The sequence below is a fragment of the Cygnus olor genome, chromosome 3 (genome assembly GCF_009769625.2).
Source record: "Cygnus olor isolate bCygOlo1 chromosome 3, bCygOlo1.pri.v2, whole genome shotgun sequence".
Lineage (NCBI taxonomy): Eukaryota > Metazoa > Chordata > Aves > Anseriformes > Anatidae > Cygnus > Cygnus olor.
The window spans coordinates 63,838,865-63,977,434 of NC_049171.1; the positions used below are offsets into that span (position 1 = coordinate 63,838,865).

A 138,570-nucleotide genomic window follows, 5' to 3' on the forward strand; every position below is an offset into this window, starting at 1 on the left:
TGCTTTCAATGATCTCAGAATAGGAACTTTGTAAATGGGAGTATTGAAAAACAACTTGAAAGAGAGCAGAGGTATCTCCCACAGTGGAGAGAATTTCACATGCCACAAAATTGGAGAGGTCACAAAAATGATTGGAGAAGAGAACGGAAGAACTACTTAGAATCCTACAGTGTCTGCAATAAAATTTCTTTAGAGCCTTGGAAGAGATGGGATAGAAGCTGGACATAAAGGCAAAAGATTACAGGTATATAGGTAGGTATCTAAGTGCTAAGAAGCACTAGAATGGCAGTGGGGGGAAAAAAAAACTATGAGCAACATGGTGGAAAAGGTAAGTTACAGCATAGGAGAAAGTTAATCTAGCTGAGGAAATCATTGCAGAGACAAAAGAAAAGGAAAGAAAAAGGGGGGGGGGGGGGGGTGAAGTCATTAGTATGCTGAAAATGGAGAGGAGCAGAACTTTTCATCCTTGGGACTGATGTGCTCATTAAAGTACATCATATTTATTAAATTATTAAAATTGGTTTGCGGTGTCCCATTTGGAAAACATAAGACATCTCATAAATAACAGCATAGTATCTGCAGAGACCTGCAAAGATGCATGTTTGTCCTTAAAATGTCTCCTGATTTTGTGCTTTCATTTGTATTTTGATTTTCCTCTCCTTTTTTCCGCTGTTTTTATTCTGTAGTTTTCCTATAGCTACAGGGGAGTTTGTTTTGATTTATTACAGTGCTAAGTGTCAGTGATAGCCTACATATTTAGATATTCTCAGGTAATTTGGGAAGGTTAACAGGTCTGGGTTTTTACCTAATGTGAGCTATAAAGAAAATGCAGGGATTGTACTTCCCCCAACCCTGAGCTTCAGAGAATCTTTGGCAGCATTATGATGACTATAATATTTGCAGAAGGCTGTGTGGAAATTAACTCTTCAATCACAGCTCAACAAATGGATTTCTTGAAGTTTGGAGACCTCCACCTAAGTGGTTGGTGAAATTGTCAATTTTCCTTGCCTCACTTAACCCATCTCTGAAATGGGCTTCTTTAGATTTAACAGTTGTTACATAATCATGATTTTTCTTTGCATTTTGATTTTGAGTAGATGTGTAGGATGATTTTTTTTTTTCAGTGCAGAGAGTAAACTTATTTAAAATACTTGGTTTGATTCTGATCGTTGTTGGTGGAAGTTACTAACTGCCAAGAAATGCAAAGGAGGAATACTGAGATGATAAAGAAAAATGGAAATTCTTATATATAGATTGAGTCTAGTTGTGGAATGGTTTTCTTAAGGCATTATGGACAAAGGATTAATTTCTTTTAAGACATCTCAATAAATTTATAGATGGGATTACATTACAAGTTTGAAATTATTCTGGAGTTAAAATTTCAATTTGTCACCGAGTTTTGGGGAAGGTCTTTCTGGCTTCTGGACCAGGGTCCATCACCAAAAGTACCTGGAAATGTTAACCATAAAAAAATGTTTTGTAGAATCCGAGATACTGTGATGACCTGATCTCAGTACCTTCCAGTCATGCATCATTTTGTCTTGATTAGATCTAATGTTTGTTATGATGCATTGGAAGCATTTTGTGATTTATAGTGAATGTGGGACAGAATGAAGACATCTTTATGCATTGTATGAATTCAGTGCCTAGTGTACGTTTGCTTGTGATGGTGAATGAGTATCCCTGTGATGCAAAGTATTTTATTTGAGCACATGTCTGAGTGCAGAAATATGAGAAGTCATATGAGGAGCTTATCAAAGATTCAGATGTATAGCATATTGCCATGATACGGCGCTGCTTAAAATAGAGGCCATACCTGTTACGTGAATACAGCTTTGCAGGACCTACCCCTTATAAAATCCCTGTGAGCTGTTTTTTTCTGTTTTGTTTTGTTTAAAAAAAAAAATCTTTTTTGCTGAAGGTAGTCAAATATATCAGCACAGTTTTGGGAAATACACCTTACTCGTTGCAGGTATTAAATCTCTGTGAAACAAGTGTGCAAGTGCTCATGATCATTGCACTTCAGCTCAGCAACCCTTTGATAATAGAAGCTTTACACACATCTGGCCTTTATCCTACACTTATTTGTGTGAGTGACTTCACCCATTTGAATGGTCCTATTGAGGCAATAAGAGTACTTATGTATATAAGTGTTTGCTGTATTACGATAGAAAGCTTTGGCAAGAGGCATATTGCTTATTGTTCAGTAAAGTATAGCTAATGTATAGCTAGAACAATTGCAGCAGCTTTAATGGAGCCAAATCTGGCATACCTCTAGTTCTACCAGTGTGGGGGTTCCAACCTCATAATCTCAATGCTGACATATTTTGAGACAGAAGTCAGCTTTTTTTCTATTTGTTTTCTGTTGGGAAATGGTGAGATTTTATGTGGACTTAAATAAAACAATAGTGACAAATCTTTTTGAACCTAATTGCTCTAGACTTGCTGGAAAGTCCTCTGTTGAGGGCTCTGTCTGTTTTATGTCCAAATATATCTAAACACAGCTTCTATTAGCAAGAATGCAATTCTTGCAATAACAGCCTTGCCATGCAATAACATGCAATATAATAATAACATGCAATAACAGCCTTGCCGTGTGTATGGGAGGTGGTCATGAAAGACAGCAACTTCTGTTCTTGTTCACTCTCAATCATCCACCTAAATTTGAACATTAATCTCTTTTGAAGATAGCATTGTTGAAACTTTCTTCCCTATACCACATAGCTTTACATGATAAATTTCTCCTGCAGGCTCTGGGATACTAAGCAGTCAGTCATCCCTTGCTGCAGCTTAAGTGAGATACAGTGTAAAATGTGAAGTTTCATTCTTTAGCCGCTTTTCATAGTAACTGATGTTTGATACTGCTTAGTCAACTTTCTGGGAAGCAATCTGTTTGTAAGCGATTCCCCCAGTATATGCCAAATTTACTGATCTGTGCATATTTATTTAAATGTCTAAGCTCTTAGAACTTAAGCACATTGAAATATGCTAAGCATCCTGCTACTGCACGGCTAGCACCTGCACATTTCTTTAGTATGTGACAATGGAAATACCTATCAAGGCTACTGAAATCCAAGTCACGATTCTACAGCTTCTTCTTCTGTCACAGTTCATTTTTCAGAGGTCATCTTGCTTATTTGGGTGGCTTTGAGTGTTTCTAGTCAATGTAGACACAGATGCTGCACTATGCAAATCTTCAGGACCAGCCTTAAAACAGCCACTTTTTTTTTCCTTTGTTCACACAGCTCCAGTCTTAGATTGCATAATAAGATAAGTGACTTTATGCAACCATTCACTCTCAATGACTACTGCTGTTAGTCTTCTGTCTAGAAATTTCTTGATCTTCAGTCAACATTGTGTTTTAAGTCCTCAGCTATGCAAAGTGTGGGGTCTCTAAAGCAATGAAGAAAAAAAATGTTTATGCCTTCCAACTTAAAAGCTCTTTCATGTTCAAGCCTTTATAAAGGAGAAATGCAAAACAGGGTGGGAACCTTGAGTTTTCCAAACATGAAATTTTTGGAGACTGAAAATGCTTTCTCCTTGAAAGATATTTGTAGGGAACTCTACAGAACTCTAGAGAAGGAACTCTGGAGAAGACCTGAGAGTGTCGGCCATTTTTCCTGAAATTCTTCATCTTTGCCTGTTAAAGTCTGTTAAACTATAGCAGTTTTCTGAGGTTTTGGCAAGCAACTGGCATAAGTACTACTCCAGGAATATATGTTGAATCAGTCTGCATCTTGCTAAGTTCTTTCATCATCACTTGAAAACAAATGTATCACTGACTGCCACTCACTCACTGTTCAAAATATTTGGCATAATGCTTGAATCTAGAAACACTGACAAAGAGTACTATGTTCTGCAGAAGCTTGTTTTGTTATTGTGACCAAACCCAGTAGCCACCATGTCTACTACAGCCTTAAAAGAGAGTGATCAAATAAAAACTTGAGTGGCTTTGTCTTATAGACAGACAACCGCTTGACAAATTGACAATATTTGCAAGACTTGGTAAATAATTTCTTCCAGCTTTCTGGTATGTTATTAGCACAAAACTATTGTCACATGACTCTGGGTCTCCCAGAAGAATACCAGAGCTCATGCGTGTCCACTGTGTCTCTTTATTCCTGAAGAAAATTTAGCTTGCAAAGATGAGTAATCCATTGAAGGAAACCATGTTTAGCACCTGTACAGTGAGGTTCTCATTTTGATAAGGATAGCTATCTGATACTTTTTGTCTCTAGGGGACCTCTCTTCACTTTCAAAAATAATCTGTTGTGTATGCTGTGCTCCCTTACCCTCAGTTTCCTAAAATCCCACTTGTGCAAGTTCTTGTAGACGCCATAGAGGAGCCTCCACAGACATACCAATATGATTTCTGAAGTTACATGTTCTAGCTGCAGAGGAAGTGTTTTGAAATCTTTTTGTAGAATGGAATCCAAATTTTTCATCCTTTGTACTATGACTGGCCTCATTGATTCAATCTCATTTTAGTTGCCAGTCATCTCCAGTGTTTGACAGCTGGTAACCTCAGACATGCTTAAAATTATGAAACATTTTTTTCTTCACCACATTTGAACTCCTGTTCTCTTTGTTCTTTTGTTTCTCTTCTAGAACTCCTCCCATTAGACTCCCATTATCTCATTAGATTTGCTAATAGAATCATGTTCAGAATGTGCCTCAGAGAAAGGGAATTTACAATTATTTCTTGACATCAAAAATGAGTATATCATAGGCCAGTCTTAACCCTTAAAAACATGAATATATTTTTCAGTAATCACTGTCATCTTCAGTAATTCCAGTTTCTCAGTCTGTAAGTACTGATAAGGACAATTCCAGATTAGTGTCCTATTCATAGTCCCAGAGGTCCTCTTCGTTTTGCTTGGAGCCAGCCGATGTATCCTGTGCCTCAAGTATTGAACACAGAAGCTGAGATGCAGCCGGTGCTTGTAGCTGCAGGTTTCAGCATATTTTCTCCTACTATGTTTGAAGCATTGGGTGATGGTTCTTCGATTTATTGAGAAGTAGAAACCTCACTGCGACTTAATATTGGTTTTGTATTTTTGATTTACCAGTGTTTTGACAAAGGGCTATTCCACCTTCTGTCAAAAAAAATGCTTTTTCTACTAGCTATCCATCCAATCAGGAGAATAGGAGTCAGGCCTTAGGGTCCACAAACCTGATGTTCTACCCTCTTTAAGGAGTAGGTTATGGGTCAGAGAAGAGAAATGACTCCGAGGATTTACTTTTTATTTTTCTGTGAACATGGGTATCAGAGTTTCACTTGAAATCATTGGCCATGCAGACATCTTTATAAGATAAACATGATTAATTCATGTGAGCATAAACAAAGTTATCATTTTTTAATTTTTCAAACTAATCTTTAACGTAGTTTTAATGTAATTAATATTTCTATCTGGTTAGATATAATTGAAACCAGAGGTTTTACGTATTTGAAGTTTCAAAACAGCAAAATGCAAAAGAGGATAGAAGTGGGAGAGGAAATTTCCACAGCAAAATTCTCCTCCTTCATGTATCTTTCTTAGTGCATTACACCATAGGTTCATTTGATTGCCTGGAGAGAGATTTGCATAGACTTGTATCTGCTAAGTTAAAGAGCTCAGCTAACTAATGTACATAAAGCTGCATTTTAGACCACATAGAAACAAAAATTTTAGGAATGTTAGATGCAAATATTTTTTCACACCGTAGACATTTAAATGTATTCCACACTTGAGAAATGGGGCTTTAAAAGTTAGCACATCCATTTTTATCTGATACTTATTTAAATTACAGATCATAACTTGCATTTTGGCATTTGCAAACAAGTCATCATGCTTCATGATCACACTAAATCCTGATATTTGTTGCAGGTTTTCAGCTGTTGAATGCAAATAGTGATTTCTTTGGTGTTTCCCTTCCCTGGCACCACAAATTTTGATTTGTGTTGTCAAAATAGGCAGGAAGAGAGGAAAGTGACCTAGACAGATTATTCGTAAAAAGAAAGCTAATAAAATTCAGCATATGAATTCAGCCTCTAGTTTACTAATGTCTGGTTTGATCATATCTAATTTAGTGTGTAGATGAATCTAGGGCTGTAGATATCTTTTACTAAAATGGTGAAATTAGCACTTTCCAGGGGACAAAATTAGAACTTTAAAAAAGTATGTGGAATCCTGTGTAGAGGAAGTTATGCAATAAGAATATTTATGGGCAGGAAAAGTTATTCTTTTTATTCTGTTTACCTCTCTGACTGCTCTCAATGTTTTATGCACGTAGCTAGCTTGTTGGTTGCTGAAGTTGCCATGAATCTTGAACAAATCACATAAACAGCATAAAAGAAACCCAATCACTGCCCTGCAATGTGGCAACAGTAATGGTAGGTACTTTAGGCTCTTCAATAGCTTTTTTTTATTATTGACATTGCATTGTAAAAACTAGGAGTAGCTGGTGAATGACTTGCTTTGTTCTTCCTAAGATGAAGCATGCTTATACATACGTATGCTATTTTACACATAGCTGCAAGCACAATTTCTGTGAGTTCTTGTAATTGCTACAGGAATCAATAGGTTCTTGGAGACATCGTATTCTTTGGTGACATATGATTGCAGTGAAAGTAAAGGAGAAGTGGGGAAAGCCTCCAGGGGTAGAGGAAGAAAATATGGTTTGAGGATGCAGGAGAACTCACATTGAGATTCCTCTTCAGAAGAAAAAAAGATAATGAAAACAGCAAAGTACTCTTTAGAATCAGCTCTGAGTTTGAGCTTATTTGGTTCTGAAGAATTTTAGCTGCTAAACTGCCCCTTAAGTTTCTTAACACAGGTTCAAAGATTATACAGAATTAATTTCATCAATGTGTGTCATGATTTTGTCCATTTTCTTTGTAATGCTAGGGTCTGGTGTCTGTGGAACATGTGGTACAAAGTGAACTATGTATATATAATGAAGACTTTTTTATATCACATTTATCAGGTATTTTCCTTCCTACCTTTAAGGTATTTGCAGCTTTCAAGATCTGCTTAGGAACAGAAGTCCTAACTATCAGCTGGCATACCCCAATCTGGCTACTTCCTGAAAACTACAGTTTTCGGCCTGTGGCATGAACTTGTTGACATGCTGTAGAACTTCTTTTTGTTTTCTTCTGGGGTACAGTTTTCCACCACAGATTTCCACAACTTCTCACTTTTTGTTCTAGATACACATTCTTGTTCAAAGCAGCCTAGCCTTGGATGGAAGGATTCACTTACTTTTGTACCTTGCTAACTCTCCTGAAAGTCAGCAGACTAGCCAAGGATGTTTTTATTTTCTCCTTACAGATATTCCTGAATATATTTTTCTTGAGCATCTTATACAAGACAAGCAAATTGTGAACTGGAAAGAGAAAATTGCCTCACGGGTATTATTGCTGTGAGTTTCTGGATATAGAAACTCATATAGCATTTGCCTTATTCCACATTGGCAAAATCCACAATTAATTCACATTGGCAAATGCTGCCTGTTTGTTGTTGTTGTTTGTTTTTGTTTTTCAGTGTTTTCTGTAATAGTTTTGAGTGTATTATTTCTTAACAGGATACATCTCTGTGTATTTTCTCTAATTATAGTTTTGGATGTGAAACTTGGCTAGACTTGCCAAAATGACAATCCACTACACCCAGACCCCCAATTTAGGTGAAAAAAAGGCATAAGTCACTATTTTGCAGTGCAAACTCCTGAGAGGTAGCTAAGAGCAGTACTTCTGACCACAGTGCAATGCATAACAAACAGAATAAGATGTAAGTACATCCGCTTTACAAAGCTCCCTTCTTTTAAAATCAGCAGTGTATTAATATCTAGCACCAACTCGACTGCAAAGGAATAACATCTCTTTGCAGACTAATTAGACTTCCTACTCCTGTCTGTTTGGAGGCAACAGATGTTGTGTACTGCTTCCTTGGCAAAACTAGGAGCCATGCAGAGAAGAGGATCAGACAGAGCTTTGACTTTCCTACCTTTCTAATAGATCAGAACTTCTGAAGGGAGAGCTGTATGTTTTTATATTTGAGTTTGATTACTTACTAACATGGGACCGGCACCAAAACAAATCTAGCTTTTACTTTGATTCAGTGATGAATTTTTGTTATAAAGCTGATTTTTGATTTTTATTTTACTGGTAAATTCATGAGTCTCATTCAACTAGTGGACATTCTATTGGGAATTTCTATTTTCTATAGTACAAGCTCAATAAAAACAAAAAAATTTTAAGAAAAATTACTATTATGGGGAGCCAAAGTCATAAAAGGCTCAAGAATCAAGTGCTTCTTATTTCACCTGTTAAGATTTATTAATCACAACATCTGTTGATTATAAAGTTCTAATATATCTTACTTTCTTCCCAAAGGACCTTGCCATTGGTGTACAAATTATTAAATTTTACTGTCTCTAGAAAGGAGACAGATGTCTATGGAGATGTTCCTTGTTCACCAATAAGAAATGTAAAGTGTGAAAGGTTCTGTCTTCACTGATCTCTGCTTTCCTGCAAAGGAGACTGGCAGTAAAAATAGGCTATTAATAACTTTTAAACAACAATCCTGAAATGCATAATGCAAATGTGCTCTTACAAATGGTATTTTCAGCACAAATTCTGTTCCTCAGAGCTAAGCAATTTCCACAGAGCAGTAACAGTGCCCATACTCCCTGCCTGCTTGGAGTTGAAATCCAGTGCTCTGACCAGCGAATGATCTAATCTGCATTCTCTGTTTTAATCTCCTCTTCCAGTATTTTTCTGCTTTTTTTTTTCCTCCTGTAGTTCTGCCAAACTTGAAGAAATATTTAGGTTCTAATCTAATAAGTATTTTATATAAACACAGGACCTTTGATCATGAAGCATGCTAATACAATAATTTAGATATAAATTACACCAGTGTTGAAGAAGGGAAACAAAGGGGGAAACAATGCATTCTATCCAAGTAATTTGGGGGACACATTAGGCAAAGATATTTGGGTAAATTCTGCTTTCCATAAACTATCACAGATTCTAAATCTTACAGAAAAAGATCTAACAACTCAGCATCATTATGAGACTACACAGAAGACACACAGATGGTTCTTTGTGGCAGTCAAATTATCCAAATGCTAGAAAGAAAAAAATAAATCATGCCTTGAATTCAATGAGTACCTGGTTTTAGAAAGGCTAAACCAGTCCTTTCTTTTCATCAGTTTTCATACTTCCACTTTTGAACACCAGTTCTGCTCCTATTTGAATTTACGCTGTGCTTTTGGCTTGGCGATCACAACTCCTAGACAGAACAACTGAACAAGGTTAATGTTACACATTAAGGCTGTGTACTAACATACACTCTGGAAATTATCACAATGAAGAACAGAGATGGTTTGTAAACAAATCAGTGTAATAGGAATGATCGTATTGTCCTAGTGAAATAAGGAAATTCCAAACATAACTTTTAACTCTTCAGCATGTCACTATTAAAATTGTATTTTTTAACACAAAAATTCTATACAGAAGCACAGAAATAATCTGACAATGACCACAGGTAGTTTAGCAGTCATTTTCAAACACAACAAAAAAGCAGGAGCTTCACTTGACGTTCAGCTTCTCTTTCATGACTAAAGACTTCACTCAGGAGAAGTGAAATATGTAGATAAAGTAATTAGAATATATTATGGGTATAAATGACATCTGATAACATAGAATTATATTAAATTACTGCATGAAATTTACTGATCGTTTTCACCAATCAATTAAAAGCTTAATTTTTGTCACTTCATATTTCCAGCTCTTATATCCAGGCAGGTGCAGTTAATAATTCCATGTATGATGGTATAACGTAGTATAGAGCAACCATATCTCATTCTATCATGCCCAAAGATGTGAAGAACATCTGCATTTCATTGATATGTACTATTTAAAACTGCTGTTTCAACATACCAGACAGATGCCAGTTCCATTTAAATTACCTATTTGCCGGGGTGGGGAGTTGTTCCAGGTAAGAACCTCCACATCATAGGACCAGAGAATAGTTGAGGTTGGAAGGGACTCTAGATGTCATCTGGTCCAACTGCTCCAGCCCCTCTGCTCGAGCAGAGCCACCCAGAGCTACACACCCAGGATATACCCCTGTGTTTCTCAGGACAAGCTGAGGAAGCTTCAGGTACGGGTGTTCTATGAGATCTATAGTTGTAAGTGTAGGAAATTTGAGGAAAGAAGACATACTCTTCATTGTTGCTAATGTTCAGCCTCCTGGTTTGATGTTAATATTCCTCAACTCATTGATAGTTTTGATGACACTGATAGCTTTCTGTAGATAAATTCTTTGCATAGCTGAAAATCAAATGATGTCCTGTAACGTTTCTCTTCAGTTATCTCACCAGAACTGTTGATGTAGGCTTATATCATAATCTTGCATAAACTGGGGGGGGGGGGGGGGGGGATTAATGGAGTAAATCAGAAACTTACTTCTCTGTAGATGACTTGAAGTAGGTGAATGGCTGCTTGTACACATGAACACATTTTCCCTATTAAATATTTATAGTAGCACCATCATTTATTAAAAATGATTAGCTGAGTACCTGTCATGAATTTAATTGTGGTTTCCTTGAGGCTTATCAGAAGCCTAGGGGTGATAGGCTGTTTCTGGTGTTTTGTTCTGAGAGGAGACAGAAGTGCTATAGCCACAGCAAATGTAAACTTGGCAGACGCTGGAGACAAGGGGGAAGGAAGTACATTAAGTGCTTAAACTTGGGTAGTGTAAATATCCTTTTCCCTCTCCCCATGCAGTCGAAATCCCAAATACTCAGACTAACGGATAAAGCCAAGAGGGAGCTCTTTGTTTCTTTACACAAAGCAAGGACATACTTTGGAAGGCTGTTAAACTCCAAGTGAGGAGCATTACTATAGCAAAAGCAGCCATATCTAAGTTTTATTATATACTGCTAACAGCAAAATTTTAGTAACTTGGATTTTGGTGTTGTTGGTTAACCTCACCACCCTGTGGTTCTGAGTGCTGGTGCTGCAACTGAAACCTGTGTCAGGGTGCTTCACTGCCAGCTGTGCTACAATAGGCAACAACGGGGTTACGGTGCTTTCCTGACATGAGTTCATTTAAATATTCGCTTCTGTACATTACTGTTTAAGTAGCCAGGTTATGCTTAAAGTGTTAAACTGTTAAACGGGTTCCTCGGAACAGTGTTCTGTTACTCCTTTGTCAAATTAACATGTTGATCATGCCCTTTACAAGGGAAGAGCTGACTTTAACTATACTATTCCTAACGCATTTAACCTGCATTTTCTACTGGTGTGGAAACTTTAGCCACTGATCTATTTTTTTTTTCATCAGACCAAAATGCCATCAAAGACTTTTATTTTGCTGCTATACAATAGTTATTCTATTTTGAAACTGATGCAGACTGAAACATCTTTGGAGCCGTACCAAATCCCATTTAATTTGCACAAATGTTTTCTGTTTTCCAAAGAGCGCATGTGAAAATCCTACTAATAAATGAAATGTAGAGAAGTATTTGGCATCAGCTATACTTCAGTAATATATCCCCTTAGCAGAAATGGAAAAATGTTTCCTTTTTATATTTAAATTCTTTTAAAGTAGAGCTTTCACATGAATTGCCTATACTTCAGACAAAGTACTTCCAAACAAAAAATCATCATGTGGGAAGAAGAGAGTCTTTATAAGCTTTCATACTTCAATGTTAATGCAGAACAGTGCTAAATAACTGATTATAATAAATGTAATTTCCTTATCATATAGATACACTACAGTTACATGCAATGTTCAAATATTAACGCAGCCAAAATTCCACTCATTCACTGAAGCCAAGTGAACCACTGTAGTGAAGTTTGTGCAGCATATTCCCATGACAAGCTACACTGTTTTCCTCATTGACATCCACTTCACATGACTATATTCGGGTGGAAAAGGTTATCCACCAAAATTAACCTTATCCAAGGGAGCTGAAGTTTCCTAAAGTATGTTTCTAATCTTCAGTTCCAGGTAATGATATCATGTTCTCCATCACCAGGTAAGCTTGATTCTGGAAACTTTGCTAAAGCTGTATCCTATTTGCAGGAGGTACCTGAATACCTGTTAAATATGGAATACAGCTGATTCTAGTGCACAAGATTGTCTCTTAAGTGAGAAAAGATGAATTAGAAGTTGAGTGTTATACGAAAAGTGAGGAAGATAGAGGGCTTCACCACCAAAAATCTAAGGAATTGCCTGTTTCTCTGTCAGGTGTTGTAGCTCTTAGTTCTCTCAGTTGCACTTAGCTCACCTTCTGTTAAGTCTGTGTAAACACTTTCCAGTGGAGCCTGCATTTCTCATTAGTGCAGTGTTAGCTTTTATTTGCTGTCCCTTAAACTAAATTTGAGTTTAACTGACTTTGTCTGGACTGCAGCCTGCTCTTTATGATTACTATGTTAGTATTATAAAAATTAGTTCTAGAGAAGGTTAAAAAAATAAGTAATTTTTTGAGGGACATGTAAAAATGGTCTAATTACCAGCAGCAGTCTGAAATGAAAGAACTGTAAACAATAACTGGAAATAGTAGATTACACACACACACACATATATACATATACAAACAAGCAAAAAAGTCTTAAAATTTACTCTATGCTGCTCTTTAGGTCTATTACCCTTGTGGGACTGCTTATATGAATTGGTTTAATTAAATATCAATGTTGAGGGTCATAAAAATTGCATGTTAATGACAGACAATAGCAAAGCTTTCTCTTTCAGCATCCACACTTAATATAGAGTTTCTCAAACTTTAATATTGGGAGGAATGGTGTATCTCTGTTGACCAGCCTCTAGTTTTTATTGAATAATTGATAAATCAAACCTGTTAATTCTGTAGTTGATTTGGATAATTAATGTAATATTTAGTTCAGCACCACCTTAGGGCTGAGTTTGTATGATTTCTGTTTTGGTAGAACTCTACAGGGAGTCAGATCAATACAATTCCTTTTGGGAACATAAATTTGCTCTTTTACTGCATAGTTTAGTCTTCCCTCCAGGTAGATGTAAATTATTTCAGAATTACCAAGTCCGTGCTTAGCGTATGATTGCATCAGTTGTCTCGGTCATTCAAGTGCAACAGTCTCTGTGCATAGAAAACCTATCTACAATTTTAAAAATAACTAAATAAATGGAAAACTTCAACTTTTGGGGAGTAGTCTTTACCTTTGGAATTATCCTTATGTTTTGTCTTTGTATCTTTTTTAATCAAATCCTAATAAATCCTGGGTAGCATTTTGAATTTGAAATTGCCAAAATAATGAACAGGTATAGATTGATTGTTGCATCTAGCCAAAATATGTTGTATCTAGCCAAAATAAATATATTTCACAACAGAGCACAGAAGTAAATGCAAAACAAGATGTGTACAGGGATCTCATGTGTACAGTGAAGTGTCATGTAATCATAAAATCATTATGAAAACAAAATAATTAAAGCATTGTGCTGTCCTTTATAAAAAATTTTTCTAATAGAAGCCAGGTAATATATTTCCATATGAAATAAAATGCACCAGGCATTCTCAGTAGTGGAAAAAACTGCAAATCACTTGCAAATTGGCAAGCAGTTTCAGTAAACCGAAAAGGTCTGAAATAGTGTAGTCAACTAGTGTGCACTGCAGCCACCTTCAAGCTCTTCCAAAGGAAATTCCAATTCTTAAAACGAGTTCCAGCAAAAGGCAGGAGGGCATGAGTCAAGTGAAATTAGTGAAAAGGAGCGCTGTGTGTACTCTCCCAGCCATTTCCACCTACAGTCAAAAACATGGTTATTTCTACATATTAATGCTTAAGTTCCATTCTTGTATCTTAAATTGTGCTCCACAAACTACTGAACCAGATACAAAAATATTTCAGATCAGAAAGCCTCAGCTGTGAAATTCTCTTATATGATAGGGAAAGGAACAGAGATATCAGAAGCATTGTCTTGGAGCAATTGGGAGGAAAAAAAAAGTCAAGGAAACCCTCAAATATGGACATGTGAATGATAGCTACTTACAGAGCAGAAGCTATATTTGGCACAGTGTCTACTGAAAAATTAAATTCAGCTTTAAGAACTTGTTACTTGAGTGATGAACTCTATTTTATATACCATTTCATATGGCTCTGTTATGATTTTAAATGAAAAATGGCCTCTCACTTAGGGCAGTTTTAGGGGAGTATTAAAATCTTAAATTCTTTTTCTGAACACTGATGTGTTGGCAAAGAATGTGTTTGTTTTTTTTTATTCTATGAACAGAAGCTAAATAGGAATGCAGCCAACCAACCAACATTTTGCTACCGCATTCACAAACTGAAAGCTTAATTGTTGAGTTTTCTGCTAGATATAATCAGTGATTCCCACCTTGACTTGCTCTGACAAGTTCAGCATTCAGTACTTATCAAGAAAACAATCACCTTTATTCTGCCATATTCTCCCAACATCTTTCCACTTTAGGTCGGTGGTAGTTACATTTCCTGCAAAGAGAGCTATTTGTGTTAGAAGGTCTTAGACCTAAAAAAGGCCACAAAGACAAGTCACCATATCTTCTTATTTGTCCTTGCAATAATCTAGTCATTTTATAAGGTGTTTGTCCACTCAGCAAAGTAAGGATCTATCTTTAACACACACTACTATAGCTATCTGTGAAAGCTTATTCAAACTGGCATGGATGACAGCAGTAATGATCTAAGCAACAAGGATTTTTGCTGTATGTTAATAACAAATTTGCACATATAGTCTTCATGCATAGTTTGCATGTTGTTTCCACCACCTTTCTATTGGAATCATGTTTATTTGTGACTTGTCTTATGTCTGACTTGTATCAGGAATAGTGTAGCCAGCAGGATCAGGGAGGCGATCGCCCCCTGTACTCAGCCCTGGTGAGGCTGCACCTCAAGTGCTGCATTTAGCTTTGGGCCCCTCACTACAAGAAGGACATCAAGGCCAGCGTGTCCAGAGAAGGACTACAAAGCTGGTGAAGGGCCTAGAGCACAAGTCCTGTGAGGAGCGGCTGAGGGAACTGGGGTTGTTTAGTCTAGAGAAGAGGAGGCTCAGGGGAGACCTTATTGCTCTCTACAACTACCTGAAAGGAAGTTGTGGAGAGCTGGGGGTTGGCCTCTTTTCACAGATAACAAGCAATAGGGCAAAGAGGGAATGGCCTCAAGTTGTTCCAGGGGAGGTTCAAGTTGGAAATCGGGAGAAATTTCTTCTCAGAAAGAGTAGCTGGGCATTGGAATGAGTTGTCTAGGGAGGTGGTGGAGTCACCATCCCTGGGGTCGTTTAAGGAGAGGTTGGATGTGGTACTTAGGGACATGGTTTAGTGAGTGATGTTGGTAGTAGGTGGATGGTTGGGCCAGATGATCTTGGAGGTCTTTTCCAACTGTTACGATTCTATATATCATTAATGTTTTTCTAATTAAAGAAAAGTAGGAGGGAGATTTCTTATTGTTGTTGCTGGTGAAAGTCAAGAAAGAAATGCACATTGATATAGCATTTAGATGTATGCTGTAGCTCCTACAAAGGCCATCACTGTGCTGTAAACTTCGTGTTCTGCTGACAAATGCATGCAGACAGCACCCAGTTAAAAGGCTGTAGCTTATCTCACAACAGAGAAAATAGGAGCATAATGCTTTACAGTGACAGGACAAAGTCAAGTAAAATCTTCTGTTACCATGTGCTAATGTATTTGTCATTCTGACAAAATGCAAAAGGCCTTTGGAAGGAGGCTGCAACCTGTAAAAGTTTTAAAGATCTCCTGTGAGTAAAGAACCACGAGCCTGAAGCAACAGCCAAGAAAGTAAATATCAGGAGAAAGACAATATCAAAGGTTTAGCCTAGAAGGAAGGGTAATACAGACTTTCCTTCAAAAGTCATCTCTCTAATGTCTTAAACCATATGGTGGAGGATTATATGCACATGGCTATCATCCCATGTCACCCTATTACCTCTGAGAAGACCCTCAGAGTAAGGAAAATGTCCCATTAATGTTCTCAGATCTTAAAAAGAAAAATCTTCCTAAACTGTTGGATCATACAGATGTTCATAAGAAAGGCTTACCTTGTTGTATTGTCAAGGCTATCTCATCCTGGGAAACCCTGCAAAAGAAGTTGAAGATTGCACCACTGCTGTAAAGCAAGCAAGTTTAGCATGGGAGAAGGTCACAAAGCAAATGTGAAAGAGAGAACAAACGGAATACTAGGAGCATTATGAGGAAAGCAGGGACAAAGTTAATAGTAAAAAGAAAGTAGTTTTCGTAGACCCCCAGGGGAAACAGTGCAGTGCTCATTGCTGTGCAGAAAGCTACTGGAAATAGACTAGAAATCAGAACTTAAATAAAGGTCTTGCTATTCAAAAACATGAGTAGGCAACAGAGAAAATGTTTTCTCAAGTCCTTTGATTTTTGTTTGATTTGTCTGAAGATCTAAAGATCTTTGACCTAAAGATCTCTTTTGAGTTACCTGGTTTTAGCCTGTGTTCTGACTATGTCAGTACATGTGAAAGTTCTTGCTGTGGTTTTCAGTACAGTCCCTTCTAAAAAGAAGTATAAGCAAACCCACCTCAAAATTTTCACTGTTTTGAGATCCCACCATAGCATCCAACAGCCAAAATCTTGAAGGCTTTATGCAGCTTTCAGTAAGTGTGACAGAATTACCACATGGGCAGAAAGTTAAAAACCTATAATCGACATTCATGGTAGAGGTAATGATTAAGCCATATTCTTTCCGGCTGAAGGAGAAATCTGGATTCAATATCAGGAGAGAAAAGTTGAACATTTAAGACCAGGCATGGCCCTTGTTAGATGGCATTGCAGCAGCAGAGGTCAGCCAGGGAGGTGGATGAAATCCCATGGAGGACATTTCTCTCACTTGGCATCTAGAGAGCTGGTGTAGTGCTGAGACTAAAACACGTGGGTATGATCATAAGAGGGCAACTCAGGAAAAAAATCAGATTCCCAGGAGCAGTGTGGAGAAAGGAGTTGGAACAAGCCTGGTCTGGACCATGCATCACTCACTTTAGGGAATAACCTTCCTGAAGCCTGGGTCGTCATTCACCATAAGCAGTAAGTGTTGGGAGGGGAAGGGAGATTGGACCAGGTGAAGAGAGCATTTGTACCTTGAATTCTGACACTGTGTAAAGGGAAACTGAGACCTACAGATGACTGCCAAAGCAACTATGGAGATGGATATGTTATTGATTTTCTCTGTAAACATACCATTGGCTTATTGTTATACTTTCCAAAAATGAAAGCCAGATTCCTTCTCATTTTCAATTTGTCTCTGTTTAGATGCCAGTATCATTCTTAAGAGAGAAAGGAAATACAACAATTGTGTGGGGTCTGTTTCCATCTTTCATTTGCTGTGATTGAATTAAGTTGTTGCCTATTCTCTTTCTTACTAATTCTGTAAAGGAAAGATTAGAAGTGGATGACAAACTAACAAATACAAATGGCTATAGCAACCATTAAAAAGGTTTTCCTTTGCTCATTTGATGGTCATTTAAACAAAGTCTTATCACTTTATTTGTGTGTACATGGCTTAAAAAACCATCAGCTGCAGAAAACATCTAAAGAAATACTGGCAATCATCGCTATCAACTATGCTGTCATACAAAATAAGTAAGCATTTTAGAGTAATTTCTTCTGGAGTAAAAGGAACTCTGTGACTAAGGACAATCTCTGTTGGAGCTTACCTCAATCTCCCTTTGTATATCTGTAACGTTGTACTCCAAGTTTTTCCTAAGTATGGTTGTATGTATATCATAATAAGGGTGTACACATAAAACCTGTGAATCATTGGTATACAGGGATCCTGATTAGAATAAGCCTAAAGTAAATGTTGGCACTGGGAAATTGCAGTTTCCTGTCTTAAAGTTTATAACAGGATATGTCAGGAGTTGCAGATCAAGTGTTTTGGTACTGAATTTAATTATTCACATCTCACCATCTTACATTTAAAGTACAATACCATTTAAAATGTTTCTCATTATTTTGAGAAGCAGTTTTATTGAGCCAATAAAGATGGCATTTCCTGTTGCATAACAGGAATTTTATATATATATATATATATATATACACACACGTAAAACAGACTTTTCATGAAAATCAGCATCAGTTGTCAGGGGCAAAGACTTTGCCTGTAATCTCAGTATGTGAAACTCAATATACTGAAATATCAATGACATTTACACAGTTAACAAAATCAGCAGTGAATTATCCCCACCTGGAACTGTTGTTTAATAATGTTAGCTAAGGTCAGAATTGTACCTGAAACTTTTTGGAAAAACTTAAGCTTATCTTGAAATAAGGAAAAGCATTCTTTCATGTGAAAAGTAGTTTCAGCTTGCCACGACACAATAATAATAAAGACACAGCCAGGCTAAGAGGGAAGAAATTGTTCACTGTAGCTTATAAACACCAGAAGGGTTTTCAAAAGTGTTTTGGACAAAACAATATCTACTTTTTTAATTATTATTTCCAAATTAACAAAAACTTCTAATTATTGTTTTAAAAAAGAAAAAAACAAATACATAGAGAAACATTTTTCCTCCTTCCTTCTCAGACTCAACCTCAGTCAAATACCTCTCTTTCCCTCTTCCTCATTTCAATTCCCCTGTTTGCATTACCTGATACACTTAGAGTATCCCAATGCCTTTATAACAAAGTAGTGTTTGTGACTGGGGTTGGTGCATAATGATTACTTTCTGCCACCCCCTGCTTTTTCTCCCTGCTCTTCACATTTTACCCATCCTCTGCCCTAGTGTTGGTCACTCATGGGCCACAGTCTAACCATGCTGTCCCTGCCCTGGCGTGGGTCACCCACAACTAAAATCCCTTAGAGTCATAACTCCTCTATTGGGAAACACCTCCTACCAGGATAGTGTCTCCAGACGTGTCCCCAGCAATGTCCCCTTCTGCTTCCCTCCTCTGTACCTCTTTCCCCTAGCACCTACTGCTCTTTCTTATGTATCCAAAAAGAAGTGCTCTGGCAGGCTGTAGTGGTGTGAAATAGGTTACCCATACAGCTTTCAGAGCCAACTGAACCCAGCTGTAACCAGCAAAAGCAGCTCTTGGTCTCCTCCTACAAAGGTTTTCCCTGCAGCCTCCTGTCCCCACACCCTGCCAGTTATAGCCAGTTCATTAGCCGTGGTGACTTTAAAGATGCTTGACTTCCGAGCAGGGTCCTGCACCAGGAATGAATAACCCCAAGCACCAGTACAGGCGGGGGGCTGACCTGCTAGAAAGCAGCTCTGCAGAGAGAGACCTGGGAGTCCTGGTGGACAGCAGGTTGACCATGAGTCAGCAATGTGCCCTTGTGGCCAGGAAAGCCAATGGTATCCTGGGCTGCATTCAGAAGTGTGTTGCCAGCAGGCCGAGGGAGGTGATCCTCCCCTTCTACTCGGCCCTGGTGAGGCCACACCTGGAGTATTGTGTCCAGTTCTGGGCTCCCAGTACAAGAGGGACATGGAACTACTGGCATGAGTCCAGAGGAGGGCTACAAAGATGATTAGAGGACTGGAGCACCTATTGTACAAGGACAGGCTGAGAGAGCTGGGCCTGTTTAGCCTGGAAAAGAGACGACTGAGGGGAGACCTCACCAATGTGTATAAATATCTGAGGAGAGGGTGTCAGGAGGATGGAGCCAGTCTCTTTTCAGTTGTGCCCAGCAAGAGGACAAGAGGCAACAGACACAACCTGAAGCACAGGAAATTTTGTCTGAATATGAGAGGTCACTTCTTTATTGTGAGGGTGACAGAGCACCCCCAACAGGTTGCCCAGAGAGGTTGTGGAGCCTTCTTCTCTGGAGATATTCAAAACCTGCCTGGATGCCACCCTGCACAATGTGCTGTGGGTGATCCTGTTCAGCAGGGGGTTGGACCGGATGATCTTCAGAGGTCCCTTCCAACCTCAGCTATTCTGTGATTCTGTAATAGGTCTGTAAGTTACAGGAGAATGTATGATAGATGACTGGATAAGTCTAAAGAGTTGGTGAGATAAGAGGAAAAGGGCAAGGAAAAAATTATGATTTAGTGGAGTGAATATGGGATTCATGTCATATGACATTGGTCAGGTTCAAGTTAGGCATCCACAGTAAGCTGATGGTCTTCACTCTTGTGGTCACTGCATCTTTGAGCAAGCAAGTTCTCCCAACTCATTATAGACATCCAAAAGACATGGAATAGCTCTTCTAAACCTATACCTCTTTCCCCTAATGAAGGAAGTAGCATAGATACCTGTGCTAAACTATACGCCTATCCTTTATATAACCTAATTTTTATCTGTTCAGGGAATCCTACTCTATATTTTCAGTTATCAGTTATAAAATCAATTATAAAATCCATGCTGCTTCTACAGTGGACCAAGCATCCAATAGCATTGTGAGAAAATGTATAATTCAATGACACAAAACTTTTATTTTGGTACTTACTTATTTGTTTTTCCACTGTGTTTGGAACCAGTCATGGAACCACTCAAAGTACAGGGATAGTTCCATAATGGCTCAGACATCTTTCCCACTTCCACTTCCCACAGCCTTCTTTAAAAGCAGCCCACAGATTACTTAAATTCTGCCAGTTGCCTTTATTTTGTCTGACTTGTGCTGACTTGTCTCTCTCATTTAACAACCCTACTTTCAGAGTCTGAGGATCCTGAGAGGCAGGCTGGGACAGAGGGAGCATGAAGAAAAAGGGACGTAGATAAAAGGCTGTGGTTCTAAGAAAGACAGTACAAGAAATTATTTGCTTTATAAGAACAACAGGGAAGAAAGCCAGAGGCCCTGGCAGAGTGGGAGCCAGGCTGACATCCTCTCACATTCCCCTGAGCACTACATACAACAGTGCTGAGGTTTGTGTGATGGAAGCTGCAGGGCTGGAGGCTCCACCACACAGGGAGAATCAAGAGAAGAAGGAGCTTTTGTGAAGGGGTGGGCAGCGAGAGAGGTTGGAGAGAAGGCCATATTCTAGATATCAAAATTGTCTCAAGTGGCTGCTTTCTATTGTTAGGGTATCAACACCATGGAGACACAGTTCAGTATCCATCAAACAGAAGGCAATTTTGAAATGTTAGTGCATCATGGCTTAGAGAGGAATGACTAAAAGGTTGATTTTGACATGGTTTAATCTTCTTGAAATACAAGTAGAAATAAATGGATAAAACATTACATGAGGAAACATCCACTTTTGGTTAAACAGTGTTACCCTCATTCGGATTACGGATCTTAACTCTTGTCTGGTGATTTTACTCACTGGGCTGTGCAAGACCTGGTTTTATTACATTGGTAATTTAAATGAGTAATTCTAATATAATCTAGAGCTAACATAATAACTTATAATATATTTACATTTATATAGCCACAAGTGGGTTCTTAGCTCCTTTATTAGCACAATATTTTACTTGAGTAATACACATATTAGCAAGCTCCTTGTTTTTCCGTGTTATTTTCTGAATACAGCATCCTCTTAACATGCATCTATGGCTTCTTAAGGTTTTTTTAATCCTCATGCAGACAATAAATTAATTAGTTCTCAGTCAACTATGTATAACTGTATGTATATAAGATATATAAAAATGTTGTGATAGTGACACATGACATTTTCTCTGAAGAGGCAGTCTTTTGTACTAACTATTCACCCTGCCCTGCTATTTCTTATGGAAGGCAAGTAGAAAAAGCCTTGTGAGTTGTCAAGGAGCTATTACCTCAGGGAAAAATAAAACCCAAACCTCAGGCATTTGGATCTATTATGCATTTAAAGTAAAAAACCTATTCCATGCTAAAAGAGAACCAAGTCAGAAGACCTGTAATCCCATCAAGGCTCATATACCTATTGCCTCAACTAACAAAAGTAGAAATAAAATATTGCTTCCAGCTTGCCTGCAACACTTTTGTCTCGTTGATTAAAACTGCATTTTTTTATGTACTGTGCTGTAGTAATCTAATTGCTAGGATGATTTTTTATAGTCATGCCATGACAAAGAACCCCTAGTGTATCATTGTATTATTTTCCTGCTAAATTTGAGTTTGGGGGTGAATGGGTTATAGTCAAGGTATTTTAGTTGTGTTTCCTGACTCATTTTACATGATAAAAAAAAAAAAAAAAAAAAAAAGCTGGAAGCTTAACTTCTTTAACTTTCTATTTGCAAAAGAAGAAAGCCTCAAGTGTCATATTTTTTCAGCTTAGACGATTATGTGTAAATTGCATATATTTGTACTGCTGACACTGGTAAAGATGAATGTGCTTTCTGGCTCAGAAAATGACAAATGCTTTCCTCTATACTAAAAGTTCAGAGTCTTTATGAACTTGCTTCCATATGACACTCTTTTTTCAAATACGGTTGACCAGTAAAAATTATCTGTTTATTATATCTTAAAAACATCAGTTTACCACAATAAAATTAATATAGTGTTTACATATAGTATTTATATTTGCTGCTTTTGCCTGTGTTTACTTAAGTTGAAAGTGCTTAGAAAGAGAAATAAAGGCTAATCTATTGATGAACTAAAGAATACGATGTTTAAGCACATGCAGTGCCTAATTTGATGACTGTATTACATGTCCAGCATATGTCATGAAAATAAATCAAGATGTTTAAATCTGGTCTAGTATATACATTACAGATTTTCAAGTCTTCCTCCTTGTAATAGTTTTTAAATCTAGTGTAATTCCAAAGGAATTAACACAGCTAATTTACAAACATGAAAAACAATGGAAAATTCAGAGCAATTTTTGCTATGTCCCCACAGAAAATCAACTTTTAGATGGATTTCTTACTACAAGCTCAATGAAACCAGAATTCAATAAGGGGGATATTTCTTGGCTCTTAATATTCACAAATTCAATAAGCATGTTATCTGTTTTATCAAAGACGATATCACAATATTAATTTTCAAACTATTTCCAAACAAGCACACAACAGATGATGGCTGGCAATGGCATTCTATAGTATGCAGTCTAATCTAAAACCCTGTTTAGAAGAATTGCCTATGGCTCTGAAACCATTGACCATTCTCCTAGATCATATCTTCTTGTATTTTGGCTGTCGTCACTGTTAGTATATTAAAGAATATTCAAAACAAATGATTGCTTTCTCATGAATGTTCTCACATTCTGTGGAAGAACTGAAAACAAAAGAAAAATTCCGTGTTTTTCTCTGCTTCTTTCCTCCTGGCCTTTTTTGGATGAGGACTAATTAGAGTTAAAAAAACAAAGGATAGAAAGTCTCATCTCTTCCAGGAATTAAGCATTTTTAAATTCCCTATTTCTCCTTCTGTGTTTACCTGGCAAAGCCTCAGATTCTGTCACCATCATTTACCCTGCTCTTTACTCACAACTTAATCCAAAGCCTGTTGAAGTCAGTGGGAACCTTTCCCTTTCCCCTGACCTCAGGGGGAAAGCTGCTCTGCTTGTGTAGGCAGAGCAGTTTCAAATTATTTCCACTGCTGATTTCAGTGGAAGTACTGGCTGAAATCAGTAACCTGTCCTGAGATCCAACACTACAGCTAAGTTTATGGTGTATTGAGTTACTATTATACTCTTTTAGCTGTACTTTAATAATCTTAAGTGTTAATAGATGTCAAAGAAACAACAGATAAATGACTTTTTTCTTCTCGACTGAGAGTAAAGAAATTAAGAACAACTGTAAAGCTTCTAAAGACTGTTTCATTAATAACCATCACTGGAGACATCATAATGATTCTCCTTGTCTTCTGAAATGTTTATGTCAATAATTCAAGGTAACTTTGTAATTATAACTCCAAAAATGAAAGTTTTTTTGGGGGGATTGTTTTTAACAGTAGAGGACTTTCCTCTGATATAAAATAAAGGGACAAAATTTGTAGAGCTGCTTAAGAGATACTGTTCTTACTGACTTCATTAGGAATTTTGGGGTGTTTGGATCTTCCTGAATCTGAGCTGGTTACTTATGGAAGCTCTACAAAAGTCAGATTTAAACCTGTCTGACTTGAACAAAGAAGCATTGGGAGCCATTCCAGACACTAGAGCAAATTCAGCTCCATTTTCCTCATTAGCTCAATGAATTTCTGCATCCAAGTTCATAAAGAAAATGATGGGAAATGGAGGAAGAATGTAATGACTGTAAATTGATGGCTTTTAATGATTTAGATTATTCATCCTTCCAATATTTAGGATAGTGGGAATTACTCCTACACACATGCTTACACATAGTATGTATGATATGTAAAAACAGGGCTCTGAAAAGTACATTTCCCATATAGCAAAGTTATATTCCTAACAATTAGTTGTTAATTATAACAAAGTTATATTTTTAAAAAGCTTATAAAAATACTTGTTTGCAATGTCTGAATTCCAAGTTCAAGTTTTTACATCATCTTTTCCACACCCCATTCCTTTTGATCTAATAATTATAATTTTAGTAAATTTAATGTTTCTTTCATATTTTTCAAATTTTCCACTTCAGTTTGTTGTTTTCCTTCTGTACCTCCTGTCTTTTTCTGTTCTTTCTCTTTCTTACTACTATGACTTTTCTTGACATTTTTCACTCTTTAGCAGTCTCACATTTTTCTTCTCTTCGTTACATGGTCCTGTCTTTTCTCTTTGGCATAACTTTGGTTTATCCATCCAGCCTTCTTCCACCAATCCACCTTCAAAACTTCTGACATTTTCTCGGTGTCTTTCTTCTGAACTTCTTACCTCAGATTTCTTGTATTTTCTTAATCACCCCCACAGACATCTTTATTCTGCCACCTTATACTTATCCACCCTTCTTCCTCCATAACCTTTAGCTTTACACTCCTTTGTCAACTTGCTTCTTATTTGCTAAGATGATATGTGAAATACCAGTGATGGGTGGATCCAGTTGCCTATTGTTGAGCAAGAAGGTGGAGGGGGAGTGCTGCATGCCTTGGGGACAGAAAGATGACTAGGGAGCCATTGTTGTGGTCTGTGAACACTGCTGTTTCCCTTTTTATCGTACTTCAAAAACGCATTAGGCAATAGTGGCAGAGATGGGAGGGGAAAGACTTTCGCAAGAAGAGAGGAAGAACAGCACCCTTAGGAACACCCACTCTGAATATCTAAATACAGCCTTGTGTAATAATATTTAAAGATAAACAAAATAACACTACTAGCATTTTAATATTTCTAACATACTATTTTAGGTGCCCTAAGGCTGCTATTTGTAAGTGGGGTCCTAGTGCTGCAGATTTCCTTTTCACAGGAGGAGTTCGAGGCAGATGTTGTTGCCTTCCCAAGCCATTCAGCTAACATGTCTTGTCTGTAACTTGAAGGATATATGCTTAGGATAAATGAGAAGTCAGTCTTCAACATAGGTCCATTCAATTTACCACTGAGACTTTATTTAAAGGCCCTAAGGCAGATGTTTAGGGTCATGATGTCTGATGGTAAAAGCAAGTCACTGAGAACTGGACTCCAATAACAGGACATAAAAGAACCTGTTTATTAGATCATTGCTTTAGGGACATATTTAAGCTGCTGAGTCATTACCTCTAACTGGTCCGCCAAATACCTCCAGTTTGATAAATTACTGACAATATTAATGTTGTTAAATTAATAGGCAGCACTAACATTCTGAATTTCCTTTTCTATTTGAAAAAATAAATATGTTCAGTATAGATTAGACAAAGGTTAGCTGCAGGAAGATGTTTTAACATCATAATGAAAATGGTAAACTTCAAAAGAATTACTGTATTTTTTTTAATTAATCTTTGTGGATTATCAAAAAGACCATTCAATTAAATTCAGACGTTTTCTTGCATGGCACTTATTTTAAGTTTATTCCTTAACCTTCTGTATTCTCATGACTGCTCACTTCTAATGAAAATAATTTAAAACAGAAAGATAAGAAAGTTATGAAAATAAATTATATTCAAACATCTTTAATCTTTGCAAATCTTGAATATTTGAGCTCATATCTATTTACATTATTTGCAATGGATTGTCACTGTTTCTTGTAATAGATTTCAGAGACTAAGAGTGTTTCTAAGTAAAAAGTAATTCATATTATTAATACTAAGAGCAGAGTTTTTTTCTTTTTCCTTAGAAGAAAATAATCCTAATGTATGCTATACTATAAAATTTAGAGCATGTATGTAGCAGCTGCTCTCATGATTACCTCTCACACCATAAGGCTGAGATGTGAAGCGAGCTGCGGGAGCACAGGAACAGCTGCAATTCCTGTGCTGTGGGATCTGTCATCCCCTTGTGTGCCTTGGTCCATGGGCAAGTTTTGCTCCTCGTTTCAGAAAGAAATGAGTGGTTTCTTCCCATCTGCTGGAATCTGCCATGGGTAAGTGACAGACTCTTGCAGTCTCTGTGAGTAGTTTCATCTGTCCAGTGTCTTTTTAACCACAGCCGTGGGGAGACGGCTGTGGTATGTGGGGGATTATGCTACCGGCTGCTTCTGCACTTACCCTCCCCGAACACTCCTAGTTCTGACAGGATTACTTCGTATGGATATATAACATGGATATATATTTATCCACATATAAAGTAATTCTTAAGGAAGTTAAAGTTCCAGCAAAAGAGTATGGGAGATGCCTCTATGGAGGGTAGGACTGGTCTGTATTTCACAAGCAAAAATGCAAAACAGTGCTTAAAATTATGACAAAGTTAGAGGTGGGTCTTTCTTCCTTTCTTTTCTTTCTTTTTCTTTCTTTCTTTCTTTCTTTCTTTCTTTCTTTCTTTCTCTCATTAAGGAAGAGGTTTTGACAGACTTTGTAGTACGGTTTGTTCTTTTTGTTATGCTTTCAAAAATTTAATACAATTCAGGGAAATGACTGAATATATCTAGGTAATAAAGGCTTGGTTTTCAATTTTTTTATATATATATATAAACAATAACCTACTCTTTTCAAAATACTCTGAAAATATTGATTTTTGAATACTTTAAAATCATGTTGGAATTTTTCACTTAAGTAGGTCTTCATGTAGAGTTAAGCTGAATAACATCGAATTTAGAATGTCTAATTTAAAAAATGTTACCATCATATGCTTGTCAGGGAGGAAGGTGTGGGGTGAAGGGACAAGGAAGGGAGGGGGAAGCAGGGCAGGAAGGAAAGAAATTATAACAGTGAGAATGAAACATCAAAGTTTCACACAGGATTAAATGACAAATATTTTCTTTCCTCCTTGCATATTTTTTGTCAAGCTTTGATTTCACAGTAGAGAAGCAGACATTCCCCCTCCCACCAGATTTTTCCAGGTCCTATTTATTCATCATAAAGAAATATAACCACAACTGTTTTTCTTACACTCTCTCTCTTAAATTAAAGACAAAGACGTGAGTATAACCATCCAAGGCATGAGCATAGAAGTAACAGTAAAAGAAATTAAGTGAATTCAATTCACTTTGGCTATGACAAGTTATAAGCACATTCTACAAACATACTCTTTATAAATATAAATTTATATAGAAAGAACATCTACATTATAAATTATTTATAATTTCGTCTTCACTAAATGGTAAATTCATGGGACATTCATTGCACATTCATGTTGCAATATGAGTAGATGCATTCTTGCTTCGATGATGAGAGTCACAGCACTGTTTAAAAATAAATAAAATAAATTGAAAACATATGCATCTAGCTCACCTTTCACAATGAATTAAGCATATTCAGATGGAGGACTGGGTCTTCCATTACAACTCTGAATTAGAGCAGTCTAAATGTTTTGGTGTGTTTTCCTCTATTAATGAATTTCTTTCCTCGTTCTATCACTGTTCTGTGCAAAGTCACCACTGGTATTTCTCCTCATCCTCCACATTCGCAAAAAGATATTCCTGTTTTAGTAATCATTCTCATAACATGGATATAGCTTTGATTTTTCTTTTATTTTCTTTTTATCTGCATATTTTTTCACAACTTTATGTTCTGACTGTGAAAGGAAAAGAAGATACAAAGAAGTAGTAAGCAGTTCTGCAGAAGTGTGGATTCCTAAATCATCTTCTGGAAACATCCAAATTTGGGTAAGGCAGATATATATAATCTGGTAATTCTGAATTCATTTTGGCTCATTTAGCAGCATTCCTTCAAATAAATAAATTGTAACCTGTTTCAGATGAGCTTTTTTTCTCTCACAGCTTTTTCTTCTTTAGTTGTAGGTCCTAACAAGGATATTGTAACAGTTTCAGGTGAAGTTGGAGTAAAATATGGCAGCTTAAGTGGAAATTCTGGAGTTAGATGATCCTGTTTCAAAGAGAGGTGAGTATAGGACTTATTCCTGCAGAGAAGCTAAGTGAGATGGACATGGTAGAAAGTAACCACATAATGACATATATTTAGATATAACCTTTCATTACTTACTGCACCCTCCTCAAGGTCCCAGCTTTATTTAAAAAATCATGATTAACTGCTGTATTTCCTCTTCCCTGTTAGCTTTTACTATAAGGGCAGCTGAGTACTTCCAGCTACACATGAGGAATATACTTTCAAAATATATAAGTGTTTTAAATAGAGCATGAAAATCACAATCGGAAATTATATCCTAAGTATTTCAGGCTGGACATTTAACATATGAGCTGTTTTCTGTAATTTTTCCCTTAATACCTCCGTGTGGCAGTACCCCATTTGGAAAATAAGGATAAGGCAGCATCTTCTCACAAGGGTGCTGTGTTGTCATGTATTCGGATATTATGGTGGGGGCAATTTAAAATGTGCTTTGAAATTAAGTGCAGTTTTGTTTTTTTTTTTTTCTCTGAGATCATACTCTTAATGGCAAGTACTTTTTAATTTTAACTAACAGTTTTTGTACTGGCTGTGCCCTGGCAGTCTGAAGCATGAATCATTGCTCTGAACTCACACCAAAGTCTGTCCTATCTAGTTCAGCTTTTAAAGCGTACTTAATCATTCAATTTGGGGAGCTGAAAGCTGCCAGACCAGATGTTACCTGTATAACTCCATTAAGTACTTCAGGCTCAAGAAACAGACATATTTCTTTCTTGTTCTGTGGAACAGATACAATATGCTCACGTAATTTATAATAAAGCATATGCACAAGAAATTGAATTTAAGTTACAAAGGGAGGTCAGTTTTTCACCTAGTTTTGAATGAATATTGTTCTCTTTTTGGTATAATTTATTGAAAAGTAGGACTGCAAGAATGTTTTACTTATACATATAAAAGCATACTGTACAGTAGTGGCTTAAAATACTGCTATGTAACTATTGCAGTTTGAGCTTGAACACAGTGAAAAGTTCTAGAAGAGCAGTTGATAGCTACCTAATCTCAAACTCTGAACTGTCTCATTTTTTTCCTTTATTCTCTTAAAAGTCATGAAGGGTTTATACATCTGTACAAATGTATTGCTTTTGCACTACAACTGCAACTTTCAGCTCTTTGAAATTTTTTGTTATAATGTTGCACTTTTGTTTAGCGTATAGTTTCCATTTTGCATAAAAGAGGTATTATTTTTTGACATGGGAAAAAGCTAATTGATTATGATTAATGTACAATTAGTTCTGTTTCTATGTGATCCTGCTATTTAGTTACCACTTGTGTGGCTTTTAAAAAGAATGATGAATGAACTTCATAATGTTCACTTTAGTTTCACTTCTGATAAGCATCCAAATATTTTGATGCTTATTCAAAGCTTATCCAAAGTTTCCTAAGCTCTTGAGTCTGCAAAACTAGTCTGAACACTTAGACAGAGAAGGGCTTTCCTCATGAGGTTTCCAGTTGTTCCACTGGTGGAACCTGATGGAAATACCATGAGGTCAACTTTTCTTCCAGTTGTTCCAAATCTTTAACATCTGGACAGAAACCGGAAGTGAGAAATCTTGCCCAGAATTTATTTCATAGGAAAAGTTGGGTTCTAAAAATAGGTGAAGAATGACTTGTTTTATTAACTCTTCCAAACTGGTTCATCCATGACTGAAAAAATTGAGAATCCAGAATTAGAGATGAATCAGGTTAATTGGTACCAGAAACTAGCCTAATCAGCTAAAACCCTTGCTCCTTAAAATCTGGTCATTTGATAAGTTACATATTCAAAGCAAAAATCAATTTTTTTGACATTTCAGAAGCTTTCAGGGGTGGGTGTTCATTCTCATTCCAGCCAAGTATTTGGTCATACCTGCTACAGTAGAACACAGATCCCAGTGGATCTGTTATCTCAGTTTTGTACAAAAAATACCTGTTTCCTCCTCATATTAATATTCTGGGGGAGACACCAGCTACCAGTGTTACCTTCTTTAAATAGCTCTAACTTCTGGGTTAGTCTACATAGAAGGTTAAGGAGTTTATCTGGTATTTAATTTTACTGATAGCATTGAAATGACTTACAGCTACACAGACACTTTTTTAGATAAAAGAATTGGGTAGCTTATTGTGATCTACTCTCTTGTTTGATAACTAATAATTTCAAAGTATACTTAGTAGAAATGAATGAGCTCTTTGATGAAGCCCTGATTTTCAATTCTCTCATGATCTTGTATTTCCTGTGTTGCTTCTTGTGCTTTGTATCACACCACAAATGACTAGCTTTGCCTGCATATCCTCTGATTCTACAAGCTCTTGCTAACCACATTTATCTTCCTGTAGAGATACCAGAGACCAGTTCAGATCAGGCCCCTAATAATTTTTCATTGCTGATGCCAACATCATCATCCTATAGGTTCTTCATAGCAATAAAGTGCTTCACCTTGTAAAGTGAGCATTGCTCCCAGGTTCATTGATCTGAAGCTGGGGTAAAGTTCAGAGGATCCTCTTCCCCTTGAGAGAAATGGAAGTCCAGTAAGCCTTTATAAGTGGGCAAGCCTGGAGATCCAGCATCCTCCCCAATCAGAAATGTGTGTAAGAAAGAACAACACTGGCAGCGTGCTCCTTGCATTTAGGGTCTCTGGTGTGCTTTGATCATGGGTAAGGAGATGAAATGGGCTGAAAAGAATGACACTGATTAAAAACCTGAAATGTTTTGTGAAAACTCCCCAAGTTAGTTTGCTGCCCAGAGTGTCGCTTGCTTTGCTTGAGGTCACAGGCTTTGCAGAATTTTTTGGAGTGCAATGTGTACAGGCACTGTATATGCCATGCTCTCAGCACTTCATCAGAGACATTTCATTTGGCACAAAGCACAGCATTTTAGCCATTGGTAACCTCAGTACAAGATGTATTTCATAGCCTAAGTTTCGTACACATATAAAAAGCACGCAGAGGAAGTACCAATAAGGCAAACATGTGACTGAATGTTATCTCCTGAGCTTCTGCACATGCATTGTAAAATTACAGTAGGGTCACTGTTCACTTTATGATTGTCTTCAGGAGACAAAAGAAATTAAATTCAGTGCAACCATTTATAGGCAGTACCACCAGTTATGAACTTTAGGGAATATGGTCCTTCTAATTCCCTACCCTCCAGGTCTGTGGAAGCCCATGCTTACGTGGTACTGGGTCACACATAGTAGCTGAGTGCCATTTCACCCTGCCTTCTGGATCAGCAGTCCACAAGAAGCATTCACTCACTCAGCTTTAAGGCACCCCTGCACGGCACACAGACAAAACCATCTCATTAAGGACCATAGTGAAAACTGACTTGCCACCTCTTCAGTCTCTTAGTAGTGGGAACTGGCCCTATCTGGACAGCATCTTCAGTCTGAGGGGAAAAGAGCTCTCCAGAAACAAGAACTGAAGACGGAAACCTGCCTCTTCCTTTGATTACCTCATCTACACCTGAAGCAGAAAGGGAAGGCTCTTCGTGGTCTCTCAAATGCAGGAAAAGAAGGAAAGAGGCTATGTTTAAAGACCTTCTGGCAGACTCAGTAGAAAAGCCAGGAAGTTCAGGCAGATTCTCTGGACTGTGAAAGGTGGCTTCCACTGTGACCCAACTAGGGGCAAAGAAGGTTGACCTGGGCTGGGAAGTCTGGGTGAGATAGAAGACCCTCAAGAAGGAAGAGTTGCAGGACTGTAAAGATTACTTTATTTCAGAGCATAATGAAACAGAGTCCTAGTCTGCTGTATCTCAACACTCTGAAATAATTCTTGAATTACAAGTATTGGGAGCAGCAGTTCAAATCAGCCCTGTACCTTCACCTTTTAGATCAAAGTCCAGACTTTGATCCTCTAAACCAGCTTCTGGGAGCTCACCTTTGAACTTATAAACTCAGCTGGGGGTATCTACCATGTTTTCTCCAAGATAGGAGAATGGCCAGGCAGAAAGCCAGGAATGGTCGTAGGGTATAAAGCCAATTTTTTTTTTCCCTTAGACTTTTTGAGAATGCATATGATCTTGAATTTTCGTGATAAGTTTATAACATTGTACTATTTATTTTAAGCTTCCTTTTTATTGTTGTGTGTTCAAGTGTTTTCTCTTTTGCACTGTTACAGGCACCACAGTTTCAGTATTCACACTTCTTTGGAAAATAAACACAGCTTTTCCTAAAAGTGATTGATATAGTAAGGAGGAAAGTTTCAAAAGAAATGTTCCAAGAAAAATACTGTTTCTAAAACATTAAAGTGAAGTATCCATATATAAAATGTGATATTTCATATTATTATTTCATGGAACATTCTTTAATATTCTTATAAAATATTTTCAGAGAGGCCCATGCAATATTGCACAAAATGTAAGGACATAATCCTAACTGTAAGTTTAAAAAAAAAAAATAGAGAGAGAACAAAGCCATAAAAATCAGGGCTTGTAAAATTCGTACAAACATTTTTCACTATTAATACTTAATGACACAGTCTGGAATATTCATAGAATATTCTATCCTAACAATATTCAGCCACCATAGTTTGTAGTTTAATAAAAATAAAGCATCATTGCCACTACAGACACAGTAAGAAAAGAATGAAAATATCTTCTTGCCTTTCTGTTGGTATCCCCCACTATATAGCCATATAAAGAATTTTTCACTGGTTGATCACAGCATTGTTTCCCAGACTTTGACGATTTTTTCCTCTTACGCATATTGTGCAGAACAGAGCGTGCAATGTTAACTTGAGACAGGTCTTGCAAGGTAGCCTGCAGTCTCTCACTCTGAGACAGAGACCTTAAAATCACTTTAATCCATGCACACAAATTCTATTGCTAAGCAGCAGCATGACACGCATCAGATATCAGGCTTCCGCAGCTATGGCAGCAGTAGGAGATTAATTACCTCAAAATTACAAAGGGAACATTAATATCATTCTTTTCCATATTGGTCTTGAAAGTAAATATTCTTTTTTTTTCATTTTTTCACTACATGCAAATGGTGAATTCCCAGTGTCTTGAACCTTTTTGTAACATCTTGTGTTAATATGGTTTAGTAACATGATGATTAGCCGCACTGTGGAAGTTAATAGGAAATATCTGTACCTGTTAAAGAGATGTCTGTTACTCTTACATAGAATTTGTTTCAACAGTGATATTAGGCCTCATAATTGATTTAAAAGCACTGTCTTCAGAGAAGTAATCTCTCTCCAAGTACCCACCCTACACCAAGTAGTTTTGCTATTGATTAAAGGCAGATGTGGCACAGTGAGCTGCTGCCAGATAAGGATGGCCATTTTCTCATGACCAGTTGGCCTGCTGTTTGCTGCTCTGCATCTCTGAGAAAGTCTCCAGAAAAAAAGTCCTACTTTGTCATCCAGGAAGTCTTCACTGCTTGTTATCCCCACAGGACAACACTGTCATTTCTAACCAGGCAGTGTTTTGTTTTGGGATCCTGAAGTAGCAAGGATATTGCTGTGAAAGAGAAAGTTCCTTCAGGAAACACTTTCTACAGTTCTTGTTCTCTCTTGCAGCAGGGGGGAGCTCTGCCTTGGTATAAAATGTCCCCAGTTGCATCATTTTTGATTTATAAAATTTAAGCCACTTGGTGGGGTACCATCATATATTTCCCCAGAAATGTGTGTATATATGTATATATATATGAGTTGTTATATACATGCTTACATATATACATATATGACCAGTTTTCCTAATACAAAACAGCTTCTGCTGGTTTGGATATCAAGAGCAAACTGAGAACAGAGATTTAAAGAAAAACAACAGCTCAATGAAAGCATGACAAGAGAAAAATCCTGTGATATCTTTTTTTTTCCTTTTTTTTTTTTGCTCCACTCCCAGGTTCTGGAATTGCAGGCACTGCTAATACCTTCCAAGTAGGGAAGAAAGATTAAGTTTCCAACATAGCCGGAAGATACACACTGCACACGAAGATACACACTGCACACGAACAGCAGACTGACATCTTCCAGATGCTATTGCCTTACTGTGTACATCACGTACGCAGTGAGTCCAATATGCCCAGGAGATATTGAGCGTAATTGTCAATTGATCTGCACCTGCACAACAAGTCCAATGCATTTTAGAAGCACAAACTTCATCGCGCCTGTGATGTAAATGCATAAGTACAATAAATCCAGGTGACGAGAACTTGCAGGTTTATTGCCCAAGCACAAACTGACTGTATGTAATAGAGTAAGTCTTACATGCATCAATACATTGGACTCATTGCAAATGCAACATAAAGTTGTTCTACACAGCCTTTAGACATCCTGAAATAGAGCAGGTGATTGCTACAGAAAACAGCAGGGCAAGTCCTCCAAGTCTGGGAGGAGAGCTGGCACGTACCCCTCCCTATGCCTCCAAGTGCCCTGGGGGGATCCATCCTGTGCACCAGACCCGGAGGCAGGGTGGAAAGCAGAGTGATACCTGCTCAGAGCACAGAGCCCTGGATGTAGAGGAAAGGCCTAGCGTGCACAATGCTGTTCATACAGTACACCTGTGAGTTGCAGCTGGCCGTGGAAATGTGGCTAACCCAGACCCAGCAGATCCTGTGCCCATGGTCAGTGCCAGGAAGTTACAGTGAAAGGAAGGCTACAGCTGTTTGTTTATAAAGACAGATAATAAAAATTGACCAGAATGAGTGAATATTAATGTTCAGTACAAAGTTCATGAAAAATTTAGATTTTTTTTTAATAGGAACTCGATTTGTTTTTAAGTGCTATTGCATGCTAACTGCATTGAATGATTCACTATGCCAAGTCTTCTCTTTCTCCATCCTTCCTAACCCTGCCACTGCAGATCCAAGGAGTATTGTGAAAATTTGGGATTTCTTTTGTGACCTTGTGCTCTGCTGTTTCCCTTGCTATCATTTCAATGCTTTTATCCTCAGCTCCGGTGCAGTACCATGTTCTTCAGATTTCAGTGGAACAACGCAACTGCAGATCACCAGCAAATACTGCAAACTACCATCTTCCCAAAGCAGTGCCCAGGACTGAGGTGTGGGCCAGCACAGCCTGTGTGAGCAGCATACTGCTTTGCATGCTTCAGAAAGAAGATGGATCAGAGATGATTGGCCTTTACCCACCTATCTTCTATCCCAAGAGCAGAGTAAAACGGCACACTTTAACTGTCTTGGGTTCTGCACCGGCAACACTGGGACACAGCACGGAGGTTTGTTTCCCACAGTCACGCAGGCAGGCCTGCCTGTGCTTACCCCATCCACCTACAGATGTGCACTGTGCGTTTGACCCCAGAGATGCTGCGAGGAGGCTGCGAGCCCCGCGGCTGCTGACCCTGGGACGGCACCTCCCCAGGGCTGCCCTGCGTCCCCTGGGGGTGCCACCGGGGCTGCGGCCACCCTCTGCGGGGTGAGCGTGCTTGGGGGCTGCGCACCCCAAAAGCCGGCGAGGCGGGGGCAGCCCCTGCCCCTGTCCCTGTCCCCGCGGGGAGGCTCCGCGCGGTCCCGAAGTTTCCCCGAGTTGTGCCGAGAGAGGCAGCTCCCTGGGGGGGGGGGGGATCGCGGCGGCGGCGGAGGAGGAGGACGGGGAGGAGGAGGAGGAGCGGATCGGCGCGGTCCCGGCCGCCGCGGGCGGCGTGTGCGGGGGCGGGTGTGGAAGAGAGGTGGGCAAACAGCGATGACCTTTGTGAGGAGCCCGTGAGGGAGCGGGGCCAGAGGCAGAGCGAGCGGCAGCGGGGGAGGATGGTGGCTGCGAACCGGAGGAGAGCCGCCCCGTAATGTCACCATGTAAGTCCCTTCTTCGGACTCGGGCGGGGGCTGCCGCTTGCCGCCCGGGGCGCTCGGGGAGCGCGGAAAACACCGCGGGCTCCTTCGTCGTCGGGCGAGAAAACCCAGGCCGTATCGGCTGGGCTCCCCGCTCCCCTCCACGCAGTAGGTGATGAGTAATGTCAGGTCTGAGCTGCGCGGATAGGTAGGGCTGAAGGAACGGGGAAACGAGAGTTTCACCTCGGCAGCAGAGAGGGCAGGACAGCCCCGGTTCTGCCCCGGGCGGGCTGCGGCTGCTGCCGGTGTGCCCCGTGGGGTCCCGGGCGGCTGCTGCCTCTCCTCCAGCCCCGTAATCCGGCTCCTAAAACGCCTTCCGTCAGTCTCCCCCTGCTTGGAGGCAAGTAGCGAAACTCTCGGCCCCGCTGCCTGCCGTGCCCGCCGGTGCCCGAAGCACCAGCCCGGCCGCAGCCCCGCGGCCGCTCACGTCGAGGAGCCCCGGCCCCCCAGGTGCGCCGCCAACACGAACAGGGAAAGAGGGCGAGGGCGAGGGCGGGCCGGGCAGGCTCCACAAAACCTTCCCATCCCCGCCGCTCTTCCCTGCAGCGCACGGCGGGCTGCGGAGGCAGCGAGGGGCTTCGCCGCTCTCCCGTCCATCTGTCTGTCCGTCCGTCCGCCCACCGGCCGCCTGGCCCCGGGCAGGCCTTGCAGTGGCCTCTGGGTGCCTTTCCCAAAATGTTTTGCCTTTGCTGACACGCTCTCGCCGAAGGTACTGGCAGCTCTGGGGTTAGGCGTGTCGGCGGTGCGCTCACGGCCAGGTGGGAGAGGACCCGAGGCTGGACGTGAAGGGGAGCGGGGCAAGGGGGGCAGGGGTAGGGCTCTGAGCGGTGCGCGGGGAAGTTGAGGCACAACTGAGAAGTAGTTTCTGAGGAGCTGGCGCTGCGGTGCTGCCCGGCTACATATACTCAGCAAATGGGTTGCCTGCAACTCGGAAAAATTCTTTTTGGAAGGCAAGCCAAGCTGAGACAGGGCTTAGTACAGCTGGCATTGTTTAATTTACATGGCAGTGTCATTTTCTTCATTTCAGTCGATGAGCGTGAGGGTGTTTTCTACGTTGACTGTAAGAACAATTAGGAACCTGTCAGGCTTAACAGAATTAAAGTTTCAAATGGCATCGTGTAATTAATCTTTCAAAAATCTTTTAAAGTGAGGGTTTCAAAATTAAAATCAAATCCTTGGTTAATCTGCAGGAACTGAAATGTGAGTTGTAATCGCCTTCACTTGTAGTTCCACGTAAGAGTGATTAAGCTTAAGATCTTTTTGTTTACGACCTATATAAAAATTGTGAAATTGATGTTATCTGTCTTTTTAATTTTAAACTGTCAGCAACATTTTTTCTTACCAGCTTTAGACATGCCAAAGACCAAAGAAAGTCATGTCACTCTGCCTGGGGCAGTATTCACATCCCACTCTGGGGAACTATGCCGAAGCTTTGAACAAGGAAGATGGTGTATTCAAATATCTATTCCATGATTTGAGACCATGCAGTATACAAATGATATGCTCCAGGATTATTCACATTTCGTGTATATTTTCTTGCAGAGCTGTGTGCTTCCTAAAAGGTGATGAAGATGCACTAGCTGACGAGTGGCACGTAGAGTTTTGTAGTTAGATGAAGCAATGCTCCCACTAATTTAATCTTTAACTGAGTTGTTACCATCCATATATGGTTTAGATAAATTACATGTCTATTTTGCTCTTCTGGAATGAATTGTGAATAAGCCCATTGTCTCCCTATGTTATAGGAAATGAAAGTAGCTGCGGACTGGACTATTGAATTGATAGCTAGAGCGCATAGATGGCCTTGTCACAGTGTCTACACGGCAATAATGCCAGTTCATAGAAAATTTGGTAGTTCTTCTGTAAGACTCCATGGAAGAGCACTTGCTAATTTTTTCTCTTTTTTTTTTGGGGGGGGGGGGGGGGTATTAAACAGATTGCTGTCATGAAACTACATCAAACTACAATTGATGTACCTCTATCACAGGTGTTTTAATAGTCCCCAAATATACTCAATAATATGTTGTTCTGCTTCTTTATTTGACAACATATGATATGTTCAGAGCTACTAGCTTGTTACCAGTGGGGGACAGAACAGGGCTTTTTCAGTTAAATTGAAACAAAGTAGGGAAGAAAAACCACTGTGGACTGTGTTAATCAATTTTAACGCATCCAGGGTTAAAGATTGAAAAAATCTGCATGTGTTCTGAAACTGGCTCATCATCTTTATTACGGATTCCCTTGCTTACTTAACTTTTTGGTGTGTTTTAGTACATTGCAGTTCTCAAGTCCTGTCTCTGTCTTTCTCTCATATTAAATGACAGAATACTTCATTTTAATACTGTTTAAAAGAAGAACACAAAACTGAAGGGGTCTCTTGTGCCATCAAGTCAGTGCTGTTGCAGCAGTCAAGCATGTTATGAGATCATCCCTTGATAAGCTATAAACTAGCCCACAACTGTTTGCTAATTTTTCTGTTGAATTATTCGTACGTTGTTTGGGCTCCATTCTTGACATTAATAAACACTAATAATCAAGAAAATGAAATTTATAATAAACATAAGCATAATGGGTATGAAAAAATGAAAAACATTTGCAGCTTTTTTTTTTTTCTTTTAAAATTCCTGGCAAGTATTTACTAGTTGCTTTGACTCCTTTCCATAATTATCTGCCATAGAAAACTATCAGAGAAGCAGCCTTTTTCTTGACAGAGTGTTACCTGACTTCCATCCATGACAAATTCTTGCATGAACAGAGGTGCACATCACAGTGTAAGTCTGTGAGCAGCCAGGTTTCTGAATTTTGTCTTTTTGTCTATGCAAGATCTCAAAAATGTGCACATAAGTGACTTTCTTGCTCACATATAGCACTCTGCTACAGGTTATGCTTTGTACCATGAATAACCAAAAGTCTTCTCCAAAAGAAACTGATCTGACTCATGGTGCCTGCATTAGTCAAGTGCTTTGGTAGCAAGCTTCTTCTGTGGTCTTTCTTGTTTGAGTTTGATAACCTTTTCTTTTAGCCATCTGAAACAATGTCATAAATAAAATTGTTTTGTCCTTTAGCAATACAAAATGTAAGTGGAGGAGATGGGTTTGCTACTTTTTACATATTTATTTGTTTATTTTGGTGGAGAAATGTATATTTCTATAGCGATTGTGTAATTATCTAGCCTTTTCCTCTGGGGAAAAATGTTTATAGTCATTCCTTTCTGCCTTGTCTCTACTTATTTATGCTCTGTTCTGTTGTTGATTATCCATATTCTTGAAATCTTTCTTAACTTGTGCTTTTTAGAAAAGTGAGGATGAGCAAACATATTGTAAACTAACATGGAGTACTGGCTTATGAGTGTTACTGCAATGCAAGGAAACATTAGGAAACAGAAATTGGCCAATTTAAATAATAGTTCAGTCAGACTAACACAGAATCTCAGATTCTTTAAGGGCACTAAAGGCAATGTGACTGGGTAGATGCACTCGAGACCTAGGCAGTAGAAACTCACCAGATTATTTTTTTCTTGTGTACATCAGAAGTTGTGTGTTGGATTCTCCAGCTATTAAATGAGAAAAAAATGCATCTGGGAGTATATGTATGCACGCTGTATATGTTCCTATGTGCATGTAACTGTTTTTGTGTCTTAAAAGGACTTGCGTTCAAAGTAAGTTTTCTAAATGAATATTAAGGGCATTGTGGATTTATGAATTATATACATTGAACAGTAACTGTTCCCAAACCTCAGCATTCTGTTGTCTGAGATTTTAACAGAGATTTATAGGTCATTAAGTTGAAGAACAATAATTCTATTGTTGGATAATCTGGTTATTTTTTGTGTCTGGCTTCATCAAAGAGATTCTTGTATTTCAGAGCCCAGTGTGTTCAGTGCTTGTCTTCGACACTTGTTAAGTTTGACTTTACAATATCTCAGAGAAATAAATCAGCTTCAAATTCCAAATTTGATACAACTACCCATAAAGAACTGGACTTCTTTTGTAATCAGATGCTTTTGCCATGTAACACTGCACTGAAGTGAAAGCTGACTGACTGCAGCAGTCTGTTGAAGTGTCATTTACCTGGGCACATTGGCATCTAGCCCATGGGAGCTGTTTAATGAACTACCACTTTTAAAACTGAAACGTAAGTTGTTCCTTTACAATGGTTTATCTTTCTGCATTAAGTTTGGCTTGTCTACTTTACAGAACTTCACTTCGAGAAGAAACAATAACCGATACTGGGAAAAGATTTACATTTGCCCTCAGGTTTCACTAGCAGGTTCACAGCAACCTCTGTGGAGCAGAAGACTGTTTTCCCAAGTTTAGGAAAAATAAGTTTTCTTGCCACTGAGTGTGAACTTCTCTGTACTTTCTTTTACTTACCTCTTTCATGTTTCCAGCCTGATAGATGATATCAGTGGCACTTGCAAATAACTTTCTCTTTTCTATATTTAATATGCACTATCCTGGAAGACATTTGTGTTTATCAATGTTTCTTCATGACTACTTATTTGTGGTTCTTCCTCATGTACTGTTGCTGGCCACAGACTTGTGAAATATTAGGGGGATTCTGCTAAAGATTTTCTTCCAGTATTACTGGGTAATAATCTCACTGTACTAAAGTCAGTTACTGGTTGTTGTTGCCAAATAGGAGTTGGAAGGAGTTGGTCAAAATAATTTGTGTTGTTTCACAATTCGTACCTTGCTTGTTGAATAAAATGAGACAGGAGTGTAACAAAGCACTATTCATTTTGGATAAGTGATTAAGGCTCTGACCAGATTCATTACGAGTCTCCTTTCTTGTTTCCCCTTCTGCCCACTATGAAGGAATCATTTTGGTTTAGCTATTTAAGGTCATATACACTTCAAGTCAAAGAAAACTTCAACTTCAAGTTATAAATAATAATGATTTTTATATAACTGCATTAGTTTTACTAAATAATAAACATGTCCCTGACTTCACTGGCAGCACAGAAGAGCCCCTAGATTTAGGCAAAGAAAGTTTCAGGATTTTCATTAAAGCTGTCGACATAGAATGTTCTAGCTATCAAAATACTATCAGTGAAAAATATGGAAAGACTGGTCAAGAGCAGAGGCAAAATCTCACACACTGTCTTTGTATAGTTAATAACAAATACATATGTATTGTATATACATTTAAACAGCATAAATGTATTTGTATATGTAAATTATACAAATTATATACATTTGCAAAGTTTTATTTTACTGTTTATCCAATTTACATAATTTACAATCTCAAAAAAAAACCAACACACAACCTCACCTTCTTTGATCCTTTTACAGAAATATCACCACACCTGTCTGCTTAGAAGCCTGGTGATAACCAGTCTTCCACCTTGTTGTCTGTTAAGGACCAGACAACATTTCTGACCCCTTGTAGCAAGTGTGGAAACTTCCTCATGTGGTCAAGCAATACTAGGGCCATCCAAAATGTTCAGGTGCTACTGTATTTACTGCTAGTTACTAGTTTAACTAATAACAGTATTTTCTCATTTTCTTGGTTTCTTGTAAAGCTTCCTGAATTGTTGCTTGATTTTTATTGTCTTTTTTCCCACAGGATGTCTCATGTAAGTGAGATGTGGTGTTATCACTGGAAATGGAAGCTGCAGCACTGTGTCTACTTGTTTACCATGTATATTATATGCATGCAGCAAGCAGGTAAGTTAGCAAAGTATTTTCTTGCTTACATAAATGGTCTAGGCGCCTGTCTGCTGACTAAGGATTATGCTAATGTATGACTGAAATATGTACAGTGCAACATTTTGATGAAAATTATGTATTATAATTGTTATGTTTTGATTGGTTGTGTCATCTTTACTGCTACTGTTCAATTTTCTTGTTTCTTTATCATTTTGCTGTTATTCTTTGTTATTTTTTCTTTGTACCCTTAATTCTTTCATCTTTCCTTTCTTCTGCTTTTATCTTGTCAATAGCTACATCTCTCTTGAATTTCTCATGGTTGCTAAAATATTACAAGTAATTATGTAGTTCATCCGTTTTCCACAGTAAAGTCTATGCCTGTAGATTATGTATTCAGTAATCCTTCACTCCAGTTACTGTTGAAAACTGTAAAATAACTGTAATATGCTTACTAATTTTAAACTCTTTTAAAAAGAATTAGCCTGCACCGCAGAAGGAAAAGGTAGGGCTTGGGAGAATGATGAACTGTAGGAGAAGATCAGATTCAGGACCAACTAAGGTGCTAAAGGTGCACAAGTCAATTGGACCTGATGAGATAAATGCATAAACCCCTCAGGGGTCCTGAGGGAACTGGTGGACGAGATTGCTAAGCCACTGTCCATCATATTTGAGAAGTGTTGGTAGTCTGGTGAAGTTCCACTGACTGGAAGAGGGGAAACATAACCCCCATTTTTAAAAAGGGAAAAAAGGAAGACCTGGGGAATTGCAGGCCAGTCAGTCTCATCTCTAAGCCTTGCAAGACCATGGAACAGATTCTCCTGGAAACTATACTAGGGCACATGGAAAATAAGGAGGTGACTGGTGACACCCAATATGGCTGCTCTAAGGGCAGATCATGCCTAAAAAATCTGGTGACCTTCTATGATGGGGTTGCAGCATTAGTGGATAGGGGAAGAGCAACTGACATCATCTGCCTGGACTTGTGCAAGGCATTTGACGTCGTCCCCCATGATATCCTTGTCTCTAAGTTGGAGAGACATGGATTTCATGGATGGAACACTGGGTAAGTAATGAATAGGGTGTATGGTTGCACTCAAAGAGTCATGGTCAATGCCCAAGTGGAGATAATTAATGAGTGGTGTTCCTCAGGGGTCGATATTGGAATCAGTGCCATTTAACACCTTTGTCAGTGACACGGACAGCGGGATTGAGTGCACCCTCAGCAAGTTTGCTGATGACACCAGGCTGTGTGGTAGTTGACATTCTGGAGGGAAGGGATGCCATCCAGAGGGACCTGGACAGGGTTGAGAGGTGGGCCCGTGTGAACCTCATGAGGTTCAACAAGGCCAAGTCCAAGGTCCTGCACCTGGGTCAGGGCAGTCCCACAAATGCAGGCTAGGCAGAGAATGGATAGAAAGCAGCCCTGAGGAGAAGAATCTGGGGGTGTTGGTGGATGAGAAACTCAACATGAGCCAACAATGTGCTCTTGTAACCCAGGAAGCCAACCGTATCCTGGACTGCATCAAAAGAAGCGTGGCCAGCAGGCCAAGGGAGGTGATTCTCCCCCTCTACTTTGCTCTCGTGAGACCCCACCTGGAGTGCTGTGTTCAGCTCTGGGGCCCCAGCACAAGAAGTATATGGATGTATTTGAATGAGTCCAGAGGAGGGCCGTGAGGATGATCAAAGGGCTGGAGCACCTCTCATGTGAAGACAGGATGAGGAAGTTGGGGTTGTTTCAGCCTGGAGAAAAGAAGGCTCCGGGAGACCTTATAGTGGCCTTCCAGTACCTAAATGGGGCCTACAGGAAAGCTGGGGAAGGACTCTTTTTTCAGGGAGTGTAGTGATAGGACAAGGAGTAATGGTTTCAAACTAAAAGAGGGTAGGTTTAGATTAGATATTTGGAAGAAATTCTTTACTCAAATGGTGGTGAGGCACTGGAACAGGTTGCCCAGAGAAGCTGTGGATGCCCCATCCCTGGAAGTGTCCAAGAGCAGGTTGGATGGGGTTTTGAGCAACCTGGTCTAGTGGGTGGTGTCCCTGCCCATGGTAGGGGTGTGGGAATTAGATGCTCTTTAAGGTCCCTTCCAACCTAAGCCATTCTATGATTCCATGATTCACATGACAGGAATTTTCCTCAGCAAGTTATATGTACACAAGATAATCACACACTGTACAGGGCAGTCAGTTTAAAGTTAACATCATCTTGGTCTGTAGTGACACTTGGGCAGAGAGTAATGCAACACATTGTGACTGTTTTCTTTAAACATATGAATAAGAGATTTCATTTAGTAAATGTCTTTTCCTAACCACTGGTGTGCAAAATATTTTAGGAGCTCCAGCTGCTTTACTGGAAAAAAACCTCTAGAGTTTATTCTGGGGCAGAAGAAAATTTTGGAGCAGCTTGTACTGCTCAGCTAATTCCATATCAGATGGGTAGTTTTGCTATTGCAAACTTGCTATTGGAAAAACGATGTTATATATAGAAAGAGTTTGTAGCTTCTTTGATAGGTTTTTTTTTTCCCTCTAAATAAAAAGTACAGGGTTTTTCTGACATTTGAATGCAGTGGCTGTGCAGTAGCAGTTTCCAGCTTCATGTCACTCCAATATGTGTTTTCCACCTTCCTTGTGTAGCCAGGAATGTACACTTAGGACCTGACTCATCAGCTGGCTGATGGCCTTTACGTCCCTGTGATCCTGCAGCTGCCATCCTCAGCATACAATAAGTCAGCAAAAACTGCTGTAATCTACAGCTGCTGTGAGCTTATGCCGGGTGACTGGAACATTAAGGTCCAAAGAAAGACCTTTAGTCTTTGCTAATTCCTCTTGATAAGAATATAGTTATAAAAAGTGCAGGTGGTATAGTAAGAGTTAGTTCTGTGGGCAAGAAGGCCCTAGCAAGTATGCTGGAAACACTAGAAACACCCAGGTTCAACAGACAAAATGTGTTTGCTGTTCAATAAGTGAAAGAGATCACAGACAGTTTGCTGTTAATACTTGACTAAAATGAAAATGAGACATTCACCTCTCTAGCAACCTGCCATTTGGCAGTACTTGCCTGCAGACCCTTAGGTTTCACGTTTCTCTCTCTCTCTCTTTTTTTTTTTTTTGTGTGCGCGCGCGTATGTGTAAGCGTAGGAAAAAAATCAGAGCCACAAAATGTAGCCTTTTTATCTGTTCTTTTTAATAGAGTGAGACGGACAAGGTGGGAAACAATACTGCTCCTGTACATTTTATTTTGTGTCCTTAAAAGGTACCAGTCAATTTGGCTGTGGATTCATAAGGTATCCATAATCTCCCTGGCATCTTAAGCTTTACTGAAGTTACAGAGGAAATATTGTAAAACCTGATATTCATCCAGCTTAGCTAGTGAGTTGTAAGTTTAGAAAGCTATTGGGGTTTATTAAGCTTTGCCTGGAGGGGGTTATATACAAGTTGGGGATTAAGATGATCAGATACGAGATTTATGGAGTATTTATGGGGCTATTCATAGGGAAAAAAATATCAGTCATCCTGTGACATAGAAAAAATGCAAAAGTAATAATTGTTTAGTTTGACTTTTTAAGAACTGCAGGACTTGGCTTGCTTTCAGAAGCACAGCTTAGGTGAGGAATGGTGGAATTAGATGGAATGGTGTCAATTGGTGGAGTGGTCTGTGGAAGAAATATTCAGCCACAAACTGATCAGAAGGGTATGGACAAGCAGGTGCTGCAATAGAGTATAATTCCAAAATATAGGTCTGATACCTCAGAGGAATTGTTGGATAGTCTCAGACACTTAAGACAGAAAGAAATAAAAATGAAAAGTAAATGATAAAAATATAATAAACGTCTTAAAAGTTAAGGATGCTGGAATTTTAATTGTGGCATACTGACTTCAGGTCATGTGTTGTGATGTGGGGTGAAGGTACAGATCAGCTCAGCAGGCAACTTAACAGGTTCTTATTCCTGTCTGTGGTAGATATGTCTGATGGCTGTGAGTGAGTCACTTAGCTCTGCCTGTTTCCCTGCCTATAAGATTAAGTATAAGTAAGACACATACTTAAGAATAAGTATGTGTCGTCCTTCCCTTGTAAAAACTTTGCTTGTCTTCCAATGAAAGCACTGTATGGAAGCCGAGATGTTAGAATGATGGTGTTTTAAACAGAACTAATTAAATCCCCTTTTATCTGAGATTCAGACATTCCTGACCTTTTTGTTCACATGTATATTTTAATGGTTTCAGAGAACTCAAAAGAGAGGAAAAAAAATAGAGTTCTGCAAAATGTAACTTATGAGGACAGACAGAAGGAACTAAGAGTTTTTGGTTTAGAGTAGGCAGAAAGGGGAATGCATAATTTAAAGTATTTAAAAGAGGTGACTGCAATGGGAAGAAATAGGCTGATCCTTCTGGGCAGCTGAAAGGACAAAAAGAACAGGTTTAAATTACAGCAAGATAAATGAGATGAGGAAATTCATCAAAATGTAGAGACAGCAGTGGAACTGATTGCAAAGGTAGACTGTGAAATCTCAGTCCTCGAAAATGAATGCTAATGTCTGCCAGACATGGTTTAGTCTAAATGTCTCTTGCTTTGTGGGCTCAGAAACAGATCAGATGATTTCTGAACTTCCTTAATTTCTGTAATGCTTCTTTAGTCATTGCCCTATAGAATTATACTTTGGTTCAAAATTTGGGAAACGAGGACATTCAGTGGAGATTCCACATCTCAGAATACGACAGTGGTTTTGCTGTGTCTTCAGAATTGTACTGGTGTTTGCCCTTTTGCCATAACCTCATTTTTATTCAAAATAAGGAAGCAGCAGCTCACTACAGAAAATAAAAATCAGTTGGCTCAGGTATGTGTAACTTCACAAGTGTTCAGTTTAGTCTGTTTGCTTTTTTTTTTTTCTCTCATAACAAAATGTCTGATGTTGCAGTATAGTTTTGACTATGCTCTGTATTATAACCTAAGAGCAGAACTGGAGTTTTTTAGGTGATCTTAAAAGCAGATTCCAGTTTACATAGTTGCTTTCCAGACTAGTCTAGTTTTAAAGTGTCTTGTCTGTACTGGACTTCTAGGTTTTTGAACACGTGCTTTTTGAGGAGATGGCAACAACCTCCTAAGAGTTTTTACCTTCTTATGTAATCAGTAGATTCATAAATACTTATAAGTCAGCAGTCATTTTAAATTGTGACTACTATGCAAACGTTTATTTTTATTCAGGATGTGGAAAATATTTCTTTTATCAAGCCATAAATACACCTACAGTTTTTATTACACAGTTTCTGCGTAATGCCCCTTGCTGCTGTTATCACAGAAATACTATGACCACAGCTTATGTCAGAGTGAGAACCTGTCCTGTTGTTCATCCACCAGAGTAGTGACATTGGTGTCAGTAGTCATGATTCCATGTCCTCAGGGTGGTTTTAATCAATACCCAGGAGCTAACTGAAGGGTAAGTTTTAATTCTACCACAGTCCTTGAAATATTCATGTCATTTTTGTTGGTGGTTTGAAGAAAAAAAAAAGTATTATTTTTAGTTCATCAATAAAAGAGGGATAAGAGAATAGAGTATATCTGAAAGCAGGTCCTTCACCCACATGGCTGATAATGGTCTCCAGTATGGGATCAACCCTCCTTAATTGGAACTGTGTAGACAAAGATGAGATTAAAGTTCTCCCTTGTTCATGGGAGGGTTTCTGAGCGAACCTGTGAGCTCAGGAGCCAAGTGAGAGATAGGTAGGGAGTATGTTGGGAAGCACTGTTAATGCCACCAACCCTAGCAGCAGGATCCAGTCACATCACCATCTGTGAAAATGGATTCAGTTTTATCTGGAACTGCCCAGGTCAGGAAGAGAGTTTTTTCACCACAGAGCTGAAACTGCCTCCCCCAGACAAAGGCCAAAGATCCTATCACTGAGCAAATGATGAAATAATTGTCAGCATATTCACTTATCTCTGTCTTACCAAGTCTTTAACCCAGTCAGCCAACATAATCCTGGCATATGGTGAGGAGGCAGGGAATGGTTTTATAACGTTATCACTGATACTTATTTCTCTTGTGGTACCTCTGGGGTGGGAATGGGTGTGTATATATTGCTGTGGATGGCAAATGAGGCAAAGAATGTTGTCAATGACTCAGGATTGGAAATTTGCATTTCTGAATATTAAGGAAAAGCTCAGAAAACCTGAAAAAATTTAAAGAACTATTCAGTCCGGCAGTTTCTTTCCTTGCATAGGCATCTATACCTCACATGTAACTGAGAAGTTAGTCTGGAGGAATCTGGGTATTTAATGAATAGCTGCAAAGTATTTATATTCTATCCTCTTTACCTGTCAGTCTTCTTTTATATTTTAATCTAGTTTAAGCAAAACAAATCAAAAGCAATCCTTTATGTCCTGTTTAATATTTACATTTCTGCTGGCTTGAGGCATGAGCTTAGAATTTCTGTTCATATAAATCTTGCAGAGAAAAACGACTAGTTGGCTTTCTTTTATTTCCCTTAGTTGACAGCTCATTAATGCAAAACTAAATCACTGTTGGAATGAATTTAACAGGAAGCTGCCTCTCATTACTTCTGTTTATTTTTTTAGATCTGATTTTTTTTTTTTTTTTGATGGTGCTGGTAATTCTTTTCCCTAAAGTGTTTGGTCCTCCATGAATTAACCAACCTTAAAAGCACGGTGATTTTCCTCAATTCTTTTATGCACTTGTAAGGCAAAAACAAATGGAATATGGTCAAACATCACAAAAATTCAAAGCTGACTAGTCCTTGCATTCATTTATTAGGTACATTCTTTAGCCCATATTCTTTCACTGAAGAACACAACTTTAAAGGAAAAACTATATCTTTCACTGAAGGTCATATATTTATGACCTATAGATTTTAGAACCTGTTTGTTATATATCTTTGCCTCTTTTTTTTTTTTCACTGTTAAAAGTTAAAAACATAGATTTTTTTTTCCAATATTGTATGTGACAACAGACAAGAAAGAATCAGTGGTCTATCTAACAATAGACTCCTAAATTATTTATGGCCAACTGGATTGTGCCTTACAAAAGGCTGCTTCTGGTATAAGTTATTCTACCAGAGAAAACCAGGCAAATAAATTCATTTTTTAATGGAATTTTTATGGCATTTTTCAGTTGTTCTTAATAAAATGAACAAACATTTTAGAACAAAATGTGTTTCTGTTTCATTAAAAGACCAAAGTCTTTGAGAATGTCACTTTTTTCTCTTGTGGATGAGTCTTAGTTAAGAATAGAACAGTTTTCCAGATAAAAGTTTCTTACATATAAATCTAGCAATCATGTGACATGCATTTTGGTATGTATTACTGTTAATACAGGATAATTAAAATGGTTGCTTTTGTATATCAGCAGACCTTTCAGACATGAAGGATTACCATGGTAAAGTCAGCATCTGTCAATTAATAAGTGCTGATCTTGAAGGATTTGCATGCATATTGTTATGTCTGTGATTGTTTTGCTAGAATCTTGGATTTGCTTACTTAATGGGTTTGCTTAAGTGATTTGCATAATGTGTAACATGTAAATGTTCACTAGATCAAGGCCTTACATGTCACTATCTGATAACTGAAATTTTAACATCTGCCTTTTCCATACAACCCCAGCACAGAGATGTCTGAGATAGATTTACTTGCCCCAGTATATTATATACTGGCAATATTAAAATGAAGAAAAGCACAAGACTTTTATTTTACAAGAATTTGAAAAAAAGAAAAGATAGAATTTTAGCTACTATTTGGTGAATTACTAAGAAAAAAACCACCTAGAAAATATATTCCCTGTTGAGATTGCACATAGAAATACCTGATAAAATAATTCACACATACTGTTTCTGAACTTTTTCTACTCTCCATGGAAGAGAAAAATCTCTCTCATGAGAGAGAAAAAAAAAAAAAAAAGTACTTCAGGTATAAACTATAAACATTTTCTACAAATTGAACTAAAATATTAGTGCAATAATGATGTTATGTCTGCAAAATATTGTGATATATTTAAGCAAAACTACTTTTTCTGCCCTAAATATGGTAATAAAAGCACCTGATTCAAGGGAAAACATGACTTCCAAAAACTCTTCTTGTTTTGTCTGGATTCAGTTCTCATTGGTCTGCATAGTTTCTGTAAATGGCAGGCTAAGCTCTAAACCTTGCAGCAGTACGGGAAGATTAAGTGTATAATTCATAGTTGTAGTTCCACTTATGTAGTCAGACCCCTAATAGTCATTTACACTGACTAATTTTATTAGTCTTCTGTTGAAGAATCAAGCCACTTTCCACTCTAAACCTAACTGGAGTCATATATTTTGACACCATTGTAAACTTTTTATTCTTGTGCCTTTTTTCTCCTCTTTCATTTTGTAGTTTTCACCCTATTGTCTGTCATAATGGGACAACATCAACTTGAACAGTATGCTGGCTGTTTTTAATTTGTTATTTGAAAACAATTTTGTTAATTGTCCTCAAGACTTCACTCCTCCCCACCCCCCACATGCTTACCAATTCCCATTTTGTGAATTTCTCCTTCTGTAACTTCTGAACATCTTTTAAGTATTTAGTGGTTTGTCCAAATTCCAGTGTAGCAAATAGTCACTTCTGACAAGAGACTACCACTGTGCTGACTCAAATTGGTTAATACCACAAAACTACAGCTATATCAATTAAGATGTAAGTTACTTAATATTCTACAGAAGTGTCAGCATGACTTATTTTTGAAGAACATATTTGTTGCAAGTTCTGGTAGACTGAAAAAAGCATTTGTTGGAAAATATGTTGGTCAATTAAAGTGTGACAGATAGTTATCATTCTTAAAAACACTTTCCTTCTTAATATTCCTGAAGTAGTCCAGCTGTCTTCCAGTACATGGTAAAATGATAGCTTTTTAATGCTAAAAATCTTCAGGAGTTAGCTCTAGCAGAACTTAGGGTAGAAGCATGAAAAGACTGTCAACCAGCTAACCTAATTTTTGAAAGGATACAATGCAATCAGAGTTTTTCCAGTTCCAGCTTTGTCCCTCATGAATATGCTTCTTAATGGGTATCAGACAGAAAAGTGCAACTCCCTGTCGTGAACAGAGTTTGTTTTGTTCAGATGCATGCTCTGGCTTCTCGAAGTTCTTCTAATTAAGAACTGTGCAGTGACAAATCCATACTATGAAGCTGAAGTCATTTTTTATCAGAACTTGCTTTTTACGTGGAGAAAAAGACCTCACGGTTGAAGTTCTCACAGAGGCATTTGTACAAGTGATGCAGTTCTCAGTGATTTTTGTTTTGTGGTGTGAGGAGTAAGGGGAAGTGTGTTTGTTTCTCTTCGCCAGTTCCAAAGTATGCTAGTGATATATGATATTGCTCTTTACAGAAACAGGAAGCATGTAAGGAATCCTGAAATTGTCTTGCTAGCTGAGTCATTAAACATATGCAAAGGAGCACCACTAATGCGTCTTTTGTACTGAAAGCTAAAATAACATAGAGGTTTTGTGCAGAGTGTGTATATCTATCTATCCAATGTCTTGAACAACAAATCCCCCAAATTGTATTCAACTTGTCTTGGATTTTAACATTGGTTTAGAGAATTGTATTTTATCTGTAATATACAGACAAAACCAGAAAGAAGTAATGCTTGTGTTGAACAAAGGCATCATTTGTATAAGTTAAGAATTTGTGGTTTTAAAATAATAGTTTAATAATAATGTTTAGAGGCAGTATAACTATAAAATCAATGAAATTTCACCTCTTCCATATATAAGCCTGGTACATCAGATTTACTGTGTCCACCAACTGCTCTAGTTACAGTTTATTGTGTAACTAGTTTATGAAATGTAGGCTTTTTTCTTTGAGCTGTCAGATTTTGGCCATTTACTGTTTCAGTGCTGTTCAGTATTTTGACTTTATTTTACATTGGGTATGTTTCTGCTAAAATCTTGTCACTTGAACTGGCAAATACATTGTATAGCAACAATACCACTAGCCAGGTCTTCTCTTTGTCTGTCTCTGTATGCGGAGAATTACTATTATGTTAAGCTGATCATTTCACTATGCTACAAATAAATTGCAATTAACCCTTCTCTGTTCTTAATTTCAGTGAAAGTCAAAGTGGTAGATGTAGCATTAATACAATAATAAATTTCTCTCTCTGGTGGCACATCACAATCAGAAGATAGTGCTGAGGATTAAAAATGGAAACATCTGTTTATATATATGCTCCCTCTAATAGAAACTGTGTGCATATTTTTCACATGGGTAATACCAAATGAGTGGCTTCTAAATCCCTTGTCACACATTAGTAACTTAAAAGTTACTTGCGAATAATATATGCCTGGCTTAGTCAGTTGTCTTGAGTCTTCAGAAGTTTCTTTCCACCTCCCCACCCCACCCTGCTGTTGGCAGTGTTGATGATGTACATGATAGCAAGTATTCTCTTTTAGCCAACTCCTATAGTTACTGACTCCTTTGACTGCCACCATCTATCAAAGTATCTGAAGTTGCTCTGTATTATTTATAACATCAATGACTTGATTATATAATCAATAGCTGAGCTCAAGGTCCTAGGGGAAAAAAAGAATGCATATTTCCTTGTGATTGTCTTCACAAATCTTTTCTAAGTAGCACACCATACCAATGAAATGTATTGGATGCTAGAAATGGAACTGAGAAAAGTCCATTTTTAAAAGCTATTGATTTAAAAACATTTATCTTTCCATATCATCTTAATCAGTTTTCTGGTGTAATAAATATTCTGAATTTGAAGGAAGAAACTGGCATTTTTAATTTTAAAATTTCCTTGTGTTTTTTATTTTCTTATACATATATATATATATATTTCTTAGACAAAAAGCTTTTGCAAGAAGGTAATGAAAATATTTTTCTTACTAATAACATGACTGAAAAAAAAAAAATGAATTCATAGTAAGCATGTCATTTGCTTTTTCATATGCTTAGGAACGCTGAAATTGAGGCAGACATGCTTTAACCTTGAAATAGCTTTGCACTTATTTTGGAATAAAATATAAGGAAAATCTTCAATAAATGTTCAGCTGTATATGGTCTGAAGGTTCCTGCATTTTAACTGGACTGCATAGCACTGGGTTTTATTTCATTCCACTGAAGTCGGTGCAAGTTTATTGCCCCCTTCAATATGAGCCAAGATACCTGCTCGCTGTTGAGCTCTTTTGAATATCCCTTGCTAAATTTCCAAATAGAAATTTTTTGGAAGTTGATGTCTTGGCAAAACTGTGCTGTTAAGTCACAGGAAGCAAAAGTTCTGCCCCATGCCTTTAGAAGGTTTAACTTGCCTAGTGCTGCAGTATTGCTATTCTGTGTAGAAAAGGAAAAAGGCTTGAAGAATGAAAGAAGAGTTGCTTTGTACACTTGGCAGCAATTATATGTTGTAACTTGTGCTTTTTGTCTGCACATTACTGTGATCTCACCCAGTAATGCTTGAAAGGGAAGAGAGTTTTGTATTGTGCTTTTGTCTGTGTAATCCCTATGTCATGTGAATCCTGACTTGGTACTTAAGAGCATACCCCCTTTGCTTTATCACTCTCTCTTCAGCTAGGTTTACTGCATCCTATTTGTGATAAGTAACTGGAAGAACCAGTTAAAAAATCATAAGAACACAGACATCCATTCTTGTTTCTATCGATCTATCCATAATCTGTTTGATGTTTAATCCTAACACATAGAAGAAAGCATTCTTTTTGCTCCTCAGATGGATTACTTTTGATCATAGTGACATGAAAGATATTTTGAGGTTGCATAATATTTTTATTATATTGTGTGTGTGTTTCCAGTGAGAAAACAGTCCAACCTGACCAGAGTTTTAATCTTTAGGGTGGGGTTTGTGATTTCATATTATCTTAATCAGCTACTGTGTCTATTCACTTGAGATATGTGAAAATCTGATGAAACATCTATTAGTAGGGATCAAGCCAAGCTACCATAAAAAATTAATATCTGGTCTTTTAGCAATTCATGCTATTTCACATTAGATTTGTATTAGCTTTCATTGTAATGAATGATACAAAAAGACAACATAATGGAAAATAAACTTGAGTATTTTAAAGGCAAGAAAAGTCTTTAACTAGAATCAGATCATCAAAACAGGAACTTTGTGAGTCACAAACATAAATTACTTATTAGCAATTGGTGAAAATTAAAGGAAACGTTTTTTGTTTCTAAGAAGTTTGTCTGTTGTACTTGCAATTTGTTCTTCATAGTTTGTCATAATTTAGTTGTCTTTATGTTCGTAGTTCAGTTGTTTATCTGGCCCTCATTATAGTTCTCATAAATAGTCCTCATTAGACCTTTTAAATCATTGCTCATAAATGTACATCATTGGAACTTAAACTTACAAGTATGTATACAAATATTGACAGTAACAAATATCATGAAAATCAAATGCTGTGCAAATAGACTTTACATCACCAAGGTAGTCTATACATTCAAGAACCAGTTACCTGAAAGCAAGGAGATATTCTACACCATTAGATACCATTGTTGGACTATACTTAACAATTTGTCAACAATTATGAAACACACTGAAGGCCAATATGTCCAGTCTAAATGTTGATCTAGTACATATGCTTCCACATGGAGTTTTCTTGGGGTTATAGTATATATTTACACACAGAGACTTCAATAAGATTAATAATTCACTTTCTATGTTTCTGAAGTTATAATGAAACTCCATGAGGTTTGTCCCCTTGAAGTTATAATATAAATGTTAAATGGTAATACTAATGGTATTTTAATATTTTCCTCATGCAGTGTGATCTTCCATAAATAAATTAATTGAAGTCAGCGTCATCAGGGGCTCCTCAAGATACATTGTTTGGATGTAGAATTGGACATTACCTTTTGCTTCTTGTGTTCTGCCATAAATAATAATGCTTGACTTATTCACTACTTAGAAATACAATAAATATTAATTATGTGTGGGTAATGAAAACATTCCCATAACCAATACTGATAAAAAACATCTGTAAAATATCATATGTTTATTATTCATCCTAGTCTTTAATATAGTAAACTTTTGAGCTAAACATTTGGAACTGCTTAAGGACAAATATCCATATAGAAACACATAAATGTGTATATTTGGATTGTGCAGGTGGATCTCCTATACTGTCTGTGAGTGCTGACAGGTTTATAAGTCTATCCCGAAAGCACAGAGCCTTTGTCCACACTTGGAAGTAAATTATGTTCTTGAGTATGGGCTGCTTTTGTGATGGAAAAAATATATCTGTATGAAACTCAAATGAATAATGTTTTTTATTGTGAACACCTTTTTATCAGCAACAATATGAGAGGTTTGACAGAATAACCAGGCTCCCAATTCCATATAGAAATTCAGACCATTTCAGTTGCTCATTTTCCATGATATTTTTATTTCTTTGTAATTTACCTTTTCTAGTTATGACATACCCAGTAGCTTTATTTCTGAAATTTCACATGCTATTAAATGTCTTTTACTTGTCCGTTGCTGCTTTAGAGTAATACAACGCTTCATTCCTACCAATTCTGACAGAGTAAGACTTTTTTTTAGCTTTATAATCATTTCCTGTTGTATGTGGAGGTGAGGAAAAGATTGGGATTCAGGCAGTGAAACAAAACAGAGAATGATAATCTAAAATCAGCACTTGTTACTACATCTGTTGAAATGTCAGATATCTGTGTAGTGGAAATAAAGGCATAAACCAGTGATGTAGGTTCCTTTTGACTGTCATACAATGGCTTTTTTCAAAGTTTTACTTATTTTAAATAAGAGAAGAAAATCAAATGAAGAAAATAGTCTTAAGAAAATACTAAGGTTGGAAAACCAGCAACTCAATAATCTAGAAATAACAGAATTGAAGAATTTTATTTGCCTATGCAATTTTCCATTTTCACGTCTGCCATGATGGTGCAGGTTTTAATTACAGTCACCTGCTTTTTGTCATTGGCCTTCAGCTTTGTAAGGCCTTAGTTTAATGTGTGCCCAGAACTGGAATATGTACACTAAATGAGGCATTGGATTGCGAGATCTCATAGCTGGGATTGTTGAATGATGTCCTAGAAAACTAAATGCTGTCTCTGAGTATTGCCTGCTAGGGGTAGCTGAGCAAATTATTTCAATTACTTTCTTTCATGTGTCTCATTTTTTGACCCTAATCTGAAACTGTGTGAAGAATTATTTGCATTCATAATTGCAGTTGAAGTGAATAGGAACTGTGTTGATTATATTAACATCTACGTAATGCTACAAATCATGACTAAATTAAATCCTGTGTCTGAAATTAGACACCTAACATCAGAGAATACTTCTGATCTTGATATTCCCCAATTCTGTTTCTATAGAAACAAGTTAAGAATACTTCTTCCCCCACAGTCAGAATGTAAGCTTTTAATTAAGGACTCTGAGAAACATTCAAATGTAATACTAAAGAACACCAACGAAGAGTTTGTGAGGAACTCAGTGATTCTGTTTCAAGAGAGGATTTGAATTGCTGCAAAGCTGAGGGTCATACATTGAAGAATGGAGGTAAAGCAGGATTCTGGAAAGTTGCTTATTGCATGGAATTTGTCCTTCCTGTGCACTGAATGAGGTCCTGCAAAAACAGTAGTGTGTGATTATGTAATTGAAGATTTTTTTTCAATTATCTGTGTACAAAGGCCAAACAAAGGTTAACTCTGGCATTTCCTAATTTCAGAGTCCTTGATTTTGCAATCCTAGTAGTGTCTACATGTTCCTGGGAGTGGTTTCTAATGTTGGTATGTGTGTGTATATATATGCAGATATAAATATAACTATTGTTAGAGATGCTTATTTAGAATTTTGATGTAACACATATGCAGATCTGAAAGTCTGGTTAACTAAATATTTACTTAATATTTTTCTTATTTCATTGATTTTTGTTACTTAATTAGAATGTTTTCCACCACATTTCTGAGACACTTTGAGGAAGTTGAGATTGACAGTGATTGGAGTAATTAAGCCACTTCACGGTGAATCAATTTGCTTAGCAGTAGGGAAACTTTTCTTTCAATTTCATTATTTATTGCAGCCTTTGAATGACCCAGCAGTTAGAACAATTGCAGCCTGGTTCTGTGTGACCTATGTTGTACCAGAACATATTATTTTACAATGAAAAAAAAAATAAAAATTAAAAATAAATAAAAATAAAAAAGAATATAGAGGTATTTTGTTGTAATACTTTTGACAAGTAACTATCACATGCATTTTTTTTTTCAATTTTTTATTCCACGTCCTTTCACTTCAAGGTGATTTCTTGTTACAAATTTGGCATATACTCTTTCCCTGTCTTCCCCAGTATTCTTTCCAGGGAAATATTGTGGAGGGGAAAAAAAAAAAAAAAAAAAAAGAAAAAGAAAAACACAACACAACCAGACACAACAACAACAACAGCAACAACAAATACACTCACAACACTGCATTTGGAGCAGAAGATTCAATGTTGCACTTAGCAAAATGGAGACAAGAAAATATCAGTCTAGAGGTGAAACGTTAAGGCTTCTATTTCTCCAGTGCTAGTAGAGAAATTAGATACCTAGTATCAGAGGATGTTAGCACTAGCACTTGGGGAGTGTTGGAGTCTGGATGAATAGGTCCTGTGTGGAATGAGGTTTGAATGAAGGTGGCTTTTTGCTAGGATGTAGGGCTCTCTAAAATGCATAAAAAACTTTCTATGTATTTGAAGTAATGACAGGGTGCTAAGAACTTTGTAGAAAGATGTCTCCTTCTTTAGCTAAAAAAAAAATAAAATAAAAAAAATAGTTTTTTATTTACCCTACAAAGGGTAGGATATCTTTGATGTGAAGATATTCTGCTAGATGAAAGACTGCAACTGGCATGGAGTGCCAAGTGTCCCCCTGCTTCCTTAGTGTGTTTGGTGACAGCATCCTCAAAAAGAACAAGGATTATAAAACCCATAAAGCATCAGATTTGCAGATTCGAAAAAGGATTTCCTTTAGAGCTAAGTTTTTTGTTTGGTTGTTTTGTTTTTTGTTTTTTGTTCTCCTCCTGATGTAGTTAGTGATATGACAAATGAGTCTTCCAGAAATTAAGAAATGCTTAATAACTGTTGCAGTCTTTGGATTACAAGTCATCAAATATTTTAATTGTTCTGTGGACAACATCCTGATCCCCATTTGCCCTTGGAACAGAAGTAGACCTGCTACTGGTTTAGCTCAGAGGTCCAAGAATCTCAGTGGTCATAAAAGAGTACCTGGTCTATAAGAGTTAAAATAAGGCTTATGTGCATGATGATTCCTCCCCAAAACTCTCCTCACCTTTAACTGTTTCCATTTCAGGAATGAAAATCTCACTGAGGCTCATGTGGCTTTCTTATTTATTAGCCTGAAATGGATTACTGCCAACTAGTAGCCCAGTCTCCATTTGAACCCTCATATCCACTGCTGTCTTGAGGCAGGGAGTGCCATGTGATCATTTCCTGCTGCACAAAGAACTGACTTGTTCTGCTTATTTTGAACCTAGCTTCATTGGGTGGCCTCTTATTATAGAAGACAATGATCAGATAATCCCTCTCCCTTTTCCCTGTAACCCACAGATTTTTGTAGACTTCTGCCAGATCTCCACCATCTCTTTCCAAGCTTGAAAAGTGCTTGACTATTCCCTCACTTGCCCTCTCTGTCCACACCTGTGACCCCCCACCCAGACACCTTTTCTCTGTGGCTTGAGGGCTTGATTTATGTGGGATTTTTATGGGAGCAGTAGGAGCAAGGTGGGATATGAGATGGAGAGGATCTTGAAGTTGGGGTGACCAAGAATAGGAAGGGCCCTCGCTGACCAGGTACAGTCCTGCAGGGGCTGTCTGAGTAGGGTGAAAAGACAGGATGAGGCAATGACCCAGGGAGTCATCAGTCTGAAAATAGGGCCAGAGACAGGACCAGAGAGAGATACACCTACATTAAAATATCCAGCAAGCACTGAAAGCCAGTTAAGTACTTTTAGTGAACACAGGACTCTGTCTACACTTACCTACGTTTAATTTTATTTATTATTTTATTGCCTAGTCACTCTGTCTTATAAGTGACTCAACTTTACAGTTCTTTACAGTTTGCCTTCAAGGTATCTACTACCTTGAGTAGTTTTATATCTTCAACAAACTTTGTACTGCTTTACTGCTTTCCCATGTACCTTCTGGACATGTTAACTAATGTGGCTCACGGCAAAGACACCCGTAGAACTCTACCTGTGACTTTCTCACCTTCTTACAGATTCATGTTTGTTCCTAAGCTCTACCTTGTAACCAGTTATTTATCCATGCCAGAACCTTCCAAATTATGTAATGGCTGCTTATGTTCCTTTAAAGCCTTTGGCAAAATTTTTGCCAAAAGCTTTCTAGATATCCAAGTGAACTGTGTCATCTGGGTTACATTTACCCATGTAGCATGACTGAACTCTGCAGAGAACTCCAAGAGGTTTGTAAGACAAAATGTCACATTACAGAAGTCATATTGACTTTCCCAAATAGATTTTATTTGTCCACGTGTCAACTAATTCTGGCATTTCTTATACCACAGATCCCTTGTGGTGGTTGAGGTGTTAGTCTGCTCAATGAGAAAAATAAAATTGGAGTAAACCAGCTCTACCTGACTGCCAATTACTGGCAATATTTACAGGTGTTAACATTAGCAGATTTCAGGATGAATAACTGGTAATGATGTTGCTGTTCCAGTGCTTTGGATCTTGCAGAAGTGGTATTGAAAATAATAGGATGTGTTTATTCACATTGATGTCCAGTGGAAAGGACTGAGTGGTACTTTATTACTAGTACTTTATTAAACTGTAATGAAAGGTCTGAGCAGCTCGCTTGACTGGTAGTTCCTCATTATGATTTTGTCCTAGAGACACTCTTGCAACTCACTGCTGTGAACATTAGCAGAAGAACCTTGTCGGTTACAGTGACTGACTAGACCACACTGTTTATCTCGAGGAAGGAATCAAATGTGTTTTTTTATATGAAGCTCCCTCAGACTGTGATGGGGAGAAAAGAGCACAACCATCATTGCAAAAAGAATGCATGGATTTCTTCTTTCTTCTGAAGTGCAGAAGAGACAGGAATGAACAGAAATGCAGAAGGAACCAAAATAGTCTGCAATTCACCACATTGTTATACACAGTCTCACACAAATGTAGAGAAAAGTCTGTTACCTCTGTACAGTGCAGATCTGGTGATCATGGGACTAACATTCCTATCACTCTCCAAAGGAATGTAGCACTTCTGAATAACCTCATGTGCACATGGACATGGTCAGATAAATAGGATAAGTTATTTCTTATTGATGGACAGTTCAGAGATCAGCTAGTTCAAGAGGCTTTTATTATTTATATTTGAACGAGCACGCAGAAGTCTGTTCTAAGTGACAGATAACACTGTTATGCTAGTTTTGTTTTTTTAGTAAACCCAAATGCCAAGAAACTTCTGATACTATTACTTCCTGGAAAGTGATTGTTTTCTCAGAACAGGAAGGCTTGTAACTTTTAGATGAAATAGCAAGGATTGCATTTGCAGAGAATAACAAAATTGGTTTAAAGACTGTTTAAGTATTAAACAATATAGTGTGAACAAGAATACACATTGTTTAATGTATTTAAACTGTTAGGCTTTTAAATACTTTTGAGCTATCAGTATTACAAGTAGAACTGTAGCTTTTCACACATGCCAGATTACAAAATAACAGATAAATATAAAGATAGTGGGCATGATTCACAGCTAGAATTCTTCTTCATAGAGTTCTTTTAAAATTAATGATATTACTGGTGTGCAAAGGTAGTCTTCTGGGCAAGAAGTTAGTAGAAGTATGCATCTTTATACCTCACGAATATCATTTCTAGGATTCTTTTGTCTCATTTCTATTCTAAAATTATTATATTTTACTAATTTAGTAAGGAGGAAGATCATGTACTTCTGATTGTAATACATTTCTAATATACCTGTTTCCTATAGTTTTTTGGTTCTCAACAATGTTTATCATCACCTTGACTTCTCAAGGTTAAAAAATTTCTACACTGGAACGACTATTTTCTTATTGTCATTTGCTATGAAATAACACGTTCCATATTGCATCTGTGCTGAGAGCCATAGAGTAGAACCAGAACAAGGTGATTTCCTATAACAGTTCCTACTCTGGATTTTGAAACTGAGCCTTTCGTTAGTCTTGACAATACAGTCCTGGGAGAAGGACCAGCTTCAGGCAGAGTAGACAAGTTGCTTTGAGCAGAGGTCTGCTATAGGCAACTGGGCAGCCATAGCCTTGCTACATACGGCCCAAGCTGGCCTCGCAGCCATTAAGAAAGGGATGTGAATGTGTGGCTCCTGCTGGAGGAGGTGGGACCGCCTTTTAAATATATTAATATGTATATTTAAATATATTGAAATATGCATCCATCAACATTCATCACACAATCTTCACAAACTTCACTCACAACCAAAAAAATTCCCCACACCAAAATCAACATAACGTCATCACACTAACAAAGGTGGACAATTTACACACAGTCCACCCCTCATCCCTTCACCACATTATAACAACACTAATTCATCACAATTATTACACTCTCTAACAATGTCAAGCAGCAGCAGTTTTATCAGTATGAGTGACACCTGTTGTAAGCACACCACTGTGTTGTAAACACCTGTTGTAAGTGACAGCTGTTGTAAGGTTGGGCTTCCAGACCTCTCCAGGCACCTTTCCACCACACCTGCATCACTTAACCCTTTTTCTTTGGTGGAGCAAAGAAAACAACCCCTTCACAGACACACAAAATAGAATTATTTTTATTCTACTGAGAAGATTTGAACATAAGCATGATATGATTCGTTTTTTTCTTTTTTTGATTTGTCCCATTTGGATAGTTAGTATGGTCAATTGTTTTAAGATACAATATTCACATTTTGTCTGTGTTATCATTTTGTATTTGTTTTGTCCACAGACTCAGCCCTAGAGATAAAATTTGTGAACAACCAAGAAGTTTGAAAAAAACAAAACAAAACAAAAGATGCAACTGTCTGTCTAGTCATAAATAAATGTTGACACTTCTGGCAAAAGCTTGCAAGTCATATCTAGTGATGAAGCCATTGGTTTTCAGATTACTTACAAATATTCCTCTGTTATTTCCCTAAATAAAACCTGCTTAAAATTGCTGATGGAAATTGATTTTATTTAAGTATAGAGTTCAGGCTGCAGCAGATTTGCCAGATGAGCCAAAAAAATATTTAGCATGCCACCGTTACTGCCATGCAGTGCAGCATGTGATTTGGTCAAAGGACCATTTAGACCAAGACTACATCAACCTTTTGCTTATATGACGTAGCATGGATATGAGTGGGTACATGAATAAGTCTGTTCAGCATTGTAGGCTTCCCATATCTGGAAGGAAGGCATTTGACCCATCTGTGTCTTAGGTAGACCATCAGCCAGTGTTCTGCCATTTTCATAACCAATCCAGACCTGACTGAAGAAAATATGTAAGCATTTAACATGTAAGCTATTATAAGAATTTTTCTTCTTGTAGTTGTTGCAGCCTGAACATGATGACTCAATTGTCACATGCTATAAAATGCTATAATTGCTGTTAGTACTGTATATTGTCAGAACCCGTTTTGGCTGTTCTGGCTAAGTAGTCTTGAGACTGAATACAGGAAGGGATGAGAACTGCCTGGATGGAGAAACCTCTGCAGCAATGAGAGTCACAGCAAAGCTATCTGAGCACCTGAATGCTTTTCAGGCTACAGGTTTCTCCACAAAGTTTACTGCACAATAATGCAATAATGCTTAAAAAAAAAAAAAAAAAAAAGAGAGAGAGAGAGAAGAAAGAATATACCACAATTCCTGGAAAGCTGATTGGATGGGAAATGGAGTTTTTATTAAATCAGACTTTTTTTTTAAATGTATTTTTGTTGTTGTTGAAACTGAAATGTATATTAATTATGAAGAAATGCAACAGGATAAAAATTCTAGCTTTAATCACAAAATCACAGAACAACAGAATAGCTGAGGCTGGAAGGGATCTATGGAGATCATCTTGTCCAACCCACTGTTCAAGCAGACACCTATAGCAGGTTGCCCAGGACTGTGTCCAGACAGCTTTTGAAGATCTCCAAGGAAGGAGTGTCCTCAATGTTTTGATAATGGAGAAAAATACTGCCTTGAAAATTCAAAGCAAATTTTTCAGTCTTTGCTTTGAATTGACTTCAGTATTTGGAAAAAAAAATGCCTTAATGTTTTAAAGTCATGTTCTGATTCACTTGAGGTGACATCTAAAGTTATTTATTTCGCAAAAATTTGTTTTGAAGGAGCAATTTTTTTTTTTTTTTTTTTAAATAAGGTTTCCTGTCTAGTTTTCCTATGCTACTTACCAGGAGATCTGTTTATCAGCTGTCACTTTTTATCTTCCAGTTATTTTCTTTGCTACACCACATTAACATGTCTGGATCAGTTGAGCAGATAGTAGGTTCATGTTAGATTTAATACCTACAGATATTAAAAGGTTTCTCCACTTTTCTGAGCATACTGAGTGCGAGATATCATGTGTTATCCTGAACTATACCAAAGACTTCCCTGATGGTTTGCCCACTCTATTCTTTAACTTTCACTGAAAAAATTGCAATGATTGGTGCTAGTGCCAGCCATACAGCTGCTAAAATAGCTTAAATAGAATTAATTTCATCAGAGCTAGTAGATCTGGAGTAGCCTGTCTCTTTTAAGAAAGTAGGTAAAATAATTCTTTAACTCTTGGGCAAGAGCAGATCTTGGCATTAGGGTCAACTTGAGTAATTAGAATAAGTAGGAATAGCTTCCATGACTAAGAAGCTCATTATATTGACTGTGTCTTAGCTGAGGTACTAGCTGACGGTCATTGATAGGAAAATCCAGAAGAAAGAAAAAATAAAGTTGCTAAGTTTTATTGACTGAACTCTTGACCAAAGACCTATTCATAACAAAGTGTGTCTGTCATAAATCAAAATAAAATTCAGATGATCTGCCTTAAAATTCTGCCATTCCTGCCATAGGAGTCTACCATAGTTCAAACCTTAGTCACTGACTACTGTTGAAGAAATAATGCTGTCACAGGACTATAGCAAGGTGGATTTAGGTAGACACAGCAGAACACAGAATACAATGGCTGCTTGGTTGTGCACATAAGTAGTTTGAAAGGAATTGTTTAATTTTTCTTATCCATGACAATTGGACACTGTGGTCAGGGTGAAATGCAAGACTTCCTTTATTTCCTGTTTACATAGACTCTATCCTCTTTGTTCTGTGTTTCTTAATGATGGTTTTGGACTCTTTCTCCTTGTTCCTCAGTGTTCTAGCAGCCTGTCCAGCTTAGTTCTCCCACAGACATGGTGTTGGACTAACTTGTGCAGAGCTGTTATGTAATTGTTCATGACTCATTTGTCTCTTGCTTGTGTAAGTGAAATAGGTCCACTAAAAAAAATCTCACCATGGCATGGCAAGGTATATTTACCAGCTTGCTAAGTATTCTGAGCTATGGTTTAGCAGATCTGCATGGCAGGGTCCAGTCTATATCCTGCAGCATTAATATGCTTTTTCCTAATTTCTGCTAGTAAGAGCCTGTGAATGTTCTGTAAATCCTTGCTTTCAGGACGCTGAATGTCATATTGAGGAGATACTGTTAGGAGAAAGGGAGAGTCAAATCTAGGCCTCAATGTTTTTTGACAAACTTTGTGTTTTTCTGTTTCACCTTGTGTGAGTACAATGCTATGTTCATTTAGCAAACAAATTGGTGTCATGGTATGCTTTAGCACATCTTCTATGTTTGTAGCTTTCCTATCATGACTTGTGTTACAGCTAGGACTCACAAAACAGTAGTTCTGTGGTTTTAGGCCACTTTTTACCTTTCTTGACCCAACCTCTATTAAGCTAATGTATTGCCTGGATTGGGCCTTGCATTTATGTTTTTCTTTCCCTTTGGAAATATTCTGGGATCTATTTCATTATATTAATTCTTATTACTTTCTGTGTTCAGATAGAGGGACGTAAGGCAACATTCACAGAATTATTTGTCAGATTCCTTTCACTTCTTGCTTGTGCAGATTTTTTCTTCGTTCTATATGCTTTGAATAATGACTCAAAACTAACACCAAAGATTAATGAAGTAATATCAAGAACTTCCTGCACTCATTTGCCTATTATTTCCTGATCGGATATATATGTAAACATACATAGGTAGTATACTCTCCATATCAAAAATTGTTATAGTTTTATTTCTTTGCATTAGGATTGTAAAGTAGGTAATTTATTTCTACTTCAAAAACTGTATATGACCATGTCAAGTCACCCAGTGAGGTTCCTTTACGGTCAACTACGCTTTTTCATGATTGAGTCTGCAGGGTTTAATCTAAATCCCACTGTGAACAGTGAGAACATTGCTTCAAGTTAAGAGTTTTGGATGAAGCTTAAAAATAAATGGTCTGGCCAAGGACCATGAAAGAAGAAAAGCTTCTAGTAAACATAGAATCTCAAACTCAAATAAAGAGAATAAGATATATTTTACATAATATGTTATATTTATAGTATAATATCTAAACTGTATACATATATATGTTTAAACATATTTTCTTTTTTAAAAGTTGAAATTTATTACTCTGAATTCCTGTTTTTAAAAGTTTATCAGGACTTCTGATAAAATATCTAGAGCATCTGGGTATACAACAATGAACAGAGTTCACCCTAGTTTTGTGCTTGACAGGATGATAGGACGCGGGTGTGGGAGACAGACACTATTCACACCAGTCTCCTCAGACTGCTTTTGAACACTTTACTGATATGGTTCATTAGCCCCTGAAGTGAATTTTCAATGCAGGGAAATGATCATCAAGATAAGTCATAAAAGAGCTGAGATAAAAGTCATTATTGGGTTCATTTGCGAACCTAAGTTTATGGTTTTCAGCTTAACAGTTTAGGCTACACAGCATAGATGAAGAAATTAAAAAGAGAAAAGAGAGCCACAAGAATGAGGGTGGTGAGGCACTGAAACAGATTGCCCAGAGAGGTTGTGGATGCCCCATCCCTGGAGTTGTTCAAGACCAGGTTGGACAAGGCCCTGGGTAACCTGATCTACTGGGTGGCATCCCTGCCCATGGCAGTGGGGTTGGAACTAGATGGTCTTTAAGATCCCTTCCAACCAAAGCCATTCTGTGATTCTGTGCTGCTTAGTAGCATGCTGTATGAGGCAAGTTTAAATACCTAGCTGCTCTACTTAGCACATAGTGAAAGGTCATACAGGTAATGCAATGTTATGTAATGTGAAGTAATGGCAGTAGTCTGTGCCATAGTAGTTGACAGACATTTTATATTCCACAGATTTTTATTAATTGTTACCCATGGCAAATTACTTTGATGTTATTCTATGCCAGAACACTGAGATAGTCCTGTTGTCTTCTTCCTCCAAACCCTGCAGTTAACTCTGCATAATCACAGCCCTGTATTCATAGTCGAAAGCATACTGTCATTTAACTATTTGCTTCTAACTTTTGTTATTGACTGTTACTGCAAAGTAAATCTATGTTCAAGAGGCAGAATACTCCTCCCTCTTTTTGAGAAGCATGCTTATACTCTCCACGCTGGTATATTTGCATCTTCGAACTTGCACCATTGCTTGTTGAAATGCTAACTCAACGGTTACTGTATCACCAACTTTAAGATTTTGAGTATTTGCAGGAACAGAGTAATTGTGATTAAAAACTATAATCAAAGGTAAGTAATGTGAAAGCAGTGGGAACTGTAAGCACTCATGGCACTTCAGAGTCAGGTGTTCAGAATTAGAACTTGATTAAGGTTTCTTGTGTGTTTGCTCTCTCTTTTATGCCTGTTTTATTTTAGATGTCAGTAAGACTCCAACACTGGAAGACACAGGACTTACTCTCTTGAAGCATTCAGTCTCAGAGGTTTTGAAAGATTAAATGATAGCAAAACTGTGGCCAAACTATGGTTTCATTCTCAAAGGGGTCCAGATATTCTGTGTAGATATTAAGTGCTGATAGCAGATCTTAAACATATACTTTTATATTATTATTACTTTGTATTTCAGGTGCAAAGGCAGAGAAAACCTGTAAATGGACTCCAACTCTAAACAATAAGATACATTTTTAACTGTGGCCTTGAAATAAGCTTTCATTGGGAATGGTGGAACTGTAATAACAAACTGTGCTTGTAACTGTTGAGGAGGAGAGCACCTCTGTCACTGGTGTCTTCTGAGGGTGGCTTTTACTAGAACCATTAGCTGAAAAGTTACAAAGTGAGGACGTTGAGTTTTGACATGATGACACTTGGCTTTCTAGAACTTCAAAGCTTTGTTGAATATGAAATCACTTCTGAGTTTAATATTTCTGGAAAATATTTTAAAATAATCTCATGCAAAAGGAATATGGAAGCAAACTAGGGCTTGGCTGTCATTATTTGAATAATTACGACAATTAGTGCAGTACAATGTGTTAAAGGTCAAGTAAAGGTACGGTGCTTGGTTGTAAATGTTAGCATATAGTCATTATTAAGAGAGAACAGTTTGTCCGTTTAGTTTTATAGGAGGATGATGCCATAAAGTTCTGTCTCATACTCTCTTCCTGTCACATTTCAAGGAACACTGTGCACCTGTCATTATACTTCCTAATCTTTTAAAACGTTCTTAAACTGTGTCTCCAGAGCTAACAAAATACCTTTTTCCTGTCTGCTTTACATGTAAATAACAGATTCATGAAAGAAGTTTCCTCTGGTTGATTGGCTTGATTTGGTTTCAGAAATTACAGAGCCGGTCAATTGTAAAACTCTGCAGTTTCCATTAAGTGGCAAGTGTTTTAGATGTTGTTTCCAAATAATGCTGATGACTGCAGAACCAGTGCAGAAAATAAAGTAAGTTCCTTCTAAGAAGCAAGTTCTGTTTAAGATTAAGAAAGCCTTGTTTGTATAATATGTTCAAGCTGAAAAACTTGCTGATTTTGTTTTGGGGAAACAAGAAGTCGTAAGTCTATTTTCAGAATTTCTCTTTCAATGGAGAGTTGAATTCTCTTGGTATTTGACTGTTGAAGCTGTCCAGTATTGCATAACAAAATGTGATAGATATTTTGAACACAGAGACCTGTTTAGCATTGTAGCAGATGTGTTAAAAATATCACATCAATAACTGGAGACCTGTTCATTAAGACGTAGACAAATAATTTAAAAAAAAGACATAAAGCATTTTGAAATTTAACAGAGATGTTTTCAAGTGAAACTTAGTCAAGCCTATCATAGTTTCTTTGCTAAAGATAATATTTTCTGGTTTTTATGTAGTGAGCAGTCATAGTTGGTGAGAAAGACACAGTTAGACAAATTATTTATTTCTGATTTGGAAATTTAAAATTTGTTTTCTTGCTTTCAGTAAAGAAGCAAGACACAAAAAGAGAAGTGGGGCACACACTGTACATCCTCAAGGAGTTAAATGCATATAATTTGATCAGAGTCAAGTTCCTAACTTTAAAATCCATTCATCCATGGAATATTCTTCTCCAGGGAAAGGGTAGAAAAAGCTGATAGAGTTGGAAAAAGCACTGGAATGTGTAGGGAGACTTCTTGATTGATTGCAGTGGGAGTTCAGTGGCTAGAGCTGCTGGAGAACTGGGTAGAGGTTAGAAAAATAAATCACATAGACCAGACTGGCAAAAATAAAAGGTTCAGATATAGCCACACAAAAATCAGTCATTGTAACTTTAATGGAATAAATAAGGAGGCACTAGACAGTTTAATATAAAACTTTGCTGTCTGCATTCATAATCTTTTCCTTTCTGCTCTTATGAAAAGAAGTACACTGACAAACCAGGGGTGGAAATAAGTAATACAACAGTGAAAGAATTACTGTTTTGAGTGAGATATACCATTCCCTTCCATCTTTACTTCTGATAGAAACACCATGATCTGCTCTGGGCATAACTGATTCAATAATGTGTTAACGCTGAATATATTATTATCTTTGGAAAGTGAAAACATGACTGATTTTTGTGTGGTAGTGGAGAAGAGAATATTTCCTTGTGTGTAACAGAAAAACTCTTATTATTCTGTGGTGTTTCATAAATCAAAACATCACTAATATTTTGACTTAGATTGCTCCTTCTTGCAGATTAGATGAGGCAGATAAAGTACTGACAGCATCTGTTTTTTATAGCTTCCTGAAAGAACCCAGAAAAAACTAACGTACTGAAATATAAGTGGCTCAAATCATATTGAAATAGATACTTTGAAGACTATTAGAAATGACAGATCATAAAACCCTAAAAAAGAATCAAAGACACTGTTGGAAATGGCTTTTGAATCAGTATTTCCCAGTATGTCTAGAATGCTCTAATAGTGAATTCCAGTGCAAAGTAATTGTACATAATATCTGTAACTTATTAAACATCAGCAAATGAAATCTAAGTAGTTTCAACCTCTACTGTAGAAGATCCAAGTCTTCTTCTAGTAGCAGATTTTCTAGGATAGATTTAAAGAAAGTCTTAAAAAAATATAGACCCAAAATTCAACACATAATAATATAAAACTTAAGGAATAGCTTTAACTATAACTCTGAGAAGAGTATACATACTCTATACTTTATACCCTCAGAATACTGAGAGTAGCAGCCAGAAAAGGCTTTCCAACTTTGCAGCCTTGGAAAGAAAACTCTGCAACTGAACTGTAGTCTTATAAGCAATAAAAGACGCTGAATGCATCTGAGGTCAAACGAAATTTGGATGTTATTCTACTATTGGGTATGTGTTGGATTTTTTTTTTTTGTAAAACAATGAAGAGACAGTATTGTCTACTTGCACTGAACAAAATATTCTGTTATCCAGAAATTTTATTCTAACAATATCTTTAGTCTGTGTCCAATGCATATATAGAAGTTTAATTCTTGTATGCATGTGTATGACTGAGTTTTACCAAGAACATGACCCGTGCCCAGGTATAACTTTATTGTACCCCAAGTCAGTGCAATCTGGTGGGATCTCAAATTCCTACAAATCACTCTTTGTCAGATTGTCAGCTGTTTTCCCACTCATTTTTCAACAGTTTGCCTGGCAAGCATGACACTTAAATGATACCCAAGAATGTATTTACTCACACACCTCCTTAGCTTGTACTGGCTGGTACAGTTGTGTTGAAGAAGCTACCCAACCTCATGGATTTACTTCAGTTGTGGTTATGACCCTTTCAGTAACAATGCAACAACTGAAGACCTAAGAGCCAGTAGCCAGACCTTCTTGTCGAGTTAGACAAAAATACAACATTCCTGATGATCATTCCTGTGAATTTCAGCCTGATTTGTGATTCCATGTGTTATGTGGTTTGAAACCATTATGTTACACGCAGCAACCTCACCAAAAAAAAATCACCTTTCCCACCCAATCCCTTCCCTAAACTAATTTTCTCTTTATTTATGCGTATGTTAGCCTGTATGTTTATTGTACTAGCCCATATACCATAAATTATATGGTTATATCTATATATTATATTTAATATATATTAAATTATAATATACTGTATATTATATATATAGTATATATATAGCCCATATACATAAAAGTTAATACTTTTCAAACCAGTATATCTAAACCAAACTGTCAAATATTTTTAATGCCACTCTTTGTCCAAAACTTCTGTTACTTTGTGGAAAAAAGTCCAACTCAGGCCAACACTAGCGAGTCAATTCTGTTATTTTTATAAGATTATCACAGGAATGCCAATGAAAATATTCTTAAGTTACAATGGGTGTAACACAGGATTTTCACATTACCCCCTCCCTCTGGGGGAAATCCATAACTTTGTCTACAATGTGAACTCTACTCATATGGGTCAGGGCAGATTTACCCAGTCAGTGTGTTTGTTTCCACTTCCATTTTCATTGGCACAAAACCAAACAACTAAGGGGAAACAGGCAGTGCAGGGCCCCCACCCTGGCTCTGAATATATTTTCTTCTATTGTAGCTGGTTCCCTCAATTTCCCAGATCAATCAAAATCTGCTGGAGTTACTGCTGTGATAAAGTCAGTTGCTGTCAGGAGGTAGGATATCATGTGCTAGAGTGATCAAAAGGGGTCAGAGCTTTTAGTGGCAAGATAAATAAATACCTATGGAATTCCAGAGCAAAATGAGGCATAATGGCAATATGGAATATCTAGAAACACAATGAATTTCTAATGTCTCTGTACCTATGCTAACATCCCACTCTGAGAGAAAGAAGAACATCAGCTCTGACCTCCCCAGGGCTATGATAACATTTTGGAGATCTGTCATGTAACAAATGCTGACAGTGTCAATATCTGGATGACTCCACTTAAGAGCCATTTGCGATGCTAATCTGGAGAAACCAAGAGATCAGTTCCCTGCAGAGATTCGACAGCCTGTGAAAGAATTGGCTTTCTAGACCCTAAATCAGTGTTATGTTCCACTCCACCTCTGTCCTGTTGAAAATCACACTACTATTTATATATTTATTTATGAAAACGAATAATAAAAACTCTCTAAATGTAGGGTCATGTTATACAGTTTTGTCATGAAGAAGAGCAGATCAACTTGTGATGTCTTGGTTTAGTGAAAAGTATGCTGCTGATTTTTGTCGTAGCTGGTTTCTGCCTGTGTTTTGTGCTTAATGCTTCATGAGTGAGTAATTTACTATTCGCACTTCTGCTTTCCTAAACATAACCTCAGATTTCAAAATTAAGCTTTGCTCTTTCTGATTTTTTTTTTTTTTGGTACATTACTGTAGTTACTAACCTCAAGTGTATCCTGAAAGATAATTTTGATTATTGTGTTGGAAATTGTAAACCTGTTCCTTTTTGACTTATGTGCAGTGTTCAAACCACCAAAACTAGCAAGAACTGCTGGATTGGCTCCTACATAAGACATATAAGATAGGGCCTAGTGCTCTGCCTCTTACAGTTACTTTCCCACACATGCATTGGCCACTTCTATTCTAGAAAATCAGAAGTGCCCAGGACTGTTCTCTGCCACTCAGGCCAACTCATCCCAGATTCATACTATTATAAAAACTGGGGTGGCTGTATTTGGGTTGTAGGTTGGGAACAGTACCTGGCCTGCACTAGCTGGTGAGCCATGCCCAGGAACAGTTTGGACATGAGCTGTCTGTCCTGCCCGAGAAGTGCTGGGAGTTAGGCCAGCGCTTTGGCTGCACTGGCACTCACATCCCAGTGCCTGGGACTATGCTCCATGGCTCCTCACTATAGCCATCAGGATGAAGTTATTGATACTTTCCCTGATGAGCTATTTGAGATTAGTTTCAAGTATAAGCCATGAGGTTTACAATTCCTATAGTTACATTTCTTCTTATTAATTATCATATGCCTGCAGGGATTCTGATGTATTCTAGATACTTAGAGAAACGTCTGTTATCTTTCTGAATATTATATTCCCTGCTTTAATACTTTTAAGGTCAGAGTCCCACAGGCTAACACTGTAATGTATGAGAAAATATTGTCTTTTATCCGTTTTCCATTTGCCACATGTAATTTCATGAAGTGCCCTGTTCTTTTCTTACAAAACAAAACAAAACAAACAAAAAAGCTGTTCTGATTTCATGTGAGTAAAAATTTAATTTCTTAATAATCTGGTAAGAAGGATGGGTTAGAGGAATAGGAAGCAGGAATAATAATAAGTAACTTCATAGACAGCAGTTACATGTTCATATATGCCTATAAATTACCCTGTGAGGATATTCTGTTCTAGCATTTTATTATTCTTAGGTGCACCAACTGGTTCAACCATTTAGAGTATGCTGCAAGACATACTGCATCAGCAAAAGAAGATGCGAGGCAAGCTGATATCACTGGCCAGGACATAGTACTCTCTTTGTCTCCTGGCTTCCGTGCCCAAAACCCAATTGTTGAATTATTTTGTGAGAGCACAATCTTTCCTTTCATTGAATTATAAAAGGCTTTGCCAGGGTTATGTGCTATTTCCAGTCAGGAATATGGAGGCCTAGAATTCTTGCTGGGTACAAGGAGTACTGTGCAGATGATGCAATGGGAATGGTGCAAAATTAGAGTCTGGGCTGAGGTTTTAATAGTGCTGAAAGTAGTGTTTCCTACAAATAGACAGAAAAATCACACTTGCAAACTAAGAGTAATACAGAGATGAAAAATTCTTCCGAATTATGTCTCTGTTATATTCACGCTGTGCAAATTGCATTTCGTTATATGTGTGGCAGCTGAAGTAGGATAATGTAAAGTTGTAAAGTTCATAAAATTTTTATTTTTTGAATTTTTCTGGATATATAGCTAATGAGTCCATGCAGGTGGCTCCATACAAAAACTGGTAATGTTTATCCTGTTGGGGATTCTATATATTCTACATCTGTTAATATAAGTACTTTAGAAATGTTTTAGAGAATGATTTAAATTACACTGGTTTTCATTTTTTATAATTTACACTACACATTTATGCTACGTTGCCAGGTGCTTTGGTAACCAGCACTTCAATTGTTCAGTGGCAGAAGAAATTAAAAAAATATATAAAAAAAATTGATATCTCCAAACAGAAACTGTCCAGTGTTAAAGCCTGCTACTGATGCCCTTGTAAAGCTGGAAGTTAATGTAATATTCTACTAGTAAAGGGTGATGGGGTGGGGTTGAATGCTATCCAGAGAAATAATGCATTTATTTTTATGTGGGAAAGACAGGGGATAAGGGACTTTGGCTCGATGGCATTTTTAGAAAGGTCTGCATTATAAATAAACTTTGCCATTCCTGAACTTTAGGAAGAAAGTAATTCTGGGAAAATAAATAAATAAATAAATAAATAAATAAATAAAAAATCACAGATTGGAAGGATCTATTTTTGTGACAGTTTGGAAAAAAAAAAAAAAAAAGACCCTTTACCCCAAATTAATTCAGTCAGCAAGCTGGGAATGTAGAATACGCCCTGTGGAAGGACAGGAACAAGGAGTATGGATAGCTGTATGGACATCAGGGCAGGTATAAAAATGGTTCAGGTTGATTATTTAACCACGTGGTTACCAGCTTTTCATATGCAACGTGTCTGAGAGTGGATCTTTCTCCCTGAATGGGCATTGGCATATGCTAGTTCAGTAATTACTCCTTTCCTTAGAAGGAAAAGAAAATGGTCAGAATGAGAATGAATAGGACAGTCTTCTTCACTGCTTGTGTCCGTGCAATGCCTCCCTTGTCATTTTCATATGACAGCAGTTATTGAGTCATGATCTCCCCATTCAGATGTCTTTGAGGGGGGGTGCAAGGCTGAAGACATAACTGTAAAGCCTCAAATACAGGATTCAAAGGCATAATTGTTTAGGAAGGGACTTTAAATATTTGCTGAATTTTAAGTGCATGCTTAAATCCAAATGATACGAGTGAGATTTTAAGATTAGCTCAAGATTTTTATGAATTTAAGGCTGTGCACACTGTAGAAATGCTGATGTAGAAATAGTTTAGTATTATTACAAATCAGAGGACAGATACATTCCCACACAAACACAATCATATGCTCAATCAGTAGGCCTCAGCCCTATCACATGGTATGTGCAGGCACAAGCTTTTATACATGTTTTATACATGTTATTTTCCTTCAGTTTATTGCACAGATAATCCTTCTATACTGTTTTTGTCCATTATTTAACAAGCCCCCCCACCCCTAAAAAAAAGAAAAAAAAGTGACTAAAATTAATTTGGCTTGACAGTTAGGATTATTATTATATTCGAAGATTCTGACATTAAATTCTGACAAAGATTAATTTGAAGATTCTGACATTAAATGCTGACATTAAATTGGCATGCTGACATTAAATTATCTGTTGCGTTTAGTAATTTTTTCTCAGGGCCAGTGTAATGTAGCAAGACAAGGATGTTTTGTGGGAGATCAAACAGTTTCTACACTTTGGAAAGTAAATAAAGAAACAGAAGTAATCCTCTCACATCTTCTCATTTCTGCTTCCTCAGAAAGAACTCAAATTGTGGGTTAAGCACAGAGCAGACATCATGGTTTGGTGTGGATAGGCTTCAGAAGAGTGCAGAAGAGTGCTCGCTGTTTTGCACAAAAATTTGTATAGATCTAATCCTATAGATGACAGTGAGTATGCAGAGAATTATTTCCTTTATATCCAAAGTGAATGACTAGACACTTATCTGCAATAAATGTATCCAAATTTTTCATATAGATATTTGTGTGCATCTACAGATTCCCTTTACATCTGAAATAATTTTTTAAAGGGAAGATAGATGGGCTACTGTTGAAGCCTTTGCTATGTGGTTGCTGCTCTGGGTTTAGTGTTTGTGTCTCATATTGAAATTATATGGGTTTGTTTTTTCTGTAGCCATTCCAGCCCACCCACATCTTGGTGGTTTGGCCCTTCCTCTTACTTGTCTGCAGGTGTGTCCACTACTGACCTCATTCACCCATCTATTTGGAGTCATAAATATGTTTAACCTAATGTTTGGCCATATCTCATCTCTGTAGATCTGCTCTATTATGGCACCCTTGAAATAGGGGGTGGGAAATAGTTGCTTATTATAAAGAAAGACTTTTTATTGCCTAATGCTCAACAAAACAATGCTGTCACTGGGAATGATTGTAAGGTTTCACTTCTATTTTGGGCTTTACCACACACTTGCTGTGTGTATAAGTGACTGCATCGTGGCACCTTCCTGAGCTTTTCTCTTACTTTGTCAAAAGTGACAGTACTTGTAAGTGCTAACTTTTCAAATATATGCAAAGTGCTTAAAGGTTCTCAGATGTCTGCACAAAAGCAAATCATAATTACCTCTGTACTGCTTTTTATACCTAAAGTGCTAGGTAGCGTAGCTAAGATTTTCTGTGGTTTAGGGTTACTCTAATTCTGTCAGCAGGGGAGATTTTATCATTCCCTTGAATAGGAGAGAAGTTAACATATGCTGTTTTTTTTGTTTTGTTTTGTTTTCTGAAAATTTGATCCTGTAGTTACATAGATTTATTTCAGGATATTTTCATATAAAAGACATCTTTTCTACAGGGAGAAGTAGAGTTAAACTTCATGCCAGAACAGAATCTTGTTTAAAAAAAAAAAAAAAAAAAAAAAAAAGTAAAATTTTATGAGGGAGCCTTTCAATGGATTAAAAAAAAGTACTGAAAAATAGCGTTAATTCAACCCACACAGTCTATCATTGGTATCCTGTGCCACTGCCTACGCTCTATGTAGTCATTTACACTTCTGTCAGGTGGAAAATGCTGTGCAGAAGGCCAGTTCCATGCTACAGCCAATGGACAGGAAAAGAAAAATCCCATTGCAAGGTGTAACTTAGTTTGAAAATAAACTGTGTAACATATGAGTTATAAGAGCAGATATTTTTCCCTATAGACAATATTTTCTTTTGATCCTAACCTTCACAAACTTTTCAGCCTTTAGGGCTGAATTGGGCAGTGTCCCAAACCGTATTGCTTTTCCTTTTTTAAAAAAAAAATTATTGGCCAAACAAAATTTGTTGCCCAGCAATTCTCCATGGTTGGATAGGAGTAGAAGGGAGAGCAGATCAAGAAGAAATTGGAACTCGTCTGATGGATAAGTGCAGAGTATAATGGGTCACAATATGAATTTTAAGGGGAAAATGATGGCAACAGAGAGAAACAGAGAAATATTAACAGCTAAAGGAAGATATGACTATTAACACAGATTTTTGAGATAAGTGCTGGAATATGTTGGACATGAAAGAAGAAGTAGAAAAAGAGCAATGTGAATGTATGGGAAACGGTTATACAGAATGTTTCCTTCCCTAATCTGGGGGTCAACGCTGTAGCTCTTGGTCTGACTGTGGCTTCAGCTGTCCACAACTGGTTTGTGAAAGTCACTTTCAGATTGTGTATCTCAGAACACCCAGGTGCTCAAGTTCAAGTGGAAGTCTGTGCTGGAGCTCTTAAGAGACAAGGGGTCTCTTGCTGATGGGACATGGTAGGCTATTAGTTTTGTTCCATGGGGTATGGATTTTGTATGTGCTTATCTTTGTTAGTCACATAAGTCACACTAGTCTCTTCAGTTGGTCACATACTGTTTCCCTCAGCCCTTTAGTATTAGTACAAATGATTCAGCGTGGTATAGGAAATGTATAGCACATCCTTCTCTTTGAAGAAATTAAAAGGTATATATGTGAGATAGGCAGGAAACTCACAGAAGAGAGGAAGTGGTCTTATGGTTAGGAAAATTGGCCACCATAAGAACAGAATTCTCTCCCTGCCTTTACTGACAAGTTCCTATTAAAGATGGCCAAATTGTCATGACCAAAGTTTTCCATTGACCACTAAGTACTCATTTTTAGATTTTCTACAGTGGGCCAGATTGGCAGTCTGCTCTCCCAGCTGCAGTTTAAAGTCATTGGTAGTGTGCGTTGGACATATAAATTGCTGTACAAATACTAAGTAGTTAAGGAAAATCAGTACTCTTGTTTCGCAGATTGGGAACCCAAAACCCATGGAAACTTTTGCCATTTTTGCACATTATCTCTGTGCCTAACTGTATCCTTATAAAATGGGCATGGTAGGAAGGAAAAAGCTGATTCTACAACAGCTTCTGAAATCAATTAACATTTGTGAAAGCTCTAAAACACTCTGGAGGAATTTATTAATTTTCCTTTTTAGTATACTGTTGGAGCATCATACTAAATTGTTAACTATTCATTTATTAAATGAAGCATGAGTCCTGTAGAAAAAAAAAATGTGATAATGAAATGAAAGCTGTATTTCTCCACAGTGTTCTCATGAAGGAAACAAATGGGTTGCCATGTGAAACTTTCAATGTAGGAAATGTGGGAATCAAGTGCTTGATTTCACTTTATTGGGAGGGTGTTTTGTTGTGTTTTTTTTTTTTAGCATATTCAGAGAGGAAGAAAAGTTGAAGGCTTTTTTTTTTTTTTTTTTTTCACTGCAGAATGTATTTCCTGTAGTCTAGAGTGAAACCAAAACATTTGACGGGCAAGTTCTGCGGGTGTGATTCCTGACAAAGAATATTATACCTAAATTTGTTCCCATTATCAATTAAATATATCATATTGCTTACAGAAATGCTTATTGTATGTATTGCAGTAGGTATTCAGTATCCACAGTTAAGAATTGCTCTGGGCCAATAGGATTGCAAAATATCTGTCAGCTTTGGCTGACAGCCTAGGGTTGCCACAGCAATTTTTCTCTTTAATGAGTAAAATAGGTGGTGTTTATAGAAAAATAACTGTCTCATGAGAAGCTTTGCAAAAAGTTCCATTCAAAACCATTCTGTTTATATATAGTTTTGTTGTTTGTTTTCTTTCCTTTTTACTTACTATTGCGGACATTTGCATGAAAACAGGATATTTCTCCTTCAAATTGCAGTCATGGACAGAATAGCGACTATGCCAAAACAGAACCAACCCACTTCAAAGAAGCAAACTATTTTGCTCACCAAATCTGTTTCTCCTATGTATGTAAAGTTTACAGTATTTATTTTCCTAACTAAATTTAGGGCCTTTTTTTTTTTTTTTTTACCTTTTTTTTATTAGTGCTGTAAAAACAACAAAACAATACAGATATAATAATAATAATAATAATAATAATAATAATAATAATAATAATAAAAATATGTTAGCAAATGTGTTAGAAGATGAAAGGTGAAAAAACAGTAAAATAACTTTTATGTTTTAGTATTTATAATGAAAGCAGAAATAAAAGTATTTTTGCTAAATGTACTGACATTTTTTAACACAGCTTAAATAATCAGGAGAAAGAAAAATAGAGCAGCTGAGTTCTGTTTAGGCTGGTGGTGATCAATAAAATTAGTAAATGCAGGCTTCTAGGAATGTCCGTATTCTTTCTTATGGACAAATTTTACTTCTCCAGTCTCAGGCTGAATGTAATATCCTACGAGTTTGAGGTGCACACTAGACATTGCTTTTATTGACAAACAGCATATTTCTTCTGGCCAGCATTGTTTTATAATGCCATTAAGATAACCTTTAGGGGTCCAATGCTGAATGAGGGTGCATTAGCACCTACATGTGTTTGCATAACCTGCTGGTATTGAACCTTTGTCTCCAGGTCCATCTGGGTGCAGCTGATTCACAGGGAAAACTCTCAACTGCCCAGATAGCTCTGTGTCACTTATTTCTCTATCAGGAATGGGTAGAAGAGTGGGTACAGCACTGCTGCCAGATCTTCAGCCCCTGTAGCCCTCATCCTAGAAATAACGAAAGCAGAAGTATGAATCACCGAGCCTTCCAGCTGGAGGCCGCCATGGCCTGAGCTGTCCTCTGCCTTGTAGAGGCTCACTTGCCCTGGACTAGGAGCCTGCAGCAGCTTGTGGCTCAGTGTGTGCTTTTCCTGTTCCTCCTCCCCTCAGTCTAGGGTGGTTCTCTGAAAACTGATACGTATCTCTGTAAAATCCCCTGGACAAAGCTGTCATCTGCTTGTACAACTCCAGGATTTATATTCACCATACTAATAAGTACATATTCTCTCTCTGGTTAAGAAATGGAAGAGTAAGATTTCAGGGCAGGTGAACATAGTCCTTTGGCTGTTCAGATTTGCAGAGAAATTAGATTGCACGGGTTCCAGCTTGTACTACACAGATCATGTTTTCCAATGTCACAAGTACCACATCTTCCCAAAGGTACTTGTAAATCATTAAGACAATATTATTTTTCTCAAATATACATTCCATAGTTCTTATGTAGCCAGCCTGCATTTGGCTCTGGAAGACAAGTTAATTACTAATCTCTGCCTCTTATGGGCCATGTGAATACATGATTTGCAAATAAAAATATAAGAACTCTGGAAAATATACCTAAGAATTTTCTTTACAGATGTAAGCTGCTTCCTTTTTTTTGCCATGTCAGTTCCCAGAGTCAGGCTCTATTTGCTAAGGCTGAACACTATATGAATGTGACTAAACAGTATCAGTAACAAAGCAGTGGAAAAAAATATAAAGGGTGCTTTGGAGAAGTGTGTTGTATTTATTACTCTCTTAGGATTGTTCCCTAAATACTTGAACAACAACTTACTTTGCTGCTTTTGGCATAGACAACTAATAATACATATTCGTATTCTCCTATTTTTTTCAAACTTATATTACTTGATGCACACTTGTCCTAATGAAATGTTTGGAATGTGATTCAGCATAGATGTGCTGATTAGTTTCATTGGTTATCTGTTGGTAATATTCTGCTCCCACCTAGTTTGTTCAGCACTGCTTTGGCAAATGGTTGCAGATTTTAACAGTGGGCAATTCACAGTAATAATATCAAACAACACACTAAGTAAATATATGACAGAAGGGCAAATACAAAAAGAATAAGAAATGCATCCCTGTGGACTAACAGGGTCTGAAATTGTCATGGATAAGAACAGCAGGTGAGCGAAGGTGCATCAGGAAAAGATAAGAATTTTTTAGAGCTTGACTGCCACAAACATCAATGGAGCTGACTCAGCATGGGAAGAGTGCAGTAATTTGTTGTTGATTCAAAAGCCAGTAGTAGCTCACTGCTACCCTTCTGGGTGATGTGGAGAGCACTTGCCGGAAGTGCTGATGACTAACCTTGGACTCTGTGGAATGTTGCTGCTGTGGCTCCTCAGCCCATCTCTTGTGCTGTTGCATTCCAGGGACATTCCACTGGGAACAAGGGCAGGGCATGGAGCTGCTGGAATAGCAGCAGTCAGCATCTGTCCAGCAGCCAAAAGATATAAATGATACCAGTCATCTTAGAAGTTTCAGTTTAACAATTCATTTGCCTTGGATAATTCAAAAATGTTGCTTTCTCTTCACCATTGTTCGCACAATGGGTCAATATGCATGGCAGATATATATTGAATGCACAAACAAATATTTAATGGTATAATTTGTATTTGCAAGATTTCTTATGTAAAATATTATTTTGCCATATTATTCCTCTAGCATTTTGCTTGCTAGAAACAAAGCCTTTTTCTGCCTGTCTTCCTCCCATCTCTGTTTGGTTTTCTGTATAGAAATATATTTAGACAGTGTTGATGATTAATTTGCTGTTAAATTATCACTCTTTCTGACCTTTCTCTGTTTACATTGCCAGCTCATGGATGCTACAACTGTAGGACTGTATTAACTGACCCCTCTGGAGTTTTCACTTCTCCATGCTTCCCCAGTGATTATCCCAACAGCCAAGCATGCAAATGGATCATCCGAGCACCTCATGGATTCATCATACAGCTAACATTTATTGATTTTGACATTGAAGAAGCTCCAGGCTGCATTTATGATTCACTGACATTGGACAATGGAGAGATCCCAATGAACCTCTGTGGAATCACTGCCAAGGGATTATCATATAATTCTACTGGAAATGAAATGATTGTGTCCTTTAAAAGTGACTTTAGTATCCAAAAAAAAGGTTTTAATGCCAGCTATGTACGAAGTAAGTAAACCCAAAGCATTTCATACCTCTAATAGCTAAAATGTCCTGCTAGAAGGAAATTTCTTATAGTTTATTAGAATGACATTTTCTGACAGAGTCAAGTGCTCCATGAAAAGGGAAGGGGTGACAGGAGATGGAGAGGCTGCAGGGTGAAACTACAGAGTTCTCTGGTATGTTTTTTAATTAATTTATTTTTCTGTTGATAAATATATATATTTTTTTTCCAGGACATGACATCCTTAAGTGCATTAGAAAACTTTTCACATGCAAAAATTTTAGGCCCAAGTTTGTCTCTTTTTGAAGATTTATGTTGGGAGATTTAGAAGCGGGACACATCCTTAGTGTCAGTGTAACTGCAGAAGAACATAGTAACATAAAGGCCAGCATGAGCATGAGCTTAGCCAACAGCTGCAATGCCAGCCAAAACCTTTGGCCCAGTGAAACACCCTATAGTTTGCACCCTACTAGTGCAAAAGGCAGAACTTTCTCACAGTTTTTTTCCAGTCTGTAGCGTAAACTCCCAGAGATGAACTGTCACTGCAAAACTGCTACCTTTCATTCCAGTTGGTTGACCTTTCTTTCTCTTTGTAAATATGTAACAATGCTTAGATTTTAAAAAGCCTAACAATTAGGAAAAAAAAAAAAAAAAAAAAAAAGACACCCATGCTTTTCACCCTAGGAGAAGATAAGAAGACAAATAATATGTGACTGATATTTGTTTTGTTGTTTAAGGCATTCATTGGTATCCCCTACTGCTTCATCGCAGGCCTGCTCTTGATCAATTCATTACCCAGTCTGTCCTGACACTGGGGACTGCCCAAATGTAGCACATTACACTTATGTTGTATTGGCTGGTTGCGTAGAAACACAGAGCAAGGAGATTTTCAGTTCTCAGTCACAAATATACCTTTTTGATGAAAAAAAAAAAAAAAAGTCAAAATACCTATTACACATAAAATATTTTAAAATAATAAACATAACAACCTCCATAATTATAAGACAAAAATAGTCCTGATTATGCCAGGAAAATTAGTTTGCAGTTCTGAAAAGAAAAAAGGTAAAGTCATATCAGAGGAACTAAAAATATTTCTTTATGCTGAGATCCTTTCATGCTGACAGAGAGAGTATAGTAATAACTCCAGGAGCACCTGTTCTCTTCTGTAAGTGGAAACAAATTTTCTGAAAAGGTTTCTCTGTTTGAAAGTACAGCAAGTCCTGTACAGCAAGTTGTTAAATCAAGTAGATCATATAAAATGGTATGCAATCAGATTATGCAACATGATTTATTGCATTATTCCTCTTTGCTATTTTAATGTTTAAGAATAAGACATAAGATAACTTTCAGCAGGAATTGAAAGATGCAATATTATCCTCAGATGTATTCAATGAAGAGAAGAAGAAAAGGCCACATATATAGTTAGAAAATCATTTGTATTATACATACAATAGGTAATGTATTTCAATAATATTACCTCCTTGCCAAATTGAACAGTACCTTACCTTCACAGATAGCACCCTTACAGTTAAAAAGTCTTGGAAGATACCCTTTTATTTTGAATAAGAAGGCTACTCACCACTGTGAGTAAAGGTGTCAGGGATCTTCACCAGCAACATATTTCAATATTATATGTTAGTTCGGGCACTCCGTGTTAAGGCCTGCTCTTAAGCTATCTCATCTAAGGTTCCTAAATTTTTGTTTCTTTACTCCAAATCTATAACTCTCAGTTAAATTCTTGATTTTGACTGTGGACGTTATAAAGGACAAGTGGCTGTGTGCACCTAGGGCAATTATAACCTATAGGCCACATTCTGCATGGCAGCCTTTAACCAGGCGATGGATACAGAAAAGGAGTTTGGTTAAAGGTAACATAGTGCTTTCCTTTCATAGAAAAAAAAAATAAAAGCATGTAGACAATCAGACATCAACACACGTGCTAAAATTACAATGCATCTTCATGGTAGACATCAGTGCAATGCCTTCCTGTTCTTGCAGAGAATTCCTAAAGGCAGGGGGGTGGTGCTACACCCACTCATTTCAGGTCATTGTGTCAAAGCTCCATTGTCAAACTGGCACCATTCTTACCATCATAAACATGATACCCAGGCAATATCATGAATTTCTTCCAGAGAGAGGGGTATGGTGTTACAGTACTCTAATCATGTTTTCTGTCATTTCTCAGCAATGATCATATGTAAATAATAAAATTAAGTGGTTTGTTCTATTTTGACTTTGACAAAGAAATATGTATGTGGAATGCAAAGGGCCATTCAAAGACAGACAGCAGTTTGCTATCTAGAAATTGCACTTATAAAGATACTAATAATACATCTTAATACAAAATGTACACAAGGCGAAATATATGTGAGGAAAAATAAATAAGAGCAAATGAGTTTGGGGAGGGAACTGGCTGAGAATAGAACAGCATTTGTGTGACTGCTCAGTTTTGTGTAACAGTGGTTTCAAACCGAGTTTCACAGAGCACATCCTGTTATACATAAGCTGGTTGCCCACACACATGCAACACAGCAAAAGCAGATAGATAGGCCATATCCTCAGCTGCAGTAAATGAATATAGCTTTGCTACTCTTAGGGGAATTATGTCAATTTACAGCAGCTGAAGAGCTGGCTTGTTAAATAATTTTCTAGTAATACTTAACTGTGTAAGTAATAGCTCCATTGATGAGTTGAACTCACTCAGATACCCAATGGAGAGGAAGAAGAGCCAACAGACCTCTGTTAATGCAGAAATTCTTGAGACAATGTCACATAAATTAGCACAAATTTGAGTAGTACTGCTGTAGCCCAGATTAAAGGGTGAGTCAGTGCAGCATTCACTGCAACAAAACTTCTCAAATAGGTATGTAGTGTGTAGACACCATTAAAGCTGGTGCATTTCTTCCAGCATCAAAGGAGGGACAGCTGAAAGCAGTGAAGCTAGGAACAGCAGAAACCACCACACAAGGCACCGAACCATGCTCAAAAGCCCATCAGCTGGCAGGAAAGCAGTTTTCCCCACAAGCGATTGTAAAATAGTCAAGAGACGCCTTGGTTGCTTGTGTGTAAAGGCATGTAAGAGATGTAAGATAGCTGAAACAAAGACAAGTAAGGAAGGGTCTCTAAAAAGAAGCAGAGGCAGACTTCTTGTCATCGCAGCACTCCCATAAAAGCAGATGTGGATTTTAGAACAGTGAGCTGCCTGTTGCTGATTGCTTCTGCTGCACCCCAGCTGCCAAGACTTTTGTACATTTTTCATAAGTAAATAGCAATGCGTCCAAAGTAAACCCTGTTCATTATAATCCAGTTATCTTCCTAACAGAAACAGTTTAACATCACCCTGCATGTAGTCTAAACACTTGAATGAACAGACCAAGAGTATATATATATTCTCCCTCAGAGACTAATCAGCTTCTCCAGTACTAACATCTGAAATTCATCAGTATGATGACTGACTGTACAACAGCAACTGGGAGAGAGCTCTTAATGTTGATGGCAGGATTCTGTTTTCTCCACATGTGCAAGATACTTGTCAGTTTTGCCCTTTCACTGTAGGGGGAAGGTGCCAATGGTTAAATCTGTCAGAAGAGTACAATAATTTTGAGGAGATTTGTTCAGTACCAGAGCAGTGGGATTCTCCCTGTTTATTTCTCTTCTTACACCTTTTAAATGTGACCAGGTGGTCCGTAGCTCTCCTGACCACCCTAACACAGGTTGGGTGGTGCTCATATGAATGAGCTTTCTCCTTTTCCAAGTCTCGAATCTTTATACTTCTTCTGGAACACTTTCCATGTTACATAAAGAACTGTACTGTATAATTAACTCATGAAAAAAATGCCCTTGTTTTCGATGGAAAGTTGAACACATTTTCTATCTATAAAATTGTTCCAACATACTTTTGTGCTTGGGAAACAAACAAACAAAAAAATCTATGAAGTAAATCTAGTAACTATAAAAGCCCAGAATTTCTCTCTTCCGTCCCATTCTTCAGTTGCTGGGTTGGCAGATAATGTATAATGCTTTAGGTTATTTTACTATAGTTTGTATTGGTCAAATTATGTCCTTTCATATATCCAAATATGGTAGTCTGGAGCTCAGAGTCTGCAAGCTGCTGATAAAAAGAAAGTGTAATGCCATAGAATATACAGGATCTTTATAGTCCATATGTCTGTCTCTTCCTGAATGGGGCATGACAGTCACCATTCCCTCACATATCTCACCCCCTCAGAATGCAAAGTTTTATTTCACTCTGAAAAGGGAGCAAGTATAATAATTAGCATTTGACATACCATCATTTAAAAATCCCAGGGGAGACCGTGCTTTTAATGTGACAATTATTCTTCAAGTCTAACAAAATCCAGTTTCGTTTCCAGCACATGCACTGTCAAAGCCTGTCAGAGAGCTGGAAGACATTTGTTGGCAATGCGATCTGCCACAGAACTGTGGAGCCAGAAGTAAAACCGAGAACGGCTGCAACAAGTCTTGTTGACTTTGATACTTTTTCATTACTGATAACCTGAAACTTCTTTATGTGGAGAAATTTACTACAAGAAATTTTCTGCCATAAATGTACCTATAAAACTGAATATACTGACACTTTATTTTGAAAAATAATGTTCTCCAAAGTAGACTCAGCAGAATTGTCATTAATACACTCATGGAGAAAAAGCATATGTCATTAGATACTGTTTTTTACATTTGGTGACTGCCATTTTGCCAGTGCAAATGAGAATACTTAATAAAAATCAGAGACAAAGTAATTCTGCCCATGCCTAAATACCCCTACTGCAGTGCATTTTTTGCAAGAGGACTAGCCATTTCTACATACTTGTCCCAAATCTTAAACTACTGACACAAATATTTGCAAAGAGTGAACAGCTTCGATATAAATATTCACAAACACGATTGCAGTGTTCAACCAGAAGGCTGCCGGGGACAAAACGGGAAGATGCCTAATGCATTGCAGAAACATATTACCAGAATTCAGGAACAAAAGTCTTCAGTTTGTCAAGGAATGTAATGGAGGTTTTATTCTACTGCGATATTAATATTTAAAAGTGAGGCCTGAACTTTATTGGTGTAATGCAGTCATGCAGACAAGTAATTAAAATAATACATCTTAAAAAAGTTATACTGTGTTTTTAAAATAACTGGTTTACTCTATTGCATAATGCAACCTTCCTAGATGAATGTGTAGTAATTTTTATAAAGTGAGGGGAAGCTAGTAGGTAATATTTCCTAATATTGCTCTTAATGCAACTTCTGGAGTAGTTAGCTGTGGGTAGAGCAGCATTCTCCATCCTGCTGAAAAGGAATGTTTTTGGTTGAGTGTACTCCCAAGCCAAATTCCCCTCAACATGTGCTTTTGATATAGTACACCGATAAAAAAACACTGTTAAACTGTTGCCAGCCTGCCTTTATTTTCATATGAGACTATTTTCCAGTTAATTTATTTATCTGCTCTCTGTTCTAGTCGCCGTGTCTCTGAGGAATCAGAAGGTCATCATTCCCCAGGATCCTGATGTTGATTCCGTGTCCGTGGCAGAGACAGTCTTGGTTCCAGAGCTTAGCCAGTTCACACTGTGCTTTGAAGCAACCAAGAGCAGCAGCGATGACAATGACGACTGGAAGATCTTCTCCTACACTGATGTGTCATCGAAAGAGTTCTTCGGCTTTGGGAAGACCACAAAAGGCCATTTTCTGTCCATCTCAGGGACACAGTGCTTTCTTGATAATGTATTGCCTCGAAATGCAGAGTTTTTCACAGGAACCTTTGAACAGCTCTGTGTAGTAGGGGATAGCTTCTCGGGCACCATAGGTGTATATGCCAAAAGTACCTATCATAATGTATACTGTCCGGCTATGTTTGGCAAAGTTATCCCTGGAAACGGTAGGCTGGTGCTGGGCTCTAACAGCAATGAAGTGAGCTCTCTAAATGGGGACATTTACAACTTCCGCCTCTGGAATTTCACCATGAATGCTCAAACACTGGCCAACCTCAGCTGTGATGTGAAAGGAAACATTGTAGACTGGGAAAATGAATTCTGGAGTATTCCAACTTCAGCACTGAAAGCAGAAAACAATTTGAGTTGTGGTGAGTATGCCTTGCCAATTCTTTTTTGCTTATTTTCCCCCCACACTTCTGCATTGTGCTGAAAATATCTTACCACAGCAAGGAAAAAAAAAAAAAGTTATTGTGAAAGAAAAACAGGTAGATCTTGCCTTTCTTTGAGTTTAGCTCAATTCTTACCATACACAGAGTCTTTGAAAGGGCATAAATTTGATTCTATAAGGGAAAAGAAAAAGTCTCCTAAGTATTTTGAGTTGCTGCTTGAAATAATCTACAGATCAGAGTTCTTTCCCAGTGGTTTGTTTCCTGAAATTCTACTGACATGAAATGACAGTTGAAGGAAAGTACCTGCTACCCTCAAGTTAGACTACCATGGTCTCTAGGGAGAAAAAAATATGTGTTAACTAACCGCTTAGTAAATGTTTTTGTACCTGCACTTTGGTGCTTTCATTAGCTAGAAGAAGCACCTGTTAGCATTTTTCTGCATGTGCAGACAGCCAGTAAAAGCAGAGGCAAACTGGTAATGCATACAAGTTAGAAAAGTACAAGAAAAGATAAATTAAAGGAGACAGACGGAAAGGAAGAGATTTATATCAAAATCATTGGTTCTTATCATCCTGATAACATCTTGTCAACCTTTCTTTCAATTGGTAGTTATTGAGGGTTTTTCTTCCTGTAGATTACACTGGGAGATAAATTTTAATATATTGTCTGACCTATCCTCATTCCATGGCTCAGGCACTTTATTCTTATAAATGTCCAGGTGTAATTTTTCTATATTTATATGATATTACAGCTGCTGGATGATTTTCTCCTGGAACTTTTTTTTCCAGAAAAAGAAAATTTAAAACTGAAAAATCCTTGTCAGTTTCGAACAGTATTTTACTTTTTAAAAGAAGCAAACAAATGTTTTAATTAGTGAAAGCTTTAAAGATATTTGGATAATTTTAAAATGCATAGGGGAAAATTGGAGCCATGGTCAGTAGTAGCTTATACATGCACATATATGATGCTAGTGAAACTCTAATGCTATGGAACTCCATGTCCATGGTGTCTGAGACACCCTATTGCATCAAATACACATTTGTTAAACAAACTAACAAACAAAAAATAGTCAACAGTTACAAATATTGGTTCTCTTTGAACTATATAAGGTCTTTTCAGATCTACTGTTGTCCTCTCCACCTTTCCACTTACTAGTTTAAACATAACTCGTGTCAATGTGTCTCCTGACAGCAGCACCTGTCAGCATTCTGGGAATCTGTAGTTTAAAACAGAACCTGGCATCATTAAGACATTCTGGTTTCTCTATCAAGTAGGTCATGAGGGATTAAGGTGGCTAACATCACATCTTACTTGCTTAGTTTACTGAAACCAAAATGTGAGGTAGACTTAGTGGGACAGTTCTCAGCATACCTCTAGGTACCTACCAGCACAACAAAGATGCTAACATAAACATTGATCATGACTGATAAAGTTGATCCAAACACAAAAGTTGTTTGTCCATCCATACAAATAGAAAAATCTGAGAGAAAGTAATTTCCCAGAAAATCTTACTCTTCTTAAACCATTATACCAAGAAGATGACCACAAGACTTTGACTAAACTACCTATCAAGATGCCTGTAAACATTGCAGTCTTATCTGATTTTGACTGGAGTATGGATCTTGTCCCTCTTTCTATTAAACACTGTACAGTCCCGTGATATTAGTGTAATATCATAGCTGTACTCACAGAAGTAATACAGTTATTTGCATTCCACATCACAGCTTTATCCTTTGGGAAGTCATTTTTTTCAGTGGTTTCCTTACGGCAGATTATTTTAGAAAACACGTGTCAGCATTCTAACATTAGCAAGAACATAGGCCCAGGTTTCTATACATGCTGCTTCAAGTGTATCTCTATATAAGCATTGTTACTTCCTGTAACTAAGCATGTGAGAAAACTTACTAACCGCTTTCTTTTTTCAAAGATGTTAAATTACCCAATATGATACAGGCTTCCCTGGACCAGCGAATGTCCTAAAAAAAACATGTGAGGTGCAAAGCAGATTCAGAAATTGTTACTAATCCCAGAGATGGTATTGTTAGATTTTTTTTGCCTTCATCTTCTTGAATAAAAGCCTTCATTGTAAAACCAGCCTTTAACATGAGAGTTGATGAGTCAGACTATCAACCATGAATAAACCACTGACAGTGGTGAGATTAACTGATTAGACTTCATTTAGCTGCAGTGGAAGGATTTATGCAAAAAAGAGGTTTTCACTCAGCTCCAATGATGCTTTCCAAGGAATCTGCCTAAAAAAAAAAAAACAACTCTCAAATTATTTGTGCCTGAACACTCTTTAAATTTTTCAAAGGATATTATTTTCATGATTTTTCAGACAAAGCTTTTACAAGTAGGTTTATTGAGGATAAAAACACCAACAAATTGTTCCAGATAATCTTTTCGTAATTTTACCTTCTCCTAGTTTATTCCTTAGACTAATGTTTTCACAGCTGTGCAATCATGGTGGGGTGTTTCTGGAAGACTTGACGGAATTCTTTTTTCATTGCTGTACCTTCGCAGGGCTTGCATTTAAAGGTATATATACACAGCCTAATCCAGACTAAAAGAAGTAGTTTAAGTAGTGAGAGCAGTGTAATAGAATCAGTGCAGAGCTCAGTGCAGACAAACCGAGGAGTATTTAGTCAAATACAAATACTGTACTGATTTTGGAGCCTGCAATGACTGCACATATAGCAGAATATGACCCACTCAATTTAAGGTTATCTTGGCTGTATGTCTGCTTGTGCCTGCAATTACTGTATTGTGTACTTCATTTGGGTCCTTCCTTCCCAAATCAAAATTCTTAATTTTGCAGTCAAATTTAACTTGGGGTAGGATCTGTCTGCTTAGGCAGCTGAAAGATAGTTGTTTAAGGCTGAGCTAATTACACTCAGTGCTGTTTATGAATAATGGAGTGAAAAAGGCTGTTCAGGTTGTCAGTTCATTTCACATTAGAGTAGATGTCTCAGTTAAGTCAGAAGGTTTATGCTGTAGGAGTGCCTGTTTCTCTCCACTGTCTATAAAGAAAATCTAGCATGATAAACAGATACGGATGTCTGAGTTTTAGACATTTAAAGTAGGTGAGATACATCACACAAAGTGTCCGTAATGCAGGGCCATGTCTGCTGTTCCTATTACTGACCATGCCACTGAGCTTAATAAGGGAGCTTGTGCCAAGTATCTGTTCATAGCTGGATCATTGCACTTATTTAGCACTGAGGGAAAGTCTAGTCTGGCTAGAATTCAACCTGATTAAAAATTAAAAAAGGTCATTTAACATATTCACTGAAAATATTCCTCTTTAAAGGATACAGTATTCTGACAGATGTCTTCTAAAGTCTGCAGATTTTCTGCCATCTTTCAGGTGATCTTTCCCTGATATAGCATCAGGAGGAAATTATTCACAGCAGGTTTGGATGTTGGCTGTTTAACAGAAGCAAATATATTTTGGAAAAAAGTCTCATGCAGAAGGTAGGGAACTTAGAACGTGCTTCCTGAAGTTAATAGGAAGTCTATAAAGGAAGTCAATTTGCCTGTATCTCTTAATCCATTTCAAAAAATCAAACAAACAGAAGCAAAACAAAACAAACAAACAAAACCCCCACAAAATAACTGAACTTTAGTATTTGTAGAGAATCACGTTTTAAATTCTTTCCTGTATTTTTTTGGCAATACATGTAACAGTATCCGTGGCATGTCAGGACTTCTGTATTGAAGCCCCGTGCTTCATCTGTTCTTCCATCACGGGAAATATTTTCCTAGCTATCTTTACAAGCTGGTGGGTGATGGCTCTGTAATTTTATGGAAGGATATGGTGTTTCATGAGAGAACCTCACTGAGTCAATATGATTCTGAAGTGGTAAAACGAAAGTCAAACAGACAACACTCCCAGTAGGTTCAGATTATGCCCTGCTGTATGGCCCTATTATTTTCAACATAACGTGCAAAAGCAGCTGCAGCTGCAGCTGATCTGCTGGGATACACAAAGTGTAATTAATGCAGTTTAACCAGTTCATTTTCTGTACCCACTCTTACATTCCCCATTTTTGTCTCGAGATCATCAAAGTATGTGCATGTAGTTGTGAATAATTCAGCAGAGATACAGATTTACAACATTGTCTGCTTATAAATCATGCATACCAGAATATTAATCACACCCACGCCCTGGGCACAGGAGCAAGTTTAATCACCTTTTATCTGGCTGGAGTCTGCCACAGGCAGATTACTCAGAACTGTATGGTGGGTAACCTGTGCTGCAACAGCACACTGTGGTTGCTTCTCCAAGGCGCATGCTGTTGCTCGTGAAGATGCCATAAATTCTACAGCCATACCAACCCCTCCACACAGAGCCATTTCAGAGTACACACAAGCTGCATTCATTTAATGGGCTGTTATTTAGCTACAGCTGGGGAGAGTATAAGAAAACCAGGGGAGGATATGTGACTGTACCTTGTAAGGCAGGGTTTGTTTTTGTGGATCCCTCAGCAGCAACAGGAAATGAAAATACGTAAGAAGGCAGATGGTATTATTAGTTTTATCATTGAGAGAAAATAGGAAGAAGACTGTGTCACTGCAAGATATATTTTGAGACATGTTGGTTTTATGCCCAGTAGACAAACCTGTCTAATTATTTGACTTTCTTTTCTCTAAAGGCTCATACCTAATTCCTTCTTCTACAATTGAACCAACAAGTTGTGCAAACCTAGGAAGTCTTTGCCAAGGTAAGAAGCTCAGGTCATTTTCACAGTTTCATCTTTGTTAAATCTTTATTTTTCTTGATATTTTATTTTATTCCACTTCTTTCTTATTTTCTATTTTTTTTCTTTTCATGTTTTTATTTATTTTTTTAATGAAAGTCTGAATTGCAATAAGAAATAGCAAGGAGAGGAACACCTTAGACTCAACAAATGTGTGGGTGTCATGTACATACAATATGTGGAAAAAATGTGATCGTTCCCTTGATAATATATTTTCCAAATAATCTCTATTATATCAAAACTGCATTAATAGACTGCTTTCAGTTCTCTCTTCACCTCTTTTTATCCTGCACATTTTGACAGTAAAATATTAACCAGGATAAGAAATAGGTACATCTGTAAACAAGAAATAAACATATGTAAATAAAACAACTCGTTATTATTCATATTTTTCCAGTAGGCTATTTTGAGGCTAGATACTTTGAGATTAGCAGGTGAAAAGTTAACATTGGACTGCAAAATCCAGCAGCTATTAGTTAATAAAAGACTTTGTTGCAGCACCTAGTGATAGTTAGTGTCAAAATCACCACATATAAAAATTCATCAGGTCTTTTGAAAGGTCAGCTCAGTGGAATGCAAGGAGGAGCTGAACCCTAAAGATTTCCATGCCTTGTGAATCATTGCACATACAAGGATAGTTAATTCTTTCCACTCTGCTTAGTGGCTGAAGTTCTATAAAAATGAACATGAGCAACATCAGCCCATTTCCACAATACATTCATGAACACAGACCTGCTAGTGAGGTGACATGTTAAACTTTAATCACAGCAGCAGCTGCATCAAAAATATGTCATACTCTGTAACCCATTTCAAGCTGTGTGATGGAAGATAGAGGAAGCAGAGAATAAAATATAAAAGGGAGGGGAAGTCTTGGAACTCCTTCTAACCCAACATTTGCAAGTAAATCAGATTTAGTTTAAAGATAAAAAGAGAAATGCACTCTGCTTGAGAAGCCAGTAAGAGATCTGTGATAGTCTCCAGTGTACTTCTCCCAGCTGTTTCCATGGTAGATTTGGTTTAGGGTCTTGGAGCATATGGAGGCCTCCATAGAGAAAGTGAAATGCCAGTTCTGTTTATAATCAGATTTCAAACAGCAATATTCAGCCATCAAACTCACAAAGCATAATATGTTCTAAATACTGATACCCAAATACGTTACCAAAAAATTATTCAGTATTACTCTTTTTCTATGGGAAGAGGTAATACAGCCATTGTATAAAGATATTTGTCTATTCTCTTGGAAGAACTCAGACAGATTTCTTGTGTCAAAACGGCATGGTGTGAAAGGAGAGAGAATATCTAACATTAAATCACCTAATAGGGCTGTAGAAATAGACACACTTTCAGAGAAACAAATTTGAAGTACATACTGCTTCTAATAAAAGATGTCCTCTTTCAAGCTGGCCTTCCTTAAATTCTTAGATCATCATATTTTCAACAAACTTTTTGAGTACTTTTCACCAGGGTAATACTGTTTCCTTCTCCAAAGAGTGTTTGGTCAAGTGTCACTGGCTTTGTGTTAGTTACTTTGAAAGTGGTGCATCAGATTTGTGCTGTTCATCATCATCATCTTCTTCATCTTCATCATCATCATCACCGTAATGCAAATCATAAAAAGACGTCTATTTCTTTCAGCACTGCAGACTTATTTTAAGCTGAGAGTCCACTTTGGATTCCTTTTTAGTTTGTTTGTTTGTTGTGTGTTGTGCAACAGCACCAGTAACAATGTTTGTGGTTGCCATCATTATGTCATCGTTATGTCAGAGCTGTTTTCTTCATTGTGCCTAGCAAATATTTTCATTCATTGGAAGATACCTTCTTTAACAGTGTTGGCTGGAAGACACAATCAGCAAGAAGCCTTAAAACTTGTTTCTCAGAAAATATAGCCCTGAAGTTATTTGTAAGAACACCTTTTTTATATAACAGGGTGTGACTTTCTGTTCTCCCTTTCCCAGTTAGAACTCCTGTTTACTGCAACATCCAACTCTTCCTTCTCTTTTCTCAATTTTCTTATTTCACTGAAACTTGAACATAAACCCATTCCCTAAACTGAGGCCTGAGTTTATGAATTTTAGACTCAAAATGTTAAATACAACAACCTAACAAAAAATCAAAAGTTCAATTTCTTAGCTAAAATACGATTGCTTAACCTTTCCAGGTTGATTCTTGGTCAAAATATGCAAAAGATGTGTTACACTGTGAGATTATATTGCACAAGTCTTCACATTGTAAAAAGAGTTTTCAGGAAAAGAAGAAAGCTGTCAGTGACAGGATTTGCATTCCTGGGACTTACTAGACAAATTATTTTCCAAACTATTTGAAAATTCAGTGGTGTGATTTTGAAGTGCTTTGTTCCTCTCGAGTGTGTACCCTCCCAGTCTTCAGTGAGGGGAATTTGAAGTTTTGGCTTCTTACTCTGAATATGAGAAACGTTCTAGATAGTTCTCCTGGGAAACATTTTCCAATGTTGTGTGGGATGACTCCTGTGTCAGTGGGAAGAGTACAGTTAAGATCCTACATGAAGCTTTCAAAATATGTATTCCACTCCAATAATTCCAAGTCTGATTTCAATTCTTTTCATTATATAGAGTTCAACTGAGTTAATGAAAACCTTAAATGGGTGTTTCAGTTTCACATTTCTTTGTCATCCTTATCCCCTGAGTAGGGACAATTATTCTTTCTAAGTGCATGAATCCTAGAACTTGTAAGATCTGTTTTCTGGTCTTCGCACAGCTGTTTGGATCTGAAGCTCTAATAAGAGGATTTTGAATTTATGAAAGCGGTACAGGACTGATCTTGCAATCCTTCCACTGGCAAACCTCCCACTGAAGTCAGTGAAAGTGAAGGTTGCAGGACTGGGACTTCAGTTCATGTCCATTTGTCACTTTGAACAGAAAACAATGTTTAACATATATGGCACAGTGTGTAGATGGTTTCATTTTACGTTGTCATGAGTTGTTCCCATTTTGTCTTACCTCATTAACATTCATATTTCATTCAAGTTCACCTCTTTCTCATCTTTATTACCAGCTACTGTAAATGCTACTACTCCTACACCACCCACTGTCACCACTAACATGCCTGATACTAATAGAACCGATAAGCCAAACAATGGTAAGAAATCCTGTGTTACATTATTCCTTGTACTGTCTCTAGAGCAAATTTATTGTTTTTTAAGATGTGTTTTTCATAGTATAATGTAAAGGGTCATGCCTTGGTTCTAATCTTATTTACAATGAAATCAATCAGGAGTAACTTCACTGGACTTGCCCTTGTAAGAATGGTGTAAATGAGAACAGAACCAAACTCAGTGTTTATTTTGTATCATGTTTACCTGGTTCCCATATGAAAGGGACTAACTTTGTGTCACCCATTGTGCTTACCCATGCAAAGAACAAGGGAAGGCAGAGGTGTTTTTAAAAAGGGACTGAAAAGAAGCATGCTTTTGAAATGTTTTAACACCGCAGATTATCAGGCGTTGTGTAGCTACCGCTTCTGCTGCAAGGGTGCTGGTATGCTGAGATTGTCTGTTCCTCACTGGTAACACAGGGAAGCCAAGTGGAATCATTCCTATGGAGCAAAGCCACTTCCACTGAGTCAACAGGAATCTTTCCACTGACTTCAAGAAGAGCTGGATCAGACTCTACTAGGGAAAATGTTGACAGTATCAGATATCATTTACTTTTCATTTAGAAAGATTAAGGGAAAAAATAAGGTAGTAAATGAGCCTATTATTAGCACAGAAAAAAAAAAAAAAAAAAAAAACACAGGGATTTCTTTTAAGGTTTTCTCAAATCTGATATCACTGTCTCCTGGAGACTAAGTATCATTTTGTGAGGAACTACTAAAATATTTATCATTATTTTTAAAGATAGTTTTTAAACATTAATAATGTTACAGAAATAGTTTTCTGCAATTTTCATCTGAGGCTGAAAGATCTTTTTGCTAAAGATTTTGTGTGCTCCCAAGAAGTAAATTAGTAGCTATTGGGTTGTTTTGTTGGTTGGTTGTTCTTTTGGGGTGGTGTTGGTGTTTTTGGTTTTGTTTTCCAAATGCATCAGTTGTTACTGTAGGATTTTACATTCTTGGAGTGCTTTTTTCTCTTGGCAAATCACCTCTTGTATATTTGGCAGTCAGACAGTATAGTAGACAATGTGAAAGAATTTATCTGAATTCATCCTATTTGGATCTAAGCAGAAGAAAGAAGAAAATCTTGAAACTTATTTCCAAACTGTGCTTTTTCTTTTTGTGGAGCCATTCACTCCATGTTCACTATGAGCAGTTAACTTTGATTTTTGGAGATACAGTAGGACTGAACACCCTGTTAATGTTAGTGCAAATAAAAAATGGACAACTAAGTTCTTTCTTTAACTTTGAAACTGCCAAGAGAAAGCAGGAAGACTAAGAAAAGTAGGCTAAATTCGTTTATAGTAGAAGCAAGTAAAACTTTCTCTCAGCTAAGTGGCATAGTCTTCCACTGACGGTAAGTCGTTTTTTAGACCCAGAGCAGACAGCCAGGAACAGACAGTTAGGTTGCATGTATTTTCTTTAATCCATTAACTATATGGCTTACTACACACAGACCTGCAGGAATTCAGACTTCCTGCTACAGTTATCTTCAGAATGAAGAGAAATTCACCTGATTCCTCCCATTCACAACCACAAAGGCAGCAAGAGTCTAAGATAGAAGGGATCAAAACCATAGGAATTATCTCTACCCCTATTATTTGGCCAGTAAAACAAAGACCTCTCCGATTCAGTAAAAACTCAGCAGATGAGAATCCAGAGAGAAAAAACAGGTACGGCATATTTCGTCCAACTGTGTCAACATCGGCTGCCTATGAGGAGACCAGCAATGGTACCTTGCCTGCTTTTTCAGAAAAAATCAACCTAGATAACACTGTGATGTATCAGTTACCAAATGAAAATGTTCTGAATGATTCTAGAATTTCATTTCATGGCACTTATGATGCAGCAGGTGCTGTTACAGATCTTTCTGTGAATGCAGTAGTTCCTTTTCTTCAAAACAGAAGTCTTACTGCAGAGGCAACATGGACTCTGGCAGATGGACTAGGTTATGCTGACTTGGAGTCACCATTCCACCCTGCTGTTAGCAGAAGCACTGCTTATGAACACAGAAAAGAAGCCCTGAGGATTCCATCTTCCAGCAATGGCATGTCCAATTTCATACACCTAAATGATGTCTTGGAGCCTGAGAGTTGGTGGAGTGAGACTATATTTCACCATCATATCACCTCTGACTTTCAAGAAGAGACATTTCGTTCTCTTTCTAGCTTATCTATGTTAGCTTTAAGGGAGAAACTGTCATTCCAAAAAAGTAGACCAGACTTGCTAGATTTATCACTTCACAGTGTTTACCCAGAAATGATAGAAGGCAACACTAATAGGAAACCTGTTTCCATGTTAGCAGCAAGCAGTGAATTTCAGTTTAGAAAATCTATGTACATTAAGGAACATTACTCAGGACGTATTACAAATTTAAACTCTGTGGAGGCTCCACATGCAAACCCAACAGAGTTTTTTCACATGAAAAAAACATACACAAAAATTATGCCCGACATACAACTGACAAATTCAATCACAGGATCCAGTAGAAAACAACTAATGTCAGCACTTCTGGTAGGAATAAGCAGGACAAACTCAGCATTTAATCATGTTGAAACAACACTGCCTCTTTATCGACAATCAATGACCGGTATGTATTCGGAAAGTGACAGCATATTTATGTCTAATAGTGATTACTGGTCTCATTATTTAAAATATTCAGTATACTTTCAAAAGAAGATAAGTGAAACCCTCAGAAATGGAGCACTGGAGAGCAATTTAGATGCATTTCATAATAATAATCAAAATGAAGATTCAGATTTTTCCATATTAGAGACAGAGAATATCAACAGAGTTGGCAACTCCTGGGAACCAGGTTACTTGGATTTTCTGACAAAATATGTAGACATATCCCCTTCTTTAACAGCCAATTTCTGGACTGTTTCCTATCACTTGAAAGAAGTGTCTCAAGCATTTTCTGGGGAGCCACCAGAAAATCAGTGGCTCTCATTTAATAAACTGCTTTCTTCCCCAACAGAGAAATTGCCATCCATTAGTTCACCTACTAAGCCTGACAGTATCTCTGAGGAAACTTCTACAATTAGATTATTAGATCATGGAGCTGAAGAAATCAACTTCTCTACCCATGCATCAACTTTGGAAAGACAGATATTTAGTTTATTTGTTCTGGGCCTTTCAAAGAGAATTTCAGAAAATAATGAGAAGACAATATCACAGATGCAGTCAAAAATGAACTTTGCAAACCTGACCATATCTTCCAATGATGACTTTTACTTTGCTTTTCCTTTCTCTTCCCTTAAAGCACCTTTGAGTCAACACTCTGTACAGATAAGTCCCTTTGACAAGGCACTTGCAAACTCTACAAAAAAATTAGTGGTCTTTGATAGTTTAAACATGCAAGTTGGAACTGACATAGTAAGTGATAGAACCAACGTGACCTTCCTAAATAATAGACAGCAACTTGTTTCTGTCCTTCCAACGCATCCAAGAACCCAGCCTTCATGTTCAAGGGATAGTCAGACTGCTTCCTTGGTAAATACACCAGTTAATAGTTTCATAAACGGTACAAGAACACATGGATCATTGCAGTCTCAAAACATTTTGAAGAGTGATGCAGTATCAAATACTATTGATAATGCAAGAAGTGAAGTTCAAATGGATGCAGCTATTTTTTTAAAAAGCAATGATTCAGCGAGTTCTGACTTCCTTACAACAGCACTGTCTTTGGAATTGAGGCACACTTTTCATTCAGAATCAAAATTCAAACTCAGTGTACCTCCTAACAGCTACTCCACACCTCCACTCCCACAGAGTTTTCAGAACCACCTTGATACAGTTTCTCCAAGCCTGATCCGTGGATGGGACGTAGCAGAGCTAAACTTACCAACAACACCAGTAACACCAAGTCAACTAACTTTCTTAGGACAAAACTTCCTTGAAAATCAAGTAGATGGTATTGGATACTCTCTGTGGGCAGTAGAACAAGAAATCGCCAGTGATAATAAAGAAAAAAGGAATTCTGCTGTTCAGCCATCAACTAACAAATCAAGGCTTTCAGATCAGGATTCAGAAAGGCAAGTATACGGATCCTTTAGCATGTACAGAGGAAAAATGTTTTCTCCAAATATTGGTAGTACTCACGTCTTGGATTTTGGAAATATTGATTATGGACACTTTGCAAATTTCTCTTCTCTTCTGGCATTATCAAGAACTGCAATAATGAATGATACAATGCTTTTGTCCTCTTCATATAGTGGAATTATTATTCAGCAAAAAGAGACCATCCTGAAGCATACTTTAATGACACCTGGAGCAGTAATCTATCACTCTTACATGCATTCTCAAATGCCAGTTTCTCCTGTAATGTACCATCAATCATCAGGTTTGGCACATATTCATTCCTTGGCCAATTTTTCAACCGGGAGAAGCCAAAATACCACCCCTTACCCACCACCGAATCAACTTACTGGCAATCCCACAGTCTTATTACCTTGTTTAAACTCCACTGAACTGGGCTGCCTATGTCAACCTGAGGTCAACTACAGTATGTCAAGTCATTAAGTTAGATGTAGAGAAAAAAAAATATTAGATCATCTTATCTATTAGTTATTCAGTTGGTAGACTAAACACAGAAATAGCTAGATTTTATTCTTTAGATAATAGATCCATTTAGAATATGAAAATATTTTAGAATAGTAATTTAATTACAGTAGAAGGGAATTTGTAACATCTTAGTGATAAAACATGTCATTAACATGTAATTTCTCCTGTCCTCTAAAACTCTCATGAGACTGTGAAAATAGTATATTGAGTTGCTATGTATTTTATGCATTTTTATGCCATTTCATTATTTGAGATTTTATGAATGTTTTTCACTTATGGTATTCATATATTTCTGAGGATTTATTTTCCAAACGGAAAGATTTTACAAAATAAACTCTTGGATAATTTGGCTAACAGAATTTAAAAGAATAATCATGATATTTCATTGATCATTATATTTTTATATTTGGGTGTGGGGAGAATTGTTTTTCCAGCTTCTTTTTTCCTCTTTTTTCTTCAAATTATCTTTGGCTACTTTTAATCAATTTTCTGCCCATAAAAATATTTCTTTTTCATTCAGCATCTTGAGATGGGATTTCCACTGTTTAATTTGGAGTGAGAAATCATTTTTAGTTTTCACTATCTGTGACTGCAGTCTCCTGAGAGTGTTTAAAAATGTAGATTAGTTCTTTGTTCTTGTTCTTTTTTTGCCTCATTTAAACATGCTTTGGGTCACCATCTGGTGGAGATCTTAAAGCTATTGAGTATTCTTTGTAGATTCTAAGTTTGATTTTTAAAGTATTTTGCATATTTCTACATTAAGGTGATTTTTTCCATATATATAATTATATAAATGAAACTATAATTATATATATAAGCATATATGAATTTATGAGAATATATATAATGCACAATTTCTACATATGTGTATCTGCGCAGCACATATAAGAGTACATTATACATATAAAATTGAATATATGTATATACAGAGATATATACATATAAATCTACATCTTAATTGTGTTTTCAATTTGCCCAAAGTCCACTTATCTACTTCCAAAGACTTAATTTCTTTGCTTTTTAAAAAAAAAATGAAACTATAACAGTAATAATAAAAAACAAATGGCATTTTTATATTAAACTGCACAACAAATATGTGTGTTTGCTGATTTAAGGGAGGGAAAAAAACACGATCAATCAAAAATCAAATTCATACTACTCATATTTAAAATTTAATCATAGCTTACTGAAGAAGGTAACGGGTAAAGCATCTTCCTGCAAGAAACTGATTACTTACTACTTTATTGAAAAAGAATTTTTATACTTATCTCAGTGAGACTGTGATCAATTCCATAATGAAGAGAAAAAATACCCAAGCTAGCTTGTGAATAGGATAGTAACCAATGTGATCAATTAAATCAGAAAATACTAAGATTCCTCAGATAATTTTATTATAAACTCTTGTAAAATACTTATCTACAAAGTTGTAAAATGATTAAATTTGCTCCACATGTATAAAACTAGAATAAAAGGGTTGGGTTTTTTTGTTTGTTTGTGTTTTGTTTTGTTTTGTTTTGATCTAGAATTAGAAAGAGCACTTTCTTTCCAGTCAAGAGACAGAAAGAGATTTCTGTATAATTGTTTTCATGTCCTGTTCTGTTCAATGTAGTGTCTCTGTAATAGTTACATGAGGTTTATGTAAATACTTGTGTTCTGTGATCAAGATCCACAACTTCATTTGGTAACAGCCCTGAACCAAATAATACCACATGTGCATACGTGTGGCTGAATTGATGCAGAAGTTCTTACACCCCCACATGCATCCTGGGACATTTTCTCCATCAAGGGTGGACAGAATTTTTGGTAGTGTAATGAAAAAATTTTACCCTATGAAAGGTGAAAGTGGTTAACAGAGAGCATAACTATGAGAAGATTTGGTATTTATTAGATGTGAAATCTTGTGACAAAAATGTTGTCTACCAGCTCATGAGCTTAAAGAGAATTTATATTTACCTAGTCCCATTTCAAAACAATTTTACTTAATACAAAACTTCTCCATGCCAAGTGTTACACATTTTGAGATTGAAAGATGGTTTGTTCAGCTGCCAGTTTTATAAAGCTAACAGTTTATTTTTTATTTTTTCTACTATCCCAGACCTGAGAGCAAAGGATAGGCTGTGAAAACATAAATTGGATAGGGCTTCTCCCTCATAATTCTGTTCTCAATGATCTTGTGACTTTTAATTTATGAGCTTTATCTGCTGTCACAAAGTTTTAAGTCAAATCTACAATGGTTGTTTCTGGATTATAACAACATGACTGTGCCTATGACTTATCCATGTTACAGACTTCAGTAATTTTGATTGTTTTAAATTCATGACACTTTCATGATCTTGCTTTTGCATACTCCACTAAAGATATATGCAGAATACTACTTAAATATGTTATTTCTGAATTTCCCTGTCACATTTCAAGTGTCTCTAAAAACACAGAGAAGTAGGGAATTCTTGTTGATAGGACTAGTGAGAATGGACCCAAGCCTGCAGGGCTTGTTCACTCCAGACTCACATATCAAGAACATGAGGTGTCTGTGCATCTGGGGTTCAGCCCAATCTTTAGATTCATCATGGAATTAAAGTCTCACATTATTAAAAAGAGAAATTTGCTCAGCTTTCTGAAATTATTATGCTGTTTTTAATGGACAGGTGGACTGTTCTACAGGATATCTATAACTGTCTTTTGTTTGAACTCCAACTCGGAATCAAAAGTGCATGATATGGTTGCAACATGGGTAAGTTAAGTTTTCTTTCTTACATTGTGGAATAATTAATTAGAGTCTAATTTGGGCATTTAGTCACTATGGATAGAGTTTTGAAATGTCTCCACTATACCAGCCAGGCATCTTAAGAATTGTAGATATTAGCTGAGATTTTGGAAAAGTAGGGGGAAATCGAAATTGTCCACTGAATGACATAGATGCCTAAGTTCCTACATCACTACACAGAGCAAAATTTTATCCCCAAATACTAGTGTGGTTTTGAAGTTATACTGTGATAGATATAACAATAAACAGGCCATGTTCATTTGTGTGAGGCAATACACTTTTCCAATTTAGCGCAATATCTTCTGCTTTAGAAATCTTCTCCTATAGGTCAGTTGTTGCAGTTTCTAGTAGCCATAGTTTTTCTGTCCATTCTAGTAGATGTAAGCTCCTTCCTGGGCCCTCTAGAGGACTGTTGAAGTGCCTACCTCTGAGAATTTCTTCCATATGAATAGAGACATTCTCTGTTCTGTTTTGACAGTTCACATAATGGCACTCACACAGTCTGCAAGTTGTCTTTCTACCAACTACTCACATAGAAATGTGATGTCAAAAATATATGGTATTTATTCTTTATTTGTCTATAATAAACCTGCAGGCTTCCAGCTTTCAGAAGCTAAGGAAGAGAAACCATCTATAGTTTCCTACGAACCAGAAAAGCAGTCATTTACACCAGCTAAGGATGTTCTCTTAGCAGCTGTATTCAGGCAAAGTATGTAGATGCCGGAGCCAAAGATTCTCAAAAGGTGTCACTTGGCCCTGGCAGAGCATGAAAAAGTTTCTCCAGAGGGGAAATCTGAGCAGCCATTGCCAACTCTGAATAAGTAGTAGAAAAGTCTGAAATAAAGGTCATCAAAGGGTGTAGACTTTTAGGTGAAAATCGACCCTGAATTTTTGTCAGGATTTGTTTTCTAATCCATTTTTTTTCTGACAATTTAAGATGATGTAGAGGAAGAAAAGGAAAAGTTCCACATCCTGTGCACTTACCTATTCACTGTAATGACCTTGCAGAGATTTCCTTGCCTCAGAAAAAAAAAAAACACCCAACAACAACAACAAACCTAATAAATCTTTCACTACCAATTGTACATCCAATATAACAATCACCTCACTGTCATGACTGTCATGGGAGCATGTTCACTTTGCTTTGAAAAATCGAAGGGAATTTCTCAAGCGGAAGAGAGGTGAAGTTCTAACTCTGTTTTAAACATCAAAGAGCACCTATTAACATCATACCATTCCTGTGATCAATGTTTTCCTGTTTTTCAGCTAAACCATACTTTCCAGAACTGGAATTACACTGTGTATGTGGTCAATATCAGGTAAATGAAAGAGCAAGATGTTTATACCACATTTCTTTCTGAGAATTAACCCACCCTAATTAATGTTTATGTCCTTCATAGCATCCAACCTGGCTCTGTAAAAGAGGGAGTAAGAGAAAAAAGAAACATCGGTAACAAAAGGTAACATCTTTAAAGAACTTTTATTGATAGAGTCAAAAACTGGTATTACAAGTGGTATGGTTTTATTGCCTATTATTATATGTTGCTAGTCTAAGTATATGACTGCTGGGAAGTTGAGTGCTCCGGGTGTGCTCACAAGCCTCATACTGGTTATCATGTTTGTTTTGGTTTAAACCTACTGAGCTTCTTTGAACCTTAACAGATCATTTTTCAGAGCTCAGGTTTCGTCTGCCACAAAACCGAATATACATATGTGTGTTATGTCATGCTCAGCTTTCTTCAGCAGCAGGCTCTGGTACACTGGCACTGCATTTATTCTCTTGAACCAGAGCCTTTTGAGTTAATAGACATGCTACTAGATGCAAAACACTGAAAAATCATGCTAGAATTGAAAGCCAAACTACTGTGAGTTAAACTATTTACCATATGCTCTCATTTCCTGACTTCTCCTGGGCTTGGAGGCACTAGCATTGGGACAGTCTCAAAGGCAGCCAGAGAAAGATGGGTCACACCCCCTGAAAATTGAGCCTCAGGGGATTTCTTTGAAAGCAGCAGACTACTGAGGGACAGATGGGCAGGGAGTGACTCTTAGCACCAAATTAAAGAGAGGAAACCAAAACATAATTAGTCTTGTGAGGGAGGGGGAACAAGTGGGTATAGGACATATCTGTTTGCGGCGTAGGCAAAAGTCCTGCAGGCAAGGACTTCAACTGCTCACTCTTGAGGTTTGCCACTTGAGCTTTTTAATTTCAGAGATAGACCAGGATTCCCAGTTTACCATGAGGAAGTAACCAATTCTTCCAGTTTTCTACAGAGTTTACCTAGACATTAAAGGATTTGTGAATGGTACTATCTCCTTCCCACATACCGAAACCAGAAAGACAGCTTTTATTGGCAAAAAACATTTAGCTGCTATAGTGTAAACCCAGTCTCTGAAAGGGCTATTTTGCTGCTTGAGCTACATTTACAGTAGGGTGTAGTGATGTGGCTGTGATTTTTTTTCATATTTCCAAATGATACAGTTACGCCAGCAAAACCTTAGAAGTTCAGAACATGCTTTAGGTCTTACTAACAATCCAAGGCTGCTGGGGAATGGAAAATTTTTCCCATTCTTATTTCTGAGTCTTTTATGAGACTGGCAGCCCAGCTTGTCAGCATCTGATCTCCCCCAGACTGCACATGTTATCTCCTCTCATGTCACACTTTCATCGCTCCATCCTGTGGATTTTGTTTCTTCTTCCTGGTGTATTAAAAAAGGTGGTGAAGAGAGAGATATGTAGCACATTAAAACACACAAAGTGTGTCAGTTCCATGTCTGACCATGTATGTCTCTTGTACATATGTAACATAAGAGTAATCCCATTCCTACCTACTTCATTCACCATATGTAGTTTCAGAGGCAATGGAGTTATGTGTTCTTAATATGTCATAAATTTTTTCAGGGAAGGCCTGGGCTAATGAGAAAGTCAAATACTAGTCTTCTCATGGGCTCTACTGCAATTTGTGTCAAGGCCAAATGGTGCTTTGTCATCATTCTGAATAATTTAGTATAAATGCTAATCATGCCACACAAGATAGTACTGTTCTACAAATAATCATGATCATTGTGCTGTGCATATTTTATTGGAAAAAAAAAAAAAAGAGAGAGAGAGAGAGAGAGAGAAAAGTAGAAAAGTTAAGATTCTGCCCAAACTAGCAATTCAGTTCAAGTGAACTCTTTTTTCTACTTCCACCAGATCATTGCTTTCATGATGCTTTGTTAAGTTTTCCACTTTCTTGGGTTTGTCCTGGGTAAGATCCTAAGGAAATCCTACAACATGCCAGAGCAACATTTTGGATCCTAAGGAAATCCTACAACATGCCAGAGCAACATTTGGGGTATAAAAAGTTAGCCAATTGCAAGTTGGAAGTTTTTAATCCCTAATGTAAATAATGTTTCTTTCTTACTAGTCAGATGATCCACTGAAATGCTATGGCTGAGTTGTTTCATATAACTTGCTCACAGTGTGGTTTCAAACAGTTTTTATTAATATTCCTATAAGTTATTTCTATGAATAGTTGTGCAATGTTTTGTTATGGATAGTCAAGAATAAATCTCTCACAGTTTTAGACATTCCACTATTTTCCTTCATTTTCCCCTTCATATCTTAGTCCATTTTCCATCATATTCATCTGAACAGAATTTCACTCCACAGTCAAAACTTCAGACATAACCCCCAAGCATCATAGCCTTAACTTATTTTTTATCTTTTACAGCAGTAATCATATTAGATTAATTCACCAAACCTTCTCTCTCTTCTTCTCTGAATTTTGCACAAGATCATAGTCTTCATCTTTCTAGGGTAGTAGCACAATTCTTTAAATTGCTCTTAGAGAAGTTTTCCCTCTCTTTACATTAATTCAAATTCTTGTCATTCAGATCTCATCTTTGTGCCTTACCTTCTGGACTAGCATTCAATACAACAATTTAAGAAAACAACTCCACAGAAATTTTCCCCAAGTTTTCTTTCAATTTTACTCTGCTTCAACCCTTATTTGCTATACTGTTGTCTTGTCAAGGAAATTCTGTTATCAGTAACCACACCTAGTCTTCTTGCAAGTAAAAGAGGAAGTCATTAGAGAGAATGATTCAGAGGAGAAATAGAAGCTGAAAGTGGGAGGTAGGAAGCTTTTTTTTTTTTTTTTGGCATGGTAAAAATAGGTGTTTTCCAAATGAAATTTTAAACTGTACTGCATTCTAGAGAAGACCAAAACAAAATAAAAGTATGGAAATGGATTCTTTCATCGCTGAGTTACGTGCTGCAGAAATCCAAAGTACAGTGTGCTTAGTATGCATTAATGTGCATGGTGATGAGAGACAAACAGAGTGCCAAGTCCAAAAGTGCACACTATTATCATCATCTTTAACACCATAAGATCTCTGGGTGATATCAGCGTCTCAAGTTAATATTTTGGTAGATCATTAACTATATTAATAGACAGAATTTTGTCACAGCTATACTTTAATTTGTGTTTGTGTTTTTCTTCCTCTGGTCATATTGTTTCTGTCTCTTAATGAGAGGGCACCTCTTCAAAATAAAGTAGAAAGTAGATCTGAGTAGGATATGTGCACTCCTGTTTGTTCGTCCCTCATGATTTAGCACAAACCTTTGAAAGTGACACCAATTTGTGTTCTTTATGTAGATAAATTATCAATGTGTTTGTTTATTTCATTAATTGACACTTTTATGACACTGCAGTGCTGTCTGTCATATCTTTCTGTGACTGCTGCTGCTTTTCTCAGAAGGGTCCCACTGATCCTGGGTGTTGTCAGATGACTAATAATTGGGCTGCCTCAGTAGGAGAATCGGTCTTTATTAAGCAGCTCAGCTCCCCTGCTTCTCCTTCTTTTATTTTGCAAACAGTTTTGAGAACTCAAGCCCCATTTCATTTATAATCTTTACTCCTCTTAATATACAAATAAGGTTATGCTTTCCGCAGCTTCCACTATCCAATTGTCATAAATTCGGCCTATTTCCCATGTTTAGCTGTTTCCTTTATGTGAAACAACACTAATGTTACTACTGTTAAACAATTCATCCAAATTAAAAATCACAGTGTTAGCAATCAGTTTAAAGACCACTCACTAAACTTAAAAATAAATCTATTCTCTTAGAAATGAAAATAAAGAGGAAAGCAGGAAATCTGAGGTACACATACTCCTCCTTTTTGAAGTCTGTGGGAGTTTTGCCACGAGGGTCAGTAAGGCAGATTCAGGCTCGGCATGCTGTGTTCTCAGCTGCCATGTTGCTTAATGGAAAGTTCAATGCACTTGGATAAAACTTAAGCTAATTAGATTGTGTAATAGTTTTAGACAAGTGTTAGCAACATCAGAGCAGCATAAATTTGCTGTTCTAGTCTGAAGTATTTTTATTGAGTAAAGTTAAATGGACAAAGTGTTAGGCTTTAGCATTCTTTGTAACCACTTCAGATTATTCATTATAACAATATAATGCTACTCTTATTATAAATGAACACATCTGTGATTTCTATTCCTATTTTTAAAAGTCCTTTTGGCTTCTACTGGTGAGGTTTTAGCAACAACTTGGAACTGGCCCAACTCTTCTACCCCTGACTTTAACTTCAGTGTTACCAAATGAACAGGCAGGTTTCTCCATAGTTCTCTGCTGGCATCTTGTATCAGTGACATGTAAAGAAAGCCTTTGTCATAGACAGAGGAGTTCTAGAATTCAACCTGAGTGACTGAAGAATGATTTCTCCTTAGACTTCTGCTGAAGCTGCCTTATCTTGATCCAGTTTCCACTGACTTCTCTTGTCTTTCCACTGACTTTAACTGGGTTTAGTATTGGCCTGACATTGTTAGATGCCATTTTTAAGAAAGTAATGGATTGCATTTTTCTTGGGGGAAGGGGTTTCCTTTGTTATTTTGGAACATAACCAAAAACTTTCTTGTTTTGACCAGCTGTTGAACCATGAGAGATTCCAGCCTTCTCTTTGCCTTCCTGCTACCTTCCCTTATAAAGTACAGTCTTCATACCAAATCTTCACATATTTTAAATACCTTCTGTTGAAAAGCTGTAGTTGTTAGTACTCCTGTACCAGTTCTTTGAGGAGAAGCATGGCCCAGAGTCACAGGGACAGGAGCAGAGACTCTTGTGATCATGCTGCTTGCAGCAGTGTTCTGCTGCAATTAGTTAAAAGGAAAGCTTAAGATACCTTTATTCTTAATAGTCCCCAAAATAGCTGTAATTTTTATTTTCTGTCCTAAGGTCTCATATTTTGTATCTTTTCTATAGCATCGACTTCTTCTGAGAAACAAACATTTCATCCTTGGCATTGTTTTGAATGTGTCTCTTATGCCCAGTATTTTTTTTTCACTCTCTGTTCTGAACATGATATCATGTCAAGTAAAAAATTTTCCACAACACAGATGCTTTTGCAGAATGCTTTTAACTTCTCTATATTTGTGCTGTAGGTTATTTTGTTGCCAGAACTGAGCCCAATATTCCTGACAGGAATGCTTTTCCAGATTCCATTATGGATTTCAGTAGCAGACTTTTCATATTTCTTTCTGTCTCATTCTGCATATTATCTAACATCTCTGCTGTTTGTTTTACATCCTCACTGAGTAACTTATGCAAGAGTCAGCTGTTTTTCTGGCTGTCCAGTTAATGTACAGAAGTCAGCAGCGTTTACAAGTGACCGACAGTGTAGGCCTACCTGTGCTGATGATCTTGAATTATACCCATCCATCTCTGCCTATCTTCAAAGCCAAAATAACAGCAAGATTTGTAAAGAATATAATACTGACTTCTTTTTTTTAAATATGCCTGGGTCATTAGGCTAATTTCCATTTTCAGTGGTAATTCAGAGTCCCTGAGAATTTAGGTGCTTTAAAAATTATTCTTTTTGTACTTTAAATCAAATAACATTAATGGTGAAACAAATTAGTAGCGATTTGCTTGAACAATTTGACCACCACAATTAGTTCAGCCCATCTAGCACAACTAAAATGAGAGCAGAAACATGCACTGCTAATTATCAACCAGGTATCTGCAGGTATGAGTCTGTGTTGTGCAGCTGGCCTGGTTCGTTGCTAATCCTTTCTCCAAGCTCCTTGCACTGTGTAGCAGCGAGAGCACAGCCCATGTGTAGGCACACTGTCCTGGAATAGCTCTGAGTCACACTGCCCGAGAAGAAAGCTGCCTTTGTGGCAGGCGCCACGGCAGTGCAGGCATCCCCACCATCCCCCGTGCCCCCAGTCTGGGTGCAGCAACAGCAGCCTCCTCTCTCCAAGCCAGCATAGCTCAGTGGGCCAAGCCAAAGCGAGACAGACGCTGGTCTTCCTGCCTTTCCTTGCTCCAGCTGTCACCATTTCACTCAAAGAGAAGGGAGGCATAAATGAGTACCCCATTTTTTTTACCCACACAGCAGTCCTTTTTTTTTTTTTTATATCAACAGCAGCAATACTGGCAGTACAAGTTACTGTGGGTGATCTAATTTGTAATTGATTGCTGCTGTGAGAATCCATCTGCTTTCATATGGCACAGAATATGGGATGTAAGGTTGGCTATACAAAATCCCATGGCAGAAGCACAGCATGCCACTGTTGCCTATATTACCATTTATTTAAGCGTGGGCTTGTTTCACAAATTGAGGATTTTGTTCTTCACCATTAAAATGTTTTCTTTTGGGGATCTGAGTGTGACAAAAGTGGAAGGAAGTGCTCAGCTCCATATTGCGTCAGCTGTCAAGTTAAAAGGTATTTATTTACTTTGGGAAGCTAGCATGAGTCATTCTGAAAAGTTTATAGAAATTGCTTTCATCATAATATGGAACAGGTTCTTAATACACAGTATACTTGACTTGTGCTCTACAAGTTTCTCAAAAAAAAAAAAAAAAAACAGAATGGTCTAACGGATTATTTTTATGAGTTCTTCATAATCAATGCTTTTCCCTGCAATTGTTCAAGATAACTGTAACCAGTCCTACCTCATCTATCATTATCCCTATAATTGTTCAAGATAAGGGTAACCAGTTCTACCTCATCTATCATTATCCCTTCTGTTTTGTTGCCTTTCTCCCTCTGAGCAGTTACGGGTACTAAATATCATTTTAGTTTGCTATGAGTACTGCAATAAGCAGCATCGCAGTAGCAGTGACTGCTCACTTATGACTTCTGCCTTGCAGCCAAAGTGCTGAGGTAGGGAGTGGCATCAGTATATTAAGTTTTCCTCTTCTGAAGTAAAGGGAATACATGACTGAAGCCAGAATCTTTTAGGAAAGATGATTAAGTGCCAGGAGACTCTGGGGCTGAAGTACTGGAGGGCTGAAAGTGCTGGCAAATCTCTAGGCAATTTCCATGCTTCTGCTAAAAATAAATGTTATAATAAACTAGAGCCTTGTAATATATCTGAGGTATACAGCAAAAGCCTGCTAATGCACATCCACCCTGCTATTGCTATTGCTGTGTGTTAACCACTCCACTGAAACCAAAGGAATGTCAGAAGGAACTTCATGTATCTGGGAGCAGGTCAGGAGCAACCTGGCCAGGGATAGCTGGAATTTCTCTGCTAAAATACATCCCTAGGGAAAAACCCAAGCCAAGACAGCAGGTAACTTATAGTCACATTTTTCTTCTCCTTCAGCAACAAGTTAAAAGTCAAACAACAGATATGACAAGAAAGAAGAAAAGGGTACTGATGCTCAAAAGAAAACAAAACTACCAAACAATGACATGTACATTTCTTTACTTATGGGTCACATCTGCAACAGTGAAATGTGTGGAGTATTTAGTTCACATTCATGATTTATGACTTTATGAAGCTTGGTTTTTTTGTTGTTTTTGTTTTTCCCTAGACTGAGAGCTTGTTTTCTAATATCAATTCTTTTAATGCTGTTTCACTAATAAGAATACTTCAGAATTACTGGTTGGAGGTATGCACTTTTCAACACTGTATCTGACAGAAAGAAGATTAAATCCATCATCTAACAGCAACATCTGTACGAAAAGCTGTAGTTTTATACTGTACCACACTAGGTACCTCCAGAAAATGCAACTCTGGGCTGTCATCTTGGGGGTGGCTCTCCAGAAGATTTTCAGAAATGAAGCACCAGTCTCTCTAGGAGGGGGCTCCTGAAATCCCTACCAGCCCACGCCCATACAGCACCCCTGAAGATTTTGTCTCCTATCCTTCTTCAAGCAGACCACCAGACCCTTTAACTCACTGCTGCTTCCTTGCACTTGGGGGTCCCCACTGAAAGCGGCTTTGTTTGGTGTGTGTCCTGCTCACTGCATGTGTGCTGGCAGTACTGACACTTCCCAAGCTGCCAGGAACTGCTTGTACACCAGGAAGGTCTGTCTTTATTCAGGCTGCTGGGCATCCACAGGCTAAGATGAAGACAGCCTAAAGAAGGCTTGCTTTTTCCTTTTTTCCACATTTTTGCTCCCATGGAGATCCAATGTTCCATGCTTCAGTGGCGTCACCTCCTACTAGCCAGAGCCAAGCAATGCTCTTGGGTACCAACATATTCTGTTCTCCAACGTGTGTTTTCTGTGTCCCCAGAGGAAATTTTTCAGCCTTCCACTCTCAGCTTCTTTCCTGTGTCCTGCTAGAACTGCTTTTCTTGTTCATTATTTCCCTTCCAGAGAAACTATGTTTTTGGACAAGGGTGGAGACTGTTTTATTTATTTCACAGGAAAGAGACTTGGGCACTTTGAACTACTTCTTATGCCCAAGAAAGTAGCAGTGGGCTACATTACAAAACAGCTATTACTGCTCAACCTTGAATTAGTCATCTGAGTAACTAGACTTTCCTAATTAGAACTAAAAGTTTCAGAAGTGTGTTAGGGTGTTTTTCACGCCATCAAAATTTGGGCATCTAAATGTTAGGCATCTATTCTTTGTTAGTCTTCCAGCCTTCTTCTGTAGACAGTAGAGAGATAGGCCCTCCAGAGGATGACTTGTCCCATCCTGACAAGTTTTCTGAACTGGGAAGAATCAGCTTTTAAGTTCCTAAGCAAACTAATTTTTTGAATTTAATTAGGAGCCATTTATAACTGGGCATTGGACACTCACAATAGAGAATATGTTTTGCTTTTATCTTTTAATATATTTTACAGTAATCTAAATCTTCTGAAAATATTTCTTAGCTCGTTTGATGTGCTGTTTCTTTAATGGTAACTGGAGGATTGCATTTCCCAACCATAAATTCTATTTGTGTCTCTGTACATACAAAAATAATGATTTACAGATAATGAACAACATTGTCTTGGTGATGCTGTTACATACTGAGAAAACCAGAGTTTGTCAGAAATTTTTACTTCCCCACCTTTGGGCTCCTCTGTTCTGACTCAAACATTTGGATAATTTTCCCTGCAGTTTTGAGGTTTTGGCTCTTCTGGTTTATAATTCTACCAACAACATCAATTTAGAAGAAGAAGAGATCCGACAGAAGCTTATAAGTAATAATAATTCCATACCAGGGGAATATAAACTTCAGACCGTGGAAGTTGATCCAGTGGGTAAGTAGTTTTGAGCTTTGTTACACAACAGATTTCGTTTGTTTGTTCAAAAATAAGTATATTCTGTGTCAAAATAATAATGCATTTCCAAATGGTATGGCTATATCAGATTTGGAATTGTCCCTTTAAGCCTCATTGTTCCACTCATCTCAGAGAACCATCCTCAAGATATCTCTTTTGAAACAAATATAGATTTGCTATTTGTCCAGATTGCTTCAGTCAGTGTTTTGCCATCTGGATGGGACAGTTTCTGCCAGTTGCTTTGGTAGTTTGGTGATAAAGAAGTGTGATATACAGCCAGAGACATTCTGGACCTCCAAGGCCCCCCATGCCCACTCCTCAACCCTGTTTGTTTGTGCTTCTGCCAACTGCTGTCCTTAATCAAAATTTAGAAATTTCATTCTAGCTCTTGTGTATCACCCAGCTTTTCCCATTCATTTTCCAGACAGAGATTCCCCTTCCTTTGGGAGGGAGGAGGGTGAGGCTGGTGGAATGAAAGTGGACGCAGTGTGCTCATTCAGTGCTTTTCCTCCAGCAGCAGCAGTATATTTTGTCCCCAGTTGTGCACCCCTCCCTTACCACCACTCTATAGATAACATCCAAGCATTTCATTTGAAGACATCTGTGTGCTGCAGAACAGCTGAGGACAAGAAATGGAAGATGTCATATGAGGAAATTTCTAATTAACAGATATATTTTTCTTTTTACAGAAAAATGTTTAGCTGAAGAAAACCCTCCAAACTATTTTTGGCCAGATACTAGACCAACTGTGACTAACTTTACATTTTGCCACGGCAGCTCAGTTCAGCTTGCATCAAGAACCTGGTAGGTGGTCAAACACCACCGAAGCTGAGAGCTTCAGCTGCAGCTTCCTGGTTATATAGTTAAACTGCATCCTCTGTAATGGACGCCATTAACTGGTATCATATTTCAGGAGAAGGATTTCCATGTTGTGAGAGATCATGTGTGTGCAGTAAGGACATGTACTTCATTAGTAAGAAAAAAAAAAAAGCTCATCTACCACTTCTGTAGGGTATATTGAGACTCACGATTAATACGTGATCAAAGCGACTATAAAAGTGGCACTTTCTTACAGAGCAAATCTGCTTTCTTCAAGTCATGTTGCCAAAATCAAACATCTGCTACCACTCCATTACTACTGGCTGACTTGTATAAGAAATTTTCAGCAAAACTCTATGAAGATGAGACATGCATTTAGTTTAATCAAGAGCTTCTCTTCCAGATCCAATAAAGAAAAAGAAATCCTTTGACACAAGAATTTTATTAGTAGTTAGTCATAACTGAAGGTGGTGTTAGTCTAATGCTTAAAGATTTGGACTTGTGTTTTTAAGGTTTAAAGTTTAGGATAATTTTCTCCTAATGTAAGCTTTCTTTGTGAGCATCTACAAATGATTTAAGTGCTGTATCTCCACTTCCCATTTGTAAAATGGGAATATTATTACTTCCTTTGATATATTACTAAAACAATACAGCTTTGATCTCCTTTGAGTGCCTTGAACATGGCAATGATGCAATATTAATTAATCTCTTCAGTATTTAGGATGATCACAATTAAATGCAACACAGTAGTCTCCATCCACCCACATTACATCTGGAACATGTTCTGAGAAGACCAGATTTTTTACTTTTTGCAAACAATATGGCAACATGGATATGAATCAGCTTTGAGGTTCTGTGCCAAACAGGAAAGCAACCAGCAATTACATTTAACTAACTCACTTCCTCAGTTTCTTAATCTTACACAAGAACTGCTAGATTCTGATTGACCAAAGTTTTCTGTAAAGTAAGTAGTGTAGAGCCCCAGAATCATTAAAAATTAAGGCTTCTGGCCTTTGCTGACCCAGTGTTGCTTATCTTTATTGTTCATTTGTGGTATAAACAATACCACTGATAGTCTGTGTGCAGCACTTTTTTAAAAAGAAAACTACTGTGCTCTGCACTGTGATATGCTTTCCATGCCTCTGCCTCCACTAGCTTTTGCCAATATGGAGCGCAAGTGTGGTGTGTTTTTTTCTGAGAAAAAAAAAGGAAGCTGTACCAATGGTGTCTTCTAGCCCTGTGCTTCCCTGAGTAGCTAGTGCACTGCTACAATAAAGGTGATCAACTGAGGAATATCTTTATTCTCTCATGTGTTATCAAGGATAACTTTTTGCCTTTCTCCATCCTACCTTTGCCATAGTATGGTGGCATGATTGTCCAAAAAAGAAAACCTAGGGAAAAATGTTTAATTTTGGAGCCATATCTGGGTAGTTTTCTATGGTAAAGTTTTATAGAAAAAGCATTCAGAAAAAATATATTGTCTCTCTATGTCTGCCACTCACCTTGGACCTGGACCAGGTGATGACCTTCTCTGGTTTTCACAGGTGGCATATGTTTCTGTCTACTCATAGCTCCTGTTCATGTTCTTCTGAGAGCTATTACCACTTGCTATTGACCTGATCAAAGCTATTTATATCAAAGAAAAATTATAGAAACAACATCTGATTAGGCCACAATAGGGACACAATAGTTTGTTTCAACACTTGGGTCTTTTCTGAAATAGAAGACCAGAATGATGCAGTCAGTTTACCAAGTCAGCATAGGAGTCAACTGGGAATCTGTCCAAAGAACTGTTGTGTGTGGGTTTTTTTTGTTTTTTTTTTTTTTGTTTGTTTGTTTGTTTGTTTGTTTTTTCTCAGCACTGTCACTTCACAGGTCACATATTTCCACTGTCTAGCATACATATTTCATTTCAGTTGGGGCTGTGTTGCTAGGAAATTTGTGAATAGAAAGTATTGTACCACTATGACACCTACAAAACAATTACAAAACATTTGCATAATGTTGCTATTGTCATTTTTCTTCTTTAGCTATTTGGGTCTGCAGAATTATACATCATACTGGGGCCAACCAGATCTTAGAAACTGCACAGGTAAGTGTACGCATATTAATCTTTGGCTAAAACAATAGTTTTGTGTACTTTGTTTTCTACCTAGTATAAGGAAGTTACACTAAGGAATATCTTCCCCATTTATGCTAAATCTTTTTTAAAAATCAGTGCAAAGTGTTTAAACTCTAGGGAAGTGCACCAAATTGAATTCAGCCCATCAATGCAAAGCTCTGGATATCAATTAATGAAATAAATCAAACTCTTCAGGTAATTTAAGCAAGAATGGAGGCAGATGGTAGCTTGCCCTGATTTGATATTTAGGTTCAGAAATTCTTTTTAAAATTTCCAGTGCCTGTAGATACCAATGTAAAGTCTTTTTCATAGACTCACTCTTTTCTGTGAACTTATGATCGGACATTTTCAAATTTATTCTTCATTTGAAAAATACCCTTTGATGTCATTCTGGCATTTAAAGGAATAATAAAATAAACAGAGAACTATTTATGGCCCCCTATTTTAGTGCCAGAGTTAGAGAGGAGAGAGATACTCTCAAAGGTAATTCAAAGCTAAAATAAGCTGCTGTTCTGAATTGCTTTCTTGGAGAAGCCTCTTTTTCTTTCTCCACTGGTAGAGATTCGTGGGAAGCCTGGCTACCTAGCTTAGTTGATTGTGATGACTACTTACAGTCAGGCTATATGAAAACATTTTTTATTGTAGAATGAACATTCTACGGTAAATGTAGCTAAAGCCACATTATAAAATACAACATTAAAGGCAACAACAACAACAAAAACACAGATGCAGACAGAAGGCTGATGTTCTTTCCAAATCCTATTTGTGATTATCCCATAAATATTTTGATGTTGCACAATATTACTACTTACATTATTTTTCTATCCAAGTGTCACCAAACATAGTTTAACAAGCAGTTTAAACTAATGCTTTGCCACAGGACACAATTTCAAACTTTCCTGATCAGGAAGGTTCTTCTGATGAAATTTGCTTGTGTATTGTGCTTGCCAGCTCTCTGATTAAGAGTTCAGACACATGAAGGAACTGGTAACATTCACAATGGAGTTGGACTTTCTCCCCTAAGTTTAAAAGAGTGAATATTTTGTAAGTAATAGTGACTTTGGGATACATTTGTTCCACTTCAAGAGGGAAACAGTTGTTGTTTTTCTCAGTAAAAAAGAGGATAGAGGATAAGGAGAAAAAAAATATATATATATGTATATATATACATTTTATTCATCACTTTCCTTTTTTTCTCTTTTTGATTCATGTTATGTGTACACTTACAGAAAATGCAGCTGATATTGCCAATCAGCTTCTGAATCTCACTGGTGAAGGGCAGCAGCTAACCTCAGACAAAGTAAATGATGTTGTCCAGAAGCTCAAAAAAATTGTGAATGATGAAGAAATTGATGAATCTCTGGGTTCTACTGTGGTGACAATTTTTTCCAATATTCTAAACAGTTCAGACAGTGTATTGGCAGCATCATCTTCAGAGTAAGTATTTCTGTGTTTCAGAGAAGTTTTCAGGAGCAACTTCTTTCCATATATAGAGAAATAATTGCAGTAAAGGAAAGAAAACTTTTCTTATTTCTATGAAAAAAATATCAAATGAGAAAAACAGATATTTCTTCTTGTGCTAAAATTAACACGCATAACAAAGTATGGAAAAGAAGTCCGCTGATGAATGACACAGCACAGATTTAAGTATTGTTGGAAGATTATTTCAGGACCGGTGATGTGTAGTTGGATACTTTCTGTCAATCAAAACTTTTTGTGTTCAACAGACATACATAAATTTACAGCCCAACAGTCTCCTTGTGAATATAGAGGTGGGTGACAGAAACATAGAGGATAGCCTTAAGGTGGAGAGCATACATAAAGAGCACACATGACCATTGTTTTATTATTATCATTTTTTATTCAATTTTAAAAATAATTTTATTTCTGTTTTTAGAGCTCTAAAAACTATTGATGCCTTAGCTTTAAAAATCCAGTTCACTGGACCATCCATGAGTATTTCAACACGAAACCTCGCACTTGGAGTGTCTGCTATAAACTCAACTTCATTCAAAGGTTCTACTTTCAGTGTCAGCCCACAAAATAATGCATCTGATTTCCAGGTATGGTATGAGCACTTTGAATATGAAATGTGCCAAGGATGTTTACTGTAATTAATATAAAACCACTTACAACTCCCAATTCTCCCCCTACTTTCTAGTTCCCTTTTCCTACAATCATCCAAGCAGATTAATGCAGTATATCCTTGAGTGGCAGGAAACACAGGTGAACCTACACAATCCATACAGATGAAAAATAATTTGCTTACAAATCCAGAATAGATTTTATCTTTTCCAATTAAAAGGGAAAATAATCTTTAACAGTCTAATGCATTACCCATTGTACAGTAAAAACACCATTGATGAGTTTCATGTTTAGAACAATACAGATAAATGTAGATACCTACATGTCGCTTTCTGCAGGTACAACAGGTGTTCAACAGTATAGTGTAAACACCTACTGCAGAGGCCTAAAGCTGATCACTCATCCACATGTAGGTTCATAGACTTGTGCCATTTGGGAAGTCCAAGGGAGTTCAAGACATTCACATGGAGCTTGACCAATCAGCCCAGACATACGAAAAATCAAAGGACAGGTCTTCAGTGCTACATTACCTAGACATTAAGTTAGATATTTGCCATGACCTCAAAATATTTTTTCATCTTTTTTCACAAATGAAAATGCACAGACATCTAACAGCTATGAAATAACATTCAAGATATACATGAGCATCTGCTGGGATTTTTCTAAAGGTTCTGGGGAAATCTGTAGCAAAGAGGTGCCTGGACTTTTTAAAACAATTTCAGTACATGCCTGTTTGCATGTAAAGAACATAAGTACTTTTAAAAATTTAGTCCAATGTATTTTTCGTAGTTATATATGTCTATGATAGAGGTAATGTAATCACAAACTCCTGTGAGTCTAATCATTAAAATACAGTGAGCTTTACTTGGAGAAAAATACAGAAAATATTAAACAGGAAAAAAAAAAAATAATAATTAGGGCCAGAGGACCCAAATCTGAATTGAGAGAAAACATGGTATTATGATATCGGTAAAAGAGTAATCACTAGAGTGTAAGTATCTAATAGACCAAATTTATTCCTGTAGCAAATTGGCAAAACAACAATCCCAGTAAATGTATCATAATTTTATAAAGTACAATGTACTATAAAAACCAAAAAAAATTAATAAAGACATTGTTTAATAGTAGTAGTATAGGCTATCAGCCTTTTATTTGCTATGTAGACTTCTGAATTAAAGTCAATTTCTGGTTTAGATAGATGCAAAAAGATTTAATGTATGAGTTTTCTCATATTTATATTCATAGAAGTTTAGGCTAAACTTTCTTTGAATCAATTTTATTTGAAATGCTTGCTGATTTTAAATCTACTTTTGTTTAGTTCTCATATTAATGAAGCTCAATAAGTGATTGTTCTTTGATTGTTATCAAAGGAACAATTCTCCTCCAGATTTCATTCTGTATTTATGGAAAGAGGAAAGGAAAAATTCTGAAATAAGGTTTGGGATGTTCGCACATATAATAAGAATTACCATCTGTGTCTTGAGGACATCCAGGAATTTTCTTGCCCTGGAATCATTTATTACAGCACTGTCTAAATAATCACAAAATCCAAACTCCATCAAATTATTTATAATGTTCCTATTGGAACACGAGTTTGTTCTCAGACTTTTACATTTCCAACAGCTGATTGAGAATTCTTAGCATCCTTCCTACCAGAAAAGTCAGCAGCAGCTGTGGTCACAGATTATATTTTCCATGCATATCAGGAAAGATACTTGCTACCCCTGCTGTAGGGAGATTCCCTTGTGAAAGCCGTCTTTTCACCAGTGATGTGATGACCAGGCTCATCAGGGATCATTAAACTCTTCAAACTGTATGTCAGAGTGTTTCCAGATTTTCTTTCATAGATATCAAGCAAACGTATCCATGGCAATTTGGAAAGATTCTATTTTAGTCCCTTGTGTCTTTATGTTTCTTGCCAAAACTTTGGCTAAGTTAGGTTTTAGTGATTCATATTATTAAATTGTTCCTGTAATATATCCATACTTCTTCACAGAAGCCTCTTCCACTCCATTTGCAGACAGTACCTAATGGGACATCTTTATCACATGCACACTTTCTGTTTAATGTGGCAGAATTATACCTTGAAAACCTTTTATTCAAGTGCATTTAGCTTTGTTAGGAGATATTTATGAACTACGTGTTATTAATTTCCAGTGGTGCCTGTTCATCACAGTAAGTCGGTGAAAATTTAAATTTAGAATTTAAATAAAACAGTAGCCTATAACTTGTAACTTTCTCCTAGCTAATGTTACTTTTAGTATCATATGATTGATCATGAGAGGCATAAATAACAGTTGCCTCAGAAGAAGTCAGGAGTGTGAATTTCCTATCTTGCAGTAAAATTATCGAGCACTTTTATGATAGAGCCAGTATTAGATGTCTTACTCCTGTACCTTTGATGGATAGGGTGGCACACCTTGAGTTTGCCATGGTGTAAGTGTATGCAGTCAGAGAATTGCTGTGTGAAAGCTAATGAAATATGAGTTTGCATAGATGTAGAGAGGTGACACTAATCATTACTTTAAAGTCTCCCTTCTTTAACAGAGAAACTAGAAAAAATAATAAAAAAATTAATTCAGATGTTCAAATCAAGCCAAAAAAAAAGTACAACTCAAGAAAGAAGGATTCAGAGCATATTTTCCTCTTCTCAACATTGTTTGGTATAAGGAAATGTATTCTGACAGTTACTGAAAATTATTATGTCTGCCATTATCGCCATATCAGTATTTCCAAATCATCTTTATAGCAGTGGAGGAGGGTTTTTTTATTTGTTCATTTGTTTTATTTACAAATTTTGTGCAGCAGCAGATTAATCTCATACTGCGAGAGTGAAAAAAAAAAATCCTAAGCCTTTTTTTTTTTTTTTTGATTGAATTAGTTCTTGCATAGGTACGGGTAAAATTAATGTTGAAGGTTCAAGTCCCATGTTTTAGATATTGTCAAGAAGGGTCTGAACCCAGCTGTTCACAGTAGATGGCTTACTTTTTGTTTGAACATGTTCTTTTCTTCTGCTGTTTTTATTTAACAGATAGACTTTGACAAGGACCAGACAAATGCCTTTGCTTCTGTTGTTCTGCCACCAAGTTTACTGACGAATTTAAGTCAAGATGACGTTGAAATTATATCAAGGGCTCAATTTACTTTCTTCAATAAGAATGGCCTTTTTCAGGTAAACTTTAATGAGTTTGAAGTCGTTTCAGCTAGGATGAGTCAAAAGCAGCTGCCAAAAGTTTCCTGTAATGTGATTTCACAGCATTTCATGAGTTAGAGGAATGAGCTGGTGATAGCAAATGTAGGCATTAGGGCAATAGGGACATCAGAGTGACAAAATAGCCATAGCATCCACACTGAATTAGAGTGAGCGATTTGAGTGCACGTTCTTTTCACATGTGAGATAAACTTTTTTCAGAGTAATCAACAGCAAGCTAGATCCAAGCTGATTATAATCAGTGTAAAGTACCAAAACCTCTTAAAGGGCACATCTTCCATAGAAATGCATTGATATAGGTGCTTGATGTTCAGTGGAGTTGGGTTCTTTTATATCAGCTGGGAATTTGGTGTGTAATACAGCTAAATATTCTTTCTTTCTCTTTTCCTTGAAAGAATTGATTGACAGTCATGTCCAATGGACTACTTATATCCAGTTTGAAACTCTGGGCTGCTGGTCACTGTCCAGAGAACATTTTTTTTTCTATACATACTGTTCTTTTCATGTGTTCCCATAAGCACACCATTTTTTAATGTTATCCGGATGTATTTAAAGACAGCCTGGTTATGGAATAAGGACAGCAATATCTGTGTCTGAAAACAGAAGGGATACAGGTGGATTTGCTATTTTTCTCCTTTGGGTCCCACCACATGGTAATTATAAATACTTCCTGCATGGTTAATGTCAAAAAAAAAAAAAATAGGAAGAGTTTCACAGCTTGAAAAAAAACAACCAAAACCACAATTTTCCTGAAGAAAAAAAAAAAAATTAATAGGGAAACATTGTTTCATAGTGAACTGTAGGCTAAGCCTCAGAAGGCTTCAGTTTGTTTTCCCATTAGTATTTAAAATGACCTTTGGCTCTTGTTCATCCGGAGAACTCTGTAGTATTGTGTTGTCCCTACATTATCATTTCTATTGGCAGTGTATCCAGATTCTTAAGATAATCTAGGTAAGAAAATACTCACGACCCTCAGTTGCCTTCTAAAATACACCCTGAAGTATCTTTAACTATTTAAAATAGTATTCATTTTAAGGCCACTTCTAAGAAAAACAAGATGAATATATTTAATAAAGAAACCAGGAGAATATAGATATATGATTGTCATAATGGCATAAAATCATACAAAGTCAAAATGTGTCCTTTAATTGTACTAGAATAAGTTTTGAAGTGATACTTAATAATTCACTGAGAAGCAAAAAGGAAAGAGAGAGAAAGAGAAGAGAGAGAGAGAGAGAGAGAGAGACAAAGAGAGAAAGAAAGAAAGAGAGAGAGAGAAAGAAAAAGAGAGAGAGAGAGAAAGAGAAAGAGGGAAAGAGAGAGAGAAAGAAAGAGAGAGAAAGAGAGAGAGAGAAAGAAGAGAGAAAGAGGAAAGAAAAAGAAAGAAAGAAAGAAAGAAAGAAGAAAAGAAAGAAAGAAAAGAAAGAAAGAAAGAAAGAAAGAAAGAAAGAAAAGATTACAACTAAAATTCCCTACAGTATTTTGTGAGGTTTTTAAATTGTTCCTGTGTGACGTTCAATAAGATTAATTAAAATGTGTGAAAATCACATTTTAGTAAGTGTAAAAATAAAGTCTAAAAAAAAGACTAATGACAGTCTCAAAAAAAAATTTGACATGCTGTCTCAAACCCCATAACTTTATGCATTAGTATAAAATTATTCCACAAATATATTTATTCCAATTTCAATAACGTCCCACTGTTATTAGCTGTATTTTCTATAAACATTCACTATAACAATGAAACATCATACTTTACAGCACTGGAGTTTTTTGTGTTTTTTCTTCAGTTGCAGCTGATAAAATGCTCTCAAGCTTTATCCTGTCATTCATTAAAATCTGATGGTTAAGCTATTCAGGGTGAGACTCTTTTCACCTATGGTAGGTGTGTTCAGAGTAGATACTTACACCTAAACTGTTGTCCATAAGCTGCCCTCAATGCCAGTCAATGGAAAGGAATAGACACAGATAAGGTGTGACACAGCTCATCCTAGTGCAGGAGTAGGCATCGGTTCCCCAAACAAAGGAGAACAGTGCCATTTGCAACACCCCAAGTACTGCCTGACAGATACGGCAATGAACCTGTAACAGACCAGCTGGAGACCAGGGAGGATACCTTAAAGCCTCTAAAGTGGACACATATTTTAGGCAACTGCAGCAAGTAGTGTACTAGAAGCTTCCTGGTTTCCCGTAAGGCCAACCAGGCTTATAGCTATTCAGACTTTAATGCAAATTCTTCAAAGGAAAATTCTACTTGCAAAACAGTTCCATTTTAATAAATCATCAGATTCCAAGGAAAAACTCTCTTTTGGAAAATTCTCAACTTGATACTTTTTCACTGCAGGTTATAAATGGTATTGGTATCATCCGTCTTCTATTTAAATTCCCACAGAAGTGTCTAGCATTGCTTTGGATTTGTTTACTACTTTTTGGTCTTTCATTGTAAGATGGAGGATGACTTAGCAACTATACACAGAAAAGAGGTTATTCTCCAAAAACTTTACACCTAGTAAAAAGGATAACAACAATAAGATAAGAAAGCTATTTCATTGTTTTAAGGGAAATATGTTAATCATATCTGCCACATTGTTTGAGTTGGTGTCATCAGACAAAAAGATTAAACGGGGAAAGTATACCTTCTAACCTTTCCTTATAATAATGTCCAAATATATTTATGACTATAAAGAAAATAGGGAAACTTCCATGAGGCAAATTCAGAATTTGGTTTTATAAACAAAACGTTCTTATATTACATGATTGAAATTGTAGAAATGCTGACAGTTTATTTATTCTGGTATGCTGCAAAAATAAAACTGTACTCTGGCTTTTATGTTATGTGCTGTGTGAGAATTTTTATATTTTTCTGAATCTTTTAAAGGATGCAGAAACTCCTGCCAACTTGACAAGTTTTGTTGTGGCATGCAGTATTGGAAACATAACTATTCGGGATCTTCAGGATTATGTGAAGATTACAATTAAGCATACCAAAACTCAAGTAAGAAGACACTGATTATTCAGAGGAACAGGAATGTAAATTATGTATAGTAAAGGCTGTGCACACAGCTTCATTGCTTTGAGTGGATTTGACTATATGTAAACCCAAATGGAAATAAAATCTCTGAAACAAAATTAAGTAAGAAAAGAAAAAGCAAAAATAAATAACTTCTCCATCCTCAAACATTCCCAATCCATTCATATTTTAGCATTTATCTGAAAGACTATTGATTCTGCCACTCACAAGCAATTTGTGCAAATAAGTCTAGGTAAAACTGTTGTTCACGACCAGTTTGTGACCACGTTCATGACCAGGGACACTACTTTTTACACTGGAATGTTAAAATGACTTAAATTATTTGACCATAATGAAATTGCTTTTTTAATAGTTCCCCAAGGTTTTGTTGTTGTATGGTTTCCTTCAAATGAAGAATGGACAGAACCCCATTTTAAAAAGATGACTACAATTAATTTACAGAAAAAAAGTCCAAATGCAACCTTTTGGCTCATGCTGTTTCAGTTAAAACAGTTATCAGTAGCTACTGCAAAAGAGACAATAGCACTAAAGAAATTAAGAAAGAAGTTGGTATGCAATACCTAAGAATGTTGTTCATGGAATGAGAACCTGGTTCGTAATTTTCACGTAACTTCACCTTACATTTCATTATAATGATTATTTTAAGGTGAGGCACAACAACCTCCACTAAGGTTCAGCAGGCTTTTGCAGAGTTATGAGGCCATTTACATTAAGGATTCACTAAGAACTCATGAGGAAGTAAACAGTTAAAATATTTAAGCTCTGTAAGACATCATACTCATGGATAACTTTAGTGAGACAATAAAACTTTCTCATTCTGAGGATGTGGAAAAGGAACACTGAAGATGAACAATGCTCTATGATTTATAATTAGGGTAAATGTCTTTTTAAGGAGAATAAGGTCTGGTTTAACACTAGACAAAATTTCAACAGTCCAAAATAATATTTTTTCTACTGCTCATCAAATGAAACGATATGTAGTAAAACATCTGCTGCAAAAGTATGCATGTTGATGAGATTTATATCTGAAGAGTTATAAAAGGTCTACTTTTGCATGTGTTCTTAGGAAGATCCTAAGCCTACCTGTGTCTTCTGGGATATGAATAAAAATGGTAAGTTTAAAAATATTGTCATTTCTTTTACATTGGGAAAAAAGGTGTCTAAGTTGTATAATCAGTCTCGGTCTTGATCCTTTTACTTCTCTATTAGTCTTTGCAGAGTTAGATAAATCTTTAAACTGTATAATTTCTTCTGTTTAGTAAGGTCACTAGTAACAGAAGATGTTAAATATTCTTACTAAAGGTTTTTTATGTAAATTCAGTTAATATTTTAAATCTGTATTTATTAATTAATACACGTAATTTAATATACATTCATATATATGTATATATTAATATATCATATATAATATACATATTTATATTTAATACAATGTTTTTATGCTTATATTAATATATAATATATTAATATATTATATGTATATGATATATATACTAATAAATGTTATTTTTAAATCTGTATATAAAGTTTCTCTCTATCCACACTGACTTACATTACATATTGCAGAGAGCAAGGGTAGGACCCTCTGTTCCTAGGCCTCTGCTTTCTTGTGCCTGGGGATATGTGAATAGGAGGGCAGTATGCGCAGACATCGCATCATGGTGGTAAAAGGGAGTTCTAAAACCATGATATTATTGGGTAAAACAAAGGTGTGTCTTAATGCATGATACACATAGGTCTTATTCATCCATCAATAACCAAAAATCTCCCAACCTTTATTATAAATCTCCAACTGTTGCTTCTTCTCAGTAGGCCATTATTGCAACACATCTGGTGGAATTTTCTAAAAAACTATGAAAGCTAACAGTTTCTTCTTTACTGACTTCTTAATATTCAGTGGTATTATATATTTATTATATATGCATTTCTGTGATTGCACAAGACGAAGTGAGGAATCCAATGAAAGAACGATACAAGTTTGTTGGAAAGTATGGTTTCTCTTGTTTCCTTTCCATAGGTGGCAATGGTGGCTGGAACCCTACAGGTTGCAAAGTGCAAGCAGAATCCAATGAAAATGAGACAGTTTGTTTATGCAACCACCTCACACACTTCGGGGTCCTAATGGTAAGCAAACTGTCATTGTTCACTAAGTTATCTTTCCTAGGAATAGCAATGTAGTATTTCTCTTGGGCTAAGACAACTTTCTTGATTCATGTTTGATATGATATTCTTTTTGCAAATGATTTTAATCTTAAAACATTTTCTCTGTTATTGATCATTATTATCATATAGTGTTTTTTTTTTTTTTATAACAAAGTGCCTAATGATAAGTATTCAAGGATAAGGTAATCAATAAAGAAAATGAAAGAAGAAGTGGGCAATTAAAAATTTTAAAAAATTGAAATGTGCCCATAAGAAGACTTCTGGCTGAGACTTCTGAGTGATACCAAAATACAAATAGCATATTATAATACCCAACTTCAAAGTCGGGACATAGGTGAAAAACAAAGCCAGAATAAGGGATGGCAAAACCAAGGCTCAGTACTAACCCCTTTACTAGCGAAATGAAAAAGTCGGTGAATATTTACAGGGGAAAAAAAAAAAAAAAAGAGAAAATATTTTCTTTGAAGTTGAGACACTTCTTTCTCAAGAAGTTGAGACACTGTTTCAGAACAAAACGTAGAGCATCGTATTTTCAGGAAATGTCCTGCAGTCAGCAAAATTGTTAATGACAATGAAAAGAAAAGAGCACAGTAATTCCCCTTCTTACTGAGATTCAAGGGGCTAAATCACACCTTGGAAATTCTGCTTGCAAATCCAACAAGATTTATATCATTTTAATGTCAAAAGTATAAAGTAATAACTTCTTTTGCAAAATCTGTAAAACCCTATTTGCTGTTCACTTTTAAATGGATGAGTGGCTGAGGTAGGTAGAGCTTAGCGTATCAAGAAGATGGACCAAGGTACCTTCAGGACCTTCAGCCTCAGGAATATGACTCCTCTAGTATTCAGGTGTCTCCAGCAATTTTCCTGTGTGATGTGTTTTTGAAAGAAAAAATCTCAACATGAAAAAAGATTGATTATTGCAATCTGATCTTAAAATTTGGTGATTGTTCAACCTTCAGAAGTAGGCTGAAATTCTTTTGTGAGAAATTAATATTCTTTGGCCTGTAAATAAGCCTGCAGGAAGATGTTGGCTCCTTATCAGAGCAATACTCCTAATGATTTTTATTATTTTTTTGATTTACCTTTTTGCAGTGGCACATAGGACTTAACTGCACAAGGAAGCTACAGACATTGATTTTTCAGCTTGGCCTTTTAGAGCTTTCCTAACAGAACTGCTCTCTTCACATCATGTTCAGATGTCAATGAGAAATAGTCATAAGCTTTTTGTCTTTTTGCAAGCTACATTGCAGTCTTGTTTCACTTTTCATCCTTGAATGGGGAAAAAAAAAAGGACTTTCTTTAGGATATACTCAATGAGTCCCTTCTCCTCCTGAATGCTTTGGTGGCTTTAGGAAATAAGGCAGAAGTTCTTTGAATTTGGGCTGTGTTCCAATAGATTTTTTACACATTTGTGACTGTTTTAATTGCTTTTCCACTTCAGTAATGTTTTCTGACTTTCACTTAGATATTAAATCGTTTTTCAGATAACACTCTCTTTATATATATAAGGTTGGACAGGGTGTAAAAAACTGCATACAGCTCCTTCATTTCCTATGAAGAATGGCATGTTTTGTAGCCTTTTGTTGGTGTCTTTTTGCTAGACGATTTTGCTTGGGATAATAGTTACACTGATTGTAGAATAGACACCATTATATGCCAGTATTTGCTCATATTACTCCACAGTGATATAGATCCAAACATTCTCATTATTTCTTTTCCTTAAAGAAGGAAATAACACTGGCATTATTCTCAGACAGTACTATGTGGCAATTACATTTGGACAGAAAACTGGAAAAAAAAATCCTCGAGATGTTCCTGCTTCATTTCCAGTTTTGGTTTGTTTGTTTGTTTTTGAAATGTTGTCTTTGTCATGCTTTTCTGACCAACATTTATAACTGTAGCTTCCATGTCCAAAACAGACTATAAAATGAAGAGCAATATCTTGCCCTTGCTTTCACCCACAGATGATTAGCTACATTGACTCACGAACTTTTAGTAACAAGAAGTGATGTCAGAAACTCCCCAGAATTCTGTATATTTCATTATGAATATTTTTAAATTATATTTTCAATACATATTCAACATAAATATCTCTTTAAAGAGATGCCTATAAGCAACTGAACTAAAAAGATTGAAGAGGGAAATTTTTTCCACAGGAGGACATTGAATTCCTAGTACTGAATTATAAGGATCAGCATCAGGCTCTGTCTATCTGCTTAACCCAGCAGTTATAATACTTACAGCACAATGTTTTCAAGAGCTATGGGAAGGAGTGAGAGGTGTAACAACTATAAACTAAATCTACTTGATCAAACATGAACCCTAATGTCAGGGTTATAGTGTTATTGCCAGGTTTTTGAGTTTTACTTGTCTAATTACCAACCAAAATGTTGTGCTCATGAAAAAAGGAGTTTGCTGTAACTGTTACATCTTCCTCCTGTCTCACATAGGACCTTCAGCGAACCACTACAGAAATAGACCCACAGAATACCAAGATCCTCACTTTCATCACTTACATAGGCTGTGGGATATCTGCTATATTTTCAGCGCTGCAACTCTCTGAATATATGCATTTGAGTAAGTATTGGTTCTGTCAGAAAAGTCACAAGGATAGTACCTCTCTTGATGAACAAAAAATTAGCTAGATGGTTGGTGTGTTTTATTTGCCTGGAAGGGAAACTGTATATTTAAAAAAAAAAAACACCTGCAGAATCCCGGGCACAATGGTATAAGTAGAAACTTTTTTTCAAGGGGCATCTAAGTCAGACTCTCTTCTCTTGTTTCTAATTGTTGTGCTGCTGAGACCAGGCAACAAGCCTACTATATCCAAAATTTTCTCTTTGGGGTGTATGACATCATACCGTATCAGATATGTGTTACAAAATACACAGCCGGGCTTTTGTAAGAAACAAAACCAAATCAAACCTGTGAGCATAGTAGGTCCTGATAAAAAGAAAAATTTCTGACTTTGAACAATACCTTCTCGAGCCCTCAGAAGGAAGTGGAGAAGAGAAATAAAATGAAGCTAATTTGTGAAGTTTTACAACAATTTTAACAAGTGATTCAAGGGAATGAAAAAGTTTTGAAGTGATACAGTTCTGTGAACAGTGAAAAGAATCACATCAACACAGAGGAACAATTCTGCCTGGAGCAGGACAAAACAGAGTAGCTGCTAAAGGATACTTTCCAAGGGGGGAAGAAAAGGGAGGCTTCTGAGATCTTCAGAAATAGTTCTAGATACCTCTAATTATTGGCATCCGTTGCATTACCTATGGTATAATATTTTGGCCCAAGATGGCTGAGTTGCCCCTCAGTTCATAGATTTCAATGTGTATCAATTAAAAAAAAAATTAAGTTGATCTTCAGTCTTCCTAAGATGAAGGAAGAAGGAAGGAAGGAAGGAAGGAAGGAATGAAGGAAGGAAGGAGGAAGGAAGGAAGGAAGGGAAGGAAAAATAACGCAAGCACTGGACAATATCTTCCAAAAAAGTAACCAAAGATTAATATATAATTGATCAGACAGGAATCTTCTGGACAGTTATATTTTGAAAGATTTCTTTTAAGTCTCTTCAGTTCTTGTTTCAGGTACAAAACTGCATTGTATTATATTTAATTTGAAAGTTAATAATAATAAATAATAAATCAGCTGCTAAAATATTGTGGCAGTAAAGTAGCTCATTAAGAACCCAAACAAGTGATGGCTTTCCCCTAGAACAACAGCTGAAGGCTTCAGCAATATCACAGAGAAGGACATCTCCCTCTCTGGAGTCTCCCTCTCTGGAGATATTCAAGGCACGTCTGGACACCTACCTGGGCAGCCTGCTCTAAGGAGCCTGCTTTGGCAGGGGGGTTGGACCCGATGATCTTTCGAGGTCCCTTCCAACCCTTCGATTCTGTGATTCTGTGATTCTGTGACATGTCTCTATGCCTTATTGCCACAATAGCTTATGGCTAAGAGGAGATCCCTGTACTTTTATTTATTTTGTAAACTGATAACCTAGCTACTGTAAGCAACTGGGTAGTTGAAACCAATTTAATCATAAGCATCTGTATTTCTCTCACTAGGAAGCTGCGAAGAGATTAGCCCTCCAAAATTCTGATGAATTGAGGCACAGCTCTGCTCTTTCTCAACTTGATCTTCTTGCTTGATGGTTGGATTGCATCGTTTGACATAGATGGCTCTGCATAGCTGGTTGCTGTACTTCTGCACTTTTTCTTCTGGCCACCTTTACATGGATGGGACTAGAAGCGGTTTCATATGTACATTGCTCTAGTTTAAAGTGTTTAACACCTATATACGGCGTTATATACTGAAGTTTTGCATCATTGGCTGGGGTGAGTTCAGTACATGCAGTTTTTACATAGTGTGTTATTTGAAATGACAGTATATAAAAGATGCAAAGCAGAATCAAATCAGCATAGTTCTTCCCCTGCCCCTCCCTCCCCCCCTAAGGGTGCCGGCATAGAGCCAGTGCTCTGTGTCACTAAGACCACAGTTTCCTGTGGAAAACTCCATGCAAACACACCAGAACTGCAATCTCTGCCTGAGGAGGAGCAGCAGACTGGATACACTGGTCTTTCCAGAGAGGCCAAGGTGTTACAGCCATATAAGAGAACATGGCACACATGAATTGAGAAACCCTTCCAGTTACTACAAAGCCATGGGGATCTGTGCATTGACTTTCAAAAAGCTCTCAACTGAGATTGAAGTTCCTTGCTGAAAAATACAAACCCTATGGTGGAATCAGAAATTTCCTATGCTTCAACAGTGTTTAACCACAGAGAGATCCTGCCTGCCCTAAGCAGTGTACAATATAGGACTGAATTGGAAAATGTAATACTGTGAGCTCAAGCAGCACAGCTTTTATTCTTTCTTTTTTTTGTTTCTTTTTTTAATATCAGGAATCTGTGCCTTCTTCCTGAATGCACATATTGTGTTTGAAATAATACAGTACAATACAAAACCATTAACCTCATGCCTAGAGCACTGACCTCAGTCCAGCTGATAATTGATGTCTTTCCATTGGCAACTAGCATCCTTTTTGGCACCTCAGAAGCAGACAAGGACTGAGTGGTAGGAAAAGCAAATTAACCTCTTCCCCTTTGAAACTGTTTTGTCATTGCAGGGATAAGGCATGTAAAATAAGGCATGTCAGGAAATGTGCATTTGTTGGTGTGAGCCTGAACCTCTCTGCACATAGTCCTCATCCACATAGTTGTCTGTTAGTTTCCCCCAATATTCCCTTTACTATATTAATAAAAAATATACAGTTTACTTCATTTTTTGGACACATTAAGTAAAGGATATATAATGTTTTAGAAAAAGAGAAGACATTTACAGCTGAAAGAAGCAGAGGAGAAATGAAGTTCATTTCCCTGTTTCCCAGCCTAATTAAATCCGTCAGCATCTCTGGAAAAAAATCCCTCCAAAAAAAAAATCCCAATCCCATCCCTCCACTAAATCTCATTTTAGTAGTTTGTTAGTCTTTTTCTCACTTTATTATGAGAACCCATGTTCAAGTGCTTTGAGAGAATTATCACATACTTATCACATATTAAAATAGCATTTCCTAACTTAAAGAACATTATGAGGTTAATTCATTAATGCTTATTAAGTACTTTGAAGGCTTAATCATGGGTACAGTTTGAAAAAATGATTTATTTTCCTCTATTCTCTGTGCAGTTTTCTGACCTAGAACTACCTCAGTATACTCTATACTAAAGCAATAGTGATGGAAACATCCATAATTCAGCTTTGCATGGTGATTTCGAAGTTAAGGATTTGAAAGCTAACTACAATTATCTCGTGTTACAGGTTTGCCAGCTCTAGTGATAGCAATTGTTTTATCAAGCACGAATACTATGCAAGTCAGATTTATGGCAAAGAATGTATGGCAAAGATGCTAGCGGGCAAGGAGGAGATGACTTGTGGTACTTTTAATTTCTTACGATTTAGCATTTACAATCTAAAAAAAAAATAACCACCAACAAAACCAGAACAACAAAAAAGCATTGGTCAGATTGCTTTGAAAAGTCACAGGTGGATAAAACAAGAAAAGTGGACAAAATTGTCTTCTAAATTATTTGAATCTAAAGGAAAAGAAGAACATAAGAAAAATTGGAGGGAAATCTACATTACCTAGTGTGAGGTGCAAAACACACTTCTGACAAAAGAATAATTATAAATTTTGTTTCACAAAAATAAAAATACCTGTTTTGGTTTATTTTAAAATGAAAGCTGCATATTCTAGTTGTGAGCAGAAAGAAGTAAAATAAAAATAATTTCCTTTGTAAATAAAGTAGTCCTTTGTCAATGTAGGTCATTAGCTTTCTACATTTTTTTCTCACGTCCAAAAAATAAACTCCAAATACCAACGTTTTTATATGACTGTTACCACATTTTCTGTTCCTTGACTGGCAAAGCTTGTGCATGATAAGTAAAATATCATTCTGGGTTTTATTAAGGTATATGCTAATCATTGTAGCCATTTGACGCTAGAGGTATAAGCTAGATCTCTCAAATGACTGACTATCAAATGGCTACCTCAAAGGTCTACCCATACTGCTGCTTCTTTAGAGCCATGAGTTCTCCTTTAGCTAAAGTGCAGAAACTTCAGATTTTGGCACTGAAGATCCAAGCTTGAGTATTCTGTTATTAAAGCATCCTATGCTTCACACTGATAAAGGTGGCGAAGCTACTTGTACTGAGTTGCATGATGAGATTGCAATTCCCACTGCTTGTATCTGTGATCAGATTTTCCTTTTAATTAGTTTTACCTAAATGAGGGGCAACACTCAGATTTCTGACAAGATGCTAGTATGTGCTATAGTGTATTAAGATGCCACTGAACGTCATCCTATTTAAAAACAGAAAATGGACAAAGGCTTCACTTGAAATTTTACCTCTGCAGCAATGGAATCAGACACAGGCTGCTTTTCCTTGCAGTCACATAATAATTGGAGGATATTTGCATTACCTAAAATGGTCATAGTTTCCTTTTTTTTTTTTTTTCTCAGCTGCTGGATCAAGAATGAAGTTGTCTTTTATGTGACTTGTGCTGGATACTTTGGAATCATGTTTCTCTTGAATGTTGCCCATGTTTGTGGTGGTGATGGTGCAGATCTGCGGGAGGAATGGGAAAAGAACTAATAGGACTCTAAAGGAAGAGATCCTGAGGAACCTCCGTAGCGTGGTCAGCCTGACCTTCCTCTTGGGCATGACATGGGCTTTGCCTTTTTTGCTTGGGGTCCCTTAACTTTGCCCTTCCTGTACCTCTTCTCCATTTTCAACTCATTGCAAGGTAAGCTGAATTTCTTTTCTGTGAACAAACAATATTTGAGCTATTACTCTTCTGGGAGATCTTAGGTCTGACTAGAGAACTGTGATCCAAGTTCTCTGGATCTTTCCCTGATACTAAAACATCATTAGTTTTGCATTCTGTGGAATAGTTTTACCTACTACACATAGGTTGAAGGTCTTTGTTAAATTAATTAACATTTCAAAGCCTTTTAATAAAATGCACTTTATTATAAATAGTGCTGTTCCTAGCTAACAGTCTGCAGTGATCTCTGATGATAGATGCTGTATGACCTTCAACATTTCCTTTCACTGATTATAACAATATAGGAAGCCTCTTTCTTTAATTTATTCCTGTAGGGAATTTGTAAAGCTCATATCTATTTTATTAAGACATGGAATGCTCATAAAACAAAATCCAGTCCTGTTTCCAGGTGGAAAGAGAGCTCAGAGATAAGTGATATTCTTCGATTCTTTAATGAAAATACAGTAACTATTGTAGGTAGCTTCTTTTTGTTTTCTTTTCTGAAATTTTGAATATTTTACTTTTTCTACATAGTTCATCCTTCTGAAAAATGCTATAAATTGTAATCTAATGGTTACAAATTACAGAATTATATAGATCTTATTTAAAAGAATTTTGGCTCAGAGCTGATCTGCATATGTACCAAATGACATAAGAATCTCCACCCCCGTGTGTACCAAGAAAAACTAAAATTAAGAAAAAAACAAGAAGGTCATTGGAGGAGTGTGTATTATACCACATACATACTGAGATTAAATAATAATAATAATAATTATAACAATAATAATGCCCAGAAACAAACAAAAAACAACATACAAAACCTAAACACAAGGATGTCATTGGAGGAGTGTGTGTTTTGCCACACAAATATTGAGATAAAAAATAAATATATTCCTAGGGTCAGCAAAATATCTGCCCTTAATGGAAAAATTACTTAATATAACACTGTGTGGATTTTATCTGTTACAGTTGAGACATATTTACTGAGCTAAAAGATTTATTGAGCTTTCGTGGAAAGAGAATAATGTTGTGGTTTTTGGTTTGGTTCAGTTTCAACCTGAAATGCTAGTCAAAATGGCAAAATAATGTTTGTATGTGGTGTTCTTACTTAAGGCTTTTTTTCCAATGGGCAGACTCTGATACTCCCTTAGGAGCAAAATGAAGTATTTGCTGTAATGTGTCCGTGTTAGAAATTTAGAAGGGCCTAGAGAGATTAAATTACGGGAAGAACATGAAAAAAGATTCACATTCTGAAAAGCATGCCAAGGATCAAACTCAACAAGTTTTCTTTAACCAGAATTTCCAGCACAATCAATTAAGCTTGTATGTGCAGAGTGCACACAAGGTTGACCACCACTGCTTAAGTCTCTGTTGGGTAATAGCACTGTTCAATGGAAAATGAGTATTTGGAAGGCAGCTAGGTCAGAAGATGAAACCAAAAACTCTGAGGAGTAAATGCAGGAAGAAGACGAGTGATGACCTTCTCATGGGTTGTAGTAGCAAAGATGGTGTAGCATATGTTCAGGCAGGTCATATCAAGCACAGGAAGATAACAATCCTGGAAAAATGTATATTGCTGTGTCAGAAAGAGTTGGGCAAAGCTAAAGGAATACGGAAAAGAGCATTTTAAATCACCTATATCTGGTGTAGCACACATGGACCTGGCAGTAACGGGATGAAATAGTGCAAAGGAAAAAGAAGGGTTTGCTTCAGGAAGCATTTTCTATCAGCAGAAAGGTGTTAGCACTGGTATTAGCATGAATTTAGTTACTGACCCCTCCATAAACTTGTCTGTTCTCTCTCTTGAGTTTGTGAAAGCTGCACCGGTGTTTTAAGCTACACAGCAACCTCTGTAAACCTATTTTTCTACACACTGGCAATGAAAAAAGTAAATTGCACCAACTACTGGTGTTACTATACTTTGCTATTGCATCTACAAAGGAAATGATTTTTTCTCTCTTTGACACTCAGAGTAAAAAATCTGGGAACATTTCTTTTTTGGCTGTTCATTTCATATATGCCTGGGCAAGCCAAATACTTTCAAGTCAGAGCCAAGCTAGAGCCAAGCCTAGGGTCTGATTTGGCTATGGGAAACAAAACCAAAGTTGTGTTACTAAAGCACATTGTGAACTTAATGAAAAATGAAATACAGAGAAGAAAAAAAAAAATCAGAAACCAAGCCCAGACAGGGCAAAGACAAAGTATTTAACACTATGCATTCATTTTGTAATACATTAGACATAGACATTTTCTTTTTTAACCATTCAAATGTTCCAAACATTCATTTCAATTTAATTAAATATCAATTTAGTAAGTTTGTAGCAGCACAGAAGTCCTAGGAGGTACTTACAGCACAAACAATTGCATACCTCTCAGCAAGTAAAAGCTGCTAGTGATTGCACTGGAATTACTCTGTGTTAAAAGTGAAGCACAAACCGAACGATTTTACTAAATGCAAACACAGTAACCAGAATTGAACAGAGCTTGCATATGGTATGCATTAAAGTATGTTTGCCTTCCTTAAATTGTGCTTCTCTTTCTCTTTTTTTTTTTTCTCCCATCAGCTCTTGGAAAAGAAAAAAAAAAAAAAAAGTTTCATTACACAACCTTTACACAACCTTCTAAAGTTAATGAAGTTAGCTGTTTTGTTTCTCTGAGCTTGGTGGTCTCAGCCTGGACTGAGTGCAATAAGCAAATACAAGTCCCATTCAATAACCAGCATTCATGTAAAATTATACCTCAGCACTTTGGAGAAGAGAGGATAATTTTATGCTATAGATCAGTTTTTCCAAGCTATACCCTGCCATTGCATTCTACCAGTTGAAACATGGTAGGCATTAGCGTATGGAGCTATTCATGATCATCTTGAACAGTCTTAGAGGATGTCACTTAACCACATTTGCCCACATTATGTAATATTTATTCACGTTTAAGATATAATCATGAGGGATTTGGTGGTAACTTTTGCCATCAGGTGTTCAGCCTCAGGTTGGCTGTCTCCCAGGGAATAAGAGTAGAACAAGAATAGGACAGGCCCAGGAAGGACGGAAGATTCCACAGCTGTTGACTGCCTGGGAAGTGCCAAGAGCACATGAAATGTCCAACTGCTATATTTAGCTCCAAAGTATCTCTGTAGGATGATGAAATTGTACCATACACCCTACCAAAGCCTTTGTTATCACATAAGAAGATGCCCATCTTCTCTACTGAAAATAGAGATTATACAATTGCATAAAAAACTGAAATCTACAAAAACATTCTTAAACGCTTTTATTGTAATTACATGCACAAACCAGACAATTTTCTTGGAAGAAAAGAAGTAATTAGTACTTATGGGCATATTTTAGCATGTTCATAATCATTTCAAGTACATGCATGTGATGAACATAAATCCAAGTGGTGTTTGTTTTTTTGTTTGTTTGTTTGGCACCCTTTATTGTCAATTTCAAATCTTCAGGTTTTGAAAGAACACAGCCCATAATTCTGTGGGTATAGAACAGGAGATAAAATATCTTCCAGCTAACAAAATATTGTCTGTGCTTACCCTGCAGTCTGGCTGCAATGTCCTATTGGGTGCAAAATTTCCATTTGGTTCAAAACCAAAACCTTTTAATGATTTCCATCTAAGCTAAAAAAGTAGAATAACCACACTGAGCTGGATGTGAAGCAGCAATGTCAATAAACAGGCTCTCTTCTCTCTCTTCTGATATCCCAGACATATGTATAGCAGATAGAGGATGGGAAAGCTATAATTAATTTTCCTATCTATTAAATGAGGCATATGGATAGATGACAATAAGAAAACTTAGCCATGATTTTTCTTTGCTTGTACTTCATAGTCTTTTGTTACCAGACTTTAGTCAATCTGTTTATATATTTAAAATATATGTTTTATTTTCTTTTGTCATAGGTTTATTTATATTGTATTCCATTGTGCCATGAAAGAAAATGTGCAGAAACATGGAGGAGACATCTCTGTTGTGGCAGATTTCGACTGGCAGACAATTCAGGTAAAAACAAGTTACAGCTCCCCTCCTTATTTGCTGCAGTAGGCTGGAAAGTCCAGGTGATCAGCCTGCTACACTATTTTTAATATAATATAATGTAAGCCAGAGATGTGGAAAAATTGATTAATCATAGGCTATCACTTCACTTTAGCAATAGCAATTGCCAAGGTGCTTTTCAGATATCACTTCATAAAAAGTCTCAGATCTTCTTTCAGTTTTCCACTGAAGGCAGCTGGTAAATTTTGTAGTGCTATACACATGGTTTTGGAAGGCCGTTTGGAGCCTTAAAAATATATATATAAATAAATTTTTAAAAATGTCCAGATATTCAAATTCTGTCATTCAAAAGCCAATCTTATGCCTTTTCTCCTGCTGACTAAATTATGTTGACTAAATTCTTCACTATTAGGTTGATGTAGGATCATTTCTTAAAAAGCGGATAGAAACACCCTGAGGTCTTTTGCCTTAGTCTTTCTTTAGCAGAAGCCTGATTAGATTTCAAAAGTGATGTTCATCTTTATCTGTATGGATGTAGAGTACTTCTACAGTTGGTTTGGACACCTCAGAGTGGGTCACTGTATATAGTCTCCTGTACCTTTGGCCAACTCAGATGGCGTTAGACTCCTGTGTTTAGGCAACTTGATCCTGCTTTGCTATATATATAATGATTAGGGATCATGTCATTCTTGTTTGTATGATTCCTGCACAATGACTGGGGTTCATCTCCACAGGTGATGTAAAATGGCATAAGCTCATTGCTTACTGAGGTAAAACAGCCTATCCTGGATTATAGCTGTGTTCCAAATACTTTTGTGCCCTTTCTGTCTTGGCATCCAAGGATTGCTTCAAGGTTTTAAGCAACTGCTTTGCAATCAAGAACTTTGCTTTGTCTTGTTCTGTTTTGTTTAGGGGATTTATTCTCATTGTAAACTATGAAATATTTATGCTT

General features: G+C 37.1%; 1 protein-coding gene and 1 long non-coding RNA gene across 2 annotated transcripts; both read left to right on the forward strand.

The window, feature by feature from the left end:
* The first annotated feature begins 27,877 nt into the window (after positions 1–27,877).
* Positions 27,878–35,612, forward strand: LOC121067457. The gene is made up of 3 exons (XR_005818295.1): positions 27,878–27,954; positions 28,084–28,189; positions 35,086–35,612. It is a non-coding gene; the product is annotated as an uncharacterized LOC121067457 (long non-coding RNA).
* A 679-nt stretch (positions 35,613–36,291) lies between these two features.
* On the forward strand, positions 36,292–99,777 carry ADGRG6 (adhesion G protein-coupled receptor G6). The gene is made up of 7 exons (XM_040552007.1): positions 36,292–36,685; positions 41,545–41,645; positions 80,692–81,033; positions 86,502–87,122; positions 91,799–91,867; positions 94,934–95,017; positions 96,486–99,777. The coding sequence occupies exons 2-7, from the start codon at positions 41,546–41,548 to the stop codon at positions 99,548–99,550; spliced, it is 4,281 nt and encodes a 1,426-aa protein (XP_040407941.1). The 5' UTR covers positions 36,292–36,685; position 41,545; the 3' UTR covers positions 99,551–99,777.
* Positions 99,778–138,570: the final 38,793 nt, after the last annotated feature.

Coding starts and splice junctions, on each gene's coding strand:
- ADGRG6 (XM_040552007.1), top strand. CDS start 41,546: ATGTCTCATGTAAGTGAGATGTGGTGTTATCACTGGAAATGGAAGCTG. Junction 87,123..91,798: donor AGAAAACAATTTGAGTTGTG/GTGAGTATGCCT, acceptor TTTTCTCTAAAG/GCTCATACCTAATTCCTTCT. Junction 91,868..94,933: donor CCTAGGAAGTCTTTGCCAAG/GTAAGAAGCTCA, acceptor CTTTATTACCAG/CTACTGTAAATGCTACTACT.